At 45.9% G+C, this 144,179-nt stretch overlaps 2 protein-coding genes across 5 annotated transcripts; both read left to right on the top strand.

Moving 5' to 3' along the window:
* Positions 1-26,739: 26,739 nt before the first annotated feature.
* On the top strand, positions 26,740-97,859 carry LOC119181312 (deubiquitinating protein VCPIP1-like). Its single transcript, XM_037432520.2, has 16 exons — positions 26,740-26,880; positions 30,116-30,387; positions 31,297-31,742; positions 32,915-33,245; positions 44,808-45,050; positions 46,917-47,126; positions 47,341-47,428; positions 50,162-50,305; positions 51,559-51,692; positions 64,057-64,268; positions 70,245-70,490; positions 79,461-79,683; positions 87,230-87,298; positions 87,954-88,153; positions 91,532-91,966; positions 97,218-97,859. The coding sequence occupies exons 2-16, from the start codon at positions 30,150-30,152 to the stop codon at positions 97,296-97,298; spliced, it is 3,300 nt and encodes a 1,099-aa protein (XP_037288417.2). The 5' UTR covers positions 26,740-26,880; positions 30,116-30,149; the 3' UTR covers positions 97,299-97,859.
* A 9,263-nt stretch (positions 97,860-107,122) lies between these two features.
* On the top strand, positions 107,123-133,036 carry LOC119180802 (putative rRNA-processing protein EBP2 homolog). 4 transcript variants are annotated; one of them, XM_037431938.2, is made up of 8 exons: positions 107,123-107,332; positions 111,177-111,263; positions 116,984-117,189; positions 121,766-121,979; positions 123,047-123,122; positions 124,199-124,298; positions 128,363-128,507; positions 132,945-133,036. In XM_037431938.2, exons 1-8 carry the CDS (start codon positions 107,297-107,299, stop codon positions 132,978-132,980), a joined length of 900 nt encoding a protein of 299 aa, XP_037287835.2. In that variant the 5' UTR covers positions 107,123-107,296; the 3' UTR covers positions 132,981-133,036. The 4 variants fall into 4 exon arrangements, with proteins under 4 accessions (XP_037287835.2, XP_037287834.2, XP_075731965.1 ...); XM_037431937.2 differs by having other exon boundaries at positions 107,124-107,332; positions 132,942-133,036; XM_075875850.1 differs by lacking the exon at positions 107,123-107,332 and adding an exon at positions 107,456-107,636 and having other exon boundaries at positions 132,942-133,036.
* Positions 133,037-144,179: the final 11,143 nt, after the last annotated feature.

The following is a 144,179-nucleotide window of genomic DNA, read 5'->3' as shown; positions in this document are numbered from 1 at the left end:
CGGGTTTTCTCGGGATCTGGGCGGATGCCAGCATGGCTCACAACGTGACCAAGGAACTTCAGTTCTTCATATCCAAAATGACATTTGTCGGGTTTGAGAGACAACCCCACTGTTCTAATTGCCTGAAGAACTGCATAAAGGCGTTGGACGTGTTGTTCAAACGTGTCTGCAAAGACCACGACGTCATCAAGGTAAACAAGGCATGATTGCCATTTGAGCCCCTTGAGAACCGTATCCATCATTCTTTGAAAAGTAGCTGGCGCTGAGCATAGACCGAAAGGCAACACTTTAAACTCGTACAGACCGTCGGGAGTAATAAACGCCGTCTTTTCGCGGTCGCGCTCGTCCACTGCGATTTGCCAGTAGCCGCTACGCAAATCCATGGAGGAAAAATATTTAGCGTTGCGTATACGGTCCAACAAGTCATCTATCCGGGGTAGAGGATAAACGTCCTTTTTGGTGACCTTGTTCAGTTTACGGCAATCAACGCAAAAACGCAACGTACCATCTTTCTTCTTTACTAGCACAACTGGCGAAGCCCAGGGACTGGTCGATGGCTGAATGACGTCGTCCTGAAGCATCTGCTGGACTTGGTCACGTATAGCATCTTGCTCTTTTTGCGACACCCTATAGCCATGTTGTCGGATGGGTCTCTCAGTAGGTTCCGTGATGATACGATGTTGAGCAAGTGGTGTCTGTTTAACCTTTGACGTAGTGGCAAAGCAGTCTTGAAATGAGCCGAGTATACGCAAAAGGCTTTCTCGTTGAGCCGAAGGTAGTCTCTCGTTTACGTCGAGAGTGCTCACGAAGGCCTCGTCAGGGTGGCCATTCGATGAAAATGAAGCTAACGTAGATGGACCATCGGCATCGGCAAGTTCTTCACAATATGCAATGGCAGTGTGTCTCGTTAGGTGGCGATATTCGTCGCTGAAGTTCGTGACTAGCAGGTGAACGTGCCTATTGCTAGGCTGAATGATTCCTCGGGCAACACAGATTTGTTGTGAAATAAGGAGAGACAAATTGGCCTCTGCAATTACCGCGTCAGACAAGTCCTGTCCCAATTCTACTTTGACAAAGAGGCTGCTTCGAGGTGGGAGAGTCAGAGAATCGTCGGTAACACGGAGCGCTCTTTTCCGGAATTGCATACTGTCAGTTGCAGCGCAAAAAGGATCCTCGAACGACACAAGTAATTCACGGAGGTCGATGACGGCACCGTATTCACGAAGGAAGTCCATTCCTAGAATGACTGGCCGAGAGCACACGCGCAATACAAGGAAAGAGCCCGCAAATGTTGACGTACGTATTCGAATGCGTGCCGTGCACATACCAGTAGGCGTCACCAGATGGCCACCTGCCGTGCGCAACTGAGGTCCTTGCCAAGGCGTCGTAACCTTCCTCAGTTCAGATGCCAGTTTTGCGCTCATTACGGAATAGTCGGCACCGGTGTCGACGAGGGCGTTAACAGCATGATTGTCGACGAAGACGGCAATTTCGGCAGAAACAATCTTTTTGCTGTCGGAGAACACTGTAAAACCGGAATCGCCCTCGTCTGGTCGTTGCGTCGAAGGAGGGTCTTTTACAGTTCGCCGGGCCGCGACTTCACCCCCAGAAGTCGCCGTTCCTAGTTTCCCCTGCGGGGACTTGGTGACCGGCTCCTGAAAGGAGCGGAAGACGATGAGGGCAAACTGGGTGGCGTAAGCCGGCGAGGCGATGGTGATCTCGACTGGTGGTGCCGAATAGTCGAAGGAGTACGTTGGCCCGTGAGATAGGCTTCAATTTCGCGGGGGCGCTCACCGTAGCGCGGGCATCGAGCATCAGGGTGGAAGCCGCGGAGACCTAGTTGCCGGTATTGACAGTTCCGGTATACGTGACCCGCTTCGCCACAGTGATAGCAGAGCGGACGGTTATCCGAGGTGCGCCACGTGCTTGCCTTGCTACCACTTTGTCTTGAGATGGACGGCGGATAGGTGGGTGGTCTCGAAAACCTTGAGCCGAGAGGTGGGCTTGAAGCAGTGTCGTGAAATGGCTGCATAGCCTGGTACCTTGGCCGCATAGCAGTATCTGTAGCCGGTGGCGCAGGGGATCGCAATGCCGCTGCGTATGTCAGGACTGGGGCCTCGGGAATCGGCGGTGCGATTGGGGCTAGGGGTGTGACGGCCTGCCGGACTTCTTGTCTGATTACATCCGCGAGGGCTGACACGGGTGGATGGGATCCCACTGCCTGCAGCTGTCGCAATTCGTCCCGAACGATACTTCGAATGAAGTCTGCGAGGGTCTGTCTCTCGCTGTCAGAGCCGATAGAGCATGTGGTGGCCGGGATCTGGCGTTCGTATTGTGACGACCGCTGCTGCAGCGTACGTTCCATCGTAGCTGCCTCACTGATGAACTGGGCGACTGTCGTCGGTGGATTGCGCACGAGCCCAGCGAAAAGCTGTTCTTTTACTCCGCGCATCAAATGGCGCACCTTCTTTTCCTCAGGCATGGCAGGGTCCGCGCGCTTGAAGAGTCGAAGCATGTCCTCGACAAACATGGATACACGTTCGTTCGGCCGTTGGTTTCTGCTGGATATTGCTTGTTCGGCCCTCTCCTTCCTTTCGGTGTTGCGATAGGCGTCACGGAGCTGTCGGCTAAACTCTTGCCATGTTGCAAAGGAGCCCTCGTGGTTCTCGTACCACGTCTTCGCAGAATCCTCCAAGTAGAAATAAACTCGGCGCAGCTTGCGAACATCGTCCCATTCGTTGATACTGACAACCCGTTCAAAGTGGTCTAGCCAGTCATCAACATCCTCGAAGATGTCTCCATGGAACGGCTTTGGTGTCTGTGGCACGTGAAAAACATGGGCGAGAAGCGAATCATGGCCATCGCTGGTTTGGACCGCCTGGCTTGTCATCGCAGTTGCCATCTTTCTGGGTGTCGATGCCAAGGGACCAAATTCAGGGGGTAACCCACGCAGGCGGCGGCTGATTCTTGCTCTGGGAGATGTAGCTGTCTCCACGATGGCCGACACAGCCGAAGTACACGTACCCAGCGTTTCCACCATCAATGGTGGCAATATAGTATAAAAAGAGGTCGACAAACGTGCGAAAAAACACTAGTTTTACTAACGTTTCGGCAGGTGGGCCTGCCTTCGTCGGAGTGAATGGTTACACATGGCACACAGGGCACATATATAAGCCGCTTCTTTGCGTATCACACGGCTAAGTCATTATCAGTAGTATAGGAAACAAGATTATATATCACCAAAGGTATGTGGTTATAGTGTATATACTGCTGAAAACGCGTATCATTGTACAATAGTGAATTGGCACGTATTAGATACCCTACAAGTTGTGTGGAATGAGGCGGAAATGTTGTAGGCCCGTGTGCTCAGATTTGGGTGCACGTTAAAGAACCCCAGGTGGTCGAAATTTCCGGAGCCCTCCACTACGGCGTCTCTCATAATCATATAGTGGTTTTGGGACGTTAAACCCCACATATCAATCAATCAACTTGTGTGGAATGAAACAGGTCAGCAAAATAACAAACTGCGCACGCAGTAGCTCACTTGGTCATACGTTCTGCGGGATAAACACAGCCTAAAAACATTCAGTAAGCCTTTAAAAAAGAAACAGAAGTTTAGAGACATAAACAAGATCACAAAGCAGGCAGAGCAAAATGAATGCGAGTAAATGGTGAAGCGACAAAGGCCACCTACATTATGTAGGTAATATTTGACAATAGGCCAACATCGTGCGAAGAATATACACTTGTCAGTAAAACAAAAAAAAGCGATTTACTAAGGCAATATGCAAGTAAGCGTACCCGGGCTCTCGTTCATGCCGGCAGATAGTGTTTTGAATTTATGAATTAAAAAATGACTCTTTTACTTCGCGTTCATGGTGTGATTTAAAACCCGATTCCAGTATTGTAGCTATCATGTTACTGAATGAATGACCTGCCTCGGTGACATGCCTTGAAATCGGTAAGTTAGGAAGGGCATGCACATGAGCTTTATGATTATTGAAACGGTATCGAAAAGCAGTTTCAGTATGACTTATGTATTGTACATGACAGATTGAGCATTCTAGCAAATATACGACATTTGCAGTATCACAAGTAAAACTGCCCTTAATTTTGAACTTGAAGTTCGTCGCAGTACTGGCTGCCAGTGTTGTTGTCGTCATGTGTGCACACACTTTACAGCGGGGCTTTTTACAAGGACGGCAACCAAGCGCCTGGTCGTTATTGCTCTGTCTGGTTTTAGAGGAAGTTAATAAATCTCGCAAATTTCTGCCTCGTCTGTACACAACACGTAGTGGTTCTGGAAACGCTTTTGCAAGGCGTTCGCTCTGCATAAGTATGTTGTGGTGTTTACGGAAAATTGATGCGACGTTAGGTGCCGATGCGTTATGGGTTAAAACCAGGTTAACCTGTGAATGACATTTAGGATTTTTCTTGGGGATGCAGAGTGCTGTACGGTCTTGTGCGTCGGCACGCCTTACTGCGTCATCGACTAACTTGGGCGGATATTTCTGTTTAAGAAGTGCAGTGCGTAGCTGGTTACAGTTATTATCAAAGTCAGATTGCTCAGAGCAAATTCGCTTAAAGCGTAAGGCCTGGCTGTAAGGTATGCTGGATTTGCAGTGCCTTTTGTGGCTGCTTTGAAAGTGTAAATACCTCTGTCTATCAGTCGGCTTGCGGTACAGTTTAGTGCTCAATTTTGCATTATCGAGACAAACGGTTACATCGAGAAAGTTAATGGTCTCTGGTGAATATGTGTGCGAAAAGGATATGGAAGGGTGAGCATTATTAAAGTCCGAAATAAAAGACAAAAGTTCCTCCTCTCCATGTGGCCAAATCATGAAAATGTCGTCAATAAATCTTTTATAATAAAAAGGTTTTAGCGAACGACCCAACAAGAATTTGTTCTCAAGCGATCCCATAAATATATTTGCATAGCTTGGCCCGATCTTAGTAACCATAGACGTACCACTTACTTGAACATAATGCACTCCATTGAATTCAAAGTTGTTGTACTGAAGAATCATTTCAAGCAGTATAGCTATAGTCGAGCTATCAATGGACTTGCCGAGAGCGGAGTGATCGTAAGCCTCAACCACGGACCTTATACCATCCAAGTGCGGTATGCTTGTGTAGAGAGACGCAACATCGAGAGTTACAAGAAGAGCGTTGTTAGGTATAATAAGGTTGGCAATATCAGAAAGGAAGTCGTTAGTATCTCGCAGAAATGACTGGAACGTAGGGGGTATCTGGTTTATCAGGCTATCTACGTAACGCGACAAGTTTTCTGTCACGGTACCTATGCCGGAAACAATTGGGCGACCAGGATTGTTGTGTTTATGGATTTTCGGCAACAAATAGAACCTACCAGCTGCCGGACTAAGAGGGATTAGAGAAGCTGCCCTATCATTTAGTTTTTTCTCCTTTATTAGTTTTCTTATTGTGCCGTCTAATATCGCTTTATAATCCTCAGTCGGATCGGCCTCGAGTCGCTTATAAAACGACCTATCATCAAGCTGACTGTTCGCTTCAGCAATATATTTGGTCGTGTCCATGACAACGATGGCACCTCCTTTGTCCGCAGGTTTTATTGTGATGTCGGTGCGTTTGCCAAGGTTTGCTATAGCTTTTCTTTCTAGGGTCGATAGGTTTCGACGAAAAGACTGGGGTTCATTATAAGCTTGAATGATATCTCGCTGCACTGCTTTAATAAATATGTCCAAGTGTTTGTCACGTTGTGACCCTGGTGTCCAACGTTTAGCCGAGGGTAAAGCGGTTGGATCGTCGGCGGGAGTCGGCTGATCGAAGAAATATTCGCGTAGTCTCATATTTTGTGCGAAGTTGTCTAAATCTTTGTATAACTGAAATTCATTATAGTTACCACTTGCTGGACAGAAGCTTAAACCACGGGATAAAAGACTGAGTTCTTCTTTAGATAAGATAGCAGTTGATAATGTTGTCGGGGGCAGGTTTACATGTTCTTTCCTTGGCCGAAGATGGAGGCGTTGAGTTTCGAAGTTTTACACCATCTCTGAGCAATTTTTTGCGTTTCTGTGCGTTAAGCTTGGAACGTTTCTTTTGCTCATATGCTCTTAGGGACGATGATTCCTCTGGAGAAAGGCTAAACTGATCGAGTAGTTGGCGCTCCCTGTTTATCAGCGATTTCACGGAAGATCGATAATGGTTTAATACAATGTGTACTAGATCAAGTGAGGCGTCCTTTAAGGTGTCAAACCACTTCCTCGCGTTGCACTTCGATAGCTTTGATGTTGCTGGCTGTAGACAGAGACTTAAACCTCTAGGTGGAATGGAAGCCGCTAAATATGCTTCTAGAGTAGACACATGTACTCGTAACGGACACGTTTCTCGACAGACTTCCTAATTATTTGAAACTGCTTAGAACACTTTGAACTCAGGATACTATTCGACAATGAGTGCTGCAGTCAATTATTCGGTTTTCTTTTTAAAACGTCTGAATATTAGCGTCGAAGTGGGTACCTGGAGCCCGTAAGGGAAACAGCCGTCTTTCGTGGGTCTTGTGGAGCCAAGCTGGCTGATGTTCCTGGTGCGGAATTCCTCTGGGCAGAGCAGGAGTAGCATTTCTCGTTCCGGGGCACACAAGGATGATCCGATGACCGCTGGTTGGCGGACGCTGTAGGCGTTGATTCGGCGAGCATGGCATTGCAGCGTGGCTCCTTCAAGGTGGGTTCGTTGCGAGAAGAACTTGCATGACCCTGGATACTTTTGGTCGGCCGGATAGCGGATGGATAGCCCCAGGTTGCCTTTTGCGGGTCTATATATATATATATATATATATATATATATATATATATATATATATATATATATATATATATATATATATATATATATATATATCTGTGTGTGTGTGTGTGTGTGTGTATAATGGGGAAGACGCGTTAGTAATATGAAGCTGATTAGTCAGCCAACCGATTGGTTTCATGAATATAGTCCTTGACAGCCACGCAGACCTTCAGATTAGAGAACCCAGAAATATAGGTTCCAAAAAACAAAATGGCAGGCACAGATAGATCCATTCTAATACCACGTAAATGTATTTCTAAAAGGGTATTTCGTACTGTTGTTAAGTGCCTGCGGGTAAAAAAAAAGATCACATGTTTCCCGTTCACCACAGAATGCGCACAGTGGCGAAAGATGCCAGAGCAGACCTGTGTTTGTAAAAATTTACATTCGGTACCCGGCAGCGCAGCCTCGTGATAGCTACTCCTACAGTTTACGAGTTTGACAAGAGGCTGCCCTGCCAAAGCTAAAATAAATGCCGATATTCGGTGGAGTTTGTCAGGGCTGTATCTCCAAATACTTCCATAGTCGTACGCCTGCGAAATCGAGCAGCCGTCGCCTAAGCGGATGATAGAAAGTACGGTAAAGTAGGTCCTTTTATTCCCGACTTGGCTACACCATTAACTATGTCATGTTCTTGGGAAAGGCTGTTGATTGTGGCGCATACCCACTGTGGGGGATTGACCAAGAATTGAGTGGTTTCGTAAAATGATATGAAGCTTTAGAATAATGTAGGGTGTGATAACGATGATGATGAATCCACAAACATGGTTCATAGCCAATCAGGTGAGTTGGGCTATAATTGATGATGTGATTTATTGAGACTTTTTCCGCATTCAATTTTATACCCAGAAGAAAAAAAATTACGGCATATTCACGGGTTGAATGATGATGAATGAGCGAAGCTCCGGAGGGATTCATCGGTAAACTGTGAATCTTCCGTGTAATTCGCCCAGTCGATCATCATGTAAAGACGTGAGAAACGCTGTGTGTGTATATACACAAATCAACTTTTATTTGTTCTTAGACGATGGATGGCTTGCGATGTCCCTTGCCTCGCGCGCTCGCACATCGGGATTCTGTCTGCGAGCGCGCGCTGCTGCCGCCTTGCGCTCTCTCCGCTGTGCAGCCTTGTCCATCCGGCGACTCCGAGCGCGCGCCAACAGCGAACGGATTTTATTACAACGCTCCCCCTAGCGTACGTCGCCGCACTAAATCGAACGATTGCCTTCAACCATTGACACGCGCCATATGTGACATCATTCCTATTTTATAAGATCTCGCGTCTTTCATCAACTACAAGTACCGCTTTCTAGTTTATAACATCTTGCATCTTTTCATCATCAGCTACAAGTACCACCATCTAGTAAACACTACAAGAACTAAACGAGAGGTGGCTACATGGATGGATGGATGCTATGAGCGTCCCCTTTATAACGGGATGGTGACAAGTATGCCACCAGGCTCGACAAAAAAAAAAAAAAATTCCCTTTTTTTTTATGTTGGCCTAATGCCTCTACTTCGATAAATTCTATCTTAATGGAAAAAAGGTAAATTTTCAGCTTAAGTTCTCTGCCATTTACGGCACACTGTCCATATTTTATTTTTCCAATATTTATTTTTGTCCTTTCTCTCTAATTTTCTGCCACCAATACTCTAACCGTCTCTTACTTATTTCAATCGCGGGTGTGTTCAGCTTTCCATTGTTGTCCCTAAAACCCAAGGCTTCCTGTAGGTTCGTGCCCAAACGTACACCTGGGTGGATATCTCCACATTCAATCAGAACATGTTCCGCCGTTTCCTTATCTTTCCCGCAGCATGTGCATTGTTCTTCTTCTTTACTGAATCTTGCTTTATAACTACGCGTTCTAAGGCAACCCGATCTCGCTTCAAACAGTAAAGCGCTTCCCCTTGAATTATCGTAAAATGCCTCCCTCCTTATTTCATTTTTGCCCTTTCGGTAGTTACTCAAAGCCGGTTTTTTCTCCATAGCTGCCATCCAGTAAATCCTCTCCGCCTCCCTGACTTTTCCCTTAACGCTCTTTGTTGACATATGGCTCACAATACCAGCCGTATATTTACTAGTGAGTCTTCTAGTTCTTTTTCTCCACTGTGTGTCCACGCTCTCTCTATACAAATAACGGAACACCTTCTCTGCCCATCTACTCTCCTTCATATTTCTTAGCCTTTCTTCGAACCTTATTTTGCTCTGCGCTTCCCTCGCCTCAAAACCTGCCCACCCCATATCGCCCTTTACAGCCTCGTTTGTCGTCTTCCCGTGAGCACCCAACGCGAGGCGTCCCACAGTCCTTTGATTTACATCCATTCCCGATTGCACCTCTGCCCTCATGCACACCACTGAGTTCCCAAAAGTAAGCCCTGGAACCATTACACCCTTCCACAGACCTCGAAGCACCTCATACCTATTGTATCCCCACAACGCTCTGTGCTTCATTATTGCCGCATTCCTCTTTCCTTTTGCTGCCGAGGCTTTTTCCTGTACCTCCATGTATCTATCACTCTCATTTACCCATACTCCAAGGTACTTGTATTCACTTACCCTCGGTATTTCTTGGCCTTGTATGGACACCGTCTGATCACAGGGATCATTAAATACCATCAAACCACACTTCGTTACACTGAATCCTAGTCCAAGAGCTTCACCTTCCCTTCCGCATATATTCGCCAGCTGCTGTATATCATCTCGACTGTCCGCAAATAAGACGATATCGTCCGCATAAAATAAACCTGGAAGCTTCTGCTCAATCATCATGCCGCCCTGTTTGTGTGACAGATTAAAACCAATGTTGCTACCTTCTAGCGCTTTTTCCATACTCACCATGTACAGCATGAATAACAGTGGGGACAAAGGACATCCCTGTCTCAGACCCCTGCTAACCTCAACGTTCTCTTTGCTACGCATTCCTTCCCACTCTATGCAAACTGTATTTTCTCGGTATATCTCCCTCAAAAGCTGTATACAGTCGTCGCCCATGCCCATTCCTTTCAATATATCCCACAAAATTTCCTGATTAACGTTGTCGTATGCCCCAGTGATGTCTAGAAAAGCCACGTACAAGGGCCTATTCTCTATTTTAGATATTTCTATACACTGAGTGAGAACAAACAGGTTATCGTCTAACCGCCTGTCGACTCGAAATCCGTTCTGAAGTTCTCCCAAAATATCGTTATGTTCGGCCCATGTTTCTATTTTCATTTTTACTGCTTGCATCGCCAACCTGTATAGTACCGATGTAATGGTTAGTGGTCTATACGAGCGAATCTTGTCCTTTTCTCCCTTGCCTTTATAGATTAAGTTCATTCTACTTTGTCGCCAACTGTCCGGTATTTGTCCGTCCTTTAAGCTTTTTTCTACTGCTTTTAACAATGCTTCTTTAGTGTTATGTCCTAGTTCGTTAATGAGGCTAACGGGAATCCCATCTGAACCCGCGGCAGTGCGCTTTGGAATTTTTCCTTCGGCCTTTTTCCAGTTGAAATTATCTAGTACTAGCTCTTCCTCTGTTGCTTTCTCCGCCACACTTTTACTCACTGGGGAGATCCCCTGGACGCTCTTTTGAAACGAATCGGCTGTTACCTTTTGGATGTAACCTAGCGCATCGTACCCTTCCAATTGATTTCCTCCTTCATCTAGAATATGTTGTTGCGTTGTGACAGACTTCCTACCTAGCGCCTTTATGTGGCTCCAAAAAATCCTAGGCGCGGCCTCCTTTTTTTCGTGTATCTCTGTCATCCAGCGTTCACTTTCACCTTTAATTTTTGCCTCTACCAATTTCTGTACAAGGGATTTTTTCTCCAAATATATTTCCCATATTTTTTTGACTTCGTCCTGCGGCCGCTTCTCCTTTTTTGCCTTTCTATGCTCCCGTGATGCTTCGCGTCGCTTCTCGATCGCCTCCCGGATTTCCTTGTTCCACCAACTTTTTGGCTTCCTTTTTCCTTTCCAGCAAACGGTTTTCTTCTCTTTCCCTATCTCCTTCGTCATTAGATGTAACAGCTCCCTATACTCCCAGTCCTTGCCTGGTATTTCGCCTACTTCTTTCTCGACTCTTGCGGCTATATTTATTATTTGTTTGTCATTTAAATACGAGCTGCCAGACTTTGATTCCATGCTCGTATTTTTAGTTTCGTATCCCATTTGTAATGTTATTCGTTTATGATCACTACCCAAGCTGTTAATGCCTTCCTCGTCTATCCTCATTTCTGTCAGTTTGTGGTAAATTCCTTCAGTCATGAGACAATAATCAATACTTGATTGCTTGTTTCCGACTTCCCATGTGATCTGGCCGTCACATTTAGGCCCTGTGTTAACTATCTCCAGACTATGTTGCTCGCAAAGATCTAGTAATAACTTCCCATTGGTGTCTGAATATCCGTCAAGGTCATGTATGTGGGCATTCATGTCCCCTAGAAGGATGATTTCGGCCCCATTACCAAATTCCTTAATATCCGCACTCATGCAATCCACTATCTCCTGATTCTTTTCTCTGCAGTTATTCCCCGTCCACAAGTAGGCTACCCCTAGCCACGTTTCCTTTCCACCTACTGTGCCCAGAACCCAGAGGTGCTCTGAACACGTCTGTTTCACTCTAACCCATTTGGCTCCGCGGTGAATTAGCATTCCTACACCCCCACCTTTCCTTTCCGATATGGTCCTGTTACACCCTTCCCAAACATACTTTTTAATATGTGGTGGCTCTTCCAAGTCTCTAAGGTGTGTTTCTGTAACCGCATACACGCCTATCTGTTCTTTGTTTAACTGCTCCTCAATCTCTAACCATTTTGCCTTCTTTCTGCCACCCTGCATGTTTATGTAACTAATTGCCACACGCGCCTTTTTCCTTTTTCTTTTACCTTTTTTCTGGTTTTTCGCAATTCTACCTGTCAAAGCGTCCTCCTGTTTGTTTTCCCTGTTACGAGCTACCCCGGACTCCGAAGGGCCCGTGAGCCCCCCAAAAAAGCTACTGCGCGTCCTGCCAGTCGCCAGCCCACCTCGTGTCCAAGCCTCTTATCGAAATGAATCTTGTCTCTTTGGAATCCACCCCACCTGTGCACTTCCCTGTTTAAATCCACTACCTCGAAACCCTTCTCTCGACTAATTCGCCATATCTCTTTGTTTGCGTCGACTACAGCTCTTTGCAGGTTGATGTTGCGTACTGGTACTTCCGGTACTGTGCATACTACAATTTGCACCTGGGGGGACACGGTGCGCATGTCATCCACCCCTTTCGCCAAGGTCGTCGCTAGTCCTGACGATTCTTTTTTTAGGACGTCATTTAACCCTCCCGCAATTACAACGAGGTTGCGATTGTTAGCTTTAGCTGCGAGTTGTTCACCCGCTTGACTCATTACTGTCCCCAGCGTTTGTCCTGGGAACGTCCCTATCGCAACTCTCTTGTCGCCTTTCACCCTTTCTTTGATTGCCGCTGCGCATCGGACTAAATTTGAGTCACCGGCGATGATGACCTGTTCAGACATTTCTTCTGAAACCTGCACCTGGCTGCTGACTAGGTGACTAGCGTGAGTCACGGCTGCTGGTTTGCTCCCTCCCTCCCTCAAAACTACTTCCCGGTAGCTGGGCCCTGTGGCCAATGTATCTGCCTTTGTCATGCCTGTTTCCCTCATCTCTCCCGCACGGTGGGTCGTCGCCATAATGCTTCCGCCGTCACCTGCGTCTTCGTTCCCCTTCACGACCTTCGATAGGCCCTTCTCGGCTGCCCGGAGCCTTTCCTCCATGGCTGACGTTTTCTATCGCTCCTTCGCCAATGCATTCTCCAGCTCTGCGATTTTCTCCATGAGCCCACTCTGGACCGCCATCATATTTTTCATTTTCTCCTCGATCTCGCACTGTCTACACTTGGCGTCATCTTCTGCTTTCTCTTCCGCACTAATTTCCACCTTCAACCCTATCCCGCACTCTGAACACTTTACGGTCTTTTTGACCATGGCTAGCTCAGTTTACCGATGCCCACGTGTTAGAAAACTGTACTAAAATACACTGGTCTAAGCCAAAAAGAACCACAATAATAAATAAATACGCTACACTTCACAGCACCTGCGCATGCACGTGGTCGGTCTACGCGCAGGCCTCAGCCACGTGGTGGCTGGAGAAAAAAAGACACAGTACAGAATACTAAAAAAAAAAAAAAAAAAAAAACCTACACCGTACTAGACCTAATCAAGCTTTACGCTAGCGCCTTACGTTCTCATACCGCTACATACAGAGGCAAGCTGGAAACATGCAAAAACACTTATCTGTAGCTGTCATTCCGGAGCTCTCCAAAAACACGTCCGACCTCGACGAAGGCGCCTCCCGAACCGACATACAGGAGACGGTACCGCCATCTAGTGAACACTGCAAGAACTAAACTAGAGGTGGCTACATGGATGGATGCTATGAGCGTCCCCTTTATAACGGGGTGGTGACAAGTATGCCACCAGGCTCGAAAAAAAAAAAAAAAAAACCTTTTTTCCTTTTTTTTTCTGTTGGCCTAATGCCTCTACTTCGATAAATTCTATCTTAATGGAAAAAAAGGCAAATTTTCAGCTTAAGTTCTCTGCCATTTACGGCACACTGTCCATATTTTATTTTTCCAATATTTATTTTTGTCCTTTCTCTCTAATTTTCTGCCACCAATACTCTAACCGTCTCTTACTTATTTCAATCGCGGGTGTGTTCAGCTTTCCATTGTTGTCCCTAAAACCCAAGGCTTCCTGTAGGCTCGTGCCCAAACGTACACCTGGGTGGATATCTCCACAATCAATCAGAACATGCTCCGCCGTTTCCTTATCTTTCCCGCAGCATGTGCATTGTTCTTCTTCTTTACTGAATCTTGCTTTATAACTACGCGTTCTAAGGCAACCCGATCTCGCCTCAAACAGTAAGGCGCTTCCCCTTGAATTATCGTAAAATGCCTCCCTCCTCATTTCATTTTTGCCCTTTCGGTAGTTACTCAAAGCCGGTTTTTTCTCCATAGCTGCCATCCAGTAAATCCTCTCCGCCTCCCTGACTTTTCCCTTAACGCTCTTTGTTGACATATGGCTTACAATACCAGCCGTATATTTACTAGTGAGTCTTCTAGTTCTTTTTCTCCACTGTGTGTCCACGCTCTTCCTATACAAATAACGGAACACCTTCTCTGCCCATCTACTCTCCTTCATATTTCTTAGCCTTTCTTCGAACCTTATTTTGCTCTGCGCTTCCCTCGCCTCAAAACCTGCCCACCCCATATCGCCCTTTACAGCCTCGTTTGTCGTCTTCCCGTGAGCACCCAACGCGAGGCGTCCCACAGTCCTTTGATTTACATCCATTCCCGATTGCACCTCTGCCCTCATGCACACCACTGAGTTCCCAAAAGTAAGCCCTGGAACCATTACACCCTTCCACAGACCTCGAAGCACCTCATACCTATTGTATCCCCACAACGCTCTGTGCTTCATTATTGCCGCATTCCTCTTTCCCTTTGCTGCCGAGGCTTTTTCCTGTACCTCCATGTATCTATCACTCTCATTTACCCATACTCCAAGGTACTTGTATTCACTTACCCTCGGTATTTCTTGGCCTTGTATGGACACCGTCTGATCACAGGGATCATTGAATACCATCAATCCACACTTCGTTACACTGAATCCTAGTCCAAGAGCTTCACCTTCCCTTCCGCATATATTCGCCAGCTGCTGTATATAATCTCGACTGTCCGCAAATAAGACGATATCGTCCGCATAAAATAAACCTGGAAGCTTCTGCTCAATCATCATGCCGCCCTGTTTGTGTGACAGATTAAAACCAATGTTGCTACCTTCTAGCGCTTTTTCCATACTCACCATGTACAGCATGAATAACAGCGGGGACAAAGGACATCCCTGTCTCAGACCCCTGCTAACCTCAACGTTCTCTTTGCTACGCATTCCTTCCCACTTTATGCAAACTGTATTTTCTCGGTATATCTCCCTCAAAAGCTGTATACAGTCGTCGCCCATGCCCATTCCTTTCAATATATCCCACAAAATTTCCTGATTAACGTTGTCGTATGCCCCAGTGATGTCTAGAAAAGCCACGTACAAGGGCCTATTCTCTATTTTAGATATTTCTATACACTGAGTGAGAACAAACAGGTTATCGTCTAACCGCCTGTCGACTCGAAATCCGTTCTGAAGTTCTCCCAAAATATCGTTATGTTCGGCCCATGTTTCTATTTTCATTTTTACTGCTTGCATCGCCAACCTGTATAGTACCGATGTAATGGTTAGTGGTCTATACGAGCGAATCTTGTCCTTTTCTCCCTTGCCTTTATAGATTAAGTTCATTCTACTTTGTCGCCAACTGTCCGGTATTTGTCCGTTCTTTAAGCTTTTTTCTACTGCTTTTAACAATGCTTCTTTAGTGTTATGTCCTAGTTCGTTAATGAGGCTAACGGGAATCCCATCTAAACCCGCGGCAGTGCGCTTTGGAATTTTTCCTTCGGCCTTTTTCCAGTTGAAATTATCAAGTACTAGCTCTTCCTCTGTTGCTTTCTCCGCCACACTTTTACTCACCGGGGAGATCCCCTGGACGCTCTTTTGAAACGAATCGGCTGTTACCTTTTGGATGTAACCTAGCGCTTCGTACCCTTCCAATTGATTTCCTCCTTCATCTAGAATATGTTGTTGCGTTGTGACAGACTTCCTACCTAGCGCCTTTATGTGGCTCCAAAAAATCCTAGGCGCGGCCTCCTTTTTTTCGTGTATCTCTGTCATCCAGCGTTCGCTTTCACCTTTAATTTTTGCCTCTACCAATTTCTGTACAAGGGATTTTTTCTCTAAATATATTTCCCATATTTTTTTGACTTCGTCCTGCGGCCGCTTCTCCTTTTTTGCCTTTCTATGCTCCCGTGATGCTTCGCGTCGCTTCTTGATCGCCTCCCGGATTTCCTTGTTCCACCAACTTTTTGGCTTCCTTTTTCCTTTCCAGCAAACAGTTTTCTTCTCTTTCCCTATCTCCTTCGTCATTAGATGTAACAGCTCACTATACTCCCAGTCCTTGCCTGGTATTTCGCCTACTTCTTCCTCGACTCTTGCGGCTATATTTATTATTTGTTTGTCATTTAAATACGAGCTGCCAGACTTTGATTCCATGCTCATATTTTCAGTTTCGTATCCCATTTGTAATGTTATTCGTTTATGATCACTACCCAAGCTGTTAATGCCTTCCTCGTCTATCCTCATTTCTGTCAGTTTGTGGTAAATTCCTTCAGTCATGAGACAATAATCAATACTTGATTGCTTGTTTCCGACTTCCCATGTGATCTGGCCGTCACATTTAGGCCCCGTGTTAACTATCTCCAGACTATGTTGCTCGCAAAGATCTAGTAATAACTTCCCATTGGTGTCTGAATATCCGTCAAGGTCATGTATGTGGGCATTCATGTCCCCTAGAAGGATGATTTCGGCCCCATTACCAAATTCCTTAATATCCGCACTCATGCAATCCACTATCTCCTGATTCTTTTCTCTGCAGTTATTCCCCGTCCACAAGTAGGCTACCCCTAGCCACGTTTCCTTTCCACCTATTGTGCCCAGAACCCAGAGGTGCTCTGAACACGTCTGTTTCACTCTAACCCATTTGGCTCCGCGGTGAATTAGCATTCCTACACCCCCACCTTTCCTTTCCGATATGGTCCTGTTACACCCTTCCCAAACATAATTTTTAATATGTGGTGGCTCTTCCAAGTCTCTAAGGTGTGTTTCTGTAACCGCATACACGCCCATCTGTTCTTTGTTTAACTGCTCCTCAATCTCTAACCATTTTGCCTTCTTTCTGCCACCCTGCATGTTTATGTAACTAATTGCAACACGCGCCTTTTTCCTTTTTCTTTTACCTTTTTTCATACATACAGGGGACGGTACCGCCATCTAGTGAACACTGCAAGAACTAAACTAGAGGTGGCTACATATAGGCTACAGGGGACGCACAGCCCACGCCCTAAGGAGCTTCGCCCCTAAAATAACGTACGTATATACCTACCGTAGCTTCTTCAATGTTTGTTGTCACGGTGAATACTGGCACATATACACTCTGGGAGATTGGCCAATATAACTTGTAGAATGCCTTATAGAACCCCCCCCCCCCCCCACATGGCACACACCCATTGGAGGAGATTGACCGAGTAGAAGGTGAATAGGAGGAGAAGTAAACTTTATTGTAAGAAACCAGCAGGCTTAGGTGGCCGGGCCTAGGCCTCCCATGAGGGGACGTCAAGGGCTTGCCTCGATGCCGCCTCACGGGCGTGCTGGGTCACCCAGGTTTGGTCGTAAAGAGCGGGGCTCCGCAGAGACTCATGGAGCACGTCTCAAAACTTTTGTATTGTGGTGCAATAGCTTGAGGAAGTATATGTATGCACGCAATAATTTTACCGTTCGCTATTCTGTGGAGAAGCGAGATAACCGCTACACATGCGTAAGGCATTATGGGCACCTTGTGCTGTGGGTGATGATAGCGAAGAATTGCAGTTGAGTTTCTTTATATATATAATGGGTTGCCAGCACTGAATGTTCCACTCGGTGCGCAGTTCGTATTGTGTCGCACCTAACACTGTTCTTTGTCCGACATGACACCTGCATAGCATGTTTTAATGGAGAAATTTCAAGGACCAGCGTGGCTTTGTGAATATTCGACGAGCATACTCGACAGGTTCTAAAATCCTGTTCATTCCTGCAAAATTTTCTAATAATTTTGTTTATTTCCCGACGTAACCGTAGCGGTTACAGACACCAGCGAAGGTACTTAAAGTAGCTCTTCATTAAATAATTCATTCATTAATTCATTCATTTTCGCTTCCTTAAAGACCCCCAGAGGGCATTACATAAGGGATGGGTTAACATACAATCGACAGTGTTGTCACAATGGTCAATGTGAAGTTGAATTTGATATGCATGAAGCCAAATAGGCAGGCTATTGTGGCGATTGTTGTGACCTCGATCAATGCAACTTCTACTTTAATGTAATAAGGGCATCAAGCGACATAGCAGGGAGTGGCAACAGAGCATGAGTGGCTGGTTACCGATGGCTAGGTACAGTGGTGGACCGGTAGGTGGTTTAAAGCAAAGAATAACAACCACCACCGGTGGCGTCTGTTGCCCAGTCAAAACTGATTTATTGTTTTACATCAGATGGTCATTTTAATTAAGTAGTTCATTATTGATCATTATCAATTTTCATATGTGTTGTTTCGGTAGCATAAGCACTTGTTCCTGGGCTAGTTGGCACAATATCAAATTCATAAGGTATAGCGCAAAAAACGACACGACGGACACAAAGATCTTCAATTTTTTTTTCATTAAATTTCTTAGTAGCGCTCGTGTCGATCTTATCTTGGAGTCCATCCTGACGCTTTTTTTTTGCACCATTTGTTATGAGCTTGTTTTGATAGCAGTTCAGAAATGTATCCGTTTCAGCCTTTCACTAGTTGGTATAGATACCCTATTTATCGACCACTCCCCCGTATTGGGTATAGGTCTTCCCTACTGCGAAAAGTAAGCAGCAGCAGAAGAAGAAGAAAGGCGCTGCCGGGGGTGCACGTTTCGATCGCTGTGCGCCGATTCCGTTGTTCCGACAACTCGGCGAGCCTGCCAGTGCTATCGCAGTGAGTCGAGTCATTCCTACGTCTCTTTTTATGCTTTCATATTCGAAATCTGATCGTTTACGCTACTGCTTAGAGCGTTCCAAAGGTGTGTTCGAAATGTCAGTTGAGGCGTGACCTCGGTTTCTCGGTGGACGTACAGCGCTTCCACTAATTCCTCAATTCCTCGTGGGGGATCTTAGCACGGTCGAAATCTGGGCTGATGTGGGGAACGCTGACGCGATCGGTCTGTTCCTTCAGTTACGGTGCAATATGGTGCCGCTGGTGCGTCAAGGTGACATGGACCCGTGGAGAAACGTGAGACACACGTAGAGTGGTTTCCTTCGAGGAATGAAAATTGGTGTGTTTAAATAGCGTACGTGTTTATATAGCCTTGGGGAGAGGTTGTTCTTTTGTTTTGGTTTTTTCTCTTACAGCTGCATTATATGCATTGCACTCTGCTATATCTGTAATATTTTTGTTGTCTGGGCAGGTTGTGTTGGCTGCCGCTATTTCCACGCGTGCTGATACATTTTGTTTGGACGTATTTGGGCTCTCACTGCGAGAACTGCTCGCAACGCTCGGCGAAGAGCACGTCGCAATGCTTGCAAGGATTCGCTATTATTTAGGAGAGTTCGCGCTCGACGCGAATAGTTAAGCTCATTGCAGAGCTTAAGCGAACGCAGTGAAAACGCTGGAAGGTTCGGTGACTGGTTTATGAAAGGCGACGTACTCCACCGATGATCATATTACTCAGCGGTGAATGACTGTTCATATAGCTATCAGTTTGCAGTGCCAAAAGCTTGCACGTTGTATTTTCATTTTCTATGAGCAATTGTTCCCACAAACAAAAAGTTGCTCTTGAAAACGTTGATTGCTGCCTTCGTCAATGTCGCGACTAAGTGACCCGGTTTTACAAGTCGGGAAACACCTCTAGATTTCGGCGGCTTTCATTCTGACAATATCGCCGTCACAGCCCCAACCCACACAGTAGAGGGCAGCACAGGAAAATTTTTAAAAATGTATATTGGAAGACAGGTAATAAAACATAGCGACTGCATCACCTATGTTGGTGCTCACCTATGTATGTGTTCGGGGGTCTGCCCTGAGGACCGGAGCCAGCCAGAGTCTCGGGGAGATCTCGAGGAGAAAAGCCGGGAGCTGCTAATAGTAACTTTTATTTCCATTATTTACAGGCAGCATGTTGCTACGCATGACGAGGTTATCATCATGGGAGCCCTCGAGCTTCTGTGAGCTTTTCGGAGCTTGTGATAGCTTGTCGGGAGCGCCTCGGCGCTCGCATTTTATGTACTGGCCTTCCAAGGATTCCTTGCAGGAAAAAAACAATGGAGTCCAGGACTGTCCGATAAATTTTGCCATCTTCACCTCCACACCCGAAAGGGGAAGGTGAAACGCCACCTCCTTCCCAACCCACGAAAGGGGAAAGAGGTGAGCCCAGTTCAGCCCATGGCCAGGGAGAAAACACTGCACACCGCGCACGACACAGCACAGCACGAAGACATTGAGTCCCACGTGGAAAACAACTTTGTAGACCATTGCAGTGATGGGTATGTGGCTCCAGGCAGACCACGACTTGTGGGAACAGTGGTATGCATTCGCATACGGTTCTCAGTCGGTTGACTTATTGTCCGCGGCACTCCGACGAACAGAAACGTACAGAGATAACCCTCTTTAAGTCGTTTTGACTGTAAACAGCCCTGGTCGCCAGTCAGTCGGGTAAGTTCAAATGGTTCTACGAGGGGAGATGGCTCCACCGCAAAATTCCGAGTACGGCTTGCGTGTCGTTGCCGCTTGAAGTGAACTCTGGGAGCACTGTCCCGCAACCACCTCACGTCCAAGCGGTGCCACGTCAGGGGGGCCGATCATAACAGTGCGTGAAAGATTTGTACATATACTTAGTGCAATTTTGTACCTGAAATCTGCCAAATTTTAAGGATGATAGTCTTTCTTGAAATATTTGAACGCAGAAATTTATTTTGGTCTGTCTGTCTGTCTGTCTGTCTGTCTGTCTGTCTGTCTGTCTGTCTGTCTGTCTGTCTGTCTGTCTGTCTGTCTGTCTGTCTGTCTGTCTGTCTGTCTGTCACGCGATTCAGCCACCCGGCGAAAGTTGAAATCAACTTGCTCTACGCTTAGCTATCTTGATCTGGTGGCAGCGTTTATACCTGTGAACACTGTTGGTCAAAAAGCAAATATTACGCATATATGAGGCACGGCATCAATATTCAAGTTTCAGATGGTGTGTTCATTTACTAAAAATGCATAATTATGTAATTCTAAAGACCGCAACGTTTCTTACACTGTGCTAAAAATGTGACGCCATGCACGAAAAAGCGGGTGTTTCTTAGGTTTCGCCGAATATGCGAAGCTATGCACGGAAAAGTGCTTTGCCGACGATATGGTGCTGCCACCTGCCAGTAGCCCTAGGTTCTGTGCTAGTTCCTATTTCCTGACATTACTGACATTACTAAACTAGATGTAGCCACGAGGGCCGAGCCAATTCAGACGTAAGGTACATTAACATATAGGGTGGCTGGAAAGGGCTGAAGTGGGAAGAGATAGAAGAACGGCTAAGGGAGAAGAAGTCCATGGTATACGGTTTTATAGAAACACATCTTAGGAACATGGAACAACCTCCTAACAATCCGGACTGCGCGTGAGAATATTGTAACAGAACAGAACGCAGCTGAAAGGGGGTGGTATTGGGGCAGTCATTCATAAAAGTACAAACTGGCAAAGGGTCAATCAGGAGTGCAAGGAACATTTATGGCTAAAAGGGAAAGTGGCGGGGCAAATGGCACTCCTTGGTTTGGTGTACTTGTGGACGGGAGCAAGGCCACAGAGGAAAACCAGGCAGTGGCGGAGATGTATCAAAGAACATTCAGGAATTAGGAGGAGAGTGCGAGATAATTATATTAGGAGATATGAATGCGCTCATAGAAGATATAGATGGGTATACCAACCCAACAGGCGAAATAATCATGGACTTGTGTGAAAGGCATAATTTGATCTTTTGCAACAGTACTGAGAAGTGTCAAGGGCAAATAACATGGGAGGTAGGAGGGCTGCAGTCGACGATAGATTATGCACTGATATCACATAGGATGAATGATAGCCTCAGAGGAATGCACATATATGAATGTGGCTCCAGAAGTCTGGGTAATGATCACAAACGTATCAAGCTAAGCTTTGGAAGAGCAGTGAAAGTGGGATTTTTATTCAGAAAGGCAAATAGAAATAGCTACTAAACAAATTGAGAAAATAATCACTGAGAATAATAAAAGTGTGGACATACACGAATCTAATTAGACTGTCTGAGCTAGAGCTTGCTAAGGCACGTGACAAGTGACCTTGGAAAAGAAGACACAAATCCAAGAGTTGGTGGGATGAGGAAGTTAAGAAAGCCACATCAAAACATCAGGAAACCTCTAGGGAACACAGACATGCTAAGCAGTGGGGTGAACCGACAGATGATGTTGAAAGAAAATGGGACATCTTTCTAAGCTGTAGAAGGTAAGCATCCCTTCTTATCAATGAAGAGATTGGAAGAAAGGGAGGTCAGTGGCTGGCAGAAGTACATAAGAAAGATAGAAAGGCAGCTGCAAAATTTTGGAACCATCTAAACTCTTTAAGAAATGAGGCGAGCTTAGAGCAGAGGTTTATAACTACAGCTCACAGTGCTAGGCTAGAAGGGGACGAAGCTATTGAATATATAATAACAAGGGTGACAGAAAAGTTTCAACAAAGAAGTGCCTTATGCACCACAATAGACAAGGAAGTGGTGTGATGGCTCCGATTTCACAATGAGAGTGAGAAAGGGCTGAGAATAGGGTTCCTAGTAGTACATTATCGTTCTTATGGCATTCCAATTAGCAGATAAAGACATTGGGTCCGAAGTCTGAGCAGACTTTGAGAGAGGCAGTGAGCAAAATATTAATCGATGGTGAATTCCCCGATTGATGGAAACTTAGCAGGATGAGCAAGATTTATAAAAGAAAGGGGGACAAAGCTGACATAAACAACTACCGTTCTATGACAGTGACATCAGTGGTCTGCAAGCTGGCGATGCAGATTATAAAGGAAAGACTGCAGGCATGAATAGAGGATGAGGGGGTGCTGGGGAAACTGCATAATGGGTTTCGGAAACACAGGAGGTTGGAAGACAATCTGTTCTCACTTACGCAGTGCATCGAAATAGCAGAAAAGGAACACAGGCCCCTGTGGCTAGCATTTTTGGATATCAAGGGAGCGCGCGATAGCGTGCTTGATGAGGACTTGTGGGGAATACTGGGCACACTGGGTGTGTAAGATGGAGTCACTATAATCTTTTAAAGGATATCTATAAAGGTAACAAAGTAGATATGAAGTGGGGAAAACAGGTATCCAAACCCACAGAGGTAAAACGGTGGCTTAGGCAGGGATGTCCTCTGTCACCCTTGTTATTCATGATGTACCTACAAGGATTAGAGCCCAAATTAGAGGAAAGTGGACTTGGCTTCAACCTCTCGTTCGTAAAACAAGGAAAACTCATTGAACAAGTACTACCAGCTTTGATGTACGCAGGTGATATAGTGCTAATGACCGACAACAAGGAATATTTGCAGAGATTGATGGGCATCTGCGGTAGTGAGGGAGATAGGTTAGATTTCAGATTCAGTAAGTAAAAATCAGCAGTCATGATTTTTAATGGCAATGAAGGTAGTGAGCTTAGAATACAGGAGGGCACGCTAGAGATAACAGATAAATACAAATATCTGGGCGTATGGATAAGCAATGAGGCCGAGTACCTAAGGCAACACGAAATATACGTGTCGACTAAAGGGAACAGGAATGCAGCGGTAATAAAAAACAGGGCACTGTGGAATTACAATAGGTATGATGTTGTGAGAGGAATATGGAAAGGGGTCATGGTTTCTGGTCTGATGCTCGGCAATGCTGTCTTGGGCAAGAGATCAGAAGTTCAAGCAAGCTTAGAAATTAAGCAATGTGGAATTGGTAGGCTTGCTTTTGGAGCTCACGGGAATATACCAAATCAGGGAGTACAAGGTGATATGGGATGGACATCATTTGAGGGCAGGGAAGCTAGCTGCAAGATAAAATTTTAGAAGCAACTGAGAGAAATGGGGGAGCAGTGTTGGGCTAGCAAGGTTTTCAGCTACTTGTACATGAAGAATGTCGATACTAAATGGAGGAAGCGAACCAGAAAATTGACGGGTAAAAACTTAGAAAACAGCCGGGGGCCAAATCCAAAAGAACTATCGGTTAAGATGAAGGTGAAGAAAGCTGAGACCGATATGTGGAGAATTGGCATGATTAAGAAATCCGCACTAGAGTTCTATCCAACTTTTAAGCAGAAAATTACCAAGGAAGGGATCTATGATAATACTCGGGGTAGTTCTCTAATGTTTGAGGCACGGAAGGGAGTATTGTGAACGAAGACATATCGGGCCAAATACGAAGGGGTAGACATGGTATGTAGTGCGTGCGGAGTGGAGGAGGAAACTGTGGAACACTTGATGATGTTCTGTAAAGGGCTTCATCTTATGTTCAGGATGATTGCGCAGAGTTTTTCAAAGCACTGGGCAGGGAGGGCAAAATAGACATTAAGCGGGTAGAATTGACTAGATGGAGGTTATCTGATTGGTGGCTAAAGTCAAGGCACGAATGAACATGAAACCTTTCACTGCAAAGTACCAGTCCTCAAGCTCACTAATTAAAGGGGAAAAAAGATAAATCTAGTTTTTGATTCACTAAGTATTATGTCTTGGTGGCGTTAGCCACCGCCCGATCTTAAGGATACAGTCATATCCATCCATCCATCTATCCATCCACCCATCCATCCATCCATCCATCCATCCATCCATCCATCCATCCATCCATCCATCCATCCATCCATCCATCCATCCATTCATCCATCCATCCACCCATCCACCCATCCACCCATCCATCCATCCATCCATCCATCCATCCATCCATCCATCCATCCATCCATCCATCCATCCATCCATCCATCCATCCATCCATCCATCCATCCATCCATCCATCGATCCAATCTCCAGACAGAAGACTATCTGGCAATCCGTTATAATAAAATACTAACAGATGAATCCTACAGTGGAAGACGTGTATGCAATCGTCACTGTGGCCGATGCTAATATGAAATACTAACAGATCGATCCTACAGTGTAAAACGCGTATGCAATCGTCGCTCTGGCCGATGCTAAAAAAAAAAAAACTTCTAAAGCTTCGCCTTTAAAAGTTGAATGCGATAGCGATCTTGCAGTCTTCTACTGCAGTCCCGTTGCAGTCTTGTACTTTGAGACCCTCGTCTGTATATTCTACTCCCTGTAACATCCTTTTATGATATGATAATAAACTGATTGATTGATTGATATCTTGTTTCTCGCGCGTACTTCAAGCACTTAGTGCATGGAACCTTTTCAAACTTGCTATGCACCCACTACGCGGCCTTGAGTTTGCAGTAGCGTGTGTGTGTGTTGTAGCGGGTGAATGGCTTTAAACCATGAAGCTATGCATTAGTACTGCAATATTTCATGTTGTATTTGTGAAGCATGCACCCAGCACGCGTGAGTTTGTAAAGCATGAAAGTTACTTTCACTGCATTTCCAAGCAAAGTAAGTTCTTTTAACTGTATTCACAAGCAGACGCATAGCTGTGTGGGAGAACATCCACTAGACATAAACGACCGAAGTTCGACCCCTACTATGACCCAAACGACGCAAGTGTGATCCCCACTCTGACCCAGGATTCCTTTGTCGTTTATCTAATTAGCATCGTTCTCGTTCATTTTATTTGCATCGTTCTCGAGGCTAGGTGTTAGAGGCAAGAGAACAGTGCATTCTGTAAAAGTAGCGGGTACATATTTGATGTAGGTGATACTACAGCTTCCGCGAGGACTTAGACGTATTTAAGTCCCCTCTCCGGCCGCGGTGGCAGCTCTCTCCTATTAAATAGAAACCAACTCTTTGACTAGCCTGTGTCACGCTTTACCTCCATGCGTCCGTACGAACGCGCAGCAACGCGCTCCGCTCGACGCAGGTGTTGGGGTAGTACCAAGTAGGTCACGCCGCAGCTGCGCGTTGATGTCACGCTCCCCTTGCTGTGCGCGCTGACATGACTCACTCCCTCGCCTGCCATGCGCTCGCCGCAGCGCCCGCAGCTGCAGTCTCATCCGTTCGCCCGCAACATTTGTCGCTACCGCGACCGCCACTCGCGATTATTCCAGGCTCACCGCCGCACCCGCGTTAGCGCCGTTCAAACCGTGACGCCACCCGTGCGTAACGTTTCTCTTTCGCATCCCATCAGGGTTCCCTTTGGGAGATGGTTAGAAATGTTTTATAGAAAGTGGTCTCTAAGGCTATGATTGTACTGAAAACACGTCATGTGTGGGGCGAAAAAGTTTAAATAATCACGAACGAGCCGTGCATATTTGAGAACTAGCTGGCCCCAAGTGACTTACTGGTCGTTATGTTTTCAACGTACAATCGCACATTAACCGTTTTGTTAAAAGAGCTTTGTGATGACGCCTAAATTTCGGCAACCCATATTATTTTTGGAATATTTTATAACAAGTCAAATGAAATAAACACCGACGCTTTCGTGTGTACTTTTAAAAAATACATCCGAAAACGAAACCGAAACAACTCAATCGTATAACTAAAAAATTGACTTTTTTTTTTTGCCGGTGCGTTCGTTCTGTCGACCAATAGGACCGACTGATAATAATATAGTTCTATGTTTTAGTCCACCGTCATTTGCGCAACTTTCTTGTAGCTTCGGCTGCGGCCGATATTAGGGCACAGCTACAGTGTCTAGAAATATACTAGACACTGTAGCACAGCTTACGTTACAGTGTACTACTGTAATTTACTTTAATTGCAATTGATGGTAAGACATGTATAATTCGTAATATTTTCGTGCTTATCGCGCATTACCGCCGATCACGTTCTGAGACATCTTGTGAGAAGCCCAAGATTAATCGAGGGGAATTTGTACGCGTTCACTTGCTGTACGGTTTTAGTTTCTTATTTCGGAAATCCGGGCGTGACGGTGGCTGGTGAAACAAATGAACGCATTCACAGGCCATCCAAGTTTAAGTGACGTCACATTATGTGAAATAGAAGCGAGTCATCAGATTCAAAATTGTCAATACGAACGCGCCCGAGGTCGCTTGGCGTCGCTGTAGTTCCTTGCTGCTATACTGCTGGTGTTGCGGCGGTGGCTTTTGGAGATTTTCCGGTGCCCTGTTGTTGGGATTTACCGCTCTTCCCCAGCTGGCTCGGCTCGAAAGAAGCGTGCGCCTTTGGTAATCGTTCAATTGATAGTAATGGGACGGCCGAGTCATCACTGAGATGGATGCAACGGACTCGCTTCTGAACCTTTCACAAGCTTCGCTACAATTGACGTAAGTTTTTCTCGCGAGAAGGCGAAACGATGTGTTTTCGAGCGGGCGGGCAACCCAGAGAAAAACGCGGAGCTTGTTTACAACCGAGATTATGGTGATTGGGAAGTGCCGATTTCCCTTCGGCTGTCCTTTGCAGCTTCGAGAAGATAATCTGGTGTTCTTGGTTCAGAAACGTCATCTGACATCGGCAGCTGAAATCGCTTTGTTCGCTGACCACGCGTTTTGCTGTACCGCCGCCGACGGAAGAAAAACTCGGTGAGAAATTCCGCGGCTTATGTTCTCGTTTCGAGCTGTTCTGCATATAGCGCGGAAGCGCTTCCTGTTTCTTTTCTTTGCCTTGTTAACGAATCGGGAAGTGTCTCAAGGGGCTTCGAAGGCGTGCCTGAAATAGCGAGTCTTTTCGCTTGTGATCTCCTTTGTGGGTACTAGCGGCCTGCGAATAAATGGTTAAGTCTGTGGTTTAGCTGTTGGCGCGCGGATATCATAGTAATGTGTTCCATTGTGGGTCACCTTGCGTTACCGTAGTGGCAAGAAAGCCCTTTTCTCGGCGCAGTACTAGCCGTTAGCCGGAATGGTATAAAGTTTCCGAATAGTTGTAGAGCCTTTATTCAGAGCTCTGATTCTGTCTGTTTTTATTCGATTCCGCGGTACCCATGGGGGCGTTTTGACAACAACGTCGGAAAAACGGTCGCACAGGCTGCGACATGCGTAAGCGCGTAGACTGATCGGCGTGGTGATTGGTCTTGCATAAATCTTCGTTAGCGCGCACAGTGGCTTGAGAACAAAAGCACGTGTTCATTTTGCACGACATCTGATTGTCTTACTTGACATGTAGTACATGTCATGAGTGTGTCAATCGTCATGGCATGCTATATGTCGATTGGAAAACAGCGATCATCACCTTTCCGGGATTAACTAACATCAGCCAGCTATATCTTGTGTACGCAGATTTGATATCATGCCACACTCCCCAATCACTGAAAAAAAAAAAAAACGCTCAGTTAATCTAGTGAACGATCAATCATCCCTTTCAATTGTGTTCCAGTCGAAAGTCAGCTGGTTCACACTTAAGTGCAGCAAATATTTGTGGCACAGACATTTGGCCACCAAATCCATGGTAACATACTCTTCCATCCTGTTTACATGGTAGCTACGACTATTTATTAGTGGTTTGATAAAGCAGATCTCGTAATGCATACTGTAGAAGTTCACTGAACGGCGAGCCTTGCATGGATGACAAATATCATAAAGGATAACCTTTATCTTTGTCACTGACACAAAACGTATCCTGAGTGTCGTACATCTTTCGGGGATCGACACTTTCGGCTTGCAAGCTCATTGACTCTTGGCTTGGAAATGTGTTGCCTAGTGACAGCAGTGTACTACTATGCTTTGAACGTATGACTTACAAAAACTTCATGTACTGTGGCAAAGTCTACAGGTTACATAAAACCTCCCGAAGAAAGCGGCCTTACTCTATTCCTTGGATCGCTCCCCACATGAGGCCAACTGAATAGAAAGTTCACAAAGACATCTATGGCTCGCACTGAACGAGCTGTCACAGAACATGCTGTCAGTGTTTACCATGTTTGCATTCCCGTACATCACGATCTGGCCCATCATCTACATTTGCCGTGCTGACATCACCCACTGGATTTTGTTCATGTCACTATTTTGCAACTAAAAGGGCTCAGTAATGCCCAGAAGACCACAGGATTGATTTTTTAAACTTTATTATTATTATATTTTTGTGGCTCCTGTGTGCCATGCAGCGCTCTTTTTATCACTTGTGAGGATGCAGTATTTGGTATGCAATGTGTGTGTGTGTGTATTCAAAATTGTTATTGTCATAGGTAGGATGGAGGTGTTTTAGGGCTTTCTAAAATTCATATTGGTAGAATTCCCGTCCGAGACTCATTGTTTGAGTTACGACATGCACTTATTAGTGGATTGCTTTAGCATTTTACCCAGCAAATGCATTGTGCACCGCAGCAATTTTTAAATAAAATAGCACGAGTGCCAACCCCATATTATGATAGTTTGCGAGAAGCACCAAGATCAATAATGCGACAGTCATATCGTCACCCTGGCTTCGGGAATGCATGATTGCATAGAGAAGGCTGATGTTATGCATGCATCTCTAAGCGATGAGCAGTGCAGATGGGACCCACAGATTAATGTGCTCTGTGTGTTTGACCCTATTGAAAACCATTGAATAAAGCCAAGGAAGGTATGAGGGACGTTAAATGTACTTTTTTTTATGTGTTGTAGTAATTGTGGTATAGTAATCATGTAATAGATGGGAAGGAAGTAAAGTGGACGGTATGAAGACTTGTCACCGGCAGAGCAAACCTGCAACCTTTGGATTACGTGCCCGATCTCACCAATTGAGCTACGGTGGCCCATGGCCATCCCCTCATCCACTTCATCGGGTGTTTATATGCATTTAAACCTAGAAGTGTCAGTCAGCGCCGCTCGTAGCCATGACGGGGAGTGCAGAGCACTCTTTTCTTTTTGTCACCTGGCGTCGTGTAGCTTGCGAATCTTCAAGAAGCAGACTGCTGACCGATACACCTTTGCGTACCACCTGAAGGCATCAAGTCTGCCAGAAGGAGACGCACGCTGTGAACGAATAAAGAAAGAGAGTTTTGAGGGATTACGTATTTGACACAGTCTCAATGAAAACCGGCAGACAATGAAGCCACAGAAAGTACAGGGAACATTAATTACCCTGCTTTAGTGTATTGTATCCCTTTGTGCATTTCTTTATATATAGCACACATTTATGGGCTAGTTGGTGCATTCTTTCAGAAATGGAGTGTTGTGCAAAAAACACATAACGTGAAATATAGAGATGACAACACCTGCGCAAACTTTGCAGGTTTGTGTGGGTGTCTCTGTTTTTCGTGTGCTGTGTTTTTAAGCGCAATCCTCCAACTCTTCTTTCTATATCTTTTTCTCACTGTCTATTGATTTCGTTCTTTGACTTTAAAGCAGAAGATAAAGAAAAATTATTAAGAAGCACATGCCAGTTCATGATGATGATAGTTTTCTGTTCACTCAGCATGGACTAACGGTTGGCTTTAAGAGCTGTGAAATAAAAATTATGTGGGAGCAAGACAATCATGCGCAAAACAGGTTGTGTACGACTCACGTGCCATGTGTTTGAGAACCCTGTGCGACAATCTTTTACCGTAGACTATGTCTTCGAAGCAGTCTTCCCGTCTCTGTGCAGCTGATCCCGCGCACTGGGGCCAACAGCAGAGAGGATGGACACATCATTGGCAGGAGGTGGGGGTGCACCCAAGGAGCCCGCACAGCCGCGCGTGCTGAGTGCGACGTGTCTCGACGAGGCGTGCTGTGCGCGCCTGTTTTTTCCGTCCTACGACCAGAGTGTCGAGTGCCCCCAGTGTGGCCAGCGCCACGACCGGACAGCTCTGCGTGACGTGCAGGAGGTGTCCAATCCGGGAATTGCCTTTCACTCGCTCATCCGAAACATCCTCATTAGTGAGTGGTGCTTGTTTTCCTAGATCTTGAGAACTAAAAAAAAGACTGCCCGGTTTGAGGTTGTTTGAGGTGTGATACTTACATTGGCATTTGGAACGTGTTAGCAATTGGCATTTACACTTTGGAGGAAAGCACCGAATGATAGAATCTGTACTATAGAAAATAGGACAGCCAGGAACTTTTGTTTTGATGGGGGCTTGCCCTTGACCATGATGTAACTAAGCATGTCAGTAAATCATGGGAGTGCCCCGCCGCGGTGGTCTAGTGGCTAAGGCACTCGGCTGCTGACCCGCAGGGCGCGGGTTCGAATCCCGGCTGCGGCGGCTGCATTTCCGATGGAGGCGGAAATGTTGTAGGCCCGTGTGCTCAGATTTGGGTGCACGTTAAAGAACCCCAGGTGGTCTAAATTTCCAGAGCCCTCCACTACGGCGTCTCTCATAATCATATAGTGGTTTTGGGACGTTAAACCCCACATATCAATCAAATCATGGGAGTACGTGTGTCTAGTGTGCCACCGATGGCTGCAGGGAAAGCAATTAAAGCTGACTATCACTGTAGGCAAACATCTCTAACTGATAGTTGTAGTGAAATGGAGTGGTGACGCTTTGCTTAGGCAGATTCTCAGTGGAGTGCAATCTTTAGGTCTGCTCTCCTGCCAACGTCTGTGCAGATCGTCTGTAGAAATGCTAAACTGAAAAATTCTAGTTCATGTGCACATCGTGGCCTCACTTTTATGATGTGAAGTTCACACTGGCAGTACTAGCCAGTGTTGGCAGGTAGCGCTTTATTTGAAGCGTGTGTTATGATATACAGTAGCAGCCTTCAATACAGGAAATACAGGAAGTATGCCTAGTAAGTCAAGGTTGCATTGTGCACAATTGAGACTTAGCTTCATTAATTGCTGCACAGGCAACCTTGTGCCCAAGCACGGCGAAGACACCATTAAGGTGCGTGGATTGTCTAACTACCACTGCAAGCTCGTCTCGCCGTTGCTCACCACGTATGGCATGGACAAGCAATCGGGCAAGGCCCGACTGCTATCGGAGATGGGTGCGGGCACCTACTTCGACTGCAGCGTGCTGGGCGTGCGTGCCTTCCGCATTGACCCCGAGCTGGTTGACGTGGCGGGCTACGGCAAGGACGTGTCAGGGAGTCTGTCGTACCTGCGCGGCACTCTGGCCCTTGTGAGGGCCCACAATGATGGAGAGGACCGGCTTTTGCCCGTGCATGTAGACGGAGACGGCCACTGCCTGGTGCACGCAGTGTCACGGGCACTGGTCGGCCGGGAGCTCTTCTGGCACCCTCTGCGGTGCCACCTCAAGCGGCACCTGGAGGAGCACCTTTCAAAGTACAAGGTGTGTGCGCATGCATGGATTAGGGTGCGATTGTTGGGATTCGCACATTGGAGACTTATTGCAAGTTATGTCTTCACTAAGTGTCCTCTATATCAGATTGCAGGGTTTACTAGTTTAACGACATCCTGAAGGCCTCATTTGTTTGCCTAAACCATAGGGTTACTTGACTCTCTCGCTACCGTGGGAAAACAGGCCGTTTTTGCTAGGTGTAAAAAGCATTTTTTTTGCAGCTAGATACCAATGCCTTATTTACATTCTTTGGTACCAAATTGTAGCTAAAACAATTATTTGTCCAATAACATAAATGTTGCATATATATTTAATACACACATTAAACAAATTTTTATATTGAAAAGTTAATACAATCATTTTAAAAAGGAGGATAACATAAAAAATACTTAGGTTAAATATAATTCAAGATATACAATTTGTAGCCTCTTACGGCGCAAAAAAGTTATACAAGTTTAAAAAATTATCGCCAGAAACTGTTCTTTCCACAAAAAGAAAGTGAGGGTGCAGCAGTGTATCCGTTAGCCTGCAAGCTTGCCACCGTGGACGAGGTCTGTCTGCTTTGAGTCCATGACGTCAGTGTTGGCAGTACACTAAAAACCTTAATGTAATGAACATTGATGTAATGAATTATCGTTTACATAAAAATAAAGAATGTAAATAAAAAATGGCCTTGTTATAAATGCACTTTAACAAGTACTATAGCATGCTGTAGGCTCCCAGTAAATGGAAACTTATACATTAAATGAAATTCCTGCTTAGCCGGAACAACCACTTATAATATGATAGGTTTCGTACTTGAATTGTACACCCCTGTTCATCTCTCAATAGATGTCACTCCTGTTAAACGGAACATATTTTTGCTACCCCCTTTAGGTTCTGTTCTTTTAATTGAAAATATACTTTACTTGTACAGAAAGTTTTTGGAAATAGCAAGTTATTTATTAGTTTATAATTTTTTTTGTCAGATTCATTTTTGTTCGGACGTTTCAGTGTGCACATGTCATCACACTTAACCTGAATGCCCCGCAGCCTGGCCTGGACTCGATAGTACTGACGCCAGCGCCGTGATGTATTGCTTGGAATGTTTGCTACAGGTTACTGTCGATAGCGATACTGTCGCTGTCGATAGTGAGCGCCATACTGTCACCCTCCTCTTGCAGGAGCTGCTCAAGGACTTTGTGGACGAAAAGGAGTGGCCCGCGATCATAGCTGAGTGCGACCCCGACTTCCTGCCGCCCGAGGGGGAGCTGCTGGGGCTGCGCAACATCCACGTGTTCAGTCTGGCGAACGTGCTGCGGAGGCCCATCATCCTGCTCGACTCGCTGGCGGGCATGCAGAGCCCCGGCGACTACGCCGCCCTCTTCCTGCCCAGCCTGGTGGCGCCTGAACAGTGCCGCGGGGGGCCCTGCAACCGCAGGAACCCGCCCCTCTGCCTCTCCTGGAGCTCGTCGGGCCGCAACCACTACATTCCGCTGGTCGGCGTGCGCATGGGTGAGTTGACGGTGGATGCAGTTTTGCGATTGTCAGAAAAATTACCGTAATTACTCGAATCTAACGCGCACCTTTTTTCCGGTTAAGCAAGTTCATAAATTGCATGCGCGTTAGAATCCAGTACGAAAAAAAAAAATGAATACAGCCATTATATTGCCATCGGCATTTCCAAAATGGCCGCCCCCTACGTGCGTCGTCATGGCGCGTCGGCCATTTCTGCCTATGTGTTTCCCATGTGCAGCACTTCGTACGTGTGCTGAAAAGCTCGTCATCTTGTAGTGCATTAGCGTTGACGGCATGGAAGGGCCGACTCCAAAAACTCGAGTCCACCACGATGCCGCTTTTAAAAGAACAGTCATCGCGTGTGCAGAAAGCGGGCCGCATCGCGATAGTTCGGAGTTCCCGAAACGTGCGTGCGGGACTGGCGGAAACAAAAGCAGAAGATTGTCGACAGCAAAGCTTCACGCAAAGGCTTCAGTGGACCACAGCAGGGTCGGTTTCCGCAAATTGAAGAACTGCTCGGTAAGTATGTGCTTGAGCAGCGAGCGGCAGAGCGGCCCGTGACGACAGAACCGCCCCAAGGACGGGCTATGCAATTAGCCTTAGAAAAAGGTCTAATGGGGAGCCAGTTTAAAGCGAGCGGGTCCTGGCTAACTAACTTTATGAAGAGGAAAGGCTTTTCCCTTCGAAGGTGAACGGGCATATGCGAAAAGTTTTGCAGAGGAGTACGATGAAAAGCTTCGCAGTTTTCAGAGGTTCGTCCTAAACTTGCGGCACAACAACGGCTACTTGCTTGGGCAAATCGGGAATGCCGATCAGACGCCTCTTTACTTCGACATGCCTCGCACCACAACCGCCGAGAAGAAGGGGGCGAAGGAAGTTCGCGTGCTGACATTGGTCCACGGTAAAACTACAGTGACGGCAATGCTTTGTTACACGTCAGATAGGCACAAGCTTCCCTCGTACCTCATATTTAAATGCAACACGCTCCCGAAAGGAGTTGTTTTTTCGATTGGTGTGATCGTGCGGGCCAGCGAGAAAAATGGGTGCGTGTTGCAGTTGATGTTTTACTTTTTTTTTTCGTCGTGGAAATCGGGTGTGCGTTACAATCGAGGGCGCGATAGAATCGAGTAAATACGGTAACAAAACTCAGTTCTGCTACATTAAATTGGTAGAAACAGTGCAGCTGGGGCATTCTTTCAGTGTTTTTATGTGTTGTAGTGTTGCATGTGCTTTTTTGCTGTTGTGGGTTTCTGCTAAAGAGGAGACACGGGTATGGGAGGCTGAAAATTTTCCGAAAAACCGATCTTTTAAAGTATTTTTTTTCATAACCATTAAGGTCTAAGGAAGCTGTTCCTAAAATATTATAGCCCTGTAATGTGTATTTGTCGAGTTATTGGGTCGAAAAGTCAATTTGATGACCATTTTCGCTTCCGAAACCACCTCAAAAATGGTCGTATTCAACGCTCAGCACGCGAGAACCTCACCAAGTAGCGCGGCCATTTTGGTCTCATTTTAAAGACGCATTTTTCTATTATCTGTTCCTAGCAGAAGAACGTTTTTCATCTAGCAACAACACAGCTATCGCGCATAAAGAAAAACTGAATACTCGCACATCATTGGTGCGTTTTTGTCACATGGGGCAGTTCCCGGTTTCCTATTGGACGCGAAGGGATTCGTCTGCTAGACAGCGGCGTGCAAGCCGCCATTTTGCGTAGAGGCCTAACAACGGCTGTGCATTCGGTGCAATGGCAGGCGGTCATCGGAAGTTCCGGAGTGCTCATGCGTTCGAAAAAAGGCGAAAACGGCGTCCGAGAGCCCGCACCTTATCACCAGCGAGACGTTCTGCTGCCGAGAACTTGGATGAAGCAGGCTGTGCCAGCGCTATCACCGCCGCGGCACCCGCGATCGCGGACGCAATAGCCGCGTCCCAAGATCACACGAGAGCTGTGCGCGGCGACACTCCTCTGGTTTCTGACGCTGAAAAAGTGGCCATCGAGTGCCGTGCGAGCGATGTTCTGCAAGATCTTTCATCGAAGTCTGCCACAAAACGCAAGCGGTCTTTTTTTCGAGACTCGGATGGAGCCTAACGCCTGGTACCGTCGTTAGCTTAGAGTTGGTCAAAGAACTTCTTCAGTGTATGAAGAGCGGTGTGTGTGGCAAGCCTGGCAGAATCTCCAAAGAAGACGGCGAATATGGCATATCCGCGAAACTTGTTCTCACATGTGACGAGTGTGGTAAACTGAAGACCGTATAGAGCTCATCGAGAGCAGGGGGGGACGCAGCGCACGGCCCCTTAGAAATTAACGTGCTCGCGGTTCGCGCGGCAATGAGCACAGGAAACGGGCAAACTGTGCTCAACGATATTTTTTCTGCCCTAAATATTTCACGGAGAGGCCTGCACACCAAGACATACCAGGATTATGTGAAATTGAAAATGAACCCTGCCGTGCAGAAGGCTGCCGCGCGCGTTATTGACGACTGCGCGAGCACCGTGAAAACGGTGTATTCCGAACTGAATTATGGAAATCCTGGAAATATCGCCGTTTCCTTTGATGGGACTTGGCTGACCAGGGGCCACTCATCCCATATTTGTGTAGGGACCGTGATTGAACTATTCACAGGTTATGTGCTCGACTTCGTTGTCCTATCGAACTTTTGTTTGGGCTGCCAGCTAGGGTTGAAGGAGAACAACCCAAGGTATGCCGAGTTGCTAGCTGGTCACACTTGCCAAAAGAATACCTCCCGTAAGCCAGGACAAATGGAGGTGGAAGCAGCGCAAATTTTATTTGGCCGCTCATTGGAGAGACATGGGCTCCACTACACAACCATGTTGTGTGATGGAGACCGCCGGGCCTTCAACAGTCTGCAGGAGGCACAGGTATATGGCTTCGTGCCAATAGAAAAAAGAGGACTGTGTCAACCATGTGCATAAGCGCATGGGCACAGCACTTCGAAACCTCCTGCAAAAACAAAGAGCCGAAGGAAAGCCAAGCCTTGGCGGCAAGGGCAAACTGACAGGCGAGCTGGTCACAAAGCTCATGTCATATTATGGATGGGCTTTACAAAGCAACCAAGGAAGCATTGAGTCCATGAGTAATGCTGTCTGGGCAACCTTTTATCGCGTAGCATCTACTGATGCAAGCCCTCAGCACTCTCACTGCCCAACTGGTGAAGAGTCATGGTGCAAGTACAACAAGGCTGTTGCCAAGCAGGAGACTCCTCCGAATCATCGCTACAACCTGCCGGAGTATATGGTTGATGCCTTGCGGCCTATTTACACGCGCCTCTCTGACAAGAAATTGCTGGAGCGTTGGCAGCGAGGCAAAACACAGAACCCAAACGAGAGCCTGCACTCCGTCATCTGGTCGCTCGTGTCCAAAAACAAACACGTGTTCCTTTTCACCGTTGAAGCTGCTGTGGCCGAAGCTGTCGCAAGGTTCAATGCTGCCAAAGGGAGAGCAGATGCCGCCATATTGAAGGAGCTGCACCTGCAGCAGACTGTTGTGGCCGCTGAAAGATGCTCAGAAAAGGACAGTCGCCGACTAGTAGCATCGGAGAAGAAGCATGAGCATGCTGAAAACTTCAAGCATGCCATGAAAAGAAAGCGCACCAAGGAGAATGATGATGACTACATTCCTGGTGGCTTCTAACATGGTTAATCCACCGATTCACACCTTTTCTTGTTTAATATAAGTGCTCAGCATGTTCCTAAACTTCTTTTCTCGTTTTCTCAAAACAACATTTTTCATCACACCCTAAGCCATTGCCCACAGTATCTTTTGATGTAGCAGTCGGATTTTGATAATTTTTGCAGCATTTGAAAGCTTATACACTGATTAGTGCAAGAAAACCAAAAAAGTGTAATATTTTTATTTACAATAGTGATTTAATAAGCAACAAACTTAAGCAACAGTTTCAGATTTCTAATGAGTATACTTGTTAAGGCCATAACTCTGGTACCAATGAAGCAAAAAATAAAATTATGGTTTTGTTGCACTCCCTGGCCTTCATGGAATGCTGTCATATCAAATTTGTAGCGATATTTTATGAGGAAGATGTCAAAGGCTGGGCAGAATGCAAGTTTATGTAGCAGTTAATATTTAAAAATCTAAAAGTGATAGCAAGAAAACTAATTGCATATTTGTTTTCAGCTGTGACAAATACATATTGTGTTAAAACTTCAGCTGGAAATACTGAAAATTAAAAAAAAAGATTTCAGACCAGCGTCTCTCCTTAACTGTGATTCTTGCGCGTTTCGCTGTGGTGGACTTCGCTTCGTGATTGGTTCCATCAAGCCTTGTGGTTGGCGGCTTCCCTTGGCTGCCTATTGGCTTGTGCTAGTTGCTCTCAAACCTCGGTGTTTGCTACTGGACGTCAGCACTGCCCCACTTGCATTTGCTCCAGCTGCCACTCAAGCCATGTGGAGTTCACGCCCCTCTCCTGGTGAACTCTTGATTGGTTCTCTGGTCATGTGACCAGCACATCGAAGAGCAGGATGTAATCGTGTTGCAGCTGCTCTGATACCTTTCTCTTCTGCCCTCTCCTACTGCTCCTGCATGACACTAAATTGGCAAAGGGCCAAAAAGCTTACCTCAAAAAGCTCCGCTGTTCTTAAGAAAATGAAAGTGATCTCAGGCCTCATTTTTGGAAACCAAGGTGAGAACAGCACATACAGAACGGAGAAAGGGATGAACTTGGCCAGCAACAGGGTTTTAACACGAACTCTTATTCAATGTGGATTAGTGATTGTGAGTTCAGCTCTAGTGTAGTGATTCCAGGGGACATAAGAGTTATAAACATGTGAAGGAATTTGTCATGGACACTAGAGAAACACACCTGTGCAATTTATACAGATGTATTGTGATAATAATCTTCCAGTTTGCCATTGTTAGTATAGGTGTTCTGTAGTGGCATTTTAGACATTCTGCTTGTTTTTTGATGGGCTACAACCTGGATGCACCGTGAAACTGTTCGTTTTGAGTGGCTTCAGGTGGGTGACACTTGTAGGTGACAGTTGCAGATGTTATAGGGGTACTGACACCCGCCCCTTTTTTTCTTTTTGGAGGTGTGCTTACACATGTAGTAGTACTGAAACTCCCCTGTAAAGTTGTTTGTGCTGCGTGGTGCACCTGTCTCGCCAAAAGCCGAATTTTGGGTGACAATCACCGGGCGATAGATGGCGTGTTCACGTTGAGCACCACTATCATCATCATAACGATTGATGTATCGATTCGGCAGACGATATCGTCGTTTTGAATTAGTTAAATAAGTGTGTATGTTGTTGTTTGGTTTGTACCGACCCTGTCAACTGTGTCTGGTCGCTCCAAGAGCGTGGCGTGACGCTCGCTCGCCATTTTGAGAACCCCCCACACTGCCATACAAATCCCTTGAATGCAGAGGCAGTTCTGAGCAAGTGACTATCATACGAATCTTCTGGAGCAATAACAAAACTTGACAAAGGAGTGTGGCAAAATTTTATTTTAATATTAGTCTATTTTCTCATGGTGCACCTACTGACATCGACACCGGCTTCATGTCAGGCTACAGTACTAATTTTGATAACTTCACGCAGCAGTCTGGCTAGTTGTGATGATGTCAGGCACCCAAACTTTCAAAATAGCCGCACGTAAACATACCAAGTGGTCGCTTGGGTGTCAACTAAGCCACGCTTTGAGCGGCTGTGGAAGCTTCTCATTATCTTGCACAAGCACGTGACGACAAGCTCGTAGTGTGTTGTGGCATAAGAGTACAGTTGAAAGTGAAACTAGCTTTTAGAAACGTACTGCAATTACTTTTTCAGTGTGAGCTCACACTTGGCAGTATACTGTATTTACTCGCGTCATGAACGCACTCACATAATAAACGCACCCCCAACTTCAGTCATCAAAATTTGGATTTTTTTTCCTCCTGTAATAAACGCGCCCCCTACATTCATTCGCTACTAACCAAAACTCCTGGCGCCTCCTCACCGGTTAGAGCTTTTTTGTTTTTTTTTATTACTTTGCCGACCCCCCCCCCCCCCCCAACCACCTCGGCTGCTCGCCCCCCCCCCCTCGCTTCCCCTTCGCCCGTTGTCACGTGCCTATTGCGTTTCTTTCTATCTGTGCGCGGCATATCGCTGGTCTTACCATAGTTACTTGCATAATCCTTGCACTTTTTTTGCCGGACAACCGATGAAAAGTTGGGGGGTGCGAGAATAACGCGGGGAAAACTTTCTACGGAAACGTACAGAGCGAAAAAGAAAACGAAGTGGCCGCAAATCGGGATTCTCACACCAGCAACTAACAGCAAGCTTTAAGAAGTACTAATTAAAACTTACCTCAACAATAAAAGCAGAGGTTCAACGCAAGACAAGATTTATTTGAGACACAAGAAGTGGAAGCAAATAGTCGAGAATTAGAATACCATACGCAAAGCTTGCGGACGTTGGGGGCGTAGCGGTAGCGTTCGTCGCTCAACAAGAGCTCTCAAAAGGTAAGCATGGGACGTCAGTATTGAGCTGATGGCTATTTAACAGAATTGTGCGCAGTTTCCTTCTTAAGAAATAAACTTTATCATCAATCCCAGTTTTAGGCACACGGCAGGCCCAACGCGTCTGTGTGGCTTTCAGCAGCCATCACCAGTAGCGAACACAAAGCTCGTAGACTTCGAAGGGCCTACCGGCGGCCCTGTTGCCATTCTTTAGTGCATGATCTATCAGATGCGACTTGAAAGCAGCTGTACAGCTTCAGTATCGCCTCATAACTTGACAAGGTTACCGACGCAACATACAAAACACGCCGCAACGCGCACTGGCCACTTCGGCTTGGCTTGAATCGGATTGAATCTCCTTGCAATAGTACGCTTGACGCTTAAGAGATGGCGCCAGATGGCGTGCGCTATCATCATCAGTGGCTGGAAAGAGCAGACAACGTTATTGCAGCAGTTTTCGGAGGTGCGATAATTACTCGAGGAAAAAAAGAAATCTTATTTTTAATGGGCGATGTGGGGGGTGCGAGAATTATGCGAGTGCAAGGATTATGCAAGTAAATGCGGTATCTGTGCGCCACAGCGGGGTTCACCAGGGGTGCTGGTGCGAGTGTAGAGGCATCGCAGCTGATAAGCACACAGCCAGCGAAGGTAACCAAACTGCCTGCGCCAACCTACCTTGGTCGCTTCTTGAGACTCCCCACCCCCCTTTCTTTTTCAGCCTACTTTCTTTTTTATAAACTCTAATGCAAGCTTTTTGGCATCCTTTCACATCACAAGCAGATACCACTGTTGCCGTTAAACAATTGCCAGAACAAAACTTGCCAGAAAAGATAGTCGCAAAGCGTTTTTTTTATGGCGTGGTGCGTGGGTGGCCCAGGGACTGCTTGCAGAAGATAGCGACATCAACCACCGAAGATGAGTAAAGTGCAACAAAGAAGCTGTTTTCAAGCAGTGTACACGTATGTAAATTGCGAAAGGCTAAGCGACCTAACTTTTTTTTTTTTGCATTACCGCATTTTTTTTCTCCTGAAAACGTTTTTATAAAATTTACCCTGCATAAATAAACACACCTCCCAAATTTGCTTCGATTTTTTGAGAAAAAAAAGTGCGTTTATCACGCGAGAAAATACGGTATTTTCAAGGCTCTTGAAGGCCTGGGCTTTCATTTGATTCAAAAAGCAGCGACTGAAAATTTTAGTGCCAGTACCCCTTTAAGGAAATTCTCTGTTACTGCAATTTTCAGTTACCATTTCTACTGCCCCGCACATACTATCTAACACATCTACATACGTACGTCTACACATGTAGAGCTTCGTTAATACTCGAGGCCATATTCATGTTGCACTTTAGTCAGGATATTGAATTCAGTAGGGGTGTGCGAATGTTCGAACTTTCAAGTATCTCTCAAGTAGGGCTTGCTGTTCGATTGTCTTTGGAGTTATACAATTGTGGGCTCTCAAAATGGCGAGCACGCGCCACGCCACGCTCTTGGAGTGAACGGACACAGTAGACGCGGTCGGATAAACAAACACAACATACATACATTTATTTAACTACTTTTGAATGACGATATCGTCTAACGAATCGGTACATCAATCGTTATCAACACGCTAAGTCATCATTACGCAAAATTACCATACACTCAAACAACATAACACAAGGGCGCACAAAAGGCGACGGCGCCAATGCTTGACTTACCACGAGGGGCCTCGACGCGCGGCCCGCGGTACCACGCGCCGAGGACCCACTCTAGAGACAACCATTTGCGGCAACCGCCACCAAGGCTTGCTTTCCGCCAGGGGTCACCACCGGCGCTACCACTGTCACAACCATGATGATGATGACTGTGGTAATCAGCGCCACCTACCATCGGGTAGTTCTAACCCGAAATGCGGTTTTTGGTCGAGACACGTGGGCCACACAGTGCAAACAACTTTACAGGGGGTGTCAGCACCTCCACATTGCTCCAACCTTAAATCAAACCATATTCCGTAAACAAAGAGATTAGCTACACAAGATTTAACAAAAAAAGTGACATTACATGTTCATAATGTCCTTGCACCACGACACCGCCGCCGGTCGACACTGCTGCACTGTCCGGCTCGACTTCACCTCAGTACCGGCCCCGCAACAGCAACGTTGCCGTCCGCGTGACGAACCGTCGCTAGCACCGACACATCTTCCAGTGGCGACCAGCACTCACGAGGGCGCCGGACTGCAGGCAGTTGCGCAGGTCCCAGGCATCTCCATTGCCCGACCTCACGACCGCATTTCTGGCCAGCGACACTGACGATGTGCAGAAGGCAGCCGGCCATGGATGGCATCCCTCCTGCTGAATACATAAAAAAAAAAAAAAATTACGACATATTCACGGGGTGAATGATGATGAATGGGCGAAGCTCCGGAGGGATTCATCGGTAAACTGTGAATCTTCCGTGTAATTCGCCCAGTCGATCATCATGTAAAGACGTGAGAAACGCTGTTTGTGTATATACACAAATCAACTTTTATTTGTTCTTAGACGATGGATGGCTTGCGATGTCCCTTGCCTCGCGCGCTCGCACATCGGGATTCTGTCTGCGAGCGCGCGCTGCTGCCGCCTTGCGCTCTCTCCGCTGTGCAGCCTTATCCATCCGGCGACTCCGAGCGCGCGCCAACAGCGAACGGATTTTATTACAACGCTCCTCCTAGCGTACGTCGCCGCACTTAATCGAACAATTGCCTTCAACCAATGACACGCGCCATATGTGACATCATTCCTATTTTATAAGATCTCGCGTCTTTCATCAACTACAAGTACCGCTTTCTAGTTTATAACATCTTGCATCTTTTCATCATCAGCTACAAGTACCACCATCTAGTAAACACTACAAGAACTAAACGAGAGGTGGCTACATGCAGGAGACGGTACCGCCATCTAGTGAACACTGCAAGAACTAAACTAGAGGTGGCTACATACAGGGGACGGTACCGCCATCTAGTGAACACTGCAAAAACTAAACTAGAGGTGGCTACATACAGGCTACAGGGGACGCACAGCCCACGCCCTAAGGAGCTTCGCCCCTAAAAAAACTCGAAAGAAGATTGAAGCAGGGCCTAGGGAAGGGAGCTTCGGGTTTTTCCGGCCACATGGTACGATGGTCATTGCTGCTAGCTAATACATCGGCGGCGGCCGAGGCGCCCATCAAAATAAAACAACAACCACTTTTCCTAACTCGTACATCGCAAGATAAAAAAAAGTGAGGGAAGCAAAGCGCAGCACCTCAATGCCACGATCCACCTAGTTGTGCCACGTGCGAAAGGCGGCTGCACAGAGCCTTAGGCCTAATGAGTCGCTCGGCAACAACCGGCATCCACCCAGCACCCAGCCTATGCGCAGAAGAGGCAGCCGCGAGGAGACATCCACTCGGTGAGGTGGCCCTATCGCTCGCCGCGCACAGCAGCTTACCGAGCGATCGGCGTCCACCGCCCCGGGCGGTGTCACGACGCCCCGGCGTCGAGCCCCTATACAAGTCAGCAGCGACGCCCGGCTCCCTGAGCCCAAAGAGATAGAAGAAGCTATTTACAGAAAATCGGACCACCCGCGAGGCTTCCATACTCACTCGCTTCGGTCCTGGCCTGTAAACCACATGCTCTAGGCCTTGCTCACCCCAGGATGCAGACCGCATGGCTCTCATCCCAATTCAACAACGGTTTTGAAAACTAACACCAACAAAAAAGAACAACACTTGCGAGCAAAAAAAAAAAAAACTCAACCTTGAGACAAATTCAAACACGTCACAAATACCGATCTCCTCGCTCTCAACAAAGCTCACCACTGACGCTAGCAAAGAAGTCCCCCTAGGCCTACTCTACACCGGCTCTAACAAAAGCTTGTACCAAACCGCAAAAACTGTTGTCCGATACTCCAAGGGCTCCACGTTGGGCAGCCAGTGCGGGGTCTCGAAATGGCGAGCGAGGCTTCCGCCACGCTCTTGGAGTGAACGGACACAGACACGGTCGGTACAAACTAAACATACAGATTTATTTAACTAATTTAGATGCGATATCGTTTGCCGAATGATACATTAATTGTAATTAACACACTGGGACATTCATACACAATAACACGACAAATACACAACATGACAAACACAATAACACAACCAAGGCGGCGTCGCCAATGCTTGACTTACCACGTGGTACCCCCCCCCTTCCCACGGCATGCAGGCCCGTGGTGCCACGCGCCGAGGACCCACGCTAGAGACAACCGTTCGCGGCAGCCGCCACACGCAGAAGAGGCTCGCTCAACTCTCGCCCGCCACCAAGGCCTGCCTTCCGCAAAGGGTCACCGCCGGCGCTACCACTATATCAACAGTGGTACTCAACGCGTACACAGCGCCATCTATCGTCTTGCAGTTGTCACCTGAAGTGTGGCTTTTGGGCGAGACACGTGGGCCACACAGTGCAAACAACTTTACAGGGGGTGTCAGCACCCCCCACATTATTCAAAGTATTAGAAATTCTAGAAAATAAATACATCGGTTTGTAAAGCTTTAAAATAAATGCAACAACAATAATCGGTTTATTGGGTCATCGATGTGTGCAGCTGCTAGTTGCTTCCATCGGCACTCTTGGTAGTCGCTGCACGACGATCTAAGCTTCACGTTCACTGCCAACTCTTAAAGTGTCCATCCACAGTGGCGAGGAGCCAGCACATATGCGATTCGTTGCTTGTGACAAAGAACATTGCGGCTTCTGCACTTTCGTGTATCCACTGGCGTGATGCTCTTGCGCCCAATGTTCGGATTCATCTGTTACGTCGGCACCGTGAGTGGAGTTGGATCCATTCCTGCATGGTTAAAGTTGCTGGGTTACCACTTGTGTGAGCACACCTTGCTGCAGAATAAAGAATTTTTTTTTGTGGGGTCAAGATTTCACATTTTTCTGTTGTTTTCTTGCTTTCCTGTGACCAGTCAAAAGTGCACGGCGACTTTAAGGAGACGCTGTGCTTCACAACTACTCGTACTAAATTCAGCTGCCATGAATCAGTTTCAGTTAGCCAATAATTGAGCATTGCAATTGAATTTCAACTTCCTGACTGTTCAGGCGACAAGCTTCCACAGATCCCACGGTCACTGCTGCCCAAGGCATGGGGGGTGCCGCACTGTCTGGTCGACTCGTACATCGACTTTGATGCCAAAGGTTGCTGCGTTGTTGGCGGCGACCACCAGCTGTCTGAGGGCTACCTGATGCGGCTGACTGCGGCCATGGACGAAGTGTTTCAGCAAAAGTATGGCGTGCACCCAACCCTCGTCGCTGATGTTCATCACTACGTCTACAAACGGACGGGTAAGGGAGGGCTCCTACCTAAAGTTCCTGAAGAAAACTAAAGTAGTGCCTTTCATGTCCATGTACTAACACCTCCTTGTGTGCTTGGGAAATCGTAAATGAAGTTGAGATGTGAAGCTTGCGAAACAGGGCTATTGGCCTGGCACAAGGGCACTGTGGTTCTAAGCGGTGCTGTCTGAAAAGCCTGCGAAATAAAGAATGCGAGAAGAAAGCTAAGAAATCCGACTTTAGGTATGCAGAAGCAAGTGGTATATGTTCGTGGTGTTCGAAAGTGCAATAAATTTGTGGTACGTAATCAGTGACTACACAAGAGGGCTTGCTCATGACACTAGCGCCACTGCAAACTCTGCAGCGCTTAGAAATCATCAGTTATAAAGCGTGACGAAGTAGCTTTTCTAGAAAATCGATCAGGCGGCATCTTGTTTGTCCGCTTGTGGGGAGGTCTACTCGGTTGATGTAAAGTGTGTGGTCGACTGCACTTGAGCCTGTTAGAATGCCAACCTGCTGTTTCAGTGGTAGCAAAAACAGGTACAACAAACAGAAGCTGTTCTCTCGCTACAGCTGCTTGGAGAGGAGCAGAGGTGAAGAAACTTAGTTGGCACTGCTTTGTTTTTTAGAAACTCTACTCCGACCTGTTCTTCGTTATTGGCTAACCTGCTCCAAGCTTCGTGATCGAGGGCCGTATACTACAATGAAAAACATCCTATAATCTTTGCGCTACATTGCCACCATAGTGCAGTATGCTTGTGATTTCATGTATTGAAGAGCTGTCAGCCTGGACTAATGGCATTAGTGCATATAAAAAATCAGCGTTGATTGAACTTACAGGTTTGGTGTAAAGACTTTGTCGTCATCATCAACCTGACTAGGCCCACCGCAAGTCAAAGGCGTCTCCCATGTTTCATCAACCTGACCAATAAATTCAGTTCTGTGCTTGGTGTGGCTTTATTATCCCCACACTTGAATAACATCGGCCCATATAACTTTCTGCCTCACCTCATGCATCTTCCTTCTCTTGTAGTCCAGTCTGTTGCTCTTAATAACCGACGGTTGTCTTGCCTTTTCGCTACATGCCCTGCTCATGGCCGTGTTTCTTTTTTTTTTTTTTTCACTTTGATTATGATGTTATTTTCACTTTGATTATGATGTCATTAGCAAGCGTTTGTTCCCTGACCCACTTGGCTCTCTTCTTGTCCTTTTGGCCTTGGAACCACTCTGTGTGCAGTTGTGTACATCATTTGTCCTTGCTAGTTATGGTAAATTGTAGCTCAGAAATAGTTATACATTGAGGTTTAAATGAACTTGATCCTCTAGCACAATAAATGTGTCTTCATTTTGCACTTTACTGTTTCACATGGCTAGTTTCAATGAAGGCACTATCATTTTCGATGAGTCACTTGACATCATTTCACCAAAAGTTCTTTTTTGCTCGATATAAGCAGAATGTAAAACAAATTTGCACTATATTTCTTGGCTGGGATTTGGTCCCTTTCATACAAAAACAGAACATCAGTGACATTAAGATAAATGTGTACTTAACTATGGTTTAATTAAAATTAATTACTGTTACATATAAATGAGTGTGTTATGACGTTATGATGCATAAAGGAGCATAATATGGCATTATTTTTGTTTATAAAATATCAAGTGTCTTGAAACAGTAAGGATGCACCTCCAGACAGTTTTTCATCGGTGACGTCTGAAAGGCAATTCTTAGCCAAGAGCTGACGAAGCGGCGGTGAAATGCGCATGAAGCGGTTGTCATGTCTTTACATCATGATTGACTGGGCAAGATTTATGGAGGCTTCACGGTTTACCAATGTACCTCTGGAGCTGCGCCCACTCATTTTTTTTTTTCTTCTGTAGGTGTGGTGGGCGTCCACTCATCGCTGGTAGTGAGGGCAACACAGAAGGCCCTGGCCGAGCGGCGCCTCTACCGCTGCCTGACATGCAACGCGGTTTGCGAGCACCACGTGTCGCCCGAGTGGTTCCGGCCAGGAGGCCTCCTCTACACCACCTTGCAAGAGAGCGTCATGAACCCGATGCCCGAGAAGCTCTACACCTTCGAGCAGTACGGTGCGTGCACGTCGGGTGCTGCCTTTTTATGCTGGGACCTATTTGGGGAATCTTCCGGCGAAGAAAGAAACAATGTCCAAGGGGCAACTCAACAGCAGGCAACAAATACAGAGTCCTTTGTTAAACTGATAGACATAATTTCGCGCGATGAGTGTTACCATTTGTGACTGGTCAACATTTTACCTTACTGAGCCAGTGCTGCATGCTTGTGCAGGCGTCACTTGCTGGTACAACCGGGAAAAGGACGAACTAGTTCCCGTGATAGCAAAGAACACGCTGGAACACTGCACCTGGTGCAAAAGGTGGGTTGCCTGGCTTGCTGGGTGCACTGTACTGTCCTGGTACTTGCTGATGTCGATGAGGTGTCTGAATGAGCAAAGTCATCATTCCTTACTACAGTCGAATCTCGATATATCGAACGGCACGGCGATCGCGAAATAGTTCGATATATCCAGAATTGAATATAAAAAAAATCACGAAAAAAAATGCATCAACAGCTTGCTGAAAACAACCAACGAACCGTTCAAGTGTGGTCCAGTAAATACTCACTTGAAGATTCAAACGTAGTATTTATTGTGTTGGTTTAAAATATTGAAAAAGAGTAGCCTGCTTTTTGTAGGCCATGGCGTGTTTGACGACTGCGTCCTCAATATAGTCCAGGCGATCAATAAGTGATAGGCCGGTGCCTTCAATCGCGCCGCAGTGGCGGCGCACAAGGGCCAAGGCAGCTACGACCTCAGCTGATGTCGGGAGCGAAGCACCATCAGCGCCTGCGGTATCCACCTTGGCAGAGTCTTCATTTGGCTGCTCAGCAGTAGCTTCGGCGACAATCTCCACATCCGTGAGCTCCGCCGTTCGGAGTTAGGCCTGTCGCGCACCACAGAGCGCGATAGGCTTAACTCAGAACGCACGAACACTGCGAGCACAACTACCGATGCCTGCCGATGCTACGGGGGAGGAGCTTGCAATAAGTGCGCAGTGTGCCCTTGACACCATAGAGACTGCAACGACTGCAAGCTGCAAGGCTGCGGCGTGAGTCCGGGTGTAAAGCGCGCACATGGCGCGCCCATGCCGGCTCGCCTGACTGCTTTCCCTTTCCCGGCGGCAGCGCGGGCCGCGTCCGAGACAGTCGTCTGCGTCCTTTCCCTCCTATACTTTCCTCCTCAATCTTTACCTCCCACTACCCCTTCCCCCGCGCAAAGCCGTGTCGGTGCCTTCGTATTGAAAGACAATAACAGCTCCGCGCTTTTCTCTTTATACTTTCCTCGTTCAAGAACCTCTACCGCAAGGCTGCGGCGCACGTATGCCGCTACGTCAAAGTGGCGCTCTCGGCGCCATCGATGTGTGCAGCATTCGTAAACGCCCGCCGCTCTACCGCTACATTCGAGAGTTGCGGGAAAGCTCGCCGCCTGTCAATGGAGCGCGGGCGGTTTGGGGTGGCTGAGTTCGATATATTCATTATATGTCAAACTTTGTTCAAAATAAAAAATCAATAATGCATGCGATTTCCCGTGTGATATAGGAACCGTTCGATATAGGCAATGGTTCGATATATCCGTGTTCGATATATTGAGGTTTGACTGTATTGTTTTGCTGTGTTGAAGTTAAAAGCCACCACCTGACCATACTTATCCTGTTCTTGGGCATGCATGTTTTAACTGCTGGGTAAAACCATACAAACTTAAGAAGTCGCATTTTCACTCACATTATAAGCTCCTTTTCACATTTGTTAGCAGCATACACTCACACCTCGATGCAACGAACCCGGATACAACAAAATTTTGGTGATGACGCAGTAAATTAAAAAACTAGTTTTGGAAAAGATATATTGCTAGGAATGAAAATTTACAGTCGAATCTCGATAATTCGAACTCGAAGGGTGCCAAAAATTTGTTCGATTTAAGAGAAGTCCGAAATAATGAAAGCTAAGTAAACTGGAGGGCTCCCCATGCAGTGGCGCATGTGGGTTGAGCTAACACACGAGGGGGAAGCTTCAGAAGACTTGCATTTATTGACAAAATGTAAGACATCCGTCATTAATTGAAGTAATCGGTGATGCGTGTCTGCACACATTTGCCTTGCTGCGAGTCAATCAATTTCGCACGCAGCTAGCAAAGCATGTCTACTTTGGCATCAGCATTCTCATGGCAAGAGCAGTTGCACGCGGCAATGTCCAGCGCCGACACTTTCTAAACACGACGACAGCAATGACTGCATCTCCGCTACTACCCTCTGTGCCAAAGCCGCAGTGTTGCCAGCATGTGACGAAAAAGGAGGAGCGTTTCCACGCGGAAAGAAGCAGATCGCCATTTGAGAGAAAACCAACACTCCACGGCAGCCCCCCCCCCCCCCCCCCTTGCTCTTTTCGCGTTTGCGCGTGCCATTGAAAGGAGAAGGGTTACGTAGCAGGGACTGTAAAGGGGAACATGGCACCGGCACGTGAGAGAGAGCCACTCTCCATGACAGCTTTCTTTTTTTTTCTCTCTCTCTCTCTCTCTCTCTCTCTGTGCGAGGCGTTGCAAGTAGAAGGGTCTCTACGTGGCAGGGGCAGAAAAGGGAGAAGCGTGGCACAGGCGCGTCGCAGATCCGCATTTGAGAGAGAGCAAACATTTCACCGCAGCCTTTTCTTTGCTTTTCCTTTTCTTCGCAAGCAGCGTTGAGGCGTCGGAGGTGCTGCCGCGGGATTGGGTGGGGTGCTGAGACCATTTTCGGAGCGCGGTATGGTTGCATTAGTCGTCGCAAGTGCTTGCGCATTCGAATTACCGGGCGTTTTTGCCCATTGGAATACACATAGCTTTGAGATGACCTCATCGTGAGTTCGAATTAACTGGAAGTTCAAATTAATGAGATTTTACTCTAAATGAATGTTCGGACATACTTATTTTTGTGTAAGATGCAGCTTTGTTATAATGAGGCTTGCGTGTATATACCTTTAGTATACCCTGTTCTTTAGGGGAGGGGAGGGAGTGTTGTTCGGATTGGGGTTGGTTATATTTTGAGATGCTCAGCGGGACTTCGTCGTTTGACTCCCTCAGCACTCAAGTCCGGCACCTCCGTGGCGATGGAACCTTGGAGCTCCGGAACGGCGATCGCACCCGCACGCCTTCAAATTCCAAGTACTGCAGCTGTGGCTTCAAGCACTTCTGGGATGGCAAGGAGTACGACACCATGCCCTTGCAGTAAGACGGATAGCTACTCTTCTCTATAATTCTCAATCTGTCAGCTTTATACCGTAGTTGTCTGGGGAATGCTTGCAAGTAGATTGGATTGAGAGGTACGGGAGGCAGTGCTGGCCCTACTCTCACTTAACTCTCCGTAATAACCTCACCCTCCATCCAGGTTATTCTAAACACCGCAGACGTTAGTCAGTCTAGGCACTATAGCGTTTCGGTTGCTGCTCTGATAAAATATTGTTACTGTTCATAACGTCGGCTTGGTAACAAAGTAGACTCTGTGTTTGTCGCTGAAGTTCTTGGTATGGTAGTCGTCCTCTAACCGAACCAATACCTCACTATTTAGGTTGCTTTGTCACATGTTTCACAGCCCCAAAAGTACCAATACGGTTCAGCGTGTCCTGTGTCAACATGCAGCCTGGAACAGTTTCTCTCCATGGGGCCGCACAAAAGCATTCGGAGTAAGCAGGAAGAGGCTAATAAACTTTCCCAAGCCTTGCCAAATCAAAATGTCCAAAAGGTTGCCTGTTTGTAAAGAACATCAAAGCTTACAGTGCTGGTGCATTTTGGAGGTGAACTGCTGCAAAAAATTTGGGACCTATTGTCTCAGAAGCCTCTTCAGCGTCACTTGTTGAAAAGGTAGCACGAAAATGACTGGACCTGTTTTGATCCTGTGTCCTTTTTTAGTCCCTGAAGCCCTTTTTTTTTATATGGAAAATTGATCTGCTGTTTATGGCTTAGATTTTTTTTCCTCTAGTGCATGATTTGTGCATTACAAGAGCTAACGTGGTTGCTTGGGCGAGTTGGTACGACATGATTCACTTAAAAAAACAGCGCCAATAACGAGGGACAATAGAAAGAAGAAGTCAGTGCCGCTGTCTGTCTCCTTCTTTCTCTTGTCCCTCGTTATTGGCGCTGTTTTTTTAAGTGAAACATTACAAGATTTCTGACAATATTGGAAGCTGGTGGTGGCATTCTATATGCTTTACGTAAGAAAAACTTGAACATAGGCTACTAGTTGGTCAACGTATCTGACATAAACTTTACAAAAAGGAACTGAAGACAGGGACGAAAGACCAAAACATATCAGTGCTAGAAACATGTTGTGCTGATGTGTTTTAAGTGGGTTTTGTACGTCCATCATTGCTGTCTTGAGTTTTTGTTTGTAAAGCTTGCACAAGTAACATTGACCATTGTTCACATTGTGTTTAGAACCACGACTACATCTTTTGAGCTTGGTTGTTTATTTTTACTTTCAGGATTACTGTGTCCCTAGAGTGGAACGACAAGGTGGTCAAGGACACGGTGTTCTGGTTCCAGCACGAAAGCGATGCCTCACTCAACAGCAATGTGTACACGGTCGCCTCTGAGGTGGTCAACAAGCATTTTCCTGGTAAGCACTCTGAGCACTGTTCTGTGCTGTCCTCGCTTCTCCCGGTCAACCGTTTGGTGGAAAGACAAATGGAAATCAGTAGGTATGTGCCAATAGTGATTTTCAGGTTCGAAGTGAACAGCCATTTGGTTGAATAACCTTTAATCAAATAGTTTGAATAGTTGAAATATATCTGTTAAGGAAAATTAGTGCATTTGTCTATGCCTAATCTACCTGCACAGTATTATTTAAAATTGAAATGAAGCATGTGAAAATGTCCTTTTTTTTTTTAAGTTCGACATTAAATCAAACTACAAGCCTACCTGGAATTATAAAGTTGAGTTCTAGGTCGACACCTCTCCAGTCTTCTTTGGTTTCTTCCTTTATAAGAGCCCTCATTGATTTTACTCGTAATGAACATACAGGGAAGGCTTGTTAATATATACCTGCAGGGAACGTGTCATAACTACTCCCTAAACATAGTATATTACCTAGTAAAAATTAGATTCTCCTGACTTGTCCCATCACTGCCAACAAAGGAATAAATACACTGGCGCAGCAAGCATTGCCCTAAGGGGGGACACTGGAATGAAATTACAACTAAGGGCACAAAAATGTATTTTTTGGAAATCTCATTTTCAGTTTGTATAGCCCTTTTTCTACCTAATTCCGAAGTACCTTCTCTGAAAACCATGCAGAGGTGCTCTTAAAAATTGTTGTGTCTGCAGAGGTAGTGAAAGTTAGTGCAGGAAAAAAAAAAAAAAAAAGAAGCATTTTTGAAAAATGTATTGCTCTGTGACTGTGGAACCAGGTATAGCGATTGGGCGTGTCAAAAAGGGAATTTCTCCGCGTTCGAATTTTCCACCTCAGCTGGCTCCTCCCTTCAAAAAGAAGTGCTTAAAAAGCAAATGTCTGAAGGTCATTTCAAGGCCCCCGATTGGCTGGGGCTGCCACGATGCTCTGGCACTCTACTCCATTGGTCCGATGACCTCTTCGTGTGTATGTCCGTCTGCAGCTTCCGCAACGCCAGGTCAGACTATTTAGTCACATTCGGACTCGTTCAGTCTTCGCGGTTCGATGATAATTAGGCTTTAGCAGATGCTCCAGAAAACTTAGTCAGCAGTCTGCAGTAGGTTGACGCGCCCTTCATGAACATCACGAAGCACGCCTTGGATCTGTAGAGTTTACTCGTTGAACTTGCTGTTAGACGTTCTGCCTGCTGGCATACCTGAGTTCGGGACGAAGACCACTACGGGCAATGGGACCATCCACTGTACTAGCCGTCTAACATAGCGTACCTTGAAAGAGGCACTGAAGCCGTGCTCACTGCGATTGAGCTAACAGCTCGGAGTCGGGGTTAGGCCTAACTGGCCTAACTCTGCTCACGGTGCTATTGTTAAAGGTGAATCCTAGCTTTGCGAACAAGAGCATCTTGCTTGTGGGCATTCAAAAGTGAACAAGCCGTAATGTGCGTCATCGCAAGCAACAAGTCACACTGAACGACATACGATGGCACCTCGAAATCGCAAATCTGCGTTTTACGTGTTGGCAGCGGACCCCACAGCCGCGAAGCAAATAACTATGGCCACACTCGTCGCGCAGCGATCGTTCGAAGCAGCGCAGCAAAGCAATTCGCCGAATGCTGGCCACACTCGGAGCAGCGCATTGCCGCCGAATGCTGCCACCCAGCATATTGGATACCGACTTCACAGACCCCGAGGCCGAGCGCTTGGCGGAAAATTTAAACACTCGGTGGTGATATGATTATAGCGCATTTCAAGCCATGCTTGGTATCGCAGCGTTTTATAAATGTACTAAAATAATGAAAGCCTCTCCAACTACTGTATATACTCTCATAATGATCGCACTTTTTTTTTCCAGAAAAGTGACTCCAACTTTGGGATGCGATCATTACGGGGGGTAAATTTTCCGTGAAAAAATATTCTGAGCACCAAAAACGCAAAAAAGTCACTAATCAGTATTCTTACGGTAGCTATCATGAACATTACCAAAAATAAAAGTAAATCAAGGCTTACCTTTGTAATAAAATGCACGCATTACGCAGGAGATACATGCATGGCACACTGCCCTTTTATTTTTTTACTTTTTATTTTATGACCCCCTAACGTTCATTCAGACTCCGAAGCATCACTGCCGTCAGTGTTGTCGCCGCACGATTCCCTGTCGGAACTGGCAGTGTCTCCACTGTCCCACAGAGGGTCATCTTCTGTTCCGTCAAGCGCGTTGGAAATGCCAGCGACAGTCCATTCCGCCGCATGAAGCGCGTCGTCCAGCCGGAACTGGCGCGGAAGTTTTTTATGGCTATTCCCAGCCTCCTGGAAACTGTGCACGCCTGCGTCCGTATCATGTCTAACGGCACTGCACAACCGTTCTTGCGCATGTCCTTCACGTATTCGAGGACTGCCTTTTCAATGTCAGGGAACTTGCCAGATTTGGGTCCGCGGAAAGCCCGTCATGTGCTGTTAGTAGCCATGAGCATGTCGCGCCTTTTTTACCAATATCGGATCCGGATTTCGTCGACGCCGAAGTGTCTGCTGGCAGCGCGGTTGCCGTGCTCTAGCGCCTAATCAAGCGCCTTCAGCTTGAACGTGGCAGTAAAGCTCGCATACCACCCCACGGTGAAACGGCACTTCAACAGACGATCACAAAGCACACACACAAAAAAACGTGGTCTCACAAAAAAAAAAAAAAACATTGCTGCGGGATGAACACAGGTCGACCAGCAGGTGGCCACCGCTGTAACAGTGCGGGATGTCAAAACAAACATGGCGGCCGACGGAGCGAAGCCACTGCATTTTTTTTTCTTCTTTGCGTCAGTTATGGAGGTTTTAAGTACGTCACGCACGTCAAAACAGTTTCTTCTATCTAAATAAGGAATGCTTTCATTTAAATCGGTAAATTTACGGCATTAGCATAGTGATGCCCGCTTTAAGATCACAGAAACAATTATAGGCGCGTTCAGCTAGACTTGGCACATGACATGTCGATGCGGCAAGTTCGTAGTGCGATCTTCACGCGAGGGGAAAAAAAGTCGAATTTAGACGATGAAATTTAGGGCTGCTATTATTATGAGAGTGCGACCGTTATGCGAGTAAATACGGTACGTTTTGCAACCAGGTGAAGAATGAAGCATATTAGGGTGAAGTTGAGAAATGAACTTGTTTGGAAGAGGGGACGAGTATTCATCTGCCAAACTTGCGTCAAGTAAATTTCTCAGAAGTTCTTGTGTCACCAAAATCTTGGGCATAACTGCCACAGGACTCCTCATCTTGAGTGCTTACAGACTTGTATTGTGAAGGCGGTCACCAAACCTGGTAGGCTCACCCTTCAAAAAGCTGACGAAAATGAGCAGCAAAAAAAGAAAAAAAAAACAGAAAGAATGAGAGAGCAAGAGCACAAGAAGGTCTCTGAAAGCAAAGACCTAAATATTACAGCCCCAGAACATTTCGATTTACGTGTAGTGGCTGTGAACCTTAGTGCCAGTTTTCTCAGAAGTGTGTTTTCACCCGACAAACCCACTTGCGCAGAGCATAGCACGGCATTGGCTTTATGGATTTTCATGAGGTCTGTCGCATTGTATTCCCCAGTGAATTCTCTTTGCTGTAATGTTGTTAATTTCCTATTCATTTTTTACCTATTCATTTCTTTACTGCTTAGCTAATTTTACAGGACAATAACCAATGCATTATACAAACGTAGGTGTAATGTTTGGTGCAAAAAAAATTTGGGTGGTAAAAATATTGATACGTCACAGCCGCTAAATACAGCTGCATGAAAGAGGAGGACGAAGTGAGTTTTCGTTTGATGCTGGACTGGCGCCATCTTGCTCGTCGAGTTCTGTGCGCTGTAAATAGATCATTAAACAAGTTACTCGTAACATTATTGGTGGCACCATCAGCGACCTTTCGACTGCTTCGACTGCTGGTAATTCCTCTACGCCGCCCTCATCAGTCCAAGCCAGCACCTACGTCACACTCCCGCACTTCCGGGTTCCCGGCACTTTCTCCAGTGATGGTACGAACGATCTTGACACTTGGCTGAACCGGTACGAGTGCGTCAGTGCTACTCACCGCTAGGATCCCACGCTCATGCTCGCCAACGTGCTTTTCTACGTGGACGGCACTTCCCCAACATGGTTTGAAAGCCACGAAGCCGACATAGCGAGCTGGGATCTCTTCAAAGAAAAGATACGCGACCTGTTTGGCGATTTATCTGGTCGTCAGCTCGCTGCGAAGAAGACGCTTGCCACGCGAGCCCAGTCTTCTACCGAATCCTACGTCTCCTACATTCTTGACGTCTTGGCCCTTTGTTCCAAGGCCGCCCAGTGCATGTCAGAAGACAAAAAGGTTAACCACGTCTTGAAAGGCATTGCTGACGATGCTGTCAACCTGCTGGTTTTTAATGTCTCGAGCATCAACACCATCCTTAAAAAATGCCGACGTCTCGAACAAGCTAAAGCCCGCCGCGTTACCCAAAGCATCATGCGCCTTCCGAACACAGCTGCCACTTCGTTGCGTGACGATGCCTTCAACCAGACTCCTCAATGTGACAACCTTACACGCATCATTTATCGAGAGGTCGAGGCAGCACAACCGGTAGCCACGCCATTACCGATGCCTGCGCCTTCCCCGACCACGATCTCTTTGATACAAGCGGTCGTTCGTCAAGAGCTATCGAATGTCGGCCTACATTCTGTCCTGCCATATACTCTGCTGAGCTTTCTTATCGTCCCCCTTCTGCTCCTCGCATACAACGCAATCCATCCGAATGACGTACTCTTGATGACAGGCCCATATGTTTTAACTGTCGACGCGTTGGTTATATCGCTCGTCACTGCCGCAGCCGCTGGGCTCCACCGTCTCATTATGCACCTCAGTATCACGTCACTTCTGTTCGCCAGTCCTCCCCATCACTTTCTCCATAAACGCCGACCACATTTTCCGCCCCTGCAGCACCTCTGAGCAGACCTCGCTACGACCGGTCACCGTCCCCTGCTCGTCGTCAGTCCCGGTCGCCCCCACAAAGCCGTGCTGCCTTCCTGATCTATTCGCAGCACCTCCGACCGAAAAACTACGCCGTGCATCTTCTGGAGGTAGAGCTGTGTTGACGACCTTCGTAAGAAATTCTCGCTTGACGTTAACGATGAACCGGAACCTTTTGGACGTAACTGTCGACAATGTTCGTGTCAGCGCATTGATAGATACTGTCGCGCTTGTGTCCATTATGAGTGCTAACCTTCGCCGCTGACTTAAAAAAGTTGTCACGCCCGCCCTCAACCGAGCTGTACGAGTCGCCTATGAAGGAACTGCCACAATTCTTGGCATGTGCTCTGTGCGAGTGTCTATTGGGGAGAAAAGCACTGTCGTTCTTTTCGCCGTTATCGAACATTGCCCTCATGAACTCATTCTCGGTATGGATTTTCTAGCCACACACTCTGCCCTCATAGACTGTTCAGTGGGCTCTCTCCATCTCGATTTACCCCTCTTTTTCGACCCGACCAGCCCACCGCAAACCAGCCTCTGCTGCATTGATTTCACGCGCCTCCCGCCTAACTCTGTCACACATGTCGACTTATCCTCCACGCCGCCAGTACCTGATGGTGATTACATGGTGGCCCCGATTCCTTCCGTGATGCTTACGCATGGGGTTGCTGTGCTGCATAGGATTCTAACGATTACGAAAAACCGCACCTTCCTTCCACTGGTCAACTTTTCACTCAGCACCCAACTTCTACCACAGGGCATCTCCCTGGCCAAAATTACCACTCTCCAAGATGACCATGTCGAGCCCTTCAGAGTTGACGATTGCTGCACCTCAGTCAGTGGTTCCACTCCATCACGTTCTTAGGGCGCCAACATCAAGCGAATGTTGTCATCGGACCTCACGCCTGAATAAGCTGCAGTGCTTTGCCACGTTCTTGAGGGCTATCGTATCATTTTTGACTTTGCCAGCAACTCTTTATGCCAAACGACTATTGTCACCCATCGCATAAATACTGGCCATGCAACTCCCATTCACCTACGCCCCTACCGTGTCTTTGCGTTAGAGCGTGCAATATTACAACATGAAGTCAGCAAAATGCTTGCGAAAAACATTATCGAGACTTCATGCAGCCCCTGGGCTTCTCACGTCGTCCTTGTTAAAAAGAAGGATGGAACATGGCGATTTTGTGTCGATTACCATCATCTCAACAAAATTACAAAAAAAGACGTTTATCCTTTATCTCGCATCGACGACGCCCTCGACTGCCTGTAAGGTGCTATTTATTTTTCAACTATTGACCTTCGGTCAGGGTACTGGCAGATAGCCGTTGACGAGATGGACCGCGAGAAGACCGCACTCATCACTCCTGATGGCCTTTATCAGTTTAAGGTGATGCCCTTTGGTCTCTGCAATGCACCAGCCACATTTGAAAGAATGATGGACTCATTGCTTTAAGGGTTGAAATGGTCCACCTGCTTGTGTTACCTTGACGATGTTATTGTATTTTTGCCCACATTCGACTCGCATCTCGATCATTTGTCAGCCATTCTGGACGTTTTTCGTGGAGCCGGACTCCAGCTTAACGCCTCCAACTGCCACTTCGCTCGTCGTCAAATTTCCGCGCTCGGTCACCTTGTCGATGCCCAAGGCGTGTGTCTAGATCCAGAGAAAGTTCGTGCAGTCACGAACTTTCCCATTCCGAGGACCACAAAGGATGTCCGCAGTTTTGTGGGGTTGTGCTCATATTTCAGACGCTTTGTTAAGGGGGGACGCAACACTTCGGGACCGAAAATCAGCCAAAAAATCGAGTTTTCGCGGACCTTCTTTTCGCGTTCCCGACATCATTGCGCACCTATTTACAAAATTTCATAGCCGAATACCATCAACTTTTATCGTTATTCAACTTTAAAAAACCGAAAACGGGCGTCCTGCCCTTTAAATTGAGGGCGAATAGCGCAGGTTTCGGCTCTACGGTACGCGGGAACTACGCGCTCGATCGGCGCCATTTTGGTCTTGTTTGAAAGAACGCGTTTTCAGCTGTTTTTTTTTTTATTCAGTAAGCAACATTGAGCGTTTCTCTGGCTCGAAAAACGGGGCCTCAAAGACGAAGAGCCGCGCTCACTGCCATTGGCTAAACGGCGCACGTGACTGAAATGGCGCTTTCCGGTTGGCTGGAAGCTCGCGGCTTGCGCCTGCATACGCGACCCGACGCCATTTTGAAAGGGTTACCGCTGTGACGCCTCGAAATCGGCAGAGCACTCTGAAGCTTCTGATCGTATCGCCATGCCTGGAAACGCAAAAAAGTATCGGACCGTGCACGCATTTGGTCGCAGGAAACGCAAAGGTCGTGGGAGAAAGTCTACGAAGTCATCAGAGCCCTTGGTTGACTCCGACGAACGATGTGTCGACGCTCCGCGGCCGTTCAGCGATGGTGCGACCGAGCGCGTTGCCTCCGACGACGATGACGGTGAAGCGAACTCCGGACGACTACGAATCGACGCCAAGGTGGTGACAAACGCCGAAGTTGAAGAAAATCATGCCCGGGAGAAAGCGACGCTCGACCGGCTTTCATCGGCGCCAGCAACTGCACGGAAAATTGACTTTTTCACCGCGAGTTGTAGCGAGGCAACCGCACAGGACTCGGACCACGCTGCTCCTTATCTGCTTATGCAGCTAGATATCCTAAACGCGATAATGGGTGCCTTGTGTTGCAAAGCCTGCCACGGACCGGCTACGATCGTCAGAGGGGATCGGGACTACGGACTTGCCGTGAAAGTGCTAGTGCAGTGTGAAAGGTGCGGCGAGATCGCGAATGAATGGACTTCGCCTCGCGCGAACGGCACGAAAACGTGCAATTCGTTTGAAGTAAATCTTCTCGCTTTGAGGGCGATGGTGGCTACCGGCAACGGCCAAACGAAAATGAACGATATTTTCGCAACAATGGGCATCTCACACTGCGGTATGCACCACAAGACGTTTCAGCGGCATTTGAAGAACACGCTGGCACCCGCTGCAACGCGAGCGGCTGAGTCCGCTATGAGCGAATGTGCGGAAAAGGTTAGAACAATTTATGATGACTTGTGCTTCGGCCACCGGGGCAATATTGCCGTTAGCTACGACGGCACGTGGAAGACGCGAGGCCATTCTTCCCACATCGGCGTGGGCACAGTTATCGAATTATTTAGTGGCTACGTGTTGGACTATGTCGTTCTTTCCAACTTTTGCCTAGGCTGCGAGGTGGGCCCAAAGCCTAGTAGTGAGGGCTATCAAGAATGGAAGGCTAACCACAAATGCCAAAAAAATACGAACAGCAAAGCGGGGCAAATGGAAGTGGAGGCGGCTCTAATTCTATTTCAGAGGTCGCTTGAACGCCATGGCCTGCGCTACACAACTATGCTGTCTGATGGAGACTCTAGGACATTTTGCGCCATACAAGACGCCAAGGTGTATGGTTACATTGACGTGCAGAAGGAAGACTGTATCAATCATGTACAGAAACGGATGGGCACCGCATTGAGAAACCTGGTGCAGAAACAAAAGTGCGATGGGAAAAGAGGCCTTGGTGGGAAAGGCAGGCTCACAGGTGAGCTGATCACCAGGCTGAGCACATATTATGGCCGGGCTCTGAAATCGCATGATGGTGACGTGGGCGAGATGCAAAAGGCTGTGATGGCCACATACCGCCACGTCACCTCCACTGATGAATGCTCGGACCACACTCTGTGCCCAGCTGGTGAAACTTCACGGTGTCGGCACAATGCCGCAAAAGCAAAGGGTGAGCCCGACCCCAGGCATGCCTACAATCTACCGAAAGACGTGGCAGACGCATTACTACCGGTTTATACCAGGCTTTCGGAAAGAACCCTGCTTCAGAGGTGCGAACGCGGCAAAACGCAGAACTCCAACGACAGCCTACATTCGGTAATCTGGAGTTTGGCCCCCAAGGAGCACCATGCGTCCCTGTTCGCTGTTGAAGCAGCTGTTGCAGGAGCAGTGCTGCGCTTCAACACGGGCAATTTGAATTCTGCAACGGCAATCTTAGGTGAAATGGACATGAATGCGACAAGTACTGGTGCCGGGAGAGCGAGAGAAAAAGACCACCGTCGCAGCATTGTCTCCAACAAGAAAAGAACAGCCTCATTGGAACTCCGGAAGCTAGTGAAGAGGAGGCATGAGCACAGAATGCATTCAGACTATGCTTCTGGTGCGTTTTGAGGTTGTCTTGTTGCATCTTCTGCAATAAAAATGTGTGCCCACGTTTTTTCTCGATTTCTCAAAACGACAATTTTCATGTGCTTCCCATTATGCCGGAGCAATATCTCTTGTTCTATCTGGGTTGTCATTACGATTTCTTTTTTGTTTCGAAGATAAATGCAGGGGATGTGTCGTAAAGTAAGTTTTATTGTAATAATTTTTGGAGAAAATTCTCTAAATGGATCTTTTGTTTCAAGTGTAGATGGGGAAATTTTTCATGTCATATTCAACATCCCACAACTTTGCTTCGAAATAGCCCAGAACAATGATTTATACTTTACTGCACACTGTGAACATACCGAATTGGTTTTATAGGTTGCACATCAATATCCAAGTTACAGTTAATTAGCTAATTAGGCCTTAATTGAAAAAGTCGCAGTTCTTTATATATTTAAAACTAATTGTCACAGCAAAAAAAGAATTAGATTTTTGAAATCAGCAGTAAAATCTACATAGGCTCTCCAAATTTGACTGAGGTACTCGCAAAAATAAAAGAGTTTTTGGAAGGTGTAGCATCCCCCCTTAAGGACTTTGCGACCATTGCACGCCCCCTCACAGACCTCTTGAAAGAAGACGCCTCGTTTATCTGGGGCCATGACCAAGCGTCATCATTTTCGCAACTTACGACACTGCTTACAATGCCACCAATCTTGGCTCACTTTGATCCATTAGCCCCAACCGAGGTTCACACGGACGCCAGTGGACACGGCATAGGAGGTGTGCTATTGCAGCAACAACGGGGACACGATCGTGTTATAGCCTACGCAAGTCGACTGCTCTCTCCAGCCGAGCGCAACTATTCCATCACTGAGCGCGAGTGCCTCGCCCTTGTATGGGCAGTCGCCAAGTTTCGTCCATACCTGTACGGGCGCTCATTCCGTGTTGTCACGGATCATCACGCACTCTGCTGGCTAGCCTCCTTGAAGGACTCCACGGGACGTCTTGCTCGTTGGGCTCTATGCCTTCAAGAGTACACGTTCTCTGTAATGTACAAAACAGGGCGATTACATCGGGATGCGAATTGTTTATCCCGCTACCCTGTTGACGAAGCAACCGATACTGACGCTATCACGGTCGTTTTTTCCGTGACGCAGTTGTTGAACATTGGCAAAGAGCAACATCGAGATGCTTCTTTACGAGCCACCATTGACAAACTGGAGCCAACGCCTCGCGACCCATCTCTACGAATGTTTTTGGTGAAAGACGGGATCCTATATCGCCGTAACCTTGATTCTTTCGGATCAGACTTACTTCCTGTCATTCCAGCGCACTGTCCTGCAATAACTTCATGACGCTCCCATGACGGGCCATTTTGGCGTTTCTTGCACATACGATGAAGTATGACGTCGGTTTTTTGGCCTAGACTTGCGCGCTCTGTTCGACGCTATGTCAGCGCTTGCGAGCCCTGTCAGCGTTGCAAAACGCCATCTGCTTTCCCATTCGGCTACCTTCAGCCGATCGACGTTCCCAATGAACCTTTCTTTCGAGTTGGTCTCGACCTGTTGGGCCCTTTTCCACTCTTCACAGCCGGAAATGAATGGATTGCTGTTGCCACGGACTACGTGACGCGGTACGCAATCACACGAACACTCCCGACCAGCTGCGCTACCGACGTTGTGGACTTTCTGCTGTGCGACATAATAGTGCACGGTGCTCCCCGCCAACTTCTCACTGACCGTGGCCGCACGTTCTTATCAGCTGTCGTTCATGAAATCCTGAGGTCTTGCCATACCAAGCACAAATTTACTACATCGTACCATCCCCAGTCAAATGGCCTCACGGAGCGCCTTAACAGGACCCTAACCGATATGCTTGCCAAATACGTTGCGCCAGACCACCAGGATTGGGACATTCATTTGCCGTATGTCACGTTCGCCTACAATTCATCTCGTCACAACACTGCCGGCTATTCGCCCTTCTATCTTCTATTTGACCAGGACCCAACTCTACCCTTAGACACTTTACTACCTGCGGCCACTGAATATGCCAGGGAAGCCATTGCCTGCGCCGACCACGCGCGCCAAGTCGCCCGTAATTGTCTACAGGCTTCACAGGTGCACCAACAACAGCTCTACAATTCTCACCATAGGGACGTGCACTTATCCCCGGGTTCTCTCGGGCTCCTCTGGTCACCTACTCGCCGTGTAGGGCTGTCTGAAAAACTGTTGTCGCCCTACACTGGAACATTCCGTATCGTTCGCCAAGTGACAGACGTCACATATGAGATTGTTCCAACCGATCCAACAAAGTCATCGTCAGCTCCGAGCGACACCGTTCACGTGGCTCGGCTAAAGCCCTATTACCCCCCTTCGACATCATCTGCGTAGATTTAGCACCGGGAGGGTGCTTCTACCGCCGCGGGTTATGATACGCAACAGCCGCTAAATACGGCTTCGTGAAAGAGGACGAAGTGAGTTTTTGTTTGATGCTGGACTGGCGCCATTTTGCTCGTTGAGTTCTGTGTGCTGTAAATAGATCATTAAACAAGTTACTCGTAACAATATCTTGAGATTGTCACAGCATCGACCATTCCTATGGATAAAAAATAAGAGCAACTGTAGGCTTTTATGCAATGTTTTTTTTTTTGTCTGTGGCGTTAAGCTTTTGTCAAGTCTGGTACAGCTGTGATGCAAGTAAAAACTTATAATTTCAAAACTTCTGTAAGTATCCTAATGAAACTTCATAGTCATTCTGTGTACTTCTCAATAAGATTGCCAAATTTCATTGTCCTGCTACCAAAAATAAAGAAATTCAGCTGCGATCCCCACCTCCCCCTTTGACTGATGGCTATCAGTGTATAGCATAGATTGCTTGTTGTACCCCGACTTTTTGATTTCCGGGCAAAAGTTTACCCGAATAAATATTACTGTCTTGAAGCCGCTGACTTTCGCCGTTTTCAACGTCACTACCTGTGGCAATAAAGCACTTCTCTTGCCACAAGTATTATCTTTTCAATTATCTTTTCAATACTTGCCACAAGTATTATCTTTTCTCTTGCCACAAGTAGAATCTTTTCAAGTATTATCTTTCCAAATCGTAGTGCGATCGTAGTGCGAAGATCGCACTACGATCGCACTACGATTTGGCTATAGCACTGTTGTGGAGTGATCGGCGAACAACCTTTCAGGCGTGTTCGGCTCGGAGCGCCTTTTGCAGCAAGTGGTAGACCAGATATTGGAGCAGACTCGACTGCCCGAGGATTCAATGGAGGAGGACCGGGCGGAGGGCAGTGACTTAGAGGCCGGCGGTATTGGACGCTGTCGGTCGCCCCACCGACCTCTCACCACTCCGTCGAGTTCCTCTGCTGCAGCTTCCAAGTTCATCATCAAGGGTTACAAGGTGAGCAGCTTTAACCATCTGTTAACCAGCTCGATGTGGTCCAGCTTTAGTTTAACAAGGTCATGGGTGCAACCTCAGCATAAAAAGGAATAAAAACAAAGCTCCTTCAGAGTTGTGCATTTCATCTGATCAAGATTTCTGCCTGTACCACTGCATTATATTAAGGTGGAACACTGCTCTTTTAAAAACAAAATTATTTCTTAGTCACCTTATGTATATTTCTGTGGTAGTTTCAAATATGCAGTCATTTCGCTTTATGATGTGCAGTTTATAAAATACAATACATTTCATTTGCCTTTCGAGAAGCAACATGTTGTCCAAACTGAGAGAGTTAGAAAATGAATCAGAATAATACAGTAGAACATGAATATGTCAAACTCGAAGGGTATCGTGAATTAGTTTGATGTATGAAAAATTCGATATAAAAAAATAGAGGCCCCTAAAGCTTACTTGTAGCGGATCATCATCTACAATTGGTGCATTGAAGAATGACACCTAATTTTTCACACACGTCGAAACAGAATAATTTATTTGCGGGAAAAAAATTTCTAACCTTGTCTTGCTTCTTCGTTTTTGAAATGTTGAAGACGCTAGTCTTGATCTTATCACAACTCGTGAAAGCCGTCATCTATGCGCTCCCCATCGTCTTCACCGGTTTCCGCAAGTTCCACCGTCTCGAAGCCTGTCCTACGAAAGCAGTTGACCACTGTGTCATTCATCTCATCTCGCCAGGCATTGAAGATCGCCGCGGCGAAAACTGCACGGAGATTTCCGCCCACTCCTTCGTCATCCATTGCTGGATGTCATGGCTGCTGACAGTTTCGCTTTTGCCAGAAATGGTTTTGCCAACAATGACGTAGCATTGCTTAAATTGGTAAAGTCGGCGAAGTTGTTTCACCGAGTACAGCGGCAAACCATTTGGTCTTGGCAATCAGCATCGGGCCATCCACCGGAATGTTCTTCGCGCGCACTTCTAAAGACCAGGCAGTGCCTTTTCTACATTCCCGTGGGCAGAAACGCGCACATGACAGGCTCCCGGCGTTCTCTGCTTTGCCGCCTTTGCCTTGATATCTGCCTTGTTTTTCAACGAGGTACTCAGAATGCTCTGTGGTATTCCGAAGTTGTCCGCGATGGTCAAACACTTCTCGTCCGCCTCAACACGCTGAATAGCCTTCAACTTCATCGCAAAGTCAAGGGTCTTGCACTTCTTGACACTGGCTATAGCTACACGAGAAGCCGACAATTCAAGGAGTCCGTGGCGGCTTTGCACCAGGCATGCAAAAGAAAAATGTTGCAAATGTGGTGGTACGTCGACGACGCGACAGCTCGAGAGCAACAAAGCGCTTGCGAGACGACCGCTACTTGCGAGGGCAATAGCAGAAAGTGTGACCTGTGGTTGGGTGATCAGACCTCGCAAAACAGCAACAAAAAAATAAAAAAAAAAAGCGAAAGGAGGAGGACATCGGCTTCTTCGTTCTTGCTCTCCGAGCCTATGCGTCGCGGAGAAATCATAAAAGACAGAAATTGAAACGAAAAAAAAAAAATCTTTTTTTCAAATTGGAGATTGCGCAGTACGAGCCTTCTCGCCCTTACCTTTTTTCGAGCGTTTCGGGTTCTGGCGGAGGCGTGGTGCTGCACGGAGGTCACTGGGTGCTGCTGCGAGTGCCAAAAACACGCCTCCCAGCTCGTGCGTGGAGCTTCGCTGCTGCGGAGATCGCAGGGGAGGGGAAGGGGAAATGGGCAAGTGCCGAAGCGCACTTTCCAGCTCGCGCGGCGTTCTATATATCCAAAGGCAGGTAAAAATACCGTTTGATATAAATGTGTGAATTTCTATACTTTTACAAAAGAATTTCAAGGGGATAACTTGCGAGTTCGATATAGCCAAAAATGTGATATACTTGGGTTTGTTATAACCATGTTCGACTGTACAATTATCTGCAGTCAGAACTGTACGCAGTGCAACAGAAAGAGATGTTCTAAACCCATTTGAACAAAATTTATGGTACGTTGAACGTTTGCGAATGAGTCAATTGCATGCTGGGATTTGACTTGTTTTGTTATGTTTTAACATAACATAACTAACGGGTTTTGAATATTCAGTTTTGTTGCTCTGCACACAGACCTGATTACAGGTATTTCGATACGCAAATTTACATGCAACTCCCTTAGTTTAGAGAAGAACTTGCCTTTAGAAACTATACATCATTGTAGAAGAATAGTTGCGAATTTCAAATCTGCACACAAGTAAACTAACCAAGTCTATCAAAAACCAGTCAAGAAATAAAAGCAAAAGAATTTAATTTGGAAGTGCCATGTCCCCCCTTTGTAAGTACGTTATAACTGGGCAAATACCACTGCCAAGTGGCAATTCTAACTCCAGGGACTGGTGAAAATTTGAGAGTAATCATTAGCCTTAAATTCACTACAAAATAGGTTTCTGTAATTCACAGGTGTGCAGTGCTTTTACCTTGGTGAAATAGTTGGTCTGCAGTGTACTCAACACACCCCTTCCAGCACTCCTCTATGCACCTTGTGGACTACAGAAGCAGCTGATGCGTTTCACCTCTGCTTGAGCCGCAACCTTCAGCTCACACAATACCATATTTACTCGCATCTAATGCGCACCCCTTTTTTTTCCGGTAGAGCGGGTCCATAAAACGCATGCGCGTTAGAATGGAGTTTAAAAAAAAAATGACCACTTCCAACACGCTTCGGCCATTTCTGCCATTGTGTTTCTCGTGTGTGGCACTTCGTACGTGTGCTGAGGTGGTTGTCTTCCTGTTGTGTGTTCACATCGACGGTATGGAAGTGCTGACTCCAAAGACTCAACGAGTGCACCACGATGGCGCATTTGAAAGAAAATGTGTGCAGAGACGGATGGAAATTGGACTGTATTACAGTTGTTTGGAGTTCCCGAAACGTGCATGCGAGACTGGCGCAAACAAAAGGGGAAGATTGTCGACAGCAAAGCTTCATGAAAAGTTTTCAGTGCGCCACAGTAGGGCCGGTTCCCGAAAATCGAAGAGCTGCTCACCGAGTATGTGCTTGAGCAGCGAGCGGCACAGCGGCCCGTGACAAAAGATGTGTTCCAGGTCCAAGTCATACGGGTAGCATTAGAAAAAGTGCTAGGTGGAGAGGATTAAAGTGAGCAGGAGCTGGGTGAAAAAACTTTATGAAGAGGAAAGGTTTTTTCCTCTAAAGGTGCACGGACATATGCCAGAAGCGGCCGGATAAGTTGTGAAGAGAAGCTTCACAGTTTTCAGAGGTTTGTCGTAAACTTGCACCACAGCAACGGCTACCAGCTTGGAAAACCAACAATGCCAATCAGACGCCTCTTTACTTCGACATGCCTGGCACCTCAACCGTCAAGAACAAGGGGGCGAAGCAAGTGTGCGTGCTGACGTTTGGCCACAAGATAACAAGAGTGATGGCAATGCTCTGTTGCACGTCAGATGAGCACAAGCTTCCCCGGTACCTGATATTCAAACTGAAGACGCTTCAGAAAGGAGTAGTCTTCCCGAGTGCTGGGATCGTGCGAGCCAACGAAAAAGGGTGGATGACAACGGACTTGGTTGCGGGTTGGGGCAATCACATCTGGTGAAGGTGGCCTGGCGCCAATTCGGGCTTGCGAGTGATGCTCGTGCTCGATGCGTTCAGGTGCCATCTCAACAAGTGCATCAAGACGAGCTCGTCGCGTGCTATGCGAACCTTGTCATCATACCTGGTGCCGTAACATCACAGCTTCAACCACTCGATGTCTGCCTGAACAAGGTGGTGGTGGAGAAGATTCGGGTGCAGTACACCTCCTGGCTGATCAATGGCCGACACGATTTCACGCCAAACAACAGGATGAAGCGCACCTCTCTGTAAGACTTTGCTGCATGGGTGAAGGACGCGGGGTGTGCGACACCAATAGCCATAGTCATCAAGGCATTTAAGAAATGTGGGATCTGGAATGCCATGGACGGTACCGAGGATTAGATGCTTTGGGTTGTTGTCAGCGATAAAGAGTTGTCTGACAGCGACGAGGACTGACCTATTACGTGACTTATATCGACGCCGTAGTGCGGACAGTTGTAGTGGCAAGGTCGGTTGTATGACTTGTTTTAGTTTTTGAAACTTTAGTGCTTTAAATCCCAAATACTTGTTCTTCTCAAGATGCGAAGGTTCACTCCTCCGTACTTTTTTTCTTTTCTGTCGTGAAAAATGGGTGCGTGCTGCAATCAATGTTTCGTTTTTTTTTTTTTTGTCGTGAAAAGCGGGTGTGCGTCACAATCGAGGGTGCAGTAAATTATAGCAAGTACGGTTAAGAAAAAAGTGGGACATGGTCAATATTTGTCGACCAGATTGAAGGATCGGGGCACTCTGAAACTCTTATATGTTGAGCTCGCTAAAAAACAGAATTAGTTCAATGTGTTGTGTTATTTGATGCAGAATTCTCAAACAAGTCTATAAGTTTTCTATGCGAATCTAGGACCACAAGTTGCCTTCACTGTTCTGCTTTCAATAATGTTTAGAAGGAGGTTGACAGCACTACGCATGAAATTTTGTTTTCATTTTGTTAGCATTTTTATTCGGGAGTGCAGGTTATATGCAGAGCCGAATAGTAGGCGAGAATGTACGTTAGTATTGTAAACAGTGACTTGTGATCGTCAAGAGCAGCGTTATGTACTCAGAAGGCACCAGAAACCTCTAGCCTGTCTTGGGTCTAACGTCGGCGGTGTTTTTCAATAATATACTCAGCGTGCTTCTTGGAATGCTTTACGCAGCGGAGACGTCAGACGCTTTTCTCTACATCCAACTGTGTTGGTCTACTGCCAGATTCGCGAAGAACAGCCAAGTTCTTCCATTTTACGGCAGTCAATTGTAATATGGGCATGAAAAGGGGATGGCAACTCCTCACAATGAGACACCCCGGCAGAAAGCATGTGACGTCACACGATGGTTTTTACTCACTCCATTGGGTGCCCTCATACTCACACCACTCGCTCTTTAAAATTCGTGCGGGTAACACCTCTGTTGTGGAGACAAGCCAACTTCTTAGGCTGTTTCGCTCTGCCCGATGTTCAATTACGAAATGTCGAGGGGCTATTTTTCTTCGATGCAACCCTAAATTTTCCCATGCATTGGCATTGAAGCATTATCATTTCGAGAATACAGTTGGACCCCTTTATAAGAGGCATGCTCCGGGAGCAGTTCTTGTCTTTTATATGAATGTCCCTTATAAGAACGATACTTTATAAGCATTTTCATATCAAACCATATTTTACTGTATGCACACTGGTGTGCCTACATAATACCACTTACACCCATTTGTTTCTTACATCAATGTCGCTTTAAAGGGGTTTGTATGTACAGTATAAAGGATGATTCAATTTGCCAAAGCTCAATAGAACTAGGTTCGAATTTATTAGAACAAGTTCTTTGACTTGCAAATAAGTGAGAGTACTTTGGCACATCTGAATGAAGACATAAATGAAACCATTCCTACATTTCCGCATTTCTTTTTTTTTTTTTGTTATAACAATTTGGGGCTCAGTGTCTCAGTCTGGTGTTTCATTATGTTGTGTATCATTGCTACGTTTATTGTAGTGCTTTTCCTAGTGTTGCAAATACCACTTTTCTTATGTATAACAATGTATTCTGACACTTCCCCCCACAAAATGTACTAGATTTCTATTTTGTTTATAAATACCATGTGCTTGTGAGAAAACAAAGTGTTTCTCAGCGTTTCGCACTTTTTTATATGTACAGAAATAAAGTATTATGTTGGATATATGCTGAGCATATGTATGTATGGTAGTTGTAGTTCTACTGCTGCCGTACGAGGGCCATCAGGCACATTTAAGCTGTATAGGGCAGTTTTTGGCATGAACGACCCCCAACACCATCGTGGGAAACCAAGAACATATTTATGATTGTGATTTCTGATCCTGTTTACAAGTTGGCTGCCTTCTTTGTGCCTTGCCCTTCCAGACGCTGCACAAAGAAGAGCTGGGTGTCAGCGAGACGGAGCGCAGGCTTCTCGAGCGAATACAGGGTCATGCCACCACGTCCAGGAGGAAACACGGGTCGCCCGAGAGAGACCGCCAGTCGGCCGTGTCTGCTGCGTCGGCCACGTCGCCAATTTCTGTTGTGTCCAATGCTTCGCTCTCCATGGCACAGCCTACGGTTGTGGAACGGCCTAACTTCGTGCGCGTGGTCACTTCCGATGGGCGGCAGGTGCGTCACTTGTACATCTTTTTTTTTTTTAAAAGGGGGGGGGTCATTTAAGTATTTTCACAGTCATGTCTGTAGTGTCAGCTTCATCGAATTTTATTTGATGCTTGAGCTTTTCGTTTTACAGTTTTCGCATGACCAGAGAATTAAGCTGCTCGTGGCGTGTGTAATGCAACAATTCGGCCGGCACATGCTCTGTTTGTCGTCTTCTTCATCTGAGGATTCACTGTAAATGAAGACAGTTTGCATTTGGCTGCATACATTAGAGAAATTAGGTTTGGTATACTAATGCATTTTTCTGTATCGCCTGGCAATTTTTGATGCAATATAAGGCTTGTGGTCAGTGAATTCACTGAGGCTGATACAAGAGATGTGCAATAAGTGTGTTTCTTTAAGGGGGCAGGCAGACTAGTCTTAGACATTTTTTTTTGTTTATTTCTTCAGAGATCTTGATCAAACTGCACAGCATTGTGCAGTTTCTTCTGCTGATTTCAAATATGTAATTAGTTTTCCTGTAACTCATCTTGTTCCTGAGATAACTTAAGTTCACCCCCTTTTATTTAAGGCCGCCATAGACAAAAAAAGTGCACAATTAAAAGTGATATTTAAGATATTCCATCATATACTAATGGCTATAGATAGAAAGTATGCAAAAGGTTCTTGTTTTTAGGCCTTCCTTGGTTCTTTTTTAGCAAAACGAACTATGTATTCATTTTAAAAAGCAGTTGGAATTGTGTTACAATTTTGATGAATAATTAATTAAAAAGCCTTGTGCTTTAAATTCTGCTCCCATACCTGCATTCTACACACATACAGGTTTCCATTGCAAAAAGGATTATTGTTATACCTGCCCTAGCCGCAGAGATATTGAGGCCTCAAAATTGAACAGTCATAAGTTTGCTTTTTTGAGAAAAATGGAAAAAACTGAAAACACACAGCTTCTTTAAAAAGCAACAATCATGGTGCGCATGTTTTGCGATTATCATAAAGGTGCTCATAAATTGGTAGTAGAGCTTCGGACAAAGGTGCCGGCAAATTATATAGAAGCCTCGAAGTCGGTTCCCCATTTTTTTGCAGCTTCTGCATGTTGGCAGCACCAAGTATCTAGACAAATAGAATGACATTACAAAAAGTTACCACTTCCTGGTGTGTGAAAATTTGCAGAGAGATAGAAAATACTTGCAGAAACCAAATATGTCAATTTTAAACAATGAATTTCTTTGTCACTTTCTGGTCCCAGTCTGCCCCCTTAATTCTTAAATGCATGGGCCTCCTGAAAAAAAAAAAATACAGTACAGATAAATCAAAGAAAAAGAAGTAGAGAGAAACTGAGAAAGAAAGACCTTCCATATTAACACTATGCTGAATAAGAGTTTGCTAGTTATCTAAGTCAGTGACAAGCTCTGCTTTTACTCCAGCCTTGCGCCAATAGGGCAAGCTGGCTAGTTGTACTTCGTTGCTCTTTTAAAGTTTTACATAGGAATTAATTATTTTTGCTTGTTCAAAGCTCTCTGAAGTGATGAAGTTCACTTTATAGGAGCTGTAGGGGGGAGGATAGTGGTTGGTCATGTGGGTAATACAGCATTTACGTCGCCACAGAAAATTTGTCATACGAAAACTCGGTTTCACCTCAAGGGCGAAGCAGTGAATGCGACAGCAACAAATAGTAATGTTATGCGAAGTGAGGCTGGAAGCTAGCTTTTTGGATACAGTTCAGCGTAACTCATCGAAACGGTGAAGAGCAAATGGCCGGTGAAGAGCAAATGGCCACTCCAAGGAGAGCTGTGGTTTCCACACAGTCTCTTCGCATTGAAAGCCCAGCACGTAGAAGGGTATGTGAGCTGTCTGTTTATGTCTGCCGAGACCATGCACACCAGCGATCACAACCGCTCTCTTACAGTCAAAGGGGGGCACAACTGCGTGATCGACATGTGTCTCTTCCCCCCCCCCCCCCTCCCGGTTTCTTCGTGCTCCCTCAAAATTGGCAGGGCATTTCTTCTCGCTTGAGTAGCAATTGATAGCAGGCTTTGCAAGTGGCGTCATGTTATTGATGTTACTATACTACTTGGTTTGGCTTGGCTGCAATAGGCATTCAATGAACACGTGACTGGCTAAAGCCAAAAGGACGTGGCGCCAAACATAGCCTTTGAGATCGGCAATCCTGCTTGCGTTTTGGCACTGGCTTTTGACATTCATCCATAGCTAGTTCAACATTTCAGTGCTGGCAACCTAGTAAACGTATTGTAAACTTCACTGACAGCATGTCATGGCGTACGCATCGCAGCGCTAAAACAAACGGCGCGCTGCGGTGCGTACGCCATGTGGGTCATCTAAATTTTGGGTCGCGTATTAACATTAGGTTCAGTGGTGGCAAGTGGCAGGGCCGTGATGATGTACGAATAAACAAACATGTCCAGTAAAACAGTCGCAGACTGTAATTGCTTTTGCAATAAAAATATGTGCTTCAAAAAATGAAGTGCCATGCTTAAGCTATATAACACACAAGGTATATAAGAGCTGCATCTTGCCGATACTTAACTACGAAGCAGAAAGCCAGAGGCTTAGAAAAAGGGTTCAGCTTGAATTGAAAACAACACAGCGAGCGATAGGAAAATGATTGGTGTAACCTTAAAAGATAAGAAGAGAACAGAGTGGGTAAGGGAACAAACCGGGGTTAAGGATATTGTTACGGTGAGATACCTTTATTTACAAGAGATGATGAATTCGAGAGGCCAGGGATCTGCCAGATCACTGCTCGTGCCAACCTGGTTCTCCTCTTCTTCCACGCGTCCCCTCAGTATTGCAGCAATTTCCCCTTTTCAGACGATGCCCACAGGGCGAGTTAGGCTTCGTTGCGATGATGATAGCGTTTTAAATGGGCAACATGAACGACGTTGGTCTTGCTTGAGCAGCGGCCAGTTGACAACAGCTGAGATATCGTGTACGTGACATCAATGAGACGTTCCAGGACAACAAACGAACCAGTGTTGGCCAAAAACTTTTGGCAGAGGCCGCACTTGCGAAGCGGCGTCCAAAGCTACACCAAACCCCCTTTCTCAAACAATACGTGCCGGTGACTTCTGTTGTAATGGTTCTTAGAGCGTTTCTGGGAGATGAAAGTTCGAAGACAGGCGATGCACCGGGCCTCTTCTGCGCAACGAATGGTTTCGACGAGAGTAGGTTGATCAGTCTCTGAAAACAAAAGAATAGTGTCAAGAGCTGTGCGTGGTTGGCTTGCGCAGAGCAGATAAAATGGACTGTATCCTGATGTTTCGGGCTGTGCAGTGTTGTTGGCGAAAGTCATAAATGGCAAGATCACGTCCCATGTTTTGTGTCCGGAATCAACATGCATGGAAATCATGTTTACGAGAGTCCTATTCGTTCCGTCAAATCATTAGCCTGCGGGTGATACGGGGTAGTGTGACGGAAATGGCACGAAGCAAGACGAAGGAGGTTTTCAACTACATCGACTACAAATTGCCGCCCGCGATCACTGATGATGACACGGGGGGATCCATGGCGTAATATAACATGTGAAAGCATGAACTGTGAAACTTGAGTGGCTATTGCCGCAGGAATCGCTGCAGTTTCCACGTAGTGTGTGAGGTGATCAATGCCCACAATAATCCATCGGTTGCCATTCGTTGATCGTGGAAAAGGGCGCAGCAGGTCAACATTGACGACGTTAAATGGTGAACCCGGGGGTACTATGGGATGGAGCAGTCCGGCTGGCTGAGTTGTAAGAAGCTTGTGGCGTTGACATTGCTCACAGCTCGCAACGTATGCAGTCACACTTTTACGCATCTTCGGCCAGAGGAAGCGTTCTTGCGTGCAATAAAATGTCCTAGAAAAAACCATATGGCCAGATGTTGGGTTGTCGTGCATTGCCCGAAGTGCGTGTTGTCGCAGACTTGTAGGCACGACTAGAAGTAGGCAAGGGCCTACGCCAGAATAATTCTTTTTTTAAAGAATGCCATTCTTTACGACGAACCCACGTTGACTGTTCGTTCCGGAAATAAAGAAAGAAGCGAGACTGTTGTCACTGCGTTGCTCTGCTCGAAAAGTTGTTAGGTCAGGAAACGGAGTATCCACTACTGCCAAATATTCATCTAAGTTGTCAGCGTCACACTCGGTTGTCGGAAGGGGAAGCCGTGAAAGGCAATCGGCGTCGGCATCACAACGGCCGCTCTTGTAACAGACTTCAAAGTCTTGTTTTTGCAATCGTAACGCCCAACGAGCAAGACGACCAGATGGGTCCCTTAGTTCAGAGAGCCAACATAAAGAATGGTGGACTGTGACAATCGACAATCGGCGTCCATAGATATAAGGGCGAAACTTGTGCACGGCGAATATGACCGTGAGACATTCCTGCTCTGTGACAGTATGGTTTCGCTCCAGTTTACTTAAACAGTGACTGGCATAGGCAACGACGTGTTCAGCAGCTCCATGGCGTTGGACCAAGACGGCGCCAATACCTACACCACTGGCGTCGGTATGAACTTCTGTGGCAGCAGATGGGTCATAGTGGCGAAGTACGGGTCCTGACATAAGAACAAACTTGAGTTGCGAAAAAGACGACTCGCATTCCGCTGACCACCGAAAAGGTGCGTTCTTGTTGAGTAGGGACGTCAAAGGGTAAGCGAGGTTGGCGAACTTGGGCACGAAGCGACGGATGTACGAGCATAGGCCCAAAAAGCTTCGCAACTCTCGTACCGACTGAGGTTGTTTGAAGCTGCTGACTGGAGCAACTTTCTGGGGGTCGGGTCAAACGCCATGCTTGTCCACCAGGTGACCGAAAACGAGTCTCACGACTGCCCAGGGTGAGCTCAGCTTTCTCAAGGCAGGTGAGAACAATGTCTAGATGATGGTTGTGCTCATCGAATGTACGGCCAAAAATTATAATGTCTTCCAGTAGCAAAGACAAACTTCCCACTTTAGTCCACGTAATATAGTGTCTATGAAGCGGTCAAACGTGGCTGGAGCATTGCATAGGCCAAAAGGCATTACATTGAATTCAAATATACCATGTGGGGTTATGAAGGCCATTTTCTCTTTGTCATTCCGGTGCATGGGGATTTGCCAATAACCAGTTCTCAAACCTATGGAAGAGAAGTACGAGGCCGAATGTAAACAATCTATGACGTCATCAGTCCTGGGAAGCAGGTAGACATCCTTTTTAGTAACAGAGTTGAGCCATCTGTAGTCCATGCAGAATCGCCATGTACCATCCTTCTTTCGGACAAGAATTACAGGGGCAGCCCAAGGGCTACACGACTCTTGGATGACCCTTTTCTTTAACATCTGTTCTACCTGTTGAGCAATGGCCGTGCGCTCCGGAGATAAGACACGGTATGGTTTCTGCCTGATGGGGTGAGCGGATCCTGTGTCAATCCCGTGGCAAGTATGCGACTCGGGTACACTTATTTGCTCTTCATTCTGCACAAAGTCAAATATAGTAGCGTGCTGCGCAAGGACTTCGACCAAAGCTTGACGGTTTCTGATGATAGCGACTTGTTTACCAAACTCAGAAAGCTGGCTTCTGTATAGTGCGTTGCACGAATAGGATCTACGCTCTCGTCGCTTAAAGATGCTATAAAACTGTTCGCATTTTGTGCGAAGAGGGCGAGTCGCGATCCGCAGGGTAGCATGACAGGTTCATTTAAATAGTTCGACACCCATAAGGCCGATCGCCTATCACTGATTGACAGAACACAATGTGGAACGAGCACATTTTTCTTGGCGCAATTGAGAGGAATGCGCTCCGCGAGAACATCAAACGTGCCGGCGTCAGAGGCAGAGGCGTCAACGCGTTCGTTCTTTGAGTTGGGCGGCAAGACAACATCCTCAATGACGGTGATAGATTCTTCACAGTGCCTGGGATCATCAGTAAAAGTCGATAGCATGATCTCGCCAACACCGCAACCTACAGTAGCACCGCACCCGCGTAGAAAATCGATCCCCAAGATGATGTCATGGGTGGAGCTGGTCAGGACAGCGAATTCAGCCTCGAACACCTTGTCTCCCAAAGTGACATTAACAACACACACACTGATCGGGCTCAGCGTCTCCCCACTCACTGCACGAAATGATGCACAACTGTCCCAGTGAAGCATCACTTTATGTCCTAGCCGCAATTTGAAGTTAAGACTCATCACTGAAACAGCTGCTCCAGTATCTATCAAAGCCATCGTAGGAAGTCCATCAATAGGCACGGGGACCTTATTTTGTGTCATAAAAACGAGAGGAGGCATAGGTGGATGTAGTGAAAAATGTTCGGCGACCTCGCCTCCATTGGCCGCACCATCTAGTTTCCCGAAGATGGGAAGTTGACGCGTCGACAAGGAGATGGTGAATGGAACCGGCGTGTTGCGGAGGGGTCAAGCTTCGTACGGAGAAAGGCAAGTCGTTGCGTAAATTCCGGTAGAAATTGCGTCCCACATGTGTATCACTGTGGGTGGTTTGCTGGAAGCCGTCTCCAACGCACGCGTCCCGCATCGAGCGCATACCACCCCGCCCGCGGTTTTTTTGAGAAGAAGCTGATGACCTCTCGTAGTAGCGCTGCTGGGAGCGACGCCTCTGACCACAGAATCGAGCCACATGTCCACGGAAACCGCAGTTAGAGCACATGGGCCTCACGCACATCGCCAAACCTTCCACGAGGCGCCATGTATCCATGATCGTCCCAAGAAGACACCATTGTAGGTGGTTGGCGGGAGGCGTTCTGGAAATCGCGGCGATGATGTAGGTTGTCGGATGGGGGCTCTGGGGCTCTTGATCGGGGCACATCATATAGCGTGGCATCAACGGCAGCACACATTGCGTCGTATGGCGGGGAGGCGTTGCTAGCATGCGCCCTCGGGGGGTTGACAGCATCACGTCGTCCAAGTTCTTCGCGTACAATTTGCCTGATCATTGAGGCAAGATCACAGGATTATGTTGGAGCGACGTCAACACTTGGAACGGTGGTGACGTTCGCAAGTCTACCAAATTTGGGAGTGATGCGCCTAGCCTTCAGGGTCTCAAACGTGCGGCAGTGTTGGATTACGTCCGCTACAGATGCCAAGGTGTCTTTGCCAATGAGGAAATTGTAGACATCCTCAGCAACCCCTTTGAGGAGATCCCCAACCTTGTCATCTTCTTTCATGCGTGGGTCTACAGACGCACAATTTTAGAATCTCTTTACTATACGTTGTGCATGTTTCACCAGGGACTTGAGCATGCTGCATCAAAGTTTGCTAAGCGCGCTTCTTCTTCATCACTGGGTCCCTGAAGCAGCTCGCTATTTCTTTCTCAAACGCTTCCCAGGTCGTTATTGTTTCTTCATGGTTTTCAAACCACACCAACGCCGTCCCTTGAAGAAACAATGTGACGTTGGACAACCGGAAGGCCACATTTTAACAATTGTATTTACTCACACGGTTGAAGTGTTTCAGCCATTTGTCGATATCTTCTCCGACCCTCCCAGAGAAGCTTCGTGGTACCATGTGTCGGGGCCACGTAGCACCAGACAAAGAGTGCGTGGTGTCGCCGTCAGCAATCGTATCCATAGAGAGCGGTGGTAGACCGGCCAGTCAGCGGCTTCAGCGCAGTTCTTTAGGTAGAGCTTCCGTGATCGTTCGCCTGGGATCGCTCCGCTGTACCCCGCATCTTCCACCAATCTGGTTAGGGTGAGATGCCTTTATTTACAAGCGATGATGAATACGAGAGTCCAGGGATCTGGCAGATCACCACTCGTGCCAACCTCGTTCTCGTCTTCTTCCACGCGTCCCCTCAGTATCGTAGCAATATCATAGTTGAAATCAAGAAGAACAAATGGAGATGGTCTGGGCACGTAATGCATAGGCAGGATAACCAGTGGTCATTAAAAAGGTGGTGCCACCATCTTTGTGGCTTGTGCGTTCTTTGCTGCAAGCATTTCTTATAGTTCCAGGAAGCATGATACACGCACCAAGGTTCAATTATTCTCGCTAAATATCGCCTTTTTTATGTGGACAGTTTTCGGTTTCAGTTTTTGAGCGCCGAATTGGGCTGTGACGCGGAAGTGTAGCTTGGTCAGGTGGCCACACAAGACTGTGACTCACGTCGTGCTTATAATCGTCTGCTCTCATGGGCTTTCTCACGCACACGTGCCGAACAAGCACCAGCAATAGTGACGTGCAGCAGCTGTGATGTTTTGCCATGCCCGGTACGTATGTGGCGGTAGTCTCCGAAGGGCATTCACCTCACTACAATAGCCACGCGCACAGGAGAGGAGTGGGGGGGTGGCCACTCCCGTAGTCACCTACGAGAAGGGGGTGCAAACGCAGTCGCACACATTGACCTAATAGGGAGGGGGAGCTGTGACTTGAGAAGGGGTGCGCTGTGATGAACCTTTGTTCCCTGTGAAGGGGAAACTTGCACACGCTTACGCTCACTAGAGATCTGGTGTGGCGGCACTGCAACTTTCGTCCCGCTTCTTGCAGAGCTACAACAGTTCTGGACGCACTTGCAATGGACTTCGATCGGGTGAATGAGCATTTAGGTACACTTTGGAGGTGAATTTAGGTATGTTTCAAACGTTTGCTGTGTCTGGTCGTTCGTGTGGAGTGTTCTAGCGTACAGAGGAAACCCACAAGAGGCTTGTTTTAGGCTCAAAATTTGATGCCACCACCCTTTAAATGTAACCGACTGAATTCCTTGAGAAGGCAAATGCACAAATGGGAGACAGTTAGAGGGACGGATGATATTAAAGAGGTCGCAGGTATAACGTGGCACCAGAAAGCACAAGACCAAGTTGATTGGCAAATCATGGAAGAGGCCTTTGCCCTGCAGTGGGCGTAGTCAGGCTAATGATGATGATGGCACTTCTAGTGAACTGGTCCTCTTGTTTAACCGACCCACATAGCACCGAACCTGGTGCTTCCTCCTCCTACCTCATTGTTTCTTGTTGCTTGCATTTTCAACTCCCTATTTTCACTGTTATGTGTTTTTCAGGGTCAGCTGAGGCCCAGTGCCTTGGGCATCACACTCGCCGAGCTCCAGGCATGGGTGAGCGCGGAGTTTGGAATCCCTGCCGAGCGGCAGCTACTCAAGAGCGGCATCCCGCCACGAGTGCTCGCAGAGCCCTCCGATGGCGGCACCCTGTCGCTCTCCCATGGCGACCGCGTCATTGTCGAGGTCATCGGGACCGACCCCTCGGTCAGCGGTGTGGCACAGGGTATGACTGTTGTACTGATTGCTTGAGGCTGACAAGTTTTCTGATGAGTTAGCAAAAGCTTGCTAAAGGGACCCTGAAACACTTTTCTCAGTAACCATGGAATTGATTCACTGGAAAAGCGTATTGCCTCACAAGTTCAACGCAGTAAAAGTTTTAAGAACCTGCCCAGTACGAGCGAAGTTACAAAGATTTGTCACATGCCGCAATCACATTCTCTCTTCTCTCGTCTCGACCAAAGCGCTGGAAGCTATTTAGCAAGGGATGGGAGGGGCAAACAAAACGTCACGCGCACCTTGTGACCTTGAGCACTTTTTCCTCTTTTTTTTTTCCATCAGATACGTGACTTTTTCAGTGCGACCGTGCGCGCACACGTGGACAGTGACGGCCTCTTGGGGCGATTTTTCTAACAACCGAGCGCGCCATGTTCAAATCAGGCAATGGCTGATACAGTGAAACCCCATTAAATACGTACCTGCCGGGGACTGCGGCATAACTACACACTAAACGCACTACACATTAAGCACCAGGTACGAATTTGCATATCCTTCCATGTGGCGCCGCCAACAATGGAAACTCAGTGCCACGGAAAATATTGTCTAAAGTGCGTACCACAAAGCCATTTCTTTCTTTTTGCCAAAGGGCAGAAAAGCTGCCGACTCTCGTATAACTGCCCGATAGAACGTGGTGGCGACTCCGATGAGCATTTGGAAATTACTCTGGGGTTTGGGATATGCAGCGGGGTACAGCGACAGAACGGAAACAATCGGCTGTTCGTGGTACAGTTGTACCTTGGTCCTCTTCTTAGCGAAAACTGATGCAGTTTTCATTTGTTGAATATCGTTTTCCGCTTGGTTAATTGCATGCAGCGCTTTGCTCTCTCGGCGCACATTGTGACTGCCAATGCGGCGAGTAGCCTGGCGAGTTAACGCGGCGTGCGACGAACAGCTTTCCGCAAGCAATGCGCTCTCCACAATGCTCTAGCAGTCCCGGCTACGGACGGAGGCACGTTTGAGCATGATTACAAGAGCGCTACGGTTGCTGTAAGGTGCACCTGTTGCCATAATATAGCAAGGTTTCTCAGTGCCTGCAACATGCATCGCTAAAATTCGCGTCAGCGAGCTGCTTGCGTTTCTGTAAAGCGGTGCGCGCTTGACCACGGTCCCGTGCAACAAAGCAGCAGCGATCGGCGGCCCAGCGCATTCAGGTAGTCGCCTACTAAAAGCATGCAGTAGGCCTAAAGTGACGCTACGTCACACGCGTGCCCGAGCATGTAACCGAGGATGCTTACTGTAATGAGGCTTTTTGTCGGCAATAAGTCACACCGCCGAGTTTGTCGGTGGTCGCCACCCCACCTTCGTTTTTTCCCCGATAATTACTTGCAATATGTCATTGCCGCAATCGCGCGGTAGTCGGAATAACTTATCGGCTTAACTTTGCACTTATTAACATGACGGAAAACTGTTCACGCAATGGGACATCTGCAAGTTCAGGGGGGCAGTAAAATTTTGTGGCGCAAAATGTTATCACGGTAAGCAGTTAGTACACACTAACTGGTAAGCATAAGCCGAACACTATGGCTTGAGTGGTTCGCGAATGCTTATCTTCATGAGACTCGGTCAGGGATTCGTCACAACTACGTTTTCACTGTTAGTATGCATAAAGCGGGTATGCACTAACGAGGTTTGACTCTAAATGGGTCATCTACGTGTGATTTTTGGGAATATTCCGTGATTTGTCAAGGGAAGAGAAAGCAATTTTTAGCTGACTCATTTATTGCGAGTTCCAGGCTGCGTACTGTGCTATTACATTTGACTTGAGTCTTCTCGGAAGCCTTTACTACCGATCGGCAGCGTTTTCTGACCATGCTCAAAAAGTATTGCAGGGCCCCTTTAAACGAAAGACTATGGGGGCCGGGGTTGGGGGCTTGTCTTCTGTTGCTGTAAAAAGCTCAGAAAGTGAAATAATTCGGATGTTTCTGGTCCCATCAGTCCTATGCATTGTTAAATGTATGAAACTAATTCGGCTGTATTTTGCCACAACATGACTAGTTCAGGTAATCTTCAAAGCACGTGGAACTTAAAGCACCGCAAGTGTGCAATGCAGAAGGGAAAACTGCAGTATTCGTATTTGCTTCAAACAAAATTTTAATATTGAAAATTTGGAATTATTTGAGACAAACGAATAGATGCACAATAGTCTGCACGCAACACTTCGTAAAGGTGGTTTCACTGCAGTGGAGGGGTGCTAAGCCGTCAAAGCACCCATCAAAGTGTATACTAGTTTGCATGTAACTGCCTGTAAAAGTGATTTCTCTTCAGTGGAGTAATGCTGAGCTGTGAAAACATGTTTCTAGAAGAATTCCGCATTGCCGCGAAACTCCACTTAAAGGTTAAATGAAGACACTACCCTCACATGGATTCATTAATTCAGTTGAAAAGCTCGTTATGCTGACTTATATGCTCTAAGTATAGCAAGTTATAAAATGTAACATATTTTGCAGACTACTATCACTTGCATTATACCAAGAGTCAAATCCTGCTACTATTGAATGTTGCTTCCACTTCCTTTGATGTAAAGAAATGGCATTTGCACCGGCCATGTATTAATTTTTGAAAAAATATTGTGCAGGTTAGTTTGGTCTTAGCAGATATGCCCCTTTTTCTTTATATAATGCGATATATCTACTACTGAGTTCAATTCGAAATCATACACCAAAATCACTATTCGCTTCAAATTTGCTTTGAACATGAAGTTAACTATTCGCACAAGTTTACAAAAGCGCAAAAACTGCATTCACACACAACCAAAAAGACGTGGTACAATCCACATCACCATCTTCAACAGCGAGAACAGCACAGTAATGACAGGAAAGCTAGAACACTTTATGCCAGTTCAGATTTATCCTCTCATGTGCCACAGTGTATGCAACAGGCATTTAAAAAGTCGTCGCCATTTGCAGTCATTATCAGTGACTATGGCTTCTACCGGTGTGGCAAACACGGCTGTTTGGCTTGCACTATCGCTCGGCGCACGTGAACAACATGGGCGCTGTCTGTGATTATGCCTATAGCCCCTGCAATATCGTCTGCAGAAACTGTGACTGTGAGAAGCAGCAGTATTGTTTTCTCCATGTGCTTTCAGAGCTGCTTGCTTAGTCACCATCCATTTTTTTTGCGTTAGCAAGCCAGGTTTCCTCCGCAGTGGCTGCACCGCTTTGTAGGTTCGCTTTCGACCGTTTGCACAGTAGGCATGTGCCAATAGTGAATGTTATGTTCGAAGCGAATAATGCTTTGTTCAAATAATTTCGAATGCAATTTGAATAGTATATATTGCATATTATAAAGAAAAAAAGCATGACATGACCCTTCTAACCTGCACAATATTTTTTTATACATGAAATAAACAGCTGCATCTCATTGTTTTTGGTTCACAGGAAGTGGAAGCAGCTTTGAATAATAGCAAGATTTGACTTTCAGTAGAATGGATGTGATGACCTGCAAAATACTTTACATTTTAAAATTTTCTATTCTTAGACAGGTATAACAAGCTCATAAACTTCAAAAAAATTATGAATCAATGGGAGGATAACATGCTCATTTAACTTGGAAGTACGGAGGAATAAACATTTAGGTGGTGCACTCCTTGAGGCGACCATATAATGTCACATTGCCGGAGAGCCAATTCGCGCTGGCACTGTCATGCGGCAGAAAAGGGAGTTGCAGCCGTTTCAGTATGCAAGCCAACTGGTTGCGCGTGTTGCTCGTGCTCCGCCTCAGCCACGGAATGGGGGCACGGAGCACGTTTGGCAAGTAGCGTTTCCTTTTTCTTTCTGCCTTTTTTTTTGTAGTTGTGGCTTTGCATAACAAGGTGCTGCCGACAGAAACATCTTCGTCAGAGCTTATTATTTTTGTATTTTATGTGATGTTATGTGGATGCCTGCAGACGCCCGTTCTAGTAAGAGTTTCTTTCAGCTGTTAAATATTTCTTCCTCTGTGCTTTGTAGTGAGGCTATGCGGCAGTGTAGGTTTCCCCTGGGTAAGTGTATTCATGGTACAACACAATTGGGCTGCAGCTAAACCACCATTATTTTTATTTATTTGATTTACAGAATACTACGATCGAAAGACCAAGCAGGGGGCATAATAAAAAGTGATTCACAATGTAACTCAAATAAAAAGAAAATTCAAGCAATAGAAACATGTTAAGGCAGTAGAACACAGGATAACATTTGAACAAAGTTAAATGGCAGCAAGAAATTGCAAACTGCAACCGGAGAATGCAAATCATATACAACGTGAGACAGTCCGAGATCTTGAGTTGTACGGTTAAAAACGGAAAGATACATAGTTATCAAAGTGAGGATTTTCATTATCACAGAATGCTTCAAAAGGTAACGCGTTCCAATCATTGATCGTCCGAGGAAAGAATGAGTTCGTGAAAAGATTAGTACGTGCGAAGTAAGGTTCAAGAGTGTAACTGTGAGTGTGTCGAGTTTGTCTTGAGATTCGATTTCTTACATAAGTTTCTGGACAAATGTTAAATTCACGGAAATAAAGTGAGTGTAGAAATTTCAGACGGGCAACAGCTCTTCGGTATTGTAATGTAGAGATATCATTAATGGCCATGATTGTTGTTGGCGAGTCATTTCTGTGGTACGCATTAAAGATAAAGCAAACCGCCTTTCACTGCACCACCTCAAGCTTCTTAACATCTTTCTTTATATGTGGGTCCCAAACGACACTAGCATAATCTAACTTTGGTCTTATAAAAGCATTGTAGGCCAACATTTTTGTTTCTGAGGGCGCTGTTTTTAATTTGTGTCTCAAAAAACCGAGCTTTCTAGAAGCAGAAGAGCATGTTTTATTAATGTGGCTTGACCACGTTAGGTGGCTTGTAATTGTGACGCCAAAATATTTATATTCATTAACCTCAGTCAATGGACAGTTGTTGAGAAAATACGTATAACTAAAACGGTGTTTCTTATTTGTTATATGCATGACAGCTGATTTATCGCTATTTAATTTCATTGACCAATCTTCACACCACTTATAAATGGCACAAAGGTTGGATTGCAGGCATTTCTGGTCATTCGGAGCAGTAATCGTTTTAAAAAGTATGCAGTCATCTGCAAAAAGCTTTATGTGGACTTGTGATGTGTCTATTGATTTAACAATGTCATTCATATACACTAGAAAAAGAATAGGTCTCAAAACACTACCTTGAGGAACTCCTGATGATACAGTCAGAATACCAGACATGCAGTCATTTTCATACTGCTTGCGATTGTGAAGGTAAGAACGGATCCAGTCAATGAGGTTAAGAGGTAGACCTAGAATATGTAATTTAGAAATGAGTTTGCTATGCGTGACAAGATCGAAGGCTTTACTAAAACCTAAAAAAATAGCATCAATTTGATTCCCCGTATCAAGCGACGACGTAAACTCATGAATTGTTGTGACTAGCTGCGTTGTGGTCGATAATTTTTTCCTAAATCCGTGCTGTATAATTTTCTTCAAGAAATGTTGTGATGTAATGTGCGACTATGTGTTCTAATAGCTTACATGACGTACACGTTAAGGAAATAGGCCTGTAGTTTGCAATGTTTAGACTATCCCCTTTCTTAAACACCGGTACTACACGTGCCATGCGCCAGTCATCAGGAATGTAGGAATTTTCGAAGTAGAGGAGAGAAACCTTTGTTAAAATGTGCCCAACTGGTTCGGCATATTTACGCAAGAATATGTTAGGGATATTATCTGGACCAGCTGAAGATTTAATTTTCAGGTTAAGCAGCAAAGAAAATATACCCTCATAAGTTATGAAGTCAGAAGACATTACTGGAAGAAGGTTGTCATGTGGTGATTCATGTTGGGGAGCAGAAAATACGGAGCAGAAGTATCTCTTAAACTGATCAGCGACAACTGACGCATCATTTACAATGGAACCATCAACAGTTATTTGACTGGGCATAGCATCCATTTGTTCTAAATATAAGGGGTTTACATGCAGTTTGTTTGTCTATTTGCTCATTTATAAATATTGAATAAATTATGTTTGTGTCGAAACAAATTTGTGTACTATTTGTTTGAATGTTTTAAGGGCTTGAATATTTGTGTATGTTTAGTGCAAAGGCGGTGCACATGCCTTCGGAGGTGCATGAACGCTGCCCATGATAGCAGCGTTAGTGACCATGGTCTTGTTTGCGGCAGATGCAGCACTCAGTAGCTCAGTTTTCTTTTCTTTTTAAATGTAATGCATGCACATTGTCACAAAACTCGAAGCAGGGTGAGAGCTGTTGGTGATGAAGAGCTTTTTGCCGCATTTTGCCTGCTGTCTTAAAAAGTGCTTGCCACATCGCAGTAGACAGTCAGTTGCTAACCACTTTACTGCGAAAGGAATTGTCACATGTGTGTAGTGGTGTTGGTTTGGGAGTGGCGGTACGAAATATGGCAGATGTGCAGAGCACATTTTGGGCTTATTAAGAGAAAGACACAAGTGCCTTGCACTACTGTAGCATTGTGAGCAATTTAAGAGGCAGTAGAATTGGGCGTGTGGGTATGACGTGATAAAAAGTGCTCAACAGCGTTAACGACAGGAGGGGATAGAAGAGACGATACAGAGTGCCAACTCGTCTCTTCTATCCCCTCCTGTCGTTTGCGCTGTTAAGCACTCTTTGTCTTACTATAATGTGAACAAACTGGCAGGATAGCGAGAATTTCAGCTTTTACGGCTTCTACGTGACATTTCATTGTTTTCTTGAGACTTTTAATAATTTAGCATTTCCTTCTTTTGGTCCCAGAAAATTTAATTTAGTGAGATTTTACGGCACTTGGAATTGGGAAATTGTTGAGAGTCTGTTTTGTTATGAGTTCGCACTGGCACCCGATTGCAATGGCAGCAGAGTAGCAGCCTTTGAATTTCGATTTTTGAAAGTGTTTCTAGACTTATTCACTTAAATTTATAACGAAGAGTATTGCACGGAAGATATTAGCGCCCTCTAAAGCTTAAACTTTGTGTGTTCTCCAAAATTTCATACGGTTAGCTTTGTAGTGTACATGTCGCAGGAGTGTGGCCATTAGCGTGGGTTCAGCCTTAGAGAACACACCGCACTGCTCTTCGGCCTAGCGTTCAGAAGGGGCAATGAAAGGTAAGCGTTTGCCGCTAGCGCAAGGCAACGTTGGCGAACTTAGTCCGAGCGAGCTTCAAAAATAAAGGAGCCGACAGACGGGAAAGAAAAGGCGTGCTCATCTTTCGCTGTCCAAGAGAGATTCTCCCTCCCGCTGGGTGCGCGCACGGAACGTTTTGTGAAATTTTGAGAGCGGCGCCACAATCGAGAGTACCGGTACGGTCTGATGCCGGGAGAGAGAGGTCAACGCCACTGCCGCTCTCCAGCACTGACGGACCGCGGAGAAGAAGAGAGTCTTGTTTGCACACAATAACGGCAGAAATAGGCGAAAAAGCCCGTGCAATGGCGGGGGGTTAGCCTCAATTTCTGTTCCCACAGCCTTACATATTCAAAGGGCAATTTTCGTTTCACGACTTCCAGGGGGCCCGCTTAATGCAGCCAGTACGAGTGTTGCCACTCTGGAAGGTGACCTAGTGAAGCACTTGCAAGGTGAGTGTAAGGCCTTACTGTTTGTTTTCAATTTCAAGCTTGTATTTACTCAGTAAATTATGTTGCTTAGTGTGTTAGTTAAAAACTGCAGGATTCATTGGAGCACAGCACTAAATAGAGACTGGAGACTGTACGTCTGATTTATTGTCTCACCCACAAATGTTTTTAAGGTTGCTCACCACCCTGAAAAACACGTTTTCCGGAAACAGGTTTTTTTCTTTTTTTTTCAAATTTTTTTGCCCATTTCAAGTTCCCTGTCTCTAAAACATAATAAAGCATTCATAATTTATGACCGTTTTCTCAACCCCTTCTAGGCACATCCGAAACTGAAGGTTTCCGTTGCATTCATAATTTATGACCGTTTTCTCAACCCCTTCTAGGCACATCCGAAACTGAAGGTTTCCGGTTTCTAGAACTATTCTTTCTATTCTGATTCCTGCCACTCTTTACTATTGATGCAGCCCAGGAGATAATTATGTTGTGGTTCTCGCACTTGAAAATGCAAAATTTAAGATGCAAATGGCACGAAACTACTTCTAAGATTGTCAAGCGCTCAGATGTTATGAAACAACCTTTACATGTGTGACATGAATAAAATGTTTGTTCGTTTTTAGTGTTTTGCCCTCATTGCTAATGTGGTGCACCTTCTATTCAGAGGCCCAGAAAATCCTGTCTTTGGAGTCGGGCCTGCGAGCCATGCTGGGCCACCTGAAAGGGACAGGGGCGACGGTGTGGTCGTACGCACAGGAGAACGAGTGGCTGTTCTGCCGCGGAGGCCTGTTCTACGCTCAGATGCAGCGAGACGTGGGCCTTGTCGACGGCAAGCACTGTCATCTGCCACTCATTCCTGACAAGGTGACTGCTTGCTCTTCTCCTTCAAGTAATGCAGCAGACTTTTAGGAAACGGAAATCTCTTGAACGGCATAGCTGCCTACCTAATTGGAGCAACTGAGCTTGATAAGGTCCCGTTCGCATCACCTTTTCAAATCACTAGCCTGGCTCTTCTCTTGCAGGATACCTCAATGCTGTTGCAAGAAAAGAAGCATCTGTGTGCGTAACATAGGCCTATCCTAGAATGCCAACTGCAAGTATGGTTGCAAAGTGCCCACTTCTGTAATTCTCGCTTTTGTGAATCGACGAAGTACCCACAATGTGCCTTTAAGGTGCACTTTGTTGATGCCATTGCTGATAATGACAATTAATTATGCTTTTGCACGTTGTAGTTAGTGCGCCTTTGCACCAACCACTCTTAGCTTAATTGACATGTTCCGATGCCTGGTGGGATTCTCTGCCACACAATATTACATGTGTTATAGAGATTTCTCCCTGTACGTGCCATTCGTATGCAGTGCGAACTTTTTCATGAAAGTCTCAAGCTCTGGTGTTACTCCATAGCAGACATGAACAATGCTGACTGTTAGCTCACAACCATCGACAGCAATTCTGGAATTTCTGTGAAACGAGCTTTTTAATGCTATTGCGGGAGTTAAGAAAATGGATTGGTGTCATACTTGAATGCTGAAACATTGTTGATCACTGAGCTAGCAGAACTCTTTCTAAATTACATACAGTAGACTCGCGATAATTCAAACTCTGATAATTCGAACTTTCGGTTAATTCATACAAAATTCAAAATTTTGGTTGGCTCGCTATGCTTTCAATGTATTTAAAAGCCGCTTAATTCAAACTTCATCATTCGGTTAATTCGTACTTTCTGCCTGTCCATACCGGAAAATTTCTGCTGATTTGCCGGCAATATTTGAAAATTTGCGTGCTTATGATTATCATAATAGTCTGATATTGAAAAATAAGCGCCTTAAAACTTCAAGGGAAAAGGTTTTGCCACACAATCATTTCTCAGCATTCCGCGCCGCGGTGGAAAAAAAAACGAAAAACAAAAACGGCCCGGTGGTTACGAAGCTGGCTCGCGGCTTATCTCTGCTTTTCCGGCATGCCGGTGGCGCCGGCCGACTCCGAAGCACGTGACCTGCCAACAGAATGCGTACAGGTCTGCCCGTCTTTCTTACGTGCTGCGCATTTTTCGATCGACCATGTCACCGCGAGGAAAATATCGGACACTACCCCTAAAAGAGAAATTGGCCGCTATCCAAGAAGTCGACGCTGGGGTAAAGAAGACCGAAGTGGCACTGAAGTATGGAATAACCAAAAGTACTCTCACAACCATTCTGAAAGCCAAAGACAAGCTGCAGAATAACGCGAGCCGCTTCGCTCCCGATCGGAAAAGGCTTAGGGAAGCTGCGTACCCGGATCTCGAAAACGCCGTGCTTCTTTGGCTCAAGCGCGCACGGAGCTCCAATTTACCGATAAATGGGCCAATCCTACGAGAGAAAGCTGAAGAACTTTTCTTGCGCTTGGGAATTGAAGATTTCAAGTGCAGCGATGGCTGGATTTCTCGGTTCAAGGAACGCCACGGTCTCTCCTTCAAAACAGTGAGTGGTGAAGCAGCAGTGGTCGATGAAGCTGTTTCTTCTGACTGGCGGCAGACTAGACTTCAAAGCCTGCTGCTTGAATACTCCCCGGCTGATGTATATAATGCCGACGAAATGGGGCTGTTTTTTAAGTGCCTGCCCAATCAAACCTTGTGTCGCAAGGGAGAGCGTTGCACTGGCGGAAAGCTGAGCAAAGAACGGTTAACCGTCATGGTTTGCGCCAATATGGACGGAAGTCACAAGCCAGAACTCTTCGTTGTGGGCAAGTCAAAGCGTCCCAGGTGCTTTAAAGGCGTCCGAACGCTCCCAGTTGCATATGACGGAAACACGCGAGCCTGGATGACGCAAGCTTTGTTCGAGGGTTGGCTCCGCAAACTGGATGGGCAAATGAAGCGAGCGAAAAGGAAAATTTTGCTCATTGTTGATAACTGCCCTGCGCACGGCGACGTGGAGGGGCTGGAAGCAATTCGCCTTGAATTTCTGCCTCCTAACACTACAGCTGTCCTCCAGCCCCTGGATCAAGGGGTAACCAAATGCTTGAAGCTTAATTACCGGAAAACACTGCTAAAGAGACTGCTGATATGTATGGACAATTCCATGCCTTACAGTGTCACACTACTCTCATCGTTGGGCAAGCTCGCTGACGCATGGAATGCTGTCACATCAGCAACAATAAGGAACTGCTTCGAGCATGCCTTCCGCATACCTGGCTGCAGCATTGCCACTTCATCTGACTGCTTGCAGACTGAGGGCGACGATGAAAGCCAAGTGCTGTCTGCTCTAAAAGCGCACAACATAGCTGCCGACCTCGACAGTTATGCAGCTACTGATGATAACCTGTGCGTGTGCAGGGAGGACACACTCGATGACTTGGTGGCAGAGGTGCTGCCAGCACAACACAGCAGTGAAAGTGAAGAAGAACCGGAAGTGGAAAATGTGACAACTGCACAGGCTTTCCAGTACATTGCTAAAGTGAGAAAATTTCTGACAACAACAGAAAACTCTCAGAATCAACTGGCAGCACTTACTGGCATCGAGAGCTTTGTGCTAAATGCGCATGTGGCAAATAAGCAGTTGACCATCCATGATTTTTTTAAAAGGTCTAGTCAGCAGTAGATAGTCAATAAACTTGTTGACCATACATGCACCGCTCTCTGTTTTTTTGTAGTTAGGATCTAGAGATGCTTAAAAGTGTGAATATAGATGTCTGATCATAATTTGTGCTGTCACCTTACCCAGAGTCGCATATATGAGAACTTCTGATAATTCAAACAGCCTGATAATTCAAACAAAATCCAGGGGTCCCTTCGAGTTTGAATTAATGAGAGTCGACTGTATTTTCCTGGTCCCTTCAGGTGCCACTTAGCAATAGGCCCCTATATAACCTAAGTGGAAGGCTATGGCATTTTGGCATAATTGAGCATGCATAGGGAAGTCTTTGCACAGTTTGGTACAAAGCTTGGGAACGGAACACTAGCTCGTCTGAAGTTGATGCAGCACCATTATATATGTGATTTTTGGGCAACAGGTATCACCATGGGTATCCCCATGATTTCATTTTGGGGGCTGGGGGCAAACTCGTGTTGCACCCCGGCAGAGGTTAGTTGAGAGGTGGGGCAAGTGCCTCTTTTGCACTCGCCTGCTCACCTTTATGGGCACAGGCCTGTTCAGTCTTCTATGGTTTTCTTCCTATGTCACGCGTATTGTTATTTTTTGAACTCAAGGAGCTTGATTAGGGACATAGAACTTTATCGTTTGCTTTCACTCATCATTACTCTTTCAGGTGTTCACGTACAACGCCAAGCATGACCGCCTTGAGCTGTGCTTCGAGCCGTACGGCCATTTTGCCATCGGCCCAGACGTGGAGGCCAAGATTGCAAGCGGACAGGTCGGTAGCACGGGTCAGCACCACCAAAGCCCGACCACGTCGCCCACTTTGGCAATGGCTGCCTCTGTGTCATCCACGGTGGCCGCGGAAGGAGCATCTATTTCAGCGGAGAGCTCGAACACTGCGGGCAGCTCCTCAGACGAGAAGTCCGCCGGTGTCGTCTCCAAACCGAGCAGGACGGTGGTGCGCAAGGGTCCCGGCTTCACGGTGTTGGCCCCCGCTTCGCCGGAGAAACCGAGGAAGACGGCAGAATACGAGCACAGCGAGCAGGAGCGGGCTCTGGAACAGCTCCAGACGGTCGTCTCCATGCTCCAAGACCAAGAAAGCAGGGTAAGAGAAGCTCATGCCTTAGAGTTTCGTAATACAGTAAAAGCTCATTCAGTGAACATTCGGCAATTAAGAAAATGAGATAATTTGCATGTGTTATCTGGCCTTGGTCAGTGTACACGTAGATCAGTGGCATCAAACTCAATAATTTGGTCATATTTGGCCACAACCCGGTTAACTTGGATGATCTTCGTATTGCGACAAGCATGCGATGCAAAGCAGTGAAAACAACATTCGCGGACAGCCTAGGCCTTTGAAAAAGACTTGGTTGCCGTCCACAATCGCGTTGTTGGTACGTAATAAGGTATGGGTTCAGAGGGGGGAGGGGGGGGGGGGCGTGTTTCAGCTCAGAACACAGTGTCTTGAGCCGCATTCATATTGTGAACATAGTTGCAGATGACGAAAATCGCAGCTTTTACCGTGTGCTTTTATGCAAAATGATTGCTAAATTAATGTATACCTGAAGTAAATAAGAGTGCATTAGGAAAGCAGCCTTTGTCGCATGTTTTCTTGATACTTTCGATCATTAAGTTAATTTGGACGGCCTTTTCGGTCTCATGAAATCAGAATTACTGAGTTTTTGCTGTAGTACACTGGAGGGAAATCTGCCGCTAGTGTTTATGGGATCTGCAATGTGTGACACTTCAGCTGGCATGGGAAGCTTGGGGAGCACATGGATTCGCCTAGGTTTTGTTCTTTTGGCCCCGAGTGCCCTGCAGCCGCATTGTGGCGAGACAGTTCAGCAGTCCCACTTCATCGTGTCGACGCTTTCAGGCTGGCTAATTCTAGTCTGTTCACAATGAGCCATTCTTTGATCTAAAACAAAAGTCATAACACTATAAACAAGGAAGCAAGTGTATTCGAAGCTGCATACATGAAGACTGGGCAGATCCATGAACTGTCAGGCGTGACATGAAGGTTATCACGCAATTGTCAACGAAGACCTGCCACGGCGTCATGTCCCAGAATACCGTATATACTCGCATAATGATCGCACTTTTTTTTTCATAAAATTGAGTCCAACTTTGGGATGCAATCATTACGCAGGGTAAATTTTCCGTGAAAAAATATTCTGAACACCGGAAACCCAAAAAAGTCGCTAATCAGAACTTTTACGGCAGCTATAATGAACATAAACAAAAATAAAAGTAAATTAAGGCTTACCTTTGTAATAAAATGCACGCATTACGCAGGAGCTACATGCATGGCACACTGCCCTTTTATTTTTTACCTCTCTGTCCCCCTAACGTTCATTCAGACTCCGAAGCATCACTGCCGTCAGTGTTGTCGCCGCACAATTCCCTGTCGGAACTGGCAGTGTCTTCACTGTCCCACAGAGGGTCATCTGTTCCGTCAAGCGCGTTGGAAATGCCAGCGACAGTCCATTCCGCCGCATGAAGCGTGTCGTCCAGCCGGAACTGGCGTGGAAGTCCTTTGTGGCTATTCCCAGCCTCCGGGAAACTGCACGCCTGCGTCCGTATCTTGTCTAATGACACTGCATAACTGTCCTTGCGCACGTCCTTCATGTACTCGCGGACTGCTTTTTCAATGTCGGGGACTTGCCAGATTTGGGTCCGCGGAAAGCCCATCGCGTGCTGTTAGTAGTCATGAGCATGTCGCGCTGTTTTTTCCCAATATCGGATCCGAATTTCGTCGACGCCGAAATGTCTGCCGGCAACGCGGTTGCCATGCTCTAGCGCGTAGTCAAGTGCCTTCAGCTTAGAACGCGGCAGTATAGCTCGCATACCGCCCCATGGTGAAACGGCGCTTCAACAGATGATCACAAAGCACACCAAAAAAAAAAAAAACGTGGTCTCAGGAAAAAAAAACATTGCTGCGGGATGAACACAGGTCGACCAACAGGCGGCCGCCGCTGTAACAGTGCGGGATGTTAAAACAAACATGCGGGCTGACGGAGCGAAGCACTCCGTGGAGCGAAGCCACCGCATTTTTTTCTTCTGAGTACGTCACGTGCGTCAAAACAGTTTCTTCCATCTAAATGAGGAATGCTTTCATTTAAATCAGTAAATTTACGGCATTAGCATATTGATGCCCGTTTTCAGATCACAGGAACAATGATAAGCGCGTTCAGCTAGGCTTGGCACATGACATGTCGATGGGGCAAGTTCAGGGTGCGATCATTATGCGAGTGCGATCATTATGCGAGTGCAATCATTAGGCGAGTAAATACGGTATTCTTTTTAGGAGAGGGCTGTATCACGCAAGCTTTACTCACTTTCCTTGCTGTTTCTGAAACTGCAATCGCCTTAGGAAGCTTGAATAATCGAAGCAGTGCAAAGCACCTGCTTAAACGCATCTTTCCCAGCAATTTTGTAATCACCTGTGGAGGTAAGACCCCACAAAGGATACACTGAATCGCAACGAATGAAAGGCTCGAAACAGCGAGAGAAAGTGTAGACTTCATTGTAGGGGTGATGGTTGTAGCATGGAACAGGCGACGAAGAAGGGAAAAATGTGCGATATTGATTTTCACAGTTGCAAAATGTGCTGCTAGGTCCCTGGGAAGTTAGGCGGGTCGACGTTCACGCGATAACCTTCATATTGCGTGTGACTGTTCTACCCATTATTCCCGATTCCCACAGTGGCTGAACGATTGCAACGCCATGGTATTCTCTAGTAAATAATGCAGGAAACTAGGGTTCATTCCACACACACTGTAGCAGCTCCATGGCATACTGTATCTACCCAATTCTAATGCACACATTTCTTTTCTTTTTTTAAATAGACCTTAAAATCGCATGCATGTTAGATTTAGGCACAGATGCTTCGACTGCCTCATAGCTGTATTTTCGTTCCTTGGTCATGCAAGTCAGGTGCACGTTGAAATCCTGTAAATACAGTACCCATGCTGGGTAGACAGGTTGCTAGTTTGATTCCTAGATGTGATTGCTGCATTCCAAAGCAAAAACAACTAGTATCAAAATAATTTACGAAGTGTCTTCTGTGAGCATGGGCCTCTGCATTTTTTTAGCAAGGTCCTTAATGGACTCTATTTCCCTTTTAGACTAGCCATGATTGCTCACGTGTAGTAGACATGTGTGAATATTCGTACATTTTTTAAAATATTAAAGTATTTAAATTCACTTCATTTCTACTTTGAATTCTTCGGATTTTCAAAGTATGAGAAACTAATGAATAGGTGTGTTACAGTCGCCGACCGATTTTTCGGACTCCGAAAATTCGGACTTGCTGGATATTTCGAACTTCAAAAGTGTACCTTCAGGGTTCCCATAGGGCTAATGCATTTTTTCGACCGATTTTCCGGACGAACTTTCCCCCTAAAGTTGGATTTTTCACTTGTTTTCAAATCACTTGTTTTGAGCCATGCCACGAACCTGTATGGATGCCACCATGTTGGATTTTCTGCCGGCTTGACTAAGCTTAGTGACTTAATTTTAAAATGGCTTTCCTGCCTCCAAGATTGGAAAGCAAACGTCACATTTCAAGTTTCGGAGGTCGTGTCTGCTTTCGAAAACACGGCATGGGACCATTTTCTCATCCCGGTCAGCACTGTCGTCATCGCACCGTATAGGGAGGAGGCGGAGCTGTGCAGTAGTGGAGTGAATGTGCCTGCCACAATGACATTAGGGAGTTTCAGAATAGCGCACCACGAGCCCTTACGGTGCGGTTGCTGCCACTGCACATGCATCGTAACGCGAGTCACCGTACGCGGCCTGCCCGCAGAAAATCCGAAATAGCGTGCGGCGATTGCGGCCCGCGAAGTGTTGTGTGTAGCTTCCATGCATTTTAGATTGCGGTCAGGGTGAATGTCCCTAGACCTTTCCTTAAGGGAAGCAAACGCTATTCTAGAACTCATAATGCATTCGCTATACCCGCAACGCCCTCAAACGTTATTCTAAAGCTCTCTATTTAAAGACTTCGCTCCTGCAGATGATGACTATTTTGTGCGCGGAGCTCAGAGACGAAGAAAATCTTCGCCACGTTGTGCCGCAGCCAGAGAGTGGTTCGGATGATGACGACGATCGCCCGCATCTGTCAGCAGCGGAGATCGCCACCGCGGTGACGCTTTTGTCGAGCATTTACGGTGATGATGTCACCTTGGCGCAAACATGGGCGAACCGAATTGCTTCCAAGCATAGTATGAGGCAAGGCAGAATCATGGACTTTTTAAAGCCTGCCTGTTGCAATAAAATTCATATTTCTGACAAAAATGAATTTTTCAGGCTGTTCAATTTTTCGAACTTTTTTCGGTCCCCGCCATGTCCGGAAAATCGGTCCGCGAATGTATTCTTAATATAAATGTCTTAGTTGGCAAATAACATACTTGTAAAGGTGGTTTCGCTGCAATGAAGGGGTGCTGTATCACGAATACATTTTTCCGAGAAAACTGTGTGCAGCCACGAAGCCTGACTTCAAGGCTTAATGAACATATTATATTACCCTGACATTGATTCCTCGTCTTTCAAGTTTAAAAGCTTGTTGTGCTGGCTTATATGTTTTCTGTACAGTAATTTTCGAGATGCAACATACTTTGCAGGTCATCACTTGTATCCTGCTGGAATTGGAATCTTGCTACTTTTCAAACTTGCTTCCACATCACTTCAAACCAAGAAGAAGGACATTTGCACATGTCTTGTTCTGAGTATTGCTTCATTGAGTTATGACAAATAAGTTAATTTTTATTTATCATTATATGTGATAAACACACAGATCTATTCAGCTATAGGATTGAAAATTATTAAAAAAGATCACTTGTTAGCTTCAGAGCTTACATTTACAACCGTAAGATCCAGAGCAAGTGGCTTCCTCCCATTTTCCAGAGATTTGAAACATTGGCCATTAATGACTAATCATGTGACTTTTCCTTCCCGCCATTTTCACCATTTCATTAACTGTTCTTATTAACTTTATGAGGGCACACCTAATGCGTGGGTATGCAATAGAGAACTTCATTCGAATTATCGTTGTCCATTTATTCTTAGCTGATCCTCGGCTACCATCTTGATTTTTTTACTCGTTACGGATCATGGTGCCTCCCTACGAATCTCATAATAATATTTCAATAATATTTCAATAGGGCTTGCTCAGGATTTCACAGCATGGCACATCCCTACCCACAAGTTCCTGTCGTGCGTCGATTTGGACGTAGACGATTATTTCATGCACCGGAACTATTACTGACATCTACTATAACCAACTCTTTACATCTGTGTTTGACTGTAACCATGTTAGGGGCTGAGTAAGTTACTAAAGTCTGATTACACTTTGACAGGCTGTCATCGAAACGGATCCTGAGCCCAGCTGCAGGAGAAGGGGCGACAACGAAGATCCTGATAGAATGGACACGGACTGACCCGCCTCGTTCTCCATCTTGCCAGAGCGGTTTGGGGAAAGAGAGCAAAGAAAGGAAACATTGTTGCGTTGTGATAGGCTGAGGTTTTTGTACACAAATGTTCCCGTGCGTGCATGTACTCTGTTTGATAGTCTAAAAGTCCTCGTCGTCACAGGTGTGATCAGGGAGGTTTTTTAGACCTACGCTTGCAGAGTGCTAACGGGTACGGTGCTGAATGCGCACGTCGTTTTTGTTTTTTTGGAAGTTTTTTTTGGCATAGAGCAGTGTTGGAAGTGCAAGACGCCCGAGTAGGCTTTATTTGTGAACATCTAGTCCATACCACTGACCGTACATATTTGACGGCGAGATTAACGGGTTGAAAGTCCTCTCGGAAGGGAGTGAGACAAGCGCGTCTTATTCCCTCAGCTGTGCATACATGTATCTATATTCCGCAATTGTACTTTGAAAAGGGCTATAGTGTTCCTTTTTTTTTTTTTTTTCAAGTGTACAGTTACGAGCGTGCGTTTAACCTTTGTGCGTTGTACTTTAAGCTGAATAAATTGATTGATTTTGATCTTTCTATTTTGTTTGTCCAAACATTTGAAGATTTACTTTGCTCTCCCTGCTAAGCCTTCTCTCTCTTTTAGGGGCAAAGCTCCTTATTGTTTAGGGCAATTCCTCGTCCCTCCTGCGTACCCAGTAGCAATTCCCTTATCATACAATAGATGGGGCTGCCCTGTAGAGATGTATAGAGTTACTGTATATGCTAGCTTTAGGTAGCAGAGTTGCGCCCCTGTCAAAACTCGCCGCTCGGGCCATCATTCGCCGAGCGCGTGGGTGCTGGCAACCGCAGCGCCACCACTGCTACCACTGCACTGTCAAGCCGTCCGTCCGGCGAAGCACAAGGCGGTTCGGTTCGCACAGTGTGGATTGTTTGTCGGTGTTGGGGTGATGTTTTCTGGTGTCAGTTTTATTTATTTTTTTTTTCCTTGTAAACGAAAGTCATTGCGCCAGCGCCAGCCCATATGCAGTATTTTTTTTTTTTCACAGGGGTAGGGGGGTGACTTGCTGAAGACCATGAAAAACACTCATTTGTATGAGTCATTTTCAGTAAAATACGCGTACTCAGAGTTTCAACTACACAGACCGTGGTGTCTGTGTTTTTCATCCTCTGTGTGGTCGTGAATTCGGTGCGAAGCTGACAGTACGCATTCTGTGTCATCGCCATTTCTCATGTAGTTTCCTAGATGGCACTGTCCCATACAGATGTGTGCAATATGGCAGTTGGGTGAATGGACACTAATGGCATTGGAGGTGCCGCTGCTCTCCGATTGGCTGCAGTGCGAGGCTGCACCGGCATGCACGGCCGTTATCTCTCATTCTCCTGGATCGACGCTGTACGTGTCTGATCGCACTTGGTGGCTTAGAGGCTGCCACCAAGCGAGTGCGGCGCCAGGTGTATTCCGAGATGGCGCGCGCCAATGAAGCTGCTGCGAAACTGGCTCAAGGAAAGCGGACCTCAAAATGTGAGGGCAAGAATTGGCAGAGAAACGCGCGCGGCACCAGGCATACCCGAATGCTGCTGCTCAAAGGATTCACGGTATCACTGAAAAACATCCGGAGCTTCGCCCACCTCACCATCATTCACTCCAAAGAGATGCTGGAATTTTTTATTTTTTTTTTGCTCAAAACAATATTGCACAGACCTTGAGTTTCTAGAGGGCCGACTTCACTACAATAACTACCATAGTTTATGTAGCAGATGACTTTTATAGGGCTGCTGCGACACTGTTCAACATGACAGCATTAAAAAACATTGTTCTGAGAAAATTTTGGCACTGGCATTGTTAGTTGCAGGCAAAAGATCGGTGTTGTCTGGGACCAAGAAATTGAGAAAGATGGAATAATTTTCTGAAATATTCGGTCAGAGTAAGAATTGTACCTAGGCATGGCAAGCAGGTGTTCTACCAGAGAGCCACGCCATTGCTTGAAACTGCTTGAGAAAATACCGTCAGGCCTGCGCTGAATGCGCAGCACAGTCTCGGCGAAAGCTGTTAGAGCGGACATTCACAGCCTTTTAAGACTGACTGGGTAACTGCTGCAGGCACACTTTCAGGGTACCAACTATGCCATAAGGCATGACTTGTGTAGTAGAGAGGTGTTCACTATGCCATCCTTCGTCATTTTTCTGAAAAGTGTGGTACGCTCTACACATTTGCAAGGAATTTTGTGCAATCTTCTGATGCTTAAGTTGACGAAGCAGTCTGCCCGAAGTTTTTGTAATGGGTTGGAGCATTTGACAACTCACTCTTTAGGCAATAAGCATTGTGTGAGGCCTGGTTGTTCCTTTGTTGTTCTAAAACGCCTTGTTACTCTTATCAACGCCATTCCTCTACCGACATCAAGCCTGCCTAAGGCCAGTTTACAAGGGAGTTTCAAACAGTGGTGGAATACTGGCTTGCACGCAGGGGACCAGAGTTTGAATCCCGTTGTGTCCTTGGAGTTTTTTTTATTTACTTAGTTTTTTTTATTTCGTGCAATGACAGTTATGGGCGATGGACAATTACAGTGCACGCGACCCTTGTTCTGATTCAGTAACGGCTGTCACTGTAAAAAAAGCACCATATGAATGTCATATGCTGGGAGAAGTCTTTATAATGATAAGCCCACTGCAGGGCATAGACTTCTCCCATGTTCCACCAATAAACCCAGTACCGTGATTACTGCTGGCACATTATACCTGCAAACTTCTTAATCTCATCTGCCCACCTAATCTCCCCATTGTGTGTTTGCCCTATCTTGGAATCCAGTCAGTTACTCGTAATGATCAGCCTACGCGCTACGTGCCCAGCCCCTTGAATTGAACTATGATATTTTTTAGCCCCCGTTTGTTCCCAGACCCACTCTGCTCTCTTCCTGTCTCTTAAGGTTACACCAATCATTTTCCTTTCCATCGCTCGCTACAGCGTGCTAAATTTAATTTGAACCGCTTTTGTAAGCCTCCAGGTTTCTGCTGTGTAGGTAAATATTGATATGGCATGAGCCGGGCCATGTTTTGGGAACAAAGGACGAGAAAGAGGAAGTTAGTTGGTAAATAATCCTGTAAACAAACATAGTTAAACGTAATCTAACCATAACAGTTTTATGGTGGAGGTGCTGGGTACCCAACCAAGCAACACGGTTCTGCAACGACCTGAGCTACGCCGAAGCCACCGCATTGCTGGACTACTCCTGTTACCGCTGGTGGCCGAGATGTTTCACGGTGAAGACGGAACCCTGAATCCCGCAGCTGACGGCACTGCACCTCTAGTTCTAGCGACACCTTTACTACCGACCTCAGCCGCGGCTGGTCTTTGGCAGCGTCAGCATCTGATAGAGCCCCGTCCTTTCGGGGGCAAATCTAGCGAGGACGTGGACGAGTGGCTCAAACATTACAAGCGGGTGAGCAACTGCTACTCTTGGGACGCGGAAACTCGGTTGACTAACGCGGTGTTCTTGAGGGACACGGCGCTGACATGGTATGAGAACCATGAGGACGCCCTCACAACGTGGGAACGTTTCGTGTCCGAAATAAAGGAGTGTTTCGGGGACATCGTGGCAAAGAGGAAGCAAGCCGAACAAACGCTGCTGCAAAGAGCCCAGGTCCCAGGCGACGTGCACGATGTACATCGAGGCGATCCTGAAACTATGCAAGACCGCTAACTCTAGCATGTCCGAGGAGGACAAAGTCGGCCACCTGTTGAAGGGCATCACAGAAGATGTTTATCACATTCTTATCGGCCAAGACAGCATTGGTACAGTAGCCGATGTCATACGGCACTGTCGCACGTTCGAGACGCTGAAGATGAGGCGCATTGCTCCTAAATTTGGTTGATTACCTAATGTGACCACGGTAGCGAGCGTTGACAGCTATGCGCCTTCTGATCTTGCGTCTACAATACGTGAGATCGTGCGTAAAGAACTCAGTCGACACACTCGTGCGACGCCTTGCGAAGCTACACCCTTGCCGGTTCTAGACCAGCATCAGCATCCTGTTTCCATTGCTGCAGCAGGCATCGAGGAGTATGACTACGTTTCTGGCACACCACCGAGGCCGCAGCGCAATCACTACCAAGACACCAGGCACCAGCGCCGCTTCAGTTATTCTCGACAGCTGGCCGCCGCCTATCGGAACCCGAACGAATACGCACCTGTGTCACCACGCCCTCGCGGTGCTTTCCAAAATGCATATCGTCAACCTCCTGTGTGCTACAATTGTGGTGCTCCAGGACACATTGCTCGGTTCTGCCGTCGGCAGAGAGAGACGACATTGAGATACGAGCCATCGTCAGGACCTCCTTGCCGTGGCCACAATTATTATGGCGATCCTTGGTGATCCACGTATCCCAATAGCACCGTACGACAAGAGAGCCGGCGTGGAACCTCCCCCGCTTCTGACCGTAGCTTGACACCTCCGCCTGGCCGAACGCATCGTTCTCCTTCACCTCTATACGGCGGCGGTCACCACCACCACCGCTGGGAAACTAGCCGGCACGACCGATGGAGGTGAGGTCGCACAACAGGATTCATCTCATATACCTCCGCCAGTTTCGATGGACAAAAACCGGATGTGTGTCAATGGACGGATTGTGTACAACGGCTTTAGTGGATACTGCATGGTGCCACAGTTTCTGTTATGAGCAGTTCGTTTAAAGATAGCTTAGGCCGCAAAGTTATGTTTTCCTAACAGGATTCTGGTAGATTTCGTGGCGTGGGCGGGGACATACTTCAACACATAGGAGTATATATGTGCCGTCAACGTGTTGTTGGTGGGAAAGGCGTTCCCAACTGAGTTCCTGATTCTGAAGCGGTGTACACATGATGTTATTCTCTGCATTGACTTCCTCCAAGAGTGTGGCGCTTTCGTCGAATGCGGTATGGGTGAAGTTTCTGTTAGCGGTGGTAATGCCCTTCCCGGCCTAGTTGAGCAGCAGCTGTCTCCTGAAGACTTACTCATTGTTTCCAAAGAGCGGACATTACCACCATGTTCTATGAGTTCAGTAGCCGTATCTACTCCAATAGCTGCAGTATCAGTCTTTGATGCCGTCGTTCAACCTCTCATGGTTCAGTGTGCAAAGAAAGATGTAATAGTGCCTCATTCGATTATTTCAATTACTAATGGCTGCGCGTTTTTGTGGGCGTTTAATTTTTTGTCTGCGTCGATTATCCTTCCTCGAGGAATGAAGCTCGCACTGTTCCATGGTGTCACAGAAAATTCTATTGTCGCCATCAACCACGAGGAAAGTGAGAAACGCGTGGGCACCTCTAAATGGAGTACCTTCCATGAGTCCCACATTTTGAGCATGGTTAGCAAGACGCTACGGTCACACGAACAACAACAATTGGTTCAACTATTACGACTTGTGTCCGTGTTTGACTTCGGGGAAAAGGCTAAGCGACTGTCTTTACCAGGCTCTTGACCACAGCATACCATTGACACAGGCTTTGCCCATCCGGTTCGGCAAAAGCCTTTCAGGGTGTCGTCATCCGAGCGGAAAGTTATAGCTGAACAAGTTCAGGACATGTTGCAGAAGGGCGTTATTGAAGATTCGTGCAGCCCGTGGGCAGCACCTGTGATTTTGGTTCGAAAGAAAGATGGTTCCTGGAGGTTTTGCTTTGATTGTAGACGATTGAATGCCTTGACTAAAAAGGATGTATATCCGCTGCCTCGGATCGACGACGTAATTGACTGTCTGAATACTGCTTTATACTTTTCTTCACTTGACCTACGATCAGGATATTGGCAGATCCCCATGCACCCTGCTGACAAGGAGAAAACGGCATTTGTAACACCGGATGGGCTATATCAGTTCAATGTGATGCCGTTTGGGCTATGCAATGCCCCAGTAACTTTTGAAACATTTATGAACTCGATTTTTCGCGGACTGAAATGGGAAATCTGTTTGTGCTATTTGGACGCCGTTGTCATTTTTTTTTTTTTGGCCGCACATTCGAAGAACATAACATTCGTTTGAGCCTCGTTCTGGACTATGTGAGAAAGGCTGGCTTGGTCTTGAACTCCAAGAAGTGTCGGTTCGGTGAACGGCAGGCCTTGATCCTTGGCCATTTGGTAAACAAAGATGGGGTCAGGCCTGACCCCCGGAAAATTGAAGCAGTCAGCGCCTTTAAGCCACCCAGGTCCGTAAAAGAACTTCGCAGCTTTCTCGGGTTACGTTCTTATTTTCGACGCTTTGTGCCGAAATTTGCGGACATCGTGTACTCATTGACCAGTCTCTTGCGAAAAGACAATGCATTCGAGTAGACATCTGAATATAACGGTGCGTCTGTCAACTCAAATTTCTGCTGACATCAGAGCCAATTCTTCGTCATTTTGACCCATTTGCACCTACGGAAGTACGCAGCGACGCAAGCGGTATTGACATTGGAGGCGTTCTTGTTCAGAGTCATAATGACAGAGAGCATGTCGTTGCCTATACAAGTCGTTCCCTCAGCAAGGCTGGAAAAAAATACACTGTGACCACGAACAAGAATGCTTGGCAGCCATATTTGTCATTCAGAAGTTTCGTTGTTACCTGTATGGGCGTCTTTTCACGATTGTAACAGACCATCATTCCCTATGCTGGCTCGTTACTCTCTGAGACCCTTCTGGACGCCTTGCACGCTGGGCTCTACGCCTCCAAGAATTTGACTTTAATGTTGCATACAAAATTGAATGGCGTCATACCGACGCCGATTGTCTTTCTTGCCTTCCATTGTCTACGAATGACGACAATACCGACACGTTAGACATCTGCTTTGCAACTGTTTCACGCGCATTTCCTGATGTCACCACGTTCCAGCGGGAACAGCGCAATAACTTGACTTTAGACTTTTTATTTGCCACTGTCAAAAGCCCCAAGGACAGAGGTCATTTTTGTTTTTGCAATTGACTGTTGTACAAGGTCAATTTCTCGGCAAATGGTGCACGGTATTTGCTAGTGGTTCCCCAAAGCCTGCGGTACGACGTCCTCCATTTCATGCATGATGACCCGACGTCTGGCCATCTTGGATTCATCCGCACTTTGCATCGAACTCGAGCGCTTCTACTGGCCTAACATGCGACAATATACTAAGCAATACGTCTCCAGTTGCGACAAATGCCAGTGCCACAAACGTCCTACAAGCAGTCCGCATGGTGTCCTTCACCCTACAACGCCGCCCACCTTTCGAACAAGTTGGTATCGACCTGCAAGGACCGTTTCCGCGGTCTTGAAACAACAACTGCTCGATCATAGTCTGCGTCGATCACCTTACCAGATATGCGGAAACTGCGGCGATATCATCTTCCACAGCGGATTCCGTCGCCTCTTTCCTGTTACGATCCATTGTTCTTCGCCATGGTCCACCTCGTGTCATCGTCAGTGATCGTGGTGGCCAGTTCGTCGCCGACGCTGTAGAGGAATTGCTTCGTCTCTGCACTTCGCAGTTTTGCCATTCAACGCCATATCATCCCCAGACGAATGGCCTTGTGGAACGCACAAACCGCACGCTTACTAATTAATATGCTGGCTATGTATGTATCCTCAAATCACAGGAACTGGGATGACATTTTGCCATTTATCACCTATGCTTATAACACAGCGAAGCACCAAACCACGGACCTCACTCCGTTTTACCTACTCTACGCTCGACAATCGCGCAGCTGCCTCGATACAATACTTCTATTCGAGCTCCATACGGATGACTCAGTTGCTCAAACACTGTGCCGAGCTGAAGAAGCCCGCCGAATTGCCCATATTCGCACACTGGCATTGCAAGATCGCTCCACGATACCGTTTCATTCGAAAAAGGGGACCTCGTGTGGTTGTGGACCTCTCATCTGAAACGTGGCTTATGCCAGAAATTTTTAGCGCACTATGTAGGTCCATTCGTTATCGTAAATCGCCTGAGTGACTTGACGTACGTGGTGGCACGCTTGACATTAGCTGGTCGTCGGTCAAGCCAAACACAGTTGGCGCATGTAGCTCGTCTCAAGCAGTTCCATCCCACACTACGCCAATGATTCGCCTTGCCCAGCGGGCTTGGTCTGTGAACCGGGGAACGATACGGTATGAGCCGGGCCATGTTTTGGGAACAAAGGGCGAGGAAGCGGAAGTTCGTTGGTTCGGCTTATGTTCGACATCATCGCCGATCGTCGCCTGATCTCTCCTGTAAATAAACATAGTTAAATGCAATCTAACCATAACAATATAGATAAGATTCGGCTGTTATATACTTTCCTCTTGAGGAATAGTGATAGACTACCATTCATGATTTGGGAATGCTTGCCGAATGTGTTCCATCCCGTCCTTATTCTTCTAGTTATTTTTGGCTTCGAAATTACTACCTGTCCCAAGTAGATGTATTCCTTTAAAACTTCTTTCCAACTTGCTCCCGTGCTTTGGCAGAAATCATTGGGTGGTAAGGGGGGCCCAGATCCCCCTGGTGTTCAGGTGGGGGAAGTGGCAGGGGGCACTTTTTGGAAGCGTTGCTGCTTTAGATTTAGCTTTAGATAATCAAATATTGGAGTTAAACATAGCACATTCAACATTTTTTTTAAAGGCTGACTATATTTAAGCGCGTACTGTGTTCAGTACTGCTCAGCTGTGTGGGACACTATGGGAATATTAAAAGCCACTCGACCCCTTGGCTGTAGGCCCGCTTTGATATGCTTTGCAGGACTGGTGCGAACCACACAACTACACAGTATACGCTTAATTTGGTAGGCTTCGTGGCATTTACTACATATATCTTGTAGGACGGGGTGCACAAGGTGACTGTACACTGCTCGATCACGCATAGCAGCGTGGTCTCGCTGACTAGAAGTAAAGATGCACTCTGTTCGCTCAAGGTGTAGCATTGTTGAGTGGTTAATGCGCATGTGTTTGTGAAGCACTGTCCGCATGACAAAACACACACACACACGCACACACACGCGCGCGCGCGAAAACAATTTTAACAAATGTCCGGAGCGTTTTTAAATCATCGCTTTTTGTGGGTACCATTCCGGGCTAAATTGGTCGCCGTTAATTTCAAACACAGACAAAAGAACAGAGGGAAAGACTTATTTTGCCCGCATTTGTCAGCGCAGTTAAAAGGGTCGGCGCTTTGTGGTGCTCTGTACCGCTAGGCATATGCACGTTTTGGCACGTTTAGTCCTGGACCGACGTAACCAGCGCCGTGGAAGAGCGCGACAACACACTGAGGTGAGGAGTTTTAAGCTCAAAGCATTCGGCTATGCAGGCACACTTTGATCAAGCCACAAGGCTCCATTCAAGGGGAAGGTTGTTGGGCGCCCCCCCCCCCCCCCCCAGGTGTTCTATGCCCCTCCCCCCGTAGTCGCATAAGAGTGGGGGGGGGGGGGGGGCAAAATATGCCCATTGACTTACTAGGGAGGAGAGCATTGCGATGAACTTTTCCCCCCTCTCCTTATTCTTTGAAGGGAAACTCTGGGCACGCTTATGGCGGCCTTCAAAGCTTGGGACTCGGGAACGACAAACTCGCTAATCTAATAAACGCTGTCGAGGGCTTCCGAATCGGACGAGAACGATGTGGAAAAATGATGCGCAGCACAAAACGGAGTACGAACACTGAACGTACTTGAAACGCGCGGTTTTTTGCCCACAGCGCCACTAGCGCTGCTACAGTCCACGCGTCGCAATGCATAAGCAAAGTAAACAATATACGTTGCCTTCGATACCATAAAACTTAACAGCGCACGTTGCTACGTCTCAGGGGCAATGATAATACTAGAAAGTTGCTTGTCTTAAAAAATACAAAAGAAGTTTTTTTTTTTCAGATTATTTTTTATATTCGACGTTTGACGGCGCTGGTTTACATTGCATAATGGCTTAATGTTAATCTGCATATGTTTGAGGTGGTTGTATTAGCCGCGTGTGCTTGACTTGCGTTGTTGCCGGTGATAACTTTGGATTTGTGCGGCAGCGTCTCTTGCCGTCAAAGATTTTGCTTTGAGCTGTTCTTGCTCTTCAAAAGAAGCAATGTCCGATTCGGAGTCGGTCGACACCGACGAAGAGGTAAGCGCGGCCTGCCCCGGTCAAAACACGTGCACGCGCCGATTGTCTCCGGTGGCTGTACGATTTGAGTGGAATGCTTTGTCAGCGTGTACTGCGCTGCGCGAGAGCAGTTATTTGAGCATAGAGGTGCCTTGTGATCCTCGAAATGGCGTAGCAGGCATGTGCCACTGATGTAAAGCTGGAAGAGTGGCCTTTGTAGAAACTCTCGTGGGTAACTACAAGCGAGGTGCCCACTATGCCTTAAATTATCTTAATTTTTGCGGTGCCAACTGTACCAGTATTCGTCATTCTGCCGAGAAGCAAGGTACCCGCTGCATTTTGTTGATGCTGGCGCTGGTGACATGTGATAGAAGACTCCAAATGAGCCACTCGTGACGCAATTCTCATTGTGTGACGCCTAGTTAGTACTTTGCTTTTCCGCGAGGTTATATTACGTCTGTCGAGGTGATTCCTGGCCATACATGACGCCTGTATGGCGTCTCGTTGGCAGTGTTTTAGTTTGGAAACTCGTCATCAAAATTAATTCAGAGCGATTCTGTTATTCTAGGTATTACAGCTGCGTTGAAGTCGGTAATTTGTAATACGAAATCAGTCGGGGAAGTGGAATAGTTACCCTATTTGTTTGTCGTACACGCGGTGATAGTGGTCGTACAGACAAGCCTCTTATGTGTGCTGCCTTCCACAGTTTCCAAATACTACACCAGAGGGAAGTCGGGCGCTTGTGTACATGGGTGCTGCATTGCATAGCTCTTCATTCAGCATGAAAATCATGGGCAGTACACGGAGTCGCCTGGGCTTTGCTCTTTCTGCTCCGTTTGCCAGTAGCCGCATTACGTTCAGCTGTTCCATTTCACAACTTTGGCTTTCTCAACTTATTCTTTCAAGTGAAGTCGTTAAGTTAACAACAATTTATGGTTTTATTCAAAACAAACCCTGAAAAACAACAATAAACATAGCCACAAGTGGAAGCTGCGAGCACGGAGATCAAGCAAATTCATGCATTACCTATCATTTCCATGGTGGCTGTAAAATTGCAGTGCCATAGGTTCCTCTGTAAATATTGCAGGAATTTTCACTGGCTTTGCCTTCTGCTTGAAGTCTCTCCATGATTTTGTGGAAACTTGAAGCCTTGGCTACATCTATCTAGTAGCCTCTATTTGTGCTTTATTTGGTCTTACATTATCAAGAGAGCAGGCAGGAAATTTAAGATGTGATACTTGGGTGAATGTGGATTGCAGGTTTGCTGTGTGGCTTGTGATGGGCTGTGGCTCCATCCCTCAAACCTTAAATTGCTGTAATTCATATGCTAATATATTGTTACTGCATATGTGATTTGGGTATGAACCGGTGGGTAGCGGGAAACAGGCAGATTAGAGAAGAGGACGCTTGGCTAGCACAATAGGCCTCGACCCCTTGAAGTCTACCAGTATTACTAAACGTAACAGAGTGGTGGAGGTGCTGGGTACAGCACGTCAACGAACCATGGAGCCACAGCTGTTTGAACTTCGCCGGAGCCGTCGTCTTGCTGGTCTGCCACCGACAACAACCATCATGACCGAGAGTGAAGGTCACGGCTCCTCAACCATGCAAAGGTCAGTGCCGGCTGCACCTCGGTATCGCTATATGGAACCCTGCCCGTTCGCGGGAAGAGCAGGGGAAGATGTGGATGCATGGCTGACACATTACAAAAGAGTGAGCCGGTACAACGGCTGGAATCCCACCGACCTACTGGGAAATGTCACGCTGTTTCTCACGGAAACCGCCTTGATGTGGTACGAAAACCATGAAGATTCCTTAACAACGTGGGATCGTTTTGTCGAAGAACTGAAGAAATGCTTCGGCGACTCTGATTCGAAAAAGAAAAGCGCGGAACGCATGTTGGCTCAAAGAACCCAGACTCCTGGAGAAACATGTACCACCTACATAGAGGAGGTTCTGATGCTCTGCAAGATCGTAGACCCGTATATGTCTGAAGAGGACGTGGTCGGACACCTTCTGAAGGGTATAGCAGAGGACGTCTACAATTTTTTGATAGGCAGGGAACACCTCACTTCCGTATCCGCCGTCCAACCTCACTGCCGTACTTTCGAGAAGCTGAAGATCTGTCGTATTGCCCAGAAATTCGGTAGGCTGGCAAATGTCACAACGGTCGCCAGCGTCGACGTAAGCCCGCCTGCCAACCTTGCCTCTATTATCAGGGCAATAGTGTGCGAAGAGCTACAGTGACAAGGCACACTAGCCCAATGTTCTCTTCTCTAATCTGCCTGTTCCCCGCTACCCACCGGCTCATACCCAAATCACATATGCAGTAACAATATGTATAGTACTATATGACAGTCGACGTACAGTTTCGAGGAAATGTTTGGAAACAGTTTTCAAAAAAAAAAAAAAGGAGGGGTGGTAGCCTTGTTTTGCTATTTGAAATGAAGTGGCACACTTTGAGACCAATACAGTCTGTCAAAGTTATTTTACATTGCAAAGTTGTGATAGGTTTAATTCTTTTGCTGATACCGTGTTCTCAACTCGCTCTGTTGAAGCTACTGCGCAGCGCTTGGATTGAAACCTGCACTGTCAGCCATGTCTCTTTTTTAGTTGCAAAGTCGAAATCTTAAAAACATGACAAAGTTATGCATAAAACTTCTGAAAAAGCTTATGAAGTAAAGCAAAGTAATATCTAGGCATAATTTCTGTGTTATCAAATTTGATGAGAGGCTCAGCGAGAGAGGGTTTATTGTGCAACAACTTTGTTTTTTATGTTGTAAAGTGGTCTAGCTGATAATGCTGCCATGGCACCAAGATACTACATCCCGTGGTTCTGGTCAAATTTTTTCGTAACGAAGTTGTAAGGAGAACACTGTCGCAAAAAAACTTTCACCTTGTTTTCTTTTTTGCAATAGGTTGCAAACGACCCACTTATCACAGTTGGAAAGCTTGTTTGCCATTTGGAGATGATTTTATAGCACTCAGTCGCAGTTAAAGTTTCAAAGAGCATCGAGTGAGGTGGGACCCAGAGTGGTTTTTGTGTAAGCATACATACAATCCGAAAACCATGAGCAATGCGCCGAGAACTCTTTCCAGTGAAGGCTTTCTGGGTGCTGTTACAATCCCTTGTGAGGCATTGTAAACATGTGTGAACACACCACCAAGGCTGAAACAAAAAAATCAGCATCAGCCCTTGTATTTCTGCGCAAGGCTGCCTACTTTCTCTACTGAAAAGGTTGCAAGAAGGAAGTGCTCACAAGGATTGTGGCAGCCAACACAAACTCGTGATGCAGCGGGCAGTTGGTTGTTTACACGAAAATTAAAGGTGCATTAAGCATGCAGTGGTGCGACATGCTCTTTGATATTGTTTTTACACATGTTGTAGGTTATATTATTCATTGATATTTTGTAGATTAGATTGTGCATGTGTGTCCATGGAAATCTATCCCACAAGTTATCTTGCCTTCGAAATTTTGTGTTAGTAGTGTTAGCTGGCAGTAAGACGTCTGTTGACAAAATACTCCTGCTGCACTATTGCCATAGCAGCTGCCATAGTTGCTCACCGCCTGTGCTAAGGTGCAGCCACAGTTTCTTGTAACATGGTTTAGGGACAGCGATTTCAACACATTCAGGGTTGCAAGCTTGGCACATATTTCAGGTCTGCTCCTCACTGTCGCTTGGCTGCTGCTTCTTGGGCAAAGCACGCTAGATCCAATTGCCAATGGTGTTGCGATGCCAGTGTTGCAATACGACAAGCTGAGCATAAAGCAGCTTTGCTTTGCCAAGCTTTGTGCAACTTAGTGCAAACTTTCTGCATATTTTTTTGTAGTCATTGTTGTTCATTGCTTCCTTTCTGTTGCAGTTGCAAGAGAAACTTGCAAAGGGGGAATTGAAGCCCGGACTGTATGCCATTGCTCCACATGTCAAGAAGGAGTTTGTCAACAACACAGTAAGGGAGTTTCTTATTTTTAAATGATTGTTGTGGGGGCGCAAACACCCTCAGTGAAGTCGTTTGCACCTCATAACACATACGTGTTTTGCGCATAGGCCGCAGTTAGGGTTCACAATCATCGAGCGGTAGGTGGCGTTGTGCTCGCGAGTTTTTAACACCATTATCATCATCATGGTTAGCGCGCTAGCGCCAGCAGTGACGCCTGGTGGCGATGCTGGCTGGCGGCACATGAAACATGAGAGATTCTATTCGGTCGGGGCGGTTGGAGAGAGCGGTTGTCTCTTGCGGCAGATCCGCGATGGACGGCACCGCGGGTCATCTGCCGTGGGCCTTCAGGGTGAGTTGAGCGTTGCTGACGCTGCCTTGTGTTTGTTATATTGTTGAGTGTTGTGGAATATTGTGTAAGGTTGTTTTAGCTTGTTGATCACAAATTATGTATATTAATACGGCTGGCGATACCGTCTATCTAGAAATAGTTAAATAAATGTCTTGTTTGGTTTGGTCTAATAGCGTCTGCTGTGTTCGTTCCCCAAGAGTGTGGTGAGTCATGCTTAGACCCCACATTGATTAGAGCTAACAAAAGTGGCACAAAGCTTTAAAGCATACATGCTTGCAAGTGGCAGTGCTGCTTTGAAATTGGGAGACAAACGATTCATGGTGTCATAAGTCTTGACGAGGTTTGCTCTGTGCCAAATAATTGTTCGTCCATAGAATTATGTATAGAGTGTTCTAAGGGAGTCAGAAGCATACTTAGAAAGTTTATGGAAATCTGTCGAGCTGGTTTGACTAAGGTATTAAAAAGACTGATTCATAATACTCAAGTGCTGAAATTTTAGTTTGGATTTTAAAAAGGAGGTCTTGATTTTCATTTTTCTCATCAGGTAATGAAACTAATTGTTGACGTCAATGACAGAATTGGTGATTCACCTTGGCGTTTCTTTCAATTCTGAAAAACCTTCATGCTTATAAAAGTCTCAAAATCGTGCCAAGTGCTTAAAAATCAATAAATGACTGTTTTAGCAGAAGCTTTCAGTACTCAACAAGTTCAGTATTCTATGGATATTTTGCAAAATACAACATAGTTCATACCTAGCCTTAAAGGGACCCTAAAATTGTTTGAAGGTTGTTGAGGGAACACATTGAGTCGGTAAAGCAGGTTTAAGTTGTTTGCGTCAACACCGACATTTCATGGAAGACTAAACATGGTAATCGCTACAGATTGCAGTGACTCAGCTGAACAAACTTTTCGTTCCCTTTCTACATAGCATTTTTCCATGTTACATTGCACCAGCGACTAATCTGATTGGATATGTCCAGTCTACGTCACTGAACCTCATATGGGCAATGAGCGATGTCTGGCTGCATTAAAAAGTGTTAATCCCTGTCACTCCGTGTGCTTAGTCTCATGAGCGTCACGATATTGCGCTAGTGAGTGCATTCGATGGAGTGCAACTGGTCCACTACGCTCCAGCGACGCCTGGTTGTTTCACGAGTTGAGGCAAGGCAGTGGCGAGAGAGAGGGTGTAAATGTAGTTGCTCTTAGCTGCCTTAAGGTGGTAGGCCACCTTCAAAAGTCATTTTTTTTGCTAAACACATTTTTAGGATTTTGTTGTTCTTGCATGCCCGAACATTCACATATATGTTGCAACAAAAATTATCCTCCTAGCGTCATTAGTTTGCGCGTCACAGCAAGTTTTCTATACCCTATGCTCCTGTAGCAATATCGAAACCACATTTCCAACTGTGGTTTCGGTTTCAAAAAATCGCTTTCAAAAGCAAGTGTTGTTTCATCTATATTAATGCTGTTCAAAATACTTTTCAAAATGAAATACAACTTTGTGTTTAAAAGTATTCAATAATCTCTAACAGCCACAAGGGGGACGCATGATGCTCATCGGAATTTTTGTTGTTTGCCTTGGTCAGGCTACGTCAGGCTTCGTTCTGCATTTGTTCCACGTGTCAACGCTACTAGGGCTGTATCCTTAGGCCACCTGGACCATATTACGACCAGCATGGGGAAGTTCAGAAGACAGAAGACGAGGAAGCGCAAGTTTGCTGGAAATCGCTACACGACGACGAGGCTGCCTACTGACACAGATGCCGGTATTTCGGCGACCGCGAAGAAGCTTGGGGACATAAACAAGGCGTAGCAGGCTCCACTAGAGAATTCTGCGCTCCAAGGGAACAGGATAATGGACATTGGTATTCTTCAGTGTTTTCATCGCTGGCGTGTTCCGAATGCATGATCACAACACTGAAGCTTGAGGAACGCTCTCACCAAGGGATATGCTCGGCTTGTGCTGTTGTGTGTACTGACTGTGGGTTCAAGCACCCATTTCATATGCCGAGAAAGGTGGGTCGTGCCAATGAGAACAATTTACGTCTGGTTTATGCGATGCGCCAGTTAAGGAAAGGGCACGCTGGTGCGAAAACTTTTTCGAAAGTGATGAACATGCCTGCTCCTCCACGTCACTCCGCCTACGACACATTGTCATCTCGGCTTTCTGCAGCAGCAGGAGAAGTGGCGTCGAAGTCGATGACTGATGCTGCTGTGGAAGTTCGTCGTGTTGTGGGGAGTGCCGAGTGTGGTGTTTCAGGTGATGGCACGTGGCATAAGCGTGGCCATTCATCTTTGAACAGTTGTGTGTCTGTGATTTCTGCTTACACGGGAAAGGTTATTGATGTTGAGGCCCTTTCTAGTTCGTGTAAGCCTTGTAAAACCAAAAGGAGCCCTCCACTACGGCGTCTCTCATAATCATATAGTGGTTTTGGGACGTTAAACCCCACATATCAATCAATCAATTGTAAAACCAAAAGCAAGTTGAGGCAAGATAGTGCTTCGTACCAGGAATGGAAGGCAAACCACACTTCCCGTCAAGCAAATCATGAACGAAGTGCTGGCGGTATGGAGACGGTTGGTCTATACCGAATATTTGAAAGGTCGAAAGGCAAAAGAGATTTGAAGTACCTGCAGTACTACGGCGATGGTGATTCCAAGAGCCATGCCGCTGTCAAAGACATGTATGGAAAGGACAGTGTGCAGAAACTGGAATGTATTGGGCATGTCCAGAAGCGTGTTGGGTGCCGCCTCAGAAAACTGAAGAAGACAGTGCGTGGACTCGTTGGTAAGGGAAAGCTCACTGACGCCCTCGTTGACCGCCTGCAAAACTACTATGGCATCGAAATAAGGGCTGATGTGGGGCACCTTTCTGCAATGAAAAAGGCTACCTTTGCCAGTCTTTTTCATTGCAGCTCTACCGACAAGCAGCCGAGACATGGCCTGTGTCCACTTGGACCTTAAAGCTGGTGCGGATACCAAAGGATCGAAGCACTCTGCCTAGGGAAATATGTACACAAAGGAAAACTTCCAAATGATGTGCTCGACAAAGTTAAAACTGTCTACAGTCATCTGTGCTCTGATGAACTTCTAATGAAGTGCCTTCATAGAAAGACTCAAAATGCTAATGAGCGTTTCAATAGTCTAATATGGCAGTGGGCACCCAAAGAGGTCTACATAAGCTTGCCTACAGTAATGTTTGCCTTGCATGATGCTGCGGCACACTTTAATAATGGCAGTGTAAGCACCCTAGATATTCTAAGGCAAGCTGGCATAGAACCAGGGTACCACACGACGAAAGCTTGCATCGCCAGGGATCACCTGCGCATGCAGAATGCTAAACGCAAGTCAGCGAATGGGACAAAACAGGCCAGAAAGAAAAGACGAGCAGCCACCCGAACAAAAGGAGACAATAATGTTCTGCAGAAGGGCCCAGCTATGAATCTGGTGCATTTTAGGTCTGCATGCGAAGATTGTGACCCTTTTTATAAGCTCGGAAATCTTTGTTTACGTTTTTCTGAAAATAACAATTTGCTCCTAATGTTGCGACGCAAACTTTCATAACGTATTTCTCAGCGTATACTTTGAACTGAAATTGTGCACAATGATTTACAACATATATATCTGTGCAATGAACTAGAATAAAAGAAATCCATAGAATATTTTCCAGTTCACAGCTGAATTCTCCAACAGGTTCAGTCTAAATTGGCTCTTTTCCCCCAGTTTCTTGGTTTTTTTAGCATTACTTCCTTGATATTCACTGCATAATAATTATTCTAGCTCACTGCATAGCTCCAGCCATTAGTTACACAAACGTCAAAGCTTTACTGAATGAAGCCACCCATTAGTCACTTATCACAGCTGGCGTGGGTAGCACTTTTAATGAAATTTTTGACAAAGATTATCTTCCAATTAATAAATATTCTATATTTTCCACCGTAAATATCTGGGTAAACTAAATAAGACATGCTGGTTCTGAGGAAAAAGTTATTTCAATGCTTCCTGCCCTTAAAAAAATTTGTGTTTTTGAGTGGCCTACCACCTCAATAAATGGTGCATTATTTAATTTGTAATGTAAATGATTTGATAATTGTGTAGCCTAAGTGGTGTCAGAATTTGAAAAACTTATCGTGAGTCTCTTGAATCCGCTGGTGAACCCGCTTAAGTGACATCGAAACGAGCTTGCCTAGGAGTTTCAAGATATGTTGCCAGTGATATTTTATTTATTTTGTTATATTTTTACATGCTTTCTGCGTCATAATATTCTCCTCTGCAAAGAGCACCCCTTTTGTAGATTTTGTTTCACTCGAAGAACTGAGAGCAGTCGCTTTCAGGCAAAGCTAGCTACAGACTTCAGTGGCAATGGCAGCAGTATTGATCATGAGAAACCCAGTGCTCGGAGTGTTCAGGAATGAAGGTGTACACAAATAGGCCCTTGAAGGTGAACTGGCGACTTGGGTATGTGTGCTATCGTTGCAGAAAGAAACTCGAGCAGAACGCATGGCATTTGCCCCATTCAAACTGCGACATGCCTTGACTGTCGTGAGATAAAGCTGTGCTTTATGCTGGTAGCCCCATAGTGCTAGAATTGTACTCCAGCTGGCGCTATTGTACTGTGTTAGTGTATTCCAAGTGCCAGGCATGACTGCAGATGGCAATCACATGCAGTGTGATAGCGCCAGGAAGTGTAGTATTCGTGGATTGAGACAAAACAAGTTATGGCTATGTACGTGCTTTTGTTTCTGTTGTCTTCAGTTCGGGTTGTATCAAAACAACTTCGACTGATCGTGTAGATCATGAGCCAACATATTTTTAGTGAGAAGATTCATTGCGAACCATCGTGTTTATCTTGAGCAACTGTGCATGCCAGTTGTCATGCTCAAAAATTTGGTGTTGTCTTTGAATCTTGGAGTGCTGTACAAGATTCTGTTGCCAGAGTGGCACTGGCTGAAAGCACAGATTCGCCTCGTGGCAATCTAAGCGTGTTGGAATGAAAGCTGTCCTGTACAAAAACTATCATCACCATCAGCTGGCACGCGCTCTTTCGTCGTCTTATTCATCTGTGTATTCTTCATCTTCGACTTCAGTCCCTGAGCTCCTGCACTGATTTTCGCCACGTGTGCTATAACTTGGATTGGCGAGATGAGTACAGAGAAAAAAAGGAATGACTGAGAAAAAAAGAAAATGAATAAAAGGGATAGAAAGAGGAAGCAGGGAATGTAGATGAAGAAAGGAAAAGGTAGGAGAGCTAGAAACAATAATTAATTTAAGGAGAGAAAAAAATTGAGATATATAGTGAGGAGAAAAAAAAAAGAACAAGAAAAGCTCAAAGGAACAGGCTGCCTTTATCCTATTTCTTTTATTGACTTCACTATTTCAGGCAGCGCTGAAGCAGAAGCTTGCCGAAATGGAGCTCGGCCTGGAGTGGGTCGAGACCCTCACCATGGTTAACGGCTTGGCACCTCTGACGCCCGAGCTGTCTGAACAGTTTGGCGACATGGAGCTGAAAAAGAACTGCAGGGGTGACGTGGTCAGGGGTGCCGCCGAGGATGCGGTGCACCATGACTTCAAACGTGAAATGGCATTGTGAGTGTCGTGTCCCTTGTTCTCCACTTTTGCTTCCTTAGTGGTACTAGCACTGGGTGACACTGTAGCTTCTCTTACAGACACTTCTGGTCTGCTTACGGTTTACGGAGAACTCGGAAAGTTGTCTGAAAAATAAAACTCGCACGAAATTGATGGTTCTGGCTCAAATTAAAGAAATATTGACACTAAGTTCAAGTATTTTTCGCTTGTTGCTCTAAATTAAAGATATTAGTGTTGTGGACCTTAAAAATAGTGTCACACAGTTTGGCAATGCATTGAATATGTTTTTATAACCACCACCCTGGAAAAGTTCATTTGTTTTCGGTATTGAGAGGGCAGCTACGCAGTGACGGGTAAACGCAAGTCTTTCATTACAGGGAGACTTCCAAATGGAAAAAATACTAGCTCCAGCTCTGTCATTTGCTTTCAGTAGTACGTGTTTCATGTAAACAGGCATGAGTTCATTGTTGTCTGGTGACTCCAGCATTGATTTCTGCAATTTGGGCTGCATGTGGGATGCAGACTTCACAAACCCAGTGAACTCTGTGGGCTTATGATGTTCATTCGGCGGGGCTACATTGGTGATGCTGGATTCTAGATTGTTGAAGGGACAGAAAACCACTCAGAACGCGAATCGAGATAAGCCCACGTATGGAAAGACTGTTGTGTCGTCTAAAACACATTCTGTTTTTCTCATTAAGCATGAATTTAATCATCATTTGCTTGCTCTTTATTATTTTGGCACCCCTTGCAGCCAAAAAGAAAAAAAGTGGAGAGACACTTCTTGGCACATAGCCATTTGCTGTTCCATGATATATATTGTCTCAACATTAGCATTCATGAGCGTTCTTAGCTCAGGTTTAGTGACGCTTTTGTACAAGTTGAAGATACATGAAGAGCATCTCACGACCTTTACCATTAGCTCCTGTAACGAGTTTCCAAAGCGAAGTACCCATCTCGCAAGGTGGTGAAAGGTGCTCACGGGACAATGAGCTTTCGAAAAACTTTTTCTACCCGATATTTATATACAAAAACGGTTCAAAATGTCAACATCAAGGTGGTAAACCACAGTTTCACTCAATCTTGTGAAAGCAGAACCTTGAGTGTAGTGCGAGGAGGGATATTAGGATTGCGATTGCTTCACACTGTGTCTGGAGGATGGCTACGTGCACTTAAGAGGCTTTTCAGATCGAAAAATATTGATTTTCAAGTTAGCCCACAGTTTTAAGATCAACTGCTGCACCTACAATAAAACTACGGAGGGTGCGCTTCCTAGTGTGCTCCGAAAAAGTGGGTCGAGAGAAATAGGTTGCCAGTGTGTTCAAAGTAATGGGAACGTATTGTCATACCTACCAAGTCTCCCAGATTTTTACCAGCTCTTACGTTTGTACGGTTCGCTGGGAAAATCTCCTGGCAATTGAAAGTTCTCTGTGTGATCTGGCTGCAGTGAAAAAAATACATCCCAATCCGATCCAGGCTTTTTGTGAACCTGTCCCAATTTATTAACGGATTTAGGAGGCGTTCATCTAAACGTACAGTAGAATATCAATGATGGGAAGCTGGCAGATATAAATTCGGGAATTAAATTCTCCAGCCAAATTTCACTATGTTCTATGGGCCAAAATTTGAATACAGTCGAGCCCGCTTATAATGAACCTGATTGTGACGTGGCATCCGTTCGTTGTATCCTGAAGTTCGTAGTAAATGAAACACAGCTTTTAAAAAAAGTTGCGAGTGAAAACACAAACTTTTTTTGCCCAAAAAAGTCTGTGATGCACGTGTTTCGAAGTGCAGAAGCGATAAGGGCAGTCTTGAGTTTATTTAAAATGGCAGTGTGCTCGTTCGCTGAAGTCCGTGGCATAAGCTGCATGAGGCACTGGCTCCAAAGTTTTGTCGTTCTCGCAATTCAATTCCTCCAAATCGCTCTCGCCATGTACTTCATTCACGATGCCCCAATCCGTGCACAGTTCCGCAGTGTCGGCATAATCATTGGCCGTAATTAAACCATAGCAACAGATGTCCCACCCGCTCTCCCAGGTCAGAGTCGACGACGTGCTGCCACAAATTGTCGCCGCAGTTCGGAAGCTTCAAGATCGGCATCGGGCCTGATGTCGACGAAGTTGGCCTCGCGAAAACAGTTTCGCGCACTTGTAGTCGTCACCGCCGCCCACGAAATATCCACAGCTGAATACCAGGATACCCGAAGCGGCAAGTTGACTGCTAGGTGGTCAACAGATATGAGCAAGCACTGCGAAACGCGGCACCTAACGTGCGGATTACGCTCAAACCAAGCGGTCACACTTTCGACGTTTTGTTGAGCGGCAGGAAAAAGCGTGCTTGTCCTCCCTTCGGCTATTATGACCACACACGCACATCAAGAGCGAGCAAGATGCACACACGCGACACACATGCCAGAACGGGTGGAACAGCTCTGGGCCCGTTTCCAGTCAGAAAACGAAACTAATTCGAGCCAGCGTAGCAGGCGTCGCAGAGCGGTGGAGACGGGCGAAGGGGTTGTGATCAAGAGAAAAGAGAAGAGCAGACTTGCGAGAGAAGGGCAAGAAGTTGCGATAAAGAGAGGGAAGGATGCGGTAGGAGGGCGACCTTGAAAACCAAAACACACGTGAAGGAGGCAGGTTGGGTAGCTTCCTTGAAAGGTCCGCGAAAATCGCACGTAGAAAAACTTGAAAAGAGTGCCTGCGCGCGCAGAAGTCAAAGCATGGCCGCCTAGATTGGTGCGCGCGGCGGTGCTCGTAGAATTGGTGGCCGTGGTGAAAATATCGCTTTGTTACGCTGGCAGGTTTGCGTGGCCTCACGAACTTCGATATTTTGCGATTCGTTCTGCGCAAATTAACAGCCGTTTTCGCGCTTTCGCACGCGCGCGGAAGGCATGCTGAGTTGAGTGCGAAGTGAGCGAGAACAAGTCCTACACACGAAACGAATCGCAAATTATCAGAATCGGTGGGGTAGCGTATGCGCGTGCACTAGATGCAGACTATCGGATAAAGTCGGTGGCTGACGATGTTGGCAAATGGTCTGGTCACTCCAGGCCGGCGACGCCAACGACAGTACCAGCGATCAAAAACAGGGTAGACGGCCGACCAGTCTTCGAAAGATCGGTGGCAGTGTGAAAACACGGGCCTCGTCTCGTGATGCGAGGTGCTCAGAGTAGCGGGGGCGACAAAGAACGGAGGGGTGCGTAGCAAAAAGCAGTCGGGGCGTGAAGGAAGGAAACAACTTTCCTTCCTCCATGGGTTGGGGACAGCGGCAACTAGAGGGTCGCGGAGGCAGCATCGGCATTTAGCAATAAGAATGTATGGGCACCTCGCCGATGCCTGATCAGAGGTCAAAATTGGTTTCCTGGGAAGTTGGCAGACCGCTGACTTCGTTCGCCGTAACCGATCAGCGGCGCTCGGAGACGTTCGTTGTAAGTGCGATTTTATGCCATTGAACCAATGTATATTTTCATGGTCACGCAGATATTGTTCATTTTAATCGAAAGTTCATTTTAAGTGGGGCCGTTATATGTGGGCTCGACTGTATACCGAACACTTCTCCTCGGCGAGGCGTGTGAACTTTAGGGTACCAAAACCGTCAAATGAAAACCGAGAGCAGCGTACTCAAAGCTGCAGAAGTATGCGCGCGACAGGCACACGCACTGTCTTCTGCAGTGCTTGTGGTTATCATTTGCCACAACTGCTGTAGATGAAACCACAATTGTTCTTGACACGATCATGTATGCTGACGACGTAACTGACAGAACTCCAAAAGCGCACGTCCGTTCAACGCTCGACCAGTCATAGTGGTGTTGCCTCCCACAAACGCTGTGAACAAAACCGCGGCAAATGTGGTCATAGCAAAAAAAAAAACAAAAAAAAACAAATAGGTTATGAAGGTGCACTCACAGTCAGCGTACACGGATCGAAAACGGAACTACCGTTTTATGCAACTGCTGCGAGCGATACCGTGATCGTGGCCACGTGTTCATCCATAGTGGCTACTAGCCGAGGGCACACGGCTGTAAATGCAAAAAAAAAACATGAAAAAGGCTAGAAGCTTTTTGGCGTTCCTGTCCAAATAATCTAATAACGTTGCATTCAGTTTCCAGTTGGCCTGAAGTGAAGCTTCGACCCGTGCTTTCCGGGAAGCCAGCTGCACCGTCCCGTTTGTTCACGAGTATCTCCGAAAGACGTACGCGAGTTCTTTTGGCAGAAATAGATTTTGCTAGTTGTTTTGATGATGCGAAATTTCGGTAGATACGAATATTTGCGCACCCCATTTGAGACTCGCACCTTCAACTGCAGTTGGGAAACCCTACCCTCATGTGTTCGGGCACTCCAATCCATTACAAGACCGCAGCGCCGATGTTTACAGACCTTCCCCCCTTTCCCCGTATTATTTTTTTTCGTGATGGTGGTTTTTTTCTTTTGGTGCAAAAAAAAAGGTGGGGTGGGGCAAATAAAACGGCATGGTGCCCCTCCTGCCGTCGTCGAAATCTTCCGGGTTCAAAGCTTTTAAATTTGCCAGGTACGTATTCTGCCTGCTGATCGGTCTCCTTGCTGTTTCTTCCATGTAGCTATCGACAAGCTCAGGCAGCTGTGCTGGAGGGCATTCCGCGCCTTCATGAGTTGGGCGTTGTGACAAAGAGGCCCGAGGACTACTTTGCCCAGATGGCCAAGGCGGACACACACATGACCAAGGTGCGCGAGAAGCTGCTCTCCAAGAAGGTGGCTCTGGAGCGCTCCGAGAAGGCTCGCAAGATGCGGGAGCTCAAGAAGTTTGGCAAAAAAGTGAGTGGGACTGATCTCGTTGACTAAGCAGCCACTCAACAGCATCCCTGCACATATTTACATGGCCCCCAAATTTCCTGTGTTGTTTGGGAAACTCCAAAGAGCAATTGCCCTCCTGATTTGTACAGGCGTGGCTATGGATGTCTCGAAAAATGCCAGTAATGCCACCTCAAAAGAAAATAACAATGGACAGAGCTTTTCAAATTTCGTGACCATCTTCTGTGGCATGCAAAATATTTTTAAGGCGCTTTTGTCACATTACGCTGCTGTCATGTAGAAAGGCGTACTAAGATTGGGAATGTGGTATTAGCTGCCACGAGAAATAATGCATTTTGTTTCTTAATTAAGCTTCAAGTGCTGTAAGTACGGTTGGACAAGTTATGGCAAATTCATATTGAAAAAAAAAAAAAAAACTCCAAAACCACAACACTGGGGAGCAAAGAATATAGAAAGGCATTTCACTAGCAACTGAAGTTTAATCAATATCATGGAAAGATATGTAGTATAGCCTCATTACAACAGACCTCTATAGGGAAGAGGATTTTGGTCTGTTGTAACAGCAGTATGTAATATTCACGTATTGTTACAATACACTTTTATGTAATCTCTGTGTCTGTTATAACCAGAGAGAATCGCAATTCATGTACGAATTTATTCTCAATGGGGCATATAAAATTGGTGTTTTGAAAATCACATCTTCAGATTCTGTACCTATTTTTCTATCCGATTCAAAAATGCCGTATTTACTCGTGTAATCCTTGAACTTTCATAATTCTCGCAACCCCACATCGTCCAACAAAGTACGTTATTTTTTTTCCACGAGTAATTGTCGCACTCCCGAAAATTGCAGCAGTAATGTCCTCTTCTCATTCCAACCACTGAGTGTTTCTTATGTTACACGACAACGTATTGACGTCCTCTACAATCTCACCGCTTTCATGCTGGGCTGACCTACGCGGCTTACTGAACAACGCTGTGCGCTCGTATTATATAGTCTCTGTCATGGTGCTAAATTTATCTCGTGCAAGTGATAATTGACTGACGTTTCAGTGTGGCTCTGCTCACAGGTTCAAGTGGAGGTGTTGCAGCAGCGGCAGAAAGAGAAGCGCGAGATGATGGAGAACTTGAAGAAGTTCAAGAAAGGTATGTTGGGCCTTATTTTTTTTCTTCTACGCTCGGTCTCCAGGAACTGTCGATACGAATTTAAGGCATATGAAATTCCATGTGTAGGTCATTCTATTGCAGAGGTGTTAGTGTGTGATCCAACGTAATCATCTCATCCACCTGTTATAAATGTGTGATGTAAAGCAGCTTTTCTGTATAAAATAATACACATAAAAAATAACTAATGGGAAGTGGGAGGGTTCTTCAACTACAGCCACACAACTGCTGTACTTTCATGTTAGCACCTGCAGCATTGTCTGATCAGCATAATAGGTGTGCATGCGAGTTACATTGTTGTTTTCCTCTATGAAAGGGTATTCGCGAGCACGTGGCTTGCATGCTGTGCACTTGTTGCACTAACAAGCTACAAAAAAAGAATATCTTCAATTGCTGCATATTCTCCGATTGTGCAGTACTAGTGGATTCAAATGCGGCATCAAATCTTTTTATGATGACTGGTATACACAATTTCTCAATATATAACCACACCATGTCACAACGAATCTGGTCTTCTAAGATGATGTAGGCTCTGATCTATGCATTCGAATCAAAATTATGCTAATATGACTCGAACCGAAGATAGTTGTAATCAAAGTATGTGCTTTGCTTAGTCCTAAATTACCCCTTTAACAGGAGCCCCTAGAAGATGATAGGGCAGAGCCGGCACTTGTGGTCTGCTAGTGCTGTGTTGCAAGCAGTCAATTCGTGGCTTAGTTGCTTGCAGTTTACGTCTTGTAGGAATTGTGTCAGACACAAAGATTTCATGGCACTAGTCGACAATTTCTTTACCGGTTTATTAAGTGCACTATTAAACACTGATGAAAATAACTGAAAGGCAGGGTGCCATTTACTGTAATTGAAATTGAATGTAGACAAACTAATCTGTGCAGAAGGGGCACTTGCCTCACCACTTCAAGCCAAGTGCTCCCTTGCCCCCACCCCCGGAATGTTGTGATGCATAATGGCTTTGCACACACCCTTCACCCAAGACATGGTGCTGACAGCCTTGTATTGTACCTAGACGCAATATCCTTGTTTTCTGCTAACAATTTCAGGCCATGGCTCTCTGGATTTCTTGGAGAACAGTGGGAGACAGAAAGGCCAGAAACCGGGTGCTGGTGGCAACCAGCCAGGACGGGGAAAAGGCCCCTCAAAGTGAGTCATTGGTGCAGACATTCCCGTCTTGTGCCTCTAGTCATGAAAAGTGCAGTAGATGATCCCGACACACATTAGCTGACCTGATGTATGCTATGCAATAGATAAACTGCTTGTTCGTTGACAAAAAGATGGAGTGCTGCACGAAGAATGAGGAATGATCATGTTGACAGTTATGTTCTTCTGCACTGTCGCTTTGGCCAACGATTTTGGCCAAGTGACTTTCAAGATCTTGCCTGATATGCCATAAAATCCCAAGCAAGCACCCATATACTACAGAATCCTGCATCAGTGATTTTAAACAACCAAAGTTCTGAGAGTCTGTAGATATGTTCACGATATCATGGTACAGTAAAACCTTGTTAGTTTAAAATATTCTAAAGTTTCTAAAGTTAAAAAATTAAATAAAAGCTATAAACTGACCCGACGTTTCAAGATTCATTCGGTTCTTTTCGGGGGTGACTGTTTGGCTGGCTCTGAAGCGAGCGACCTTTTATTTTTTTGGTGGTGTCCCTCTCTTTATCGTCCTTCTTCCCGTCATTCTTGTTGCTACAGTGTTTTTCCCACTGGTTCTGTAGACCAGGCATGTATACAATCGATCAGGTTCTAGTTGAGTGGTAAATGGATATGCCAGGACTCTAAGAACTGTCTTTTTTGTGTGGCTAGCTACCTTCCATGTCGATGACCCGGACATCATCGAAATTGATGCAATAGTCCATCTTTTAGCTGCGTTCTGCGAGAACGTTTCTGGCAGAGCTGAAGCTATGCATGCCGTTTCGATGTTGCCGTATTCTTTCGGGGAAGTTTCTTGTCTCACCGATGTGTCATGACAGTCTGTGCATAGAATCTCACAGATTAGTCCCGGGAATCTTTCTTTTGGCTGCTAGTCTTTTGGTCGCGGCAAGAGTCGCTGGATTGTTGAAACAGGTTTGTGCTCCATCGGGATGTCCTTTCTTACCAATACCTTAGACAGTTGTTTGCTGATTCAAGAAACGTGGGGGACCCAAATGCAGTAGGAATGTTTGAGAGAGGCTTCATTGTTAGTGTCGCCCTTTGCAGAAGAAGGCAGATGGGGGGTGCTTTCCCGGCGGCACGTTGACCAAAAGAAAGATTTCCCGGGTTAGTCTACAAGGTTCCGTGCACGGACTGTCACTCCACTTAGGTTGGTGAGACAAAAACTTCCCCAAAAGGATGTGGCAACATCGAAACAACGTGCATAGCTTCAACGCTGCACGAAACGCTTTTGCAGAACAGCGAACAGCACCAATTTTGATGACGCCAGAGTCTTCGACACAGATGGTAGCCACACAAAACGACAGTTCTTAGAGTCCTGGCATATCCAAAGAACACCTGGAAATATTAACCGCTCAACTGAGACCTTACTGAGTGTATACGTGCACAGTCTACAGAACCAGCAGGAAGAGGAACGATGGAGAGGGCAACACCACCAAAAATGTCGCTTGCTTCGGAGCTGGCCAAACGGTCACCCCTGAAGAAAGGACTGAAGCGGTCCCGAAACGTCAGGTCAGTTTGTAGTTTTTGAATTTTGAACTTCGAAAACTTTGTACCTTGTCGAATCTCAATAATTCGAACACGCTTAATTTGAACTTCCGGTTAATTCGAACTTGCGCTGAGGTCCCGTCAAAGCTATGTCTATGTCAATGGGCGAAAACGCCCTGTAACTTGAACGCGCAAGCGCTTGCGACAGTTAATTTGAACATAAGGCGCTCTGAAAATGCTCTCGGCACCACGCCCAATCCTGCAACGGCACCTCCGACACCTCAACGCTGCCCGCGAAGAAAAAGAAAAGGCTACAATGTAATGTTTGCTCTCTCAAATGCTGATCTGCGACGCACCTGTGCCACACTTCTCCCTTTTCCGTCCCTGCCACGTAAAGACCCTTCTCCTTTCAACGTCGCATGCGAAGGGAGAGAGAAAAAAAGCAAAAAATAAGTTGTGTAGTGTTGGATCTATCTCATGCGCCGGTGCCACGCTTTCCCATTTCCCGTCCCTGCCACGTATACCCTTCTCTTTTCAATGACGTGTGCAAAAAGAGAAAAAAAAAAGAAAGAAAGAAAGCTGCCGTGGAGTGTTGGTTATCTGTCGAATGCCAATCAGCTTTGCTCCACATGGAGATGCTCTTCCTTCCTCGTCACGTGCTGGCCACGCTGCGGCAGCACCGCAGAGGGTAGCAGTGGAGATGCAGTTGTTGTTGTTGTCATCTTTAGAGAAAGGCAGTGAGCCTTGCTCCCTCAAGGGCTGCAGAAGATAGTGCCTTTTTCTTTTCCTTCAACCACGCATTCGTTCTTTAGAGAGTGTCTGTGCTGGACATTGTCGTGTGCAACTTCTCGTGCCAAGAGAATGCTGAAGCCGCAGCAAAAACGCTTTGCAAGCTGTGTGCGAAATTGATTGACTCGCTGCAAGGCAGCAAATGAAAATGAAACGTGTGCAGACGTGCATCACCGATTACTTCAATTAATGATGGATGTCCTGTGATTTGTGAATAAATGCAAGTCTTCTGAAACTTTTTCCTCGTGTGTTAGCTCTATTCACAATTGCCACGGCATGGTGAGCCCTCCATTCAATTAGCTTTCATTAATTCCAACTTCTTTTAATCCAAATAAATTTTCGGGCCCCTTTGAGTTCGTATTATTGAGATTCGACTGTATAAGTGGCTGGAGAGTTTAATTTATTCGTATGTATTTTGTCGAGCTGTTTGAACCAAAAAGTGTTCAAACCAACAGTTTTCATTGTACAAGCAAACCTTATTATAACAAAGTCTCATCGTCCAAGAAAATAAGTTCGTTATATCCGAAAATTTGTTATTAAGGTATATTCTTAATACTGGGACCTATTGTAAAACTATTTTTCGTTTACTTCATTATAACCAATATTTTGTTATGCCGAGGTTTGAATGTACACTCGAACCTCATTGTAATATTATGGGATGTAACAAAATAATTCATATGACTAAGTAAATGAAATTTCCTTTGAATGCTCCATTGAGAACCACGCATTTTAAACCTCGTTGTAACAAAGTAAAATTGACCATTAAATGGATATAATCAACTAAATTAGTCTATCAAATAGTCTATAAAAAAAACGACAGCAGTGTGTTAAGTGCATCGTTTTCTGCGGAGTTTGAAGCTTGTTCGGCGCAGCTCTTTCAAAACTACCGCGCTGACTTTATAGCCACGCCTCAGGCGGCTGAGAGAGCCGTCCTCCTCACACCGCCAGCGGAGAGGACTGAGGAAGCGCTCAGCAGGTCACATGACCGAGAAGGGGCGCCGCGGGGCAATGCGATTTTCCTCCCCGCGCCTTAAAGACGACGGCAATGATTGCGTCTTCGCTGCTACCTTCTGCACCGAGAAAAAAGGACTCTCCGCGACAGCTTTCTTTTTTTCCTCTCTCTCCGCGCACGGCCTTGAAAGCAGAAGGGTCTCTACGTGCAGAGACGGAAAAGGGAAAAGCGTGGCACAGATGCGTGCAGATCGGCATTTGAGAGAGAGCAAACAATCCGCCACAGTCTTTTCTTTTCTTGTTTTCCTTCTACGCACGCAGTGTTGAGAGGTGCCGCCACAGGATTGGGCATAGTGCTGGAAGCATCTTCGGAGCGCGGTATGTTTGAATTAACCGTTGCAAGTGCTTGCGCGTTCGAGGTACAGGGCGTTTTCGCCCATAAGAATACACATAGCTTTGATGGGACCTCAGCGTGAGTTCTAATTAATGAGGTTCGACTGTGTTTATTTTCGATCGTACGCGTGGTTGCGTAGCGGTACATCGAGCCGCGAGGCGGTTTCCTTCTTTGCATGCTTATAGGTGTGCGCCCATCTGAGCATACATTGCTACAAACTGTTATAATCGATATAACGAAATAATACATATAACAAAATAATTGTGGCTCCCCTTCATCTTCGGTTATAACGAGGTTTGAGTGTATAACATTCCAGCTTGTTGCTCTCGCATTCATTGCTTCACGTTTGTGACAATAGTGTGCTTTTTTTTTTCCCTGTATGAAAGTCTGAAAGCTTGCTGAAATCTTCTTTCTGCCTCGTTTACGCCAGGTCACAGATGAAGCGGCAATACAAGGACAAAAAGTATGGCTACGGTGGGCAGCGCAAGCGCTCCAAGTTTAACACGGCCAGCAGCTCGGCAGATGGGGAGGGCTTCAGTCGAAAGAAGCATAACATGGCACCTGGCGCTGGCAAGGTCTGTTGACATTGGGTTGCCGCTGTACTGTTGTTTGGTTTGGCCTTTTCTATTTAGCAAATTGTTGATTAACAAAAGAAGTTTAGGCAGCTTGTGTAAGGTTGGATGAACAGCAGAGCTTGTGGCAAATTTAGCACAGACTCATTTCATGGCGTGGATGGGATTCACTTAATCTGGCATGACTTGCCTTAGTGTGGCCTAATCTGGCACAGGCTCGCTGAGCAGAGCTAAAGGGTCCATAACACAGTCACCCACTAAATTGTGGTTTCCTGTGAAAAATAAACGTAGAGGGTCTATTGTGTCTGTACATATATGTAAAATGGATTGTAAAAAAGAATATTTCGGAATGAGCCCTAAAAGTGGCTAGCTATAAACCGCATCCACAACTGCCAACCACCACTTTGCCATGGCTTGTGTGACATCACGTGCTTAAGGGGAAACACTGTACTTGAGACGAAAGGTCAGATATTTTCATGTGTTTATAAAAAAAATTCATAGTGTGATTGAGTTTTTGATGCTGATTTCATAAGTGCAATTACTGTTCCTCTAAACCAATTAGTTTTTGAAATATCCTAAAATAATTACCTATTGTTTGCCAGTATAATGAGGCAGGAAATTTGTATTGAAGAGCTACTATTGGCACATGCCTGCATACTAATGAACATAAGCTACACAACGATAGGAGTGCTTTTTTTTATTTGATAATTTTAGCAAGGTCGCACCTTGCACTTCAGTGTTGCAGACACGCCCACTTTATGTTCCGATTTCTGGCAAAATTTAAATTTTTTGAAGATCTTAATCAAAAATTCACACCTATCATTGTGTAAACTAAAGATACAGCTACAGGTCACAATAAAAATGACAGTCCTAGCTGCTCCGGAGGCAGAGATATCGTTTAGACAAGTTTGCAAATGCAGCAAAATTTGAATTCTTACAAATCATGCACAAACACAAGTCCATTTTGGGCAGACAGTAGCATGTAAAAGCTCTTTATATACAATGATTTGCAAATTCAGCTTTCTCAGTAGGCACCAGGCATGTAGTCCTTCTGTTTTGCATCACCTAAATGGAGTTTTTTCAATGCCGGCTGCATGAATTCCGCAGAGGCACACTTGCGAGCTGATGCGGTAGCCTTGGGCTCGTCTGCCGACTAGGCTGCTTACCAGTTCGGTGACGCCTATGTGCGACGAATGCGCACGCGTAATCCGCGATCCGTCCTATAATAAAGCAGTATTCCGGCTTGTCCAGTTTGAGTTGTTGATGTCGCAGATCGAACTCGTGCACTCGCTCATAAATTTCAAGGCTTCAAGAGCAGCGAAGTGTTAGTTTCCTTTTCACGTAAGATTGCCACATTTTCGAGCGGAGGCTGAGGCGCAATATGTTCATCGTTGCGGACGCGCCGTTACAAGCACTCTACCTGTTGCCAGTAGAATCATTGCACGGGTGGCGAGCACGTTCACCGTAAATGGATTGATTTTCTGCTGTTTGCCGACGCGCGAACAGTCTTGCAGTTCACATCAGACGAAAGGGAACCCGTGGCATCGGCGCGTTTAGCGATAAGACTGCACTTCCGTTTCATCATTGCAAAGATTGCTACCTCTCGTAGCTTCACTTCTGCTTTTTTACTTGCCGTCCTGTAACTGTTGAAGCTCCAAAACACTGCCGCTTCCAGGGACGTTGTCGACAACCGACCGGCTCGTACGTGAGTTAGGCCTACACCGGTGACTCGGCGACCGCCGTTGAACGCTGCGAGTTTGCTATCCTCTCTGTGCTGAGTGATAGCGGGGCTCTTTCTGAAGTTCACAGGGAACGAACGATCGCCACACCCGCTTCACAAATTAGTGCGGCGAGGAACTTTACTGTGGCAGGCAGTCGACAGCACCATGCACGTCACGATGAAAAAGCAGACGCCGGAAATGCCACTTGGCCAATCGGGTGCTTAGGTTTTGTCACGTGCTCCAAGCAGCCTATAGAATTGCGCGGTGGTGTTTCTTGATGACGTGTTTTTGTTGAAAAACCAAAGAGCAAGGCGAGCCGCTGGTGGCGAGAAATCGAAGATGAAGGACGACCTTTCCAAACGAGACCAAGATGACCACGATAGCTTGTGTGTAACGGCAACGGTTCGGTGTGGAAAAAGCGCGACTTTAGTGTCTATTTGTGCTCAGATTCATCTCATCTCACAGGGGTGTTATAAATTGATTTTGTGCCAGAAATAATGATTCGAGAAACGTGAAACTTCTCAGGTAAGTGCGAAAATAGTTGCAGATTCTGATAATGTCAACTTCAAAAAGTCGTTTTTTTTTCGTGATTTTCGGCCTTTAAAGACCCGTGTCTCCCCTTAATGAGTGGACCACTGCAAATTGTTCAGTTTTCAATGTCGAACTGAAGAAGGCTCTAATAAAGCCATCGTACGCACAGCTGACTGCAGAACAATACCGTTAGATGGAATAGACGCGCTCTCAAACCAAGCAGCTTTTAACGTCAAGGCTTGTGAGTGCGCCAGTATTGTCCATGTAACTTCATGGCTGCTCCTAGGGTTTATGAAAATGCTCATTATATATTGAGCTCTCGACCAAGTGAGCTGTAATTTCTCCAGCTTGTTTGTGAATGCCTAAGGATTAACCCACATAGCACAGATTATGACTGAAGTTTGGTCTTATGGCCCCTTTAATCAATCGCACCTTCATCTGTATTTGCCTTAATTCATATTGAAAGTGTTAGAATCAGTCATTTTGGTTTTCAGAATAAATCAAAATAATGTGAATTAATCCAGTTTACCATGATCTGGCTTAGCAAACTCGGCTTAATCTGGATTAGCCTAATATGAATTAGAATTACCTCAATGATAAGGTATTATTAATGTTCTAATTTGACTCAACTAGTTTGGTTTAATTAGGATCAAGTATACTTGGCTCAGTTAAGCTATATTAATCTTAGCTTAGACATACTCTAATTAGCTTAGTGAGGCTTAGCCTAATTAGACTCAGCTGTGGTGTAATTAAGCTTAATCATGTTTAACTCCTACATTGCATGCACTAAGTGCTGCTAAAACGTCTAGAAGGCCAATGTAATCAACAGCAGCGCTCTACTAATTGAGAAACAATGTAAATGTAGGACTCAATATGCACCACCCGAGCCTAATGATGTCAATATTGTTGAGTACAATTAATTGCTAGTATTCAATCTACTTATAATGAAAAATCACACCCTGTGCATTAAAAGAACTAATAAATTGCTCCTTGTGTATTATTATTATTTTTTCAGTCATTAAAATGATAGCTAGGTGTTACCTTGGCAAATGGTGCGGGTAGCCCAAAAGTTCCATTTTCGCCGGTATGGGCTCCATTTACATGGTCGCTTCTCAGTGTTGGTTTTCACTTGTCTAGTAGCGTCTTTGTGCCTGTTTTCGTGAAGTCTTTCTCCGTGCCTCAAGCTCAATAGACTCGGGTGCCTTCTGCACAACTCCTTGGATGGCATGAACATTGGACCAACGTTCGCGTGCCTCGCATTTCAGTGGCCCGGTGCACCAGCGGCATGGACAGAGGCTCACCGAATAGTGCCAGCACAAATGCAGATGCGTACATGGGTGCCCGTATCCCCACACTGACGCTGAATTGTGTCAGACGCAGACAAGCCCCGCCGCGGTGGCCTAGTGGCTAAGGTACTCGGCTGCTAATCCGCAGGTCGCGGGTTCAAATCCCGGCTGCGGCGGCTGCATTTCCGATGGAGGCGGAAATGTCGTAGGCCCGTGTGCTCAGATTTGGGTGCACGTTAAAGAACCACAGGTGATCGAAATTTCCGGAGCCCTCCACTACGGCGTCTCTCATAATCATATGGTGGTTTTGGGACGTTAAACCCTACAAATCAATCAATCAATCAGGCGCAGACAAGTGCGCAATTGTCCCTGTCTGACTCATCGCGCCATCAATTCTACTTTAGTCGTGTACCAACTAAACTAGCCCGACAGGAGACTCTCCTACACCATCTTTCTCGTACAATGGCCCCTTTCTTCTGTGGTACCTATCAATGCACAGCTATGTCCGATTGTCAAGTGTTTATGTGGAAAACATCACATTATAATGCAAGCAGCAGCGACCAGCAAAACAAAAAGAATGGGAAGTATGCTTGCATGCTTTTAGGGTGGAGGCGCAATGTCACCAGATAATGGAAGGTGCTGCCGTAATGCCTGTTGAATGCGGCATCGGGGATTGCTTACGTCGAGTCTTTGAAAGGCCGGTGGTTTGAGATGCAGTAACAGTATGCAGACCACTAAAGCGTTATTTCATTCAAGCTAAGCATTTCTTTAGCTCAAAACAATTACTATGAGGTTTCTGGAATGGAATTTGAAAAATCTACGTCAAACTGTATTTTGCCTTTAGCGCTTTTGTGTTCATTACTTTTTGTGTAATGCAGTTTTTTTTTTGTCTTTTCCAGAAGAAGCGACTTGGGAAGTCTAGAAGAAAAAAGAAATGAGTGCCTTTTTTTATTGTTATTAAATGTGTATAATAAAGAGGTGCTGTCTACAGCTATTTTGTGTGCATTGAAACGAGGAACATTCTAGGGAAAGGAAAACATCACAGTGCTATTCACTTATAACAATGCCACATACACCAACATGGTACTATATTGGTTACTAACAACGACGACTAAACTGTTACGTAACCGCACCACAGAGTGTCAACAGCAATGGATCCATGGTTTTAAGGGGAGATGCGAGTCAAAAAATTGCGTTTTTAGCGAAATTTCTCGTATTTCTGATTTTTATTGCATTGTAATCTTCAAACCTTCTTCTTTCATCTGTGAAAATTTCAAAACCAAATTCGAACCGCAAAATGCAAAAAAAGATGTGTATGAAGGCATCGCGGTGGCTCAAAATTTCGTGAATTTGCGTCGATATTGGCCATCTTTGACTGCGCGCTGCTCCCCGTCGCAGTGCCGCCCGCCATCGCGATCGATTGGGAAAGTTGCGTCCGGCCTTCTTCTTACAGCTCCGACGACCGCCAGTTTCGTACGTGGGCAAAAAAAAAAAAGAAAAAAAAAAGGCCTTTTTATCACGTGCTTTGAGCGGTTTGAAACGCGCGGCACCCTAAGCCGCATCGCCATTGGCTACCGAGTCATTGTCAGCTGTGTTGGTGGCGGCCATCGGCATTTGGTCCGTCTGCTTTTCTGCGCGTCTATGCATATTTCCGCGATGACAAGCCGGAAAAAGTGCAACGTGAGACCGCAGAAGTTTCGAACGAAGCACAAGTTCAAGGGAAGGCGGCGTAAAGCGCCCCGAACGACGGCAACGAACGAGAATGCGCCTACGTGTGCTAGGCCTGACGGCGGCATCGACGAGTGCGCGAGCGACAGTGGCTGCGATGAAGGGATTGACGCTGCGCTTTCTTTCGTCAGTGCTTCGGAAAAGAAGCTCGGCTTCCTCGAAAAAGACGAAAGACAGCGCGATGAGGTTTGTGCAACGACAGTTTTGTGCGACACCCTTTTGTTGACGGCACTTGTGGCAGGTGCGGCATGCCCTGCTTGCGGTATTCAAAAACTTGCCGTTCGGGAGCCGGCAGAAAAGCGCAAGGGACTTTCGTCGCTCCTCGAACTTTATTGCGAAAACAGCGAATGCTCAGCGACTGTTCTTTCGTGCTCCTATACGTCACTGCGTGTTACGGCGGACGGCAGCAGCCGAGTGAGCCAACGGTACGACAATGGGAGCTCCCGAGATAGTTTCGCTGTAAATGTGAAGGCGGTGGTGGCTGCACACGCTGTCGGCATTGGGCATGAGCAATTGTCGAGATTTTGCTCCATTATTGGACTCCCAAAGCCAATGCACCTCCGAGGATTTTTTTCGATAGCAAAGAAGGTGCACACTGCTGCCATGGCAGCTGTGAGTGAAAACTTGCGCCGATCCAGAGAGTTGACGAAAGAAGTAGCAGGCGAAACTGATGTGGCTGTTATGTTCGACGGCACTTGGCAGAAGAGGGGCCACAAAAGCCACAACGGGATTGGCACAGTTATCTCCTTAGATACTGGCCTCTGCTTAGACTTCGAGGTCATATCAAATTACTGCCTGACATGCAGTAGGCACAAGGATATGGGCCCAGACGAGGGAGTGTGGCAGGCATTCCATGGCCCAGTCTGTGAAAAAAATGCAGACTGTTCCTCCCATGCCATGGAAACGGAGGCTGCAATGCGCATTTGGCAGAGAACATTGACTTATGACACCCACTGCATTTCATGACATTCTTGAGTCACGGTGACAGCAAAGCATATAGTGCAGTTGCAGAGTCAAAAGTCTATGGTGCTGTCAATATAGAAAAAGAAGACTGCACTAATCATGTGGCCAAGAGACTTGGCACTGCGCTACGGAAGCTGCATGTGCCATTACCACGAGGGCAGAAAATGAAAGAGCCAGCCATTCAGAAGCTCCAAACATACTATCAGATTGCCATAACAAGCAACAGGGGGAGTGTACGGGATATGTACACTGCAGTATGGGCTTCGTACTTCCACTCATGCTCTACTGACAATGCTGGCAGCCACAAGTTTTGCCCTGCAGGAACAGAGTCGTGGTGCAAACATCAACGCGCTGAAGCACTTGGTGAACCTGCACCACGCCACACACCTCTCCTGACAAAAGCACAGGGATTGGCTGTTTTGCCCATTTATAAGCGGCTAACGGATGAGAAGCTCCTTGCTCGATGCATCAAAGGGAAAACCCAGAACGCATCGGAATCCCTGAACAGCAAAATTTGGCTACTTTGCCCCAAGACTAAGTTTGTCTCCCGAACGGTTGTCGAGACTGCCGCAGCTATGGCAATCCTGTGGTTCAACAAGGGTCATGCTACTTTCGAGCACATCCTGGAAGAGCTCAACATACTGCCATCTAGAGATCTAGTTACTTTCAGTGATTCCCGCGATGCGAGGCACATCAAAAGAATGTCCGAGCGTCTGACAGCAGAAGCAAGGGTCCACCGTCGTCGTGGAGTGAAAAGGGCACGGCTAGAAGAGAGTGCTCGCAAGGACCGTGAGGGCACAACCTATGCTGCAGGACAGTTCTAGTAACTTGCAGTGCTTTTCAAAGTTCTGTTGAACATTATGGCCAAAGATTATGCATTTCTAACAACTCCGTGATAAAAAAAAAGGTTTCAAACTTTCAAATGCGTTTCTCTCCTTTTGCAGTTTTGTGTGATGTGTGCTTCTTATACACGCTAGTTCGTATACTTAGAATTGTCATACCTCTATGAAATTTTGCACATAGCATGATGAAGGCCCATAGAGTGCAAGTATCTATTCAGATTTTCAGTGCTGCTTGATTATGTTTTTCAAAAATTACATAACATTGAAAGCCCTTGGCAACTAGAGCCATAGTACATTTTTTTATTTTATTATTGTGTTTCACCTTTTTACACACAAAATTTATATAGTTTTTTGCACTACAGTTCCAAAGGATCATAGTCAGCTATATCTGCATGCTTTATCTCAAATTTTTATAGGTCAGAATTGTTGCATAACAATGGCCATAATTTTGCAGTATCTGACCTGCAGAATGAAAAACAAACAATCTACATGAAAATAAATGACATATTTGAAAAGAGGAGAAAAAACTATTAGCATGCCAATTCGTGTTAAATTCAGACTCTTATTAAAGAAAATCGTTTTTCGAGTAGCATCTCCCCTTAAATGCCTTGTCGCAAACAATACTCCACTTGTACAGACTGCCGTGGCACCTAACTCTGCACATTTCACATTTTGTTATTTTTGACGTTCTTTCGGGAAAGCTCCTGAGAAAAAGCAGTGCACGATGGGGCATAGAGTTTTTGCTACATGGCGTTGTAAACACGCTGTGCACCGCGGAAAAAGATGCCTTCATAATTGGATTCCGCACTTTCTGACACAGATATTCCTGATGTAAACAGTGTGGAGGAATTCGTAGATAACATTGGATCACCCGATTTCGATTCCAACAGTTGTAATTATTCTATGCAGCCCGGATTAAGTATTCTGCATCTTGCTACTTTGTAAAGTTTTGTAAGCTGTAGTTGTTTTTGGGTCTCAGATCAAAATCTTGCCGAGTGCAGTTTTCACCAAAACATGCACCTGGTGTACGCCTCGACACAAAGTGCCGGACATACCCGTGGTGTTTTTCACAGCTAACGCGTGTATGTCACTGAGTGCACCCACCAACAAGTATGCATCCGATGAAAGTTTTCGAGAAATTATGCTATTCTTAACATGATCGCTCTTAGGTGGAGGTCACGCTCCCAGCCCTCTGAGAGGTTGCACATCATTGCACTGCTATTTTACGTGCACTCATTTGCAATTTCTGTTAGTGCACCGGATGAATCTGTAGTGTCGACCATTGTAGACCAGTGGAGACAATGTGCAGAAAGCATTTCTTCTCTCCAATTGCTTTCTTGCATGTCTCGAATTCTTAGGATGAAAGTGCTGCTTCGGATGGCGAATTGCGGAAGGCATGAGTACTATTCAAGCACATCAATGAATCATCATTACAGCTTTTTTAAATTAGCTCTTGCAGTCGATAAAGTGGTAGCAATATTTGAAGGACAGCTGTCAATTGGGCAATGCATTAATGGCAAGATGACAAAGTGGGCTTAGAAATTGTAGATTTAAAGGGCCTCGAAAGAGCTAAATAATTTTTCTCGTATTAGTAAATAGCGCACTCGCGGCGCCAGAAACGCCACACTTGTGGCGAGAAGACGCTTGGCAAGGGAGGAAATGCACAAGATAAGGGGTGGCGATGCCAGCTTCAACTTTCCACAGCGTTCACTGTGACATCACATATTTTGATGGGGCCTACTGAGGCCTACAATGTTTTTAATTAGTAAAAATTAAGTGAAGTGTGCTCTCGGGGCGTCATTGACATAACATACCAAGTTTGAATGAATTCTGCGGGGCCAATGCTATTGTGCGGGGCCTAATTGTTATACATACACTTTATAATCTGTGAGGCCATGCGTGGAGATTCCAGTGCAAAATTTAAAAATTAAACATTGAACTTAATTTTCTCCTCTGTTACTAAACCTATAATGGTGAAATTAACGATACTTTTGAGAGTATGGTTTATCAATCTAAACAGACTCATTGTTTCTCTTAAGTGCCATTAAACTTGTAGTTGGGTGCACTTCATTTATGAAGGCAAACACACAGGCACCAGGGCTGCTTATATTGGATTTCGATCTAGTCCATAAACGTTTCTTTTTTTAATATTCAAAACAAGGGCTCAAAACTTACGTTGACAATTTTCGTTCCTCTATACACCCTTTTGACGACATATTACTGTGCGAAATGCTGGCATGTGGTACTACAAGATCCGATTGTCGAGTACTGCCTGGCTGAAGGATTTAAACTGGATTCGCTACGAAATTGAGTCGTCGATAATTGTAGGAACCGCTAGGAACTGTAGATATACGCAGACTGTCACACCGGTTAACAAGTATTGCAAAATGTTTTGATGTAAATGTTCTCTTTTCTTTAAACCTAAAAGTTGGTAGAGCTTGTGCTAAAGATTTAAAAGAGCGCTAGAGTGTAAAGTTAGCAGAACAGTCGCTCAGTATATTTAGTCCCAAAACACACCAGGACAAAGAAGTAGTACTGAAAAAACACAAGTGCTTTCAACGACGAAAAATTTTAGTTTCAGAATTGGGCATATATACACACACTAAGTCATGTGAAAGTCACGAAAACTTTTCATTTTACCCCTGCCGCGGTGGTATAGTGGCTAAGGTACTCGGCTGCTGACCCGCAGGTCGCGAAATTGAATCCGAGCTGTGGTGGCTGCATTTTCGATGGAGGCGAAAATGCTGTAGGCCGGCCCGTGTGCTCATATTTGGGTGCACGTTAAAGAACTCCAGGTGGTCGAAATTTTCGAAGCTCACCACTATGGTGTCTTTGATAATGATATGGTGGTTTTGGAATGTTAGACCCCACATATCATCAAATCAAAACTTTTTGATAAATTGGGACCATTGAAAGAGCCTTCAATCTAATCCTCCAAACTGGCACACAAATGTTTATGCATTGCAAGCAAACAACTTCAGGGCGGTGTTGTAGCCAGAAGGTGCCCCCCTCCCCCATATATATTTTACGTGGCACGAAAAGACACTCGATCACACCTGCCTACCCAGTCCCTACTTAAAAGTAAGGTCCCCCCTTTGTGAAGAGGAACGCTGCTCACGCCTGCCTATGTGCACAGTGCCGTATTAGGGTGGTAGAGCGCCATAAACCAGTGGCGGAGCCATGCAAACCTTTGGCCCCAGGGACATAGCCAAAGAGGTTGTTATGGAAGTTCAATGCCCAAATACCCCCCCCCCCCCCCAAAAAAAAAAAAAGAAATCAAATCACATCTTTATTTCTGGCATGTACAATCTCACAGATGGAGGACATAAGTAAAAAAGCTGCGGAGGGGCGGCTTGATACTCTCCCTGTAACTTCCGGTGTTCCTCAGGGCAGCGTGCTGGGACCCGTACTCTTTTTAATTTATATCAATGATATTTCTGAAGTTATCGACGCATCGTCGATTGGTTTAAAGCTGTTTGCGGACGACTGTGTTTCATCCTCAAGTGACCAAAGTAACCTGCAATGTAACCTTGATGCTGTCTCTGAATGGTGTGAAAAATGGTCCATGGAACTGAACTGTGACAAATCTGTATTGCTCCAGGTAACTAACAAAAAAAATGCATTCACGTCCTCCTACAGGCTCAATAACCACACGCTGAAACAAGTAGACGAATATAAATATCTAGGAGTTACTATAACAAGCCGACTAACTTGGTCCAGTCACATTAACAAAATTTGCGCATCGGCCTCCAGAAAACTCGGGTTCCTCAGGCACAAACTAAAAGCCGCTCCTCCACGTGTTAAATTGCTAGCTTATAATGCCGTTAGGCCGCAACTCGAGTACGCAAGCGCAGCATGGGACCCATTCCTTAAAAAAGACATTCACAAATTAGAAATGGTGCAAAGAAAGGCAGTCCGGTTCATCTTTAACAGCTATCATAGCCGAGCTTCTCCATCGCTTCTCATGGAAAACAACAATATAATGACCCTGGAACACAGGAGGCAGGTTGCGCGTCTAAGATTTCTGTTTTTGCTTAATTCCCAACAATTCAATATTAATCCAGGACTTTATATTCAGCCCCGCTTATCTCGTTCAACTCGAAGCACTCATGAGCACAATCTAACTCCAATTTTTGCACGCACTAATCTTTTTAAGCACTCCTTCTTTCCCCGCACAATCGAGCAGTGGAATAGATTGCCTGTTGATGTGTTTTCGGTGCGTGATGTGTCGGATTTTGAAAAGCGTGTACTTTCTGCAATATTTTAAACATTCACTGTGCCGCTATGTTTCTTTGTGTACTGCTATCGTTTTTTTTTTCCTTCACACTTGGACTGTTTTCAGAATTGTGTACCAATTTACCATGCGGATTGATGCTTTCTATGTAATTAATCCCTGCCCACCTGCTTGGTCTTTGGACTGCAGTATGTCTTAAATAAATTAAATAATTGACTAGTCCGTAGCCAAGCCTACTGTGCTTTGTGGCCAACAGCAAAAGAAAACAGTTAACAAACAAAAACATGATTAGTGCAGCATAAAAGCAGTATAGATTTTCAATTTTGCATGTGTATATATACACGTGCACACGTAGGCATGTTCATGGTAGGGAGAGGGGGGTGGCCAACCCCCCTAGTCACCTAAGAGGGGGGCGCTACAGTGAACTTTGTCTCCCTAACGGGGGATCCTACGCACACACCTATGCACTCACATACTAAAGCACTCGCAAACATGCGTACAGTACGGTTAAACCATCCTCCGCCCGACCCCCGAAGAACGTTTCTGGCTACTCCACCGGTTGGCTCTGTGCTGTCACAAAACGCAGTGAAAACAGATGCTTACTTGCACAAACTGCATGTTCCCTTTCCTGCTAGAATTGCAAAATATATGCTGTTAGGAACAAACACATGGTGCTAAAAAAAAAAGCAGCAAGCTGTAGAATTTTCACTAGGTACACTTGTACTTATTATAGTTCAGTTCAATCTTCCGTCATACATGAGCGGCCATGGCAAAGCCCTAGTGCCTGCTCAAATTATTGTCTCTGCACTCGGCTGTTTTTTTTCATTGAAAGACTTATGACTTTATGAGAAAAGTGGAATAATTTGGTGTAATGACTTTTATTACCAGAAGTTAGAGCATCAAATTCACATTCTCCCCTTTCTATTAGAGCTGTGCAAGCCTTTGAGTAAATGTGATTTTCTCTTGCCCTGCCCACATATAAAATGCACGGATACACAAGATATTTTTCACTTCTTGTGAACATTTATGGCACTCTGAGGGAAAAGTCGTTATACTTTTGCTGTATAACCAAGGCGCAATAAACCGAACAGCTGGGAAGTAATAGAGGGACCTATAGGCAGCTCGATAATTGAGGGTTGACAAGCTATTGCTTCTTAGGCTTCGCACACGATCCACGCTCAGCATCTCAGAATCATTGCTTAGAAGTGGGAAACTCTTTGCGAGGATTCTATTATAACTTTTACTGGGTCTCATTGGACGCTGACAAGGACAGCTGCTTACATGATTGCTGAACTGGACAGCTGCTAATAATCTCAAAGCCAGGAAAAGAGGTGCAACTAGATAATATCGGGCCCATTTCATTAACATCGTGCACGCGCCTGTGGCTTATTTGTCATGTAATACTCACATGGCAGATCACATTCAAATCGTCTCAATTTTGTTTTATTGACATGCTGAAATGCACATATCAAGCGAAGAGCTATGATGCGTAGCTTCAAGTAGCATTCCGACATGAGTCTGTACCTGCATACTATGATCAGGTTCCGGCCAAATCTGTTCACACACAACATTATTATACAAACTGAACTGAACAATGCATGTGACACTGAAGATATGAAAGCAATCCTTATAATTGGTCTCATGAAGACATTTGACAATGTTACAGGGCTATTTTAGAGAAGCTGTAAGACATATACATATGCCTATATGTGTGTGAGGTCACTCATGTGTACCATGTCAGGCAACTCATACGGGGCAGAATTGGATCAGACAACGTAGAACTTAAAAGCTGGCGAACACGTTGGGGATTAGTCTTGTCACCCTTTCTGCTTAATGTAGTGTTGAATCTGTTCACATTAACTGAGTAGCATCAAAGTGTTACAGCATGGCCTGTAAGCTGAAAACATCATGCTGTGGGTAACAGGTGACAGCAGTGGATGCATAGAAAAATGTGCAATTACACTATGCATAAGGCTCAACAATGTGCAAAACAAGTGATGAGGCTTAATTATCTGAAGCACATCTAATCGTCATTCTGTCATGAAATCGGTCAACTGGGTATGCCTATTGCAGGCCTTCATTTCACGCGCCGTATACAACCCCCCTAACAAACTCTTAATCTCAGGGGAAGATCGCCATAGATAATGATCACTAAGAATAGTGCAATATTACGACTCGCACCGAGTCGGATGGGCAGACACACTCAATAAACTTGACATAGTAAGCTACACAGCATGAGACAGTAATTGTATGAAAGAAAACATTCCCCATAATTCTTGGTAACAGCTTTAGATGCTCCCTGTACCTCGAACGATTCACCACAGTTGACACAAGAAATGGACAGCACTGATGTGGCAATGCAGATAGTTCTTTGCAACATGCCCATTGTGATAGATGGCGATTCCAAAGTGGCAGGCTCAAAGTGAGTTGAAAACACCGACAGAGCCAATGGACTGCCTATTACATATGCGTCGGCTTCCCAGTGAGCCAAATATGTAATCAATGAAAGAAGAGAAAGAACCTTTAGGGCTCATTTATTTTTTTGACATCTTAATGAAAGCCAAAAGACAATGAAGCCAAATAAAGTAAAAGGGACGTTAACTGCTCAGCTTTAAGTGTATCATAATTGCGACATTGATGTGAACAAAGTAGAGTGGCTGGAAAGAAAACTTGCCACTGCCAGGGACCAAAGCCTCCAATCTTCGGATTATGCGCACGACAGTGCCACACCGAGCTCGTGCCCCCTGCCTCCAGGAAATTTTTTTCACCAGGGCATGTGGAGCACGAATTGACACTTGACCCCATCTGCCTGCCCCGCCAGCAGCACTTCAAATCAAAAAGGTTCACCCCCCCCCCCCCCCCTTTGTGAAGAATGTCTGCCTACACCCTTGGCATCCAATGCTGTAGTGTATCTCTACTGGTAGATTGAGGTAAGGTACTTATTTCTCAACACAATAAATAAAAGTTCTGCTCTACCAGGAACACAAGATATTTCCTGCCATGCCTGCAGTTCAGACTGTGCATAAAGATGTTCTACATTAATGGTAAGCTTGATGGAGCAAGTATGTGAAAGTTGTGTATGCATGAAACTCCTTGCAACTTATTTAGTAATTTTTTATACATAGATGGTTGTCAGATGTTTTCAAGAATAGAGTGATTACATAAAAATAAATAATTTTATTAATTACTACACCAGTAGTTTACAGTGAACATAGTATTCACATTTCTGGTTGCTGGCTTATTCTGTTGTCCCTTTGATTCACTTAGCCATACTTCATAAAGCAAATAAACAATGCATGGTGCATTATCAAAGTGCAGAACAAATAAGCTGTGCCATGACAGGTACGATCCTGCTCTCAGCAGTGATGACATCTGAGCAGGAGTGTAGCCAGGGGGGAGGTTGGGGAAGTAAAACCTCCCCCCCACACTCCCCTGAAAATTTTTGATTTTTGCTTGTGTATGTATACATGCATGACTACAAATGCATGCACGGACATACAAAAATGTATGTTAAACCCCCTCCCCCCCAAAAAATTTCTGGCTACGGTTCTGCATCTGAGTATGGCTGACTAATGATTGTGAACCTGTTGAAAGCAGCCACGCATATGTTCTCGTTTGATCACTTTCACTACAGATTTGGTTGTGTTGGGCAAGCAATCTATATATAGCAGCCTCTACCTAAGCTACTTGTACACCCAAAATTGTCATATGGGTATAAACAATTTGGCTAGTTAACAGAGAACTATGTTTCTATAAAACGAAACTAGCACGGCCTGTATAACATAAATAGGTGAGTGGAATCTGCATTTCATCTCACAACCCACTCAAATAAAGTAACTGAGCTTTCCACTGAATACAGTAGATGGAGTGGGCTCACACGATGCAAGGCAAGAAACGAGATGCAACATAAAGTAGTGCCAGCCGTCACACCAGATTCAGATCGTAGTAATGTATATGTGTAGTGCATGAATGGTTATTGCATCAATGCATCTTTCATATTTCTATTAGTCTCTACTTATAATGTGCAATGTTTGTACAATCAACATTAGTTCCTAAGAAACCCTTTAATCACCAAAAATTGTGTTCTTTCCTCGATTAGCACCTAGGCCAAGGTAGGCTAAGAGACTGAGAAAACATTTATCGCCATTATTCACTTACATAACAAAACAAGCAAGTGATGCTTTGAGGCTAATGCACTCTATGTTATTTTTAAACGTACAAGCTAGACCTCGTCTAGGATCACCTAGTCACTACACAAATACTTAATGAAATGAAGATACCACCCGTGGGTGCTGTGAGAGTGAGCAGAGAAATATGTGCTGAATATAAAATTGCTTCATGAAGAAAACATGAACAAGGGAAAAACTTGG

This window comes from Rhipicephalus microplus, chromosome 10 (genome assembly GCF_043290135.1).
Source record: "Rhipicephalus microplus isolate Deutch F79 chromosome 10, USDA_Rmic, whole genome shotgun sequence".
Classification (NCBI taxonomy): domain Eukaryota; kingdom Metazoa; phylum Arthropoda; class Arachnida; order Ixodida; family Ixodidae; genus Rhipicephalus; species Rhipicephalus microplus.
The sequence above is the reverse complement of the archived record's forward strand: the minus strand, read 5'-3'. Positions and strand labels throughout refer to the sequence as shown.

Coding starts and splice junctions, on each gene's coding strand:
- LOC119181312 (XM_037432520.2), top strand. CDS start 30,150: ATGGACACATCATTGGCAGGAGGTGGGGGTGCACCCAAGGAGCCCGCA. Junction 45,051..46,916: donor CTACGTCTACAAACGGACGG/GTAAGGGAGGGC, acceptor TTTCTTCTGTAG/GTGTGGTGGGCGTCCACTCA. Junction 50,306..51,558: donor TACGACACCATGCCCTTGCA/GTAAGACGGATA, acceptor TTTTACTTTCAG/GATTACTGTGTCCCTAGAGT.
- LOC119180802 (XM_037431937.2), top strand. CDS start 107,297: ATGTCCGATTCGGAGTCGGTCGACACCGACGAAGAG. Junction 107,333..111,176: donor CGGTCGACACCGACGAAGAG/GTAAGCGCGGCC, acceptor TTTCTGTTGCAG/TTGCAAGAGAAACTTGCAAA. Junction 128,508..132,941: donor TGGCACCTGGCGCTGGCAAG/GTCTGTTGACAT, acceptor TGTCTTTTCCAG/AAGAAGCGACTTGGGAAGTC.